Raw genomic sequence first — 144179 nt, 5'->3', positions numbered from 1 at the left:
ACAAGTTAAGGTCAATCAACAGCATTTGCAGCATAATGTTGATTACCACAAAAATGTATTTAGGCTTGTTCCTCCTTTGTGCCACACCGCAACCTCGATTTTTGCTTCTTTTTTTGAAGAAAAGGAGGAATGAGTCTACATTCATTTTTGTGGTAGTCAACATTATGCCACAAATGCTGTTGTTTGAGCTTAACTTGTATTGAACCCAGAACATTCCTATAATGTATTAAGTAAAATTACATATACACCTGTATTACACACAGGTTAAAATTAAACTGTTCAAAATGGAGGGAAACAAAAAATGAAACCAACAACTACACACTTTGATACCCACCTATCATGATTCATGAGCATATTGACGACATCTTTGAAGAGTTCAGGCTCTTTTGGGCTGAAGAATCCACCGCTGATTTGATCCATCGCCTGTTTGAGCTCAGGCAGACGATCATAGTACTCTCTAGCATTGTATCTGAATGCCAAACAAGTACAATCAGGGACAGAATGACAAATAAATAAATAAAACACTACAGACTGCAGGTAAACATTCAGTATAGTTACTCAAAAGACAGATGGTAGTTCAAACAATTCCCCACATTTCAACATCACAAGATTGTGTTGACTGCTCGTTTCTCAAGATCTTTGATGTCTCACGTTGGTCAGCAGCCATATCAGCCTGCAGCTCTTGCCTGGTTGCCCACTAAATCTAAGCAGGTTTGACCAGGCCTGGCCAGTACCTGGATGGGAGACCTCCTGGGGAAAACTGTGGTTGCTGAAGGAAGAAGTATTAGGGAGGCCAGCAGGAGGTGCTTACCCTGAGGTCTGTTTGGGTCCTAATGCCCCAGTATAGTGACAGCTACACTATACTGTAAAAAAGTACCATCTTTCGGATGAGACATTAAACCGAGGTCCTGACTCCCTGTGCCATCAAAAATCCCAGGGCACTTTTCGTAAAGAGTAGGGGTGTAACCACAGTGTTCTGGCCAAATTCCTCATTGTCCCTTATCTATCATGGCCTCCTAATTCCCATCCCTGAATTGGCTACATCACTCTACTCTCTCCTCTGCACCAATAGCTGGTGTGTGGTGAGTGTACTGGCGCACTATGGCTGCCGTCGCATCGTCTAGGTGGAAGCTGCACACTGGTGGTGCTTGAGGAGAGTTGCCCTATACTATGTAAAGTGTTTTGAGTGTCTAGAAAAGTGCTTTATAAATGAAAATAATTATTAATTCATTAATTTTATCAAATCTACCCCACCATATATTCCTCCTTGGTTCTCCAAATGCAGTTTTATTCCTCCACTCCCTCACTCACCCCTTTTTGTCCATGGCCTCCACATCTGCTACCCTCATGCCAAAGATGAAAAGGTTTTCCTCTCCAGCTTCCTCTGCCATCTCCACGTTGGCTCCATCCATGGTACCAATGGTCAGAGCGCCATTCAGCATGAATTTCATGTTTCCTGTACCAGAAGCTTCCGTACCCGCCGTGGAGATCTGCTCAGACAGGTCAGCAGCAGGGATCACTGAGGAGGAAGTATAATAAAATAATTAGATGCTGTACACAAAATCTGAAACACCCAATGAAAACAAACTCTACTGAGAAGAAATACTTTCTTGTTAGAACTTTAATTTATTCGATGTTATCCTAATCGTATTTTATGGCTATGTGTCAAGAATCTTTGACTTCCTGATATAACTCACCCTTCTCAGCTAGTGATACTCTGTAGTTTTCCAGGAAAATGACCTTGAGTCCGTCATCCACCACAGGATCATTATTCACCACTTCTCCCACCGAGGTGATCAGTTTGATGATCATCTTTGCCATGTGATAGCCTGGTGCTGCCTGAAAGTGTCAGTGTGGAATAAGAAAAAAGGCATATTTTAGAAATGTAAAGCTAGTTTAGAAGAGTCTCTCAGTGAATTACATTTAAAATGCACAAAAATGTAGTCATTACAGTCAGCTATTAAACGGCATCTTTTATACAGAAACAAATGTTACTATCTTTTGCACTTATGTTACTACTGCAACAACAACAACGCTCATCTTGATTATCATACCTTTCCACCAATCATTACTGTTCTGGGAACAACCTTCTTGTTTGGGTCCTTCTTTATCCCTACGGAGTGCAGAATGAAAAATATTATTCATTAATTCATAAAGTCACTCATTACATTTAAGTGATTGCTAAACACAAAATAGTCCTAAATAATTCTGATAAACAAGCAGGTGGAAAATTGTGCAACAAAATATAAAAAAAATAATTTAAAAAAAGATCAGATGGTATGATATTGATAGAATAATACAGCTTCATTTTAATCCATGCAGGCAATATTATCAGTAAAGACAAAGCAATATTGGTGAAGTTCAGAATCTCTCGTTATGGTTAGTTCCTCTGTCCTCAAACAGGTGGCAGTGTAGTCAATGGTTTCCTATGAATTCATCAACCCATCCTAAAAATACACTCCTGTATTGCATGAGTTTGTATGCTTACTGTTGTATAAAGTGATGACATGAAGGCAGTTGAGCAGTTGTCTCTTGTACTCATGGACTCTCTTGACATGAACATCAAAAATAGACTCAAGGTTGATCTTTACTTTGTACTCGTTCTCCAGATATGCTGCAAACTTCAGCTTATTCTCCTAAACATACAATAATTCACACACAAATAGCCAATAATATAACTTAAATGATCATTAACACATATGTTTTCCATATTTGACTGGAGTTGCATTTTTAGACCCATTTCTTCCGATAGCATTAGACAGCATTCAATACGAAGCCATGTCGCTGTTAAAGGGATAGCTCACCCAAAAATAAAAATTCTCTCATCATTTACTCACCTTCATGCCATCCCAGGTGTGACTTTAATTCTTCAGCAGAACACAAAGATTTTTTTATAAGAATATCTCAGCTCTGTAGGTCCATACAATACAAGTAAATGGTGATCAGACCTTTGTAGCACCAAAAATCACATAAAGGAAACGTAGAAGTAATCCATACAGCTCCAGTGTTTAAATTCGTATCTTCAGATGCAATATAACAGGTTTGGGTCAGAAAGTCCTTTTATTACGCTAAATCTCCACTTTAACTTTCACATGTTAAAGTGAAACTAAACAGGCACCACATGTGACTTTCATATGTCAAGTGGTTTTTATGAGTAAAACTAGTCAGCTTTTTATTAGCGGTGTAGAAAATGGGCAAACAGCTCTGAGAGAATGGGCTGTCACGTCCACACATGCGCTTATTTATTTAATATAATCGCACAGGCTGACAACGCAATTGCATTATGATTAATCATGCAATCATGAGATATTCTTATAAAAAAATCTTCGTGTGCATCTTCATACACATCTGGGATGGCATGAGTGTGAGTAAACGATGAGAGAATTTTCATTATCCCTTTAAGGTGTGGCACACCTTTGTGTACAGAGAATTAGTAAGATTTTTGGCCATCTTATGTCTTATATATATATCTTAAATCAAATAAATCCCATCATTTATAAATACCAAATGCAAGGTTGGTATGATTATAGAATGCTTTCTAACCAAATACATTTACTTGCAGACCTGTTTAACTTTGGCAACATCCCGAATAAACGTTTCATCATTTATGAAGTCTGACAGCTTCCTCAATTGAAACAGATCTGTTAAGAAGTCCTCACCAATTTTCTGAAAGGCAAACAAGGACAGCACAGTGAGGAGCTGAAAACCTGTGGAGCAAAAATGCAATACAATTCCACACTAATGGCAAACCTAAATGGGGTTAGGAAGGTCACCTCAGCGATGATGTCAGCCAGGCCCGGGTTACAGAGGAGCAGCCAGCGACGAGGTGTGATGCCGTTCGTCTTATTCTGGAATTTTTCTGGCTCAACATCACAAAAGTCCTTAAAACTTAAAAAAGATTTAAACAAATAAAATTAAATGCCTTGAACATCATCTATGAAGAATATCATTATACTGCACAACTGACCTAACAAATAAATATACAGTACAACGAACTAAAATACCCGCATTTTAAACTGAAAATTTTAAATGCTTATTAGACGGCCATCTAGAATTCTTGATTCTGATCGGCCAATTGCTGCATTCTGAGGTCAAATACTTTTGCATAATGACTGCTGTCCTAGCTGTGTTAGTTTCACCACTGTGTTAGTTACTCTCATATAATAACAAATGAAATCCACCTCAAATCAATATTTAATGTCCATTTATTTATTTTTAATTATAAATAGCTATATAATGAGTGGGGTGATATATATATATATATATATATATAGGATCTCTGTACGTTATCACTTAAATTTCCCTCATAAAAAGCTGCGCTGCACTCAGATACTGTACTCACACGGTGCTTTTGACAATGTCGGAGTGAATTCGTGCGACTCCGTTGACGGCGTGTGACCCCACCACACAGAGGTGAGCCATGTTGATTCTCTTTGGATCGCCCTCCTCAATCAGAGACATTCTGCGCAAACGATCAACGTCTCCTGGATACAGAGCAGCAATTCTCTACAGCAGAGTCAATCACAAACCTGTTAATTTGGCAAGTAACCAACATGTTGATCTGCTCAACATTTGAGTGCGTTTGTGTGTGACCTCACATCCAGGTGTCGCTGGTTGATCTCATAGATGATCTCCAGGTGTCGTGGTAGAAGCTTCACAAACATGTAAACAGGCCAGCGCTCAAGAGCCTCTGGTAACACTGTGTGGTTTGTGTACGCGCACGTCTTTGTGGTGATCTCCCATGCCTACACACACACACACACACACACACACACACACACACACACACACACACACACACACACACACACACACACACACACACACACACACACACACACACACACACACACACACACACACACACACACACACACACACACACACACACACACACACACACACACACACACACACACACCCCTGTTGTTTTTAATACTGCGATAATTATAATTTCTTTTGCAGGCAAAACCAGATCCCTACACAGGATAATGTGTAAGTCTAACCAATTCTACTGAAACTCAGCAACACTGTCCATTACCTATGTCAGCATGACCAAGCATATGAGAGCAGATGTGAAACAATGCAACAGAAGTGAATAAAGCTGTTTGATAGTTCATTTAAGCCATAACAGTCACTTTTCAGTTAATGGCTCTTGCATTAATAAACTGTAAATAAATGCAAAAGGTATGGGTTTGATTCAAAGGGAACAAATATACTGATGTAATGTGTACCTTTAAGTCACTTTGGTTTAAAGCCCCTGCCAAATGCATGCAAATTGTAAACTATATTAGAGCGTGAACAGCTCTCACACCTTTTTCCAGTCCAGGTGCTCAATATCCACCAAGATTCTCATTAGTTCAGGAATTGCCAGTGCTGGATGAGTGTCATTTAATTGGATCGCCACCTAAAAAGACAGAAAGATCACTTTATTTTCCTTTTGTTTCCTCTCATTATTGAGAGTAAACAATTTTTTGAACATATTTTGGACAAGGTTGCCAAGCCTGTGGCCAATTGGCTGCATTTATTTAATGTTACCTTCTCAGGGAAAGTCTCGAAAGAGGTGCGTACAGGATTCCTGCAGCCAAACTTTGAAGATTTGAAACGCCTGATAATGTCCTGCAGAGTAGCAGCCACCACAAAGTACTCCTGCTTTAATCTGAGCTCTTTCCCTTCAAAAAACTGAGAAACACACACAATGCATAAATATTAATATTATATAATAGAGATACATTTAAAAAATGCACACAAAATGTTCTCACTCTCAATGGGGTGCATAGTAAGTTATGTGTGGATCGCAGAAAGTAGCATGAGCCCTCCACATGCTGCGAGTCTCCGCAATGTCATGCACAGCGAGCCACTTAATAAAATGTGTGGATTGACAGTATCAGAAGCAGAGGCAACTGAGACTTGTACTCCGCCACCCAGATTGAGGTCATTAACCGTGAAACTACGAAGATCTACTAAGTGGTGGGAATTGGGCATTCCAAATTGGGAGAAAAGGAGCAAAAACAGCATAAAAGTGATTTTTTTTTTTTTGTCAGCGGTTTCAATATAATAACCAGGCATTGTGACTTCAGGCTGTATAATTTAGTAGTTATATGAACAGTGTAACCAAAGTGTGGGCTTCATACTGGTCTTATGTTTTCATACTTCCCTACTGCATTTTGCACTTAATCATCTGTGGCAGAGTTGCCCAAGATGCAATTTTGACAAATGTTAATCATATTTTAAGGATAATAAATAAAAGATTATCCTGCACTACTAATACTAACATTTGGATGGTTAAACTACAAAATATTTATTACACCATAAATAAATATAAAAATGACTTTGAACTCAGAGCTTGAAAACCTGTTCATCATAGAAGAGGTGTGCTCAAGTAATTGTTTTTATTAATTGGATTTGTTTTGTTTTTTTTATGTACTTTTGTTTTTGTCACATCATTGACACATTTACTTCAGTCAGACAAACACACACACATTCAGTACACACAAATCTCACCAAGTGTGTTGTCTCAATGAAAACTGTAAGCGCTTACATTGTCATTGGGGTAAAGTACTCGTGAGATGTTTTCAGCCAGGTTCCGGTCCAAAACAGCCTGGATGTAGTCCCCCACATTAACTAGAATTAAGAGAGAATATGAATCAACTGGCCTATAAATTCATGAACAAAACTATTTCCAGCTTAGTTTTTGCCACAGAAGTCATTTAAAGCCACATTCATGCTATCTGGCCGTATCCATCCCTTCTCAGTTTTTCCTTAAAAACAAATCACAGGGGGCCTGGGTAGCTCAGAGATTATTGACGCGGACTACCACCCCTGGAGTCACAAGTTTGAGTACAGGGCGTACTGAGTGACTCCAGCCAGGTCTTCTAAGCAACCAAATTGGCCCGGTTGCTAGGGACCATAAAGTCACATGGGGTAACCTCCTCATGGTCACGATTAGTGGTTCTCGCTCTCAATTGTGTGCGTGGTAAAGTCGTGCGTGGATCACAGCGAGTAAAAAAAAAGGGTCATACTGGACTTCATCTTGTTGAATGGGTGTTTAGACAATAGCTGTGTGGACTTACATTCTTGCAGGTTGAAATCATTAGGAGCTTTGGCAGACCACAGTCTCATAGTATTCACAGTGTTGTTATTATAACCAGGCACAGGAGTGTCATAAGGCATCGCAAGCACCACCTTCAGAGGAAGATGTAGTGATGATATAGAACAGAAATGAGCTGGACTAAAATTGACAATTGAAACTAGAGAAACGTGAGAGACACTAGATCATGATTGACTGACCTGGGTGCCAACCCACTTTGATCCCTCAGGTGTGTGCTCCACTTGACCATAGAAATGCACAGGCAGCATATACTCTGGTCGGGCCTTCTCCCAGGGGTTACCATAGCGAAGCCAATCATCAGCCTCCTCTACCTGAACCAGAGTTTAATGGTTTGACATTTGAAAGAAAATAAATTTTTACTCTAACTGTGGAGGTTTAATGCAAATGTATACATCAGAATCAGTCACATGTGATGTTTTGATTTACCTGCCAGCCATTGGTGATCTTCTGATTGAAGATTCCAAACTCATAACGAATGCCATAACCATATGCTGCCAGACCCAGAGATGCCAGGGAGTCCAGGAAACAAGCTGATAGAGAATAGTTACCAAGCTTCCATTACGACGCTGTCAAAGAGGGCCATGGATTTGATGGGTATGTTAAATTTGGTACCTGCTAGACGCCCAAGACCTCCGTTTCCCAGTCCAGCATCTTCCTCAATCTCTTCCAGTTCTTCCAAGTCCAGTCCAAGCTGAATATCAATAACACATATAAATTAGTGAGATAATGATAGTATACTAACAAAATCCCTACATTACAGCATATCTATTTACACATTAAACGGATTGTGTAAACTTGGTACAGTTTACCGTTTCCACAACTTCCGTGTTGTCACATTCAAACAAGGAAGGGTTTAGGCAAACAGTTTTGCAAGTCCATTATAAATAATAAACATCTCCAATGAGCACTCTGTGGGTGAGCAGGGGGAAAAAACAACAGCTGTTTCTAAAGTATCAGGATGTTTAAGTAATAGAGCCAGTTCTGCATTAAATCAAAAAACGCTCTATGCACTGTATAAATGCTGCTATGTCATTGTGACTACACTTTACCTGGTAGATGGCCTCGTCACAAGTGTTCTGCAGACCAAGATTAATCATGGTGTTCTGGAGAGTTCTGCCCATATAGAACTCCAGAGATAGATAATGGATGCGCTGCAACAGAAGAGAGACATGACATGGAGAGATTGAACTGAAAGGTCTGATTGTGTGTCCTTAAAAGAGATCTAGAAGATGATCATGCCGTTTTGACAATGAAAAGGAATCTGAAAAGTGTGACTAAACAGATTGCAATGAAAATCAGAAGATGCAAAATTTTGGTGCCTGGAAAAACACTCCTTACAGTTTAAATGAAATTCAGCAACTAAAGTGAAATGAAAACCTTTTTAAATGGGGTACAACGTGGCCAAGACTCTTTCAGGTCTCTTTAGTAGGCCTACCACATGCATAATTTGACCTCTTTGGCTTGGGATCAACTTTTTACAGGAGTTATTTCAGCTGTATGCACAGGGAGGAGTTTACAGGCAGCTGAAGGCCTCAAAACCCCTCTGAGAATTCCTTTAATTCCACAGACTCAAATCAATGCTTGAAAGCATAACTTAAACATACTCTAATGGTCTTTAATTGCATAGCTTTAAATTAACAAGATAGTTCATCCAAAAATGAAAATTCTCTCATCATTTCTCACAATCATGCCATCCCAGATGTGTATGACTTTCTTCTGCTGAACTGAAACAAATATTCTTAAAAGAATATTTCAGCTCTGTAGGTCCATACAATTCTAATAAAAAGCACATAAAGGCAGCATAAAAGTAATTCATAAGACTCTAGTGGTTAAATCCATGTCTTATGAAGAGATTCACTCAGTTTTGGGTGAGAACAGACCAAAATGTAATTTCTTTTTCACTATAAATCTCGACAGCAGTCTCTTTGGTGATTGTGATTTCAAGCTCGATTACACTTACTATAGCGTCCAGCGCTCTGTGCATGTGTCAAGCACTAGGTAGAGCAATCAAGCTTGAAATCATGATTGTGCCTAGAGACTACAGTGGCAAGGTGTACAGTGAAAAAGGAGTTACATTTTGGTTTATTCGAACCCAAAAATGGTTGGATTGATTTAGAAGACATTGATTAAACCACTAGAGGTTTTATTTGGACCTTTAGGAGTTCTGGTCGCTATTAACTTACATTTTGAGGACCTACAGAGCTGAGAAATTCTTCTAAAAATCTTAATTTGTGCTCTGCAGAAGAAAATAAAGTCATACACATCTGAGATGGCATGAGGGGTATTAAATTATAAGACTTTTCATTTTTGGTTGAACTGTTCCTTTAAGCTACACTTTTAAGGCTCTTACAATGCCCTAAAATGAAACCTTCAGGCTTGGCACTTGACATGACTGTTTTTTTGGACATACATGTATGTATGTATAGACATGTATTGGTGGTTCCATTATTTCAGACAGCTCCATGACAGGCGTCCCTCCTCCATCCCGGGTTACGGCACCCAGCAAGTGGGGACTGGACTCCCCGACCGCCTGGAGCGATGCCAGGGGCAGAGGAATGCCCTGCCGTCCCCCGGAAACATGGAGGGGTCGAGAGGACCGCCGTCTGCGAGGGGAGAACGGACGTGACTCCCTAGCCGCCAGGAGCGGTAGGGCCGTTGCCAGGGGCGGAGAAGAGTCCCCACAGGTCATCAAGTATGCAGAGGGGCATTCTGTCCACTGCGGGTCGGTCTGACTTTGGTCCACCCAGGGAGGAGCGGCTGACGTCTGCCTGAGAGGGTGGAGGAGTAATCGGGCGCAAAGTACCCCCGAGAGGAGTGCATGTCATGCCAGGGGCTCCCCGGCCTGAGGCAATTCTGAGAGTAGTGTAGAGCGGAGGAGGGCAGGGCTGGGCCAAAGCAAGCCCGGTCCCCAATTAGCATGACACGCCCCGCATGAGGGGGAAAAAGGCGGCCAGTGACGATGGTTAGAGAGAGAGAGAGAGAATTACAGGCAGCTGCTCTGTGTTTATGTTTGTGTGTTTTTTGTTTATTTCTTCATTAAACTATTATTTATATTGTCAAGCTGGTTCTCACCTCCTCCTTTACCTTAACTCGCTTTACAAATGGCTTTACAAATATCAAAATATATTAATACAATTTATTAAATTGATAAACTGTGATAGATGTCAGAAAGATATGTTCAAGTTGCCCTTAATGGGTTTAAGTGCGGTTAAAAGCTCTCGTTAATTTACTAATGTTTTTTACAAACTAATTGGATAACGATGATTTTGGGAAACACGCTTTAGAGATTAAGTACTCCTTAAGAGCTACTAACATCCTACTTAGTGCTTCAGGAAACACTGTCATATCAAAGAGGGAACAAACATAGGCCCCTGGGAAACAGCTCAAATACATGCATGAACATCCATCCATCCATCCATCCTAAATGGAAAAATGTCTCCAAGATCAGGTTACATTTACTAATTTACTATGAATATTCACCATCCACTATGAATATGATTGGTTTACTGCATTGAACAGCTTTCAATAAAATGCATAAGTGCCAGCAGAAGCAAGCAATTCTGCAGTTATTTCTAATTGTGTGTATATATATATATATATATATATATATATATATATATATATATATATATATATATATATAAAATTTGCAATATATTTTTTTACTGTATTAGCATGGCACTTCCTGGCTTTTCTGCACAGGGAAGGGGAAGACATCAGTACCTTCGGGTCTTTCTCATAGTAATACTGCTGAGTGCGGATCCAGCGGCCCACCAGGTGATCCCGGACCGTGTGCGCCAGGGCGAAGTAATAATCCCGCGGGGTGGCCACATTGCGATCCTTCACAAGGGTGAAGTGAAGATGCCTGTTGAAGCTCTTTTTGATTTCGACAACATCCCCGAGGCCAGCTATACCACGCACACTGATCTGTTTGCGCTTTTCGTGGTCGGTCAGAGGTTTGGACATGTTTCCAGTGCGCTTAAATAAAACTAAGAATGAAAGTTTGTACCGTTAACTTGTTTAGCACAGCACGGTAAGGTGCTCGAGAACTTCACACGTACTGTTCCGCTTGAGACACACCCCTACTTCAGCTGGAGACAAGAGTGGGCGGGGATTATGTTCAGCCTGTTTATTGGTCGATTGCACTACCATACTTGCATTTCCATTGGTTGCGTATTATGTCAATCATCTCTGCAACTAAAACTAGTAAAACGTAATTTATTCCCAGTAGCGGTGTTAACTAATTATTTTAACTAATCGGATTAGCTGTTAGCTAATGAAAGAAGTATTGCTGGATAATAGCAAACCCATGTGATTGATGCATCCAGAATGTATTTAAAATCATTCTTAACACCGTTTCAAAGCTGGTCATATCTCCCCTTGAAACTTATCGTGTTTGTAGTGTATTGTTAAACATTTTTATGGTTGTAAATTAAAATTGACCTGTTTTATTGGAGTATTTTATGGTAATACTTGATTTATTCTTAACACGGCATTAAACCTGAAGACAATGTGATTTCGTTCATGTCAGTCAGCATGAGAGCCCTGAGCCAGGCCGGGGACCACTTCATTATGTGGTAAGGTGCTACAAAGGGGTTTGTAATGTACGCTATATAATTTAGTCTGGCTCTTATTGCAAGTCTATTGCACATTCTATTGCATGTTGTAAAATCAGGAAAATGTTAATTAACTTTAACTAATTATCAAATGTGTATCATTGTAATAGTACCTATAAGTTCATTCACTTTTAACAATTTACCTTATAGGACATGAAGAAACTTGGAAAAGTTATTAAAGTTCACTACTGGTGATTGGCATGGTTACCATTTGGACCAAGAGCAGGCCTTCATTTTAAATCACGCTGGGATTTTAAGGTAATTCACTTTTAATTCCTTTTTTTTATCTCTCATTAACAGGTAATTGTTTTCAAGTGTTGCAAGGATGTAGTGTGATGCATGTTTAGGTTGGCAGCTCTCTGATTATGCTGGAGTTACTGAGAGTAAGATGCAACCCTACAATTCTGATGTGTAAGTATAATTGTACAGCATGGGTTTAGATCATGGTCTAGGTCAGAAACCTTTCCTGTCAAAGTTCTAAACGGCTTTAGCATAGTAAGGTTTAATTGATTTTATCCAGACAAAACATAAATGCATGCAAAGAATGCTGCATTGACCAAAATCTATTTACAGTAAACGCTCTTGATTAGTCACTAGTTGAGCTTTAAAGAAGTACTAATAAAACTTTCATGGATCCAGAAAGTGAAAGAACAGCCTGCATTGTGACACTAACAACTGGACATGCCACTAAGTTCAGCAGCATGTGCAAATCTGTTGTAAATCTGTTCTTTTAGATTCTGGATCCATAGGGTATGAAAGTTTTAATTAGTACTTCTTTAAAGTTCAACTAGTGACTAGTCAAGAGAGTTTACTGCAAATAGAATTTGGTCAATGCAGCATTTTTGCCTGGATTTATGTTTTGTCTGGTTAAAATCAAATAATTTTAAAATAATTAAAATTACACAGTTATGATTGTTTTACAACAAACTTTGAGATTGCATATTATATTTGAATCTCCAGTGCTGGAACAGGGCTAAAACAAAGTGTGGATTTAGGTCTGACTTTGCGAGACTGTAGTTTGAATTAATCACTTTTCTTTGCATGATACATTGACTGTATTTATAGGATATATTTCGCCTTTAGCTAGCTAGCACGCTTTATCAATAGCTGTTAGCTAAATTTGGTGGATGATGACAGTAGCTGTTTATAAAATAGACTGTACATTATAAATATGTTGACACAATTCAGTATTGATGTGATTCCATCACAACTAACATTATGATATATCGATGTGCTGTTGTTTTATAATATAGAATGTTTATATTTTCTGTTTAGCCATGTTACGTTACACTAATGAATGGGTCTTTCTGCATTATGTTGAACATGGTCTAGCATTCATTTCATGTGTTATTGTAGTTAGTTACCTAAAATTACACAGATCAATCCTTATGGCACTATATTTCACATGCTTTGCAGTTAAGCCTACCTGTCCAGTCAGAAGAATGCCAATTTAGGGTCGGGTTTGATCCCCAAACCCGAACGAATTTCCCTTCAGGAATCAAATGCCCTGCTGATGTTCACTCTAGTTTTCGCTCGACCACGGTCACATTCCCACTTAGCCAGACTGGATTCAGTAGATACATTTTTGTTTTGTTTGTTTTGGCTTACTCTGAGTTTGTGTATGAGTAGGTGCTGTGCTGGTTGCTGGATTCCATCTCTTAGATAATGTTAGTGTTGCAGTTTGTTCTCGCTGTTGAATAGCGGAAGAGTAGCACTGAGGCAAGGCTCTCGGGAGCGCGGATAAATGTCACATCCTTTGAATTTTCCCAACAAAAGCGACCTGCTCCATTCGCGTGAAAATCAGCCTACAGGCTTTAATAGGCAACCGAGGAAATCTGAGAAGGTCTCGTTTTTTTAAGTTGCGTTACAAGCCGTTCACACATTGGCAAACAAAGGGCAAAGATTACATGAATATTGTTACATATCGCACCTTTAAGGATGTGAAATTTCCACATACAAATGAGGTTTATTTCTTTGAGTTATGTTTTTTTTTTTCTTTTTTTCATATTTTATCTAGGAGTAGCCTACATACTGTGATCTATGAGACCCAGAATGTGGCCTTCCTCACACCACCAGAAGACCACTAAAATAATTCTTGAAGCAGGTTTTTCCAGTGCTTTTCAAAATATCAGGGATTTTGTAGTATACATAAAACTGTGTATTTAAGCACTCATTCTCTCTTAAGCATTTGAAAAAACACACTTAACGTAAGTGTGGTAAAGGCACAGATAACATCTCTGAGTGTGAAGACACATCTCTTTGTGTGATCTGATGAAGGTAAATAAACGCATATGTCACAAACTTTGTTTCCCACTTTCTTCTCTTCTCCTCAACCTCGACTCCCAGAAAACTGGTACTCTGTTCTTATTGACACACAGAGACATATAAATTTTTTTACATATAAACTTCTTTATATAGTAATGGAAGTACTGTTGGCTAAATGGAGGAGTCTCAATGTAGGAATAAGTTAATTTAAAATATGATGTGCTCTCTACAGTTAGTACTATCATACATTCTGTGTATTTGATGTATCAGGTTTCACACGAATATGTTCTTATTTGTGATTATTCTGGCTGTGAGTAGCAGCGCACACTCTTTCAAAATACTCTCTCGCCCGTGCGTGTGCTGCATGTGTGTGTGCTTGAAAGAGATCGTCACACGTGCCCTGCCACTCTCATCCAGAAACATAAATAACGTAAGTACACATTTGAAAGTACGTTCCCCAACTCTGCAAATGTTTAAATGAAACAAATGTTTTATCAGACTATGCAAAGACATTTCTAACTGAAAATGTTGAATATATCGAGACCAAATCAAATATGCTATATCAGGGATATTAAAACTAATAGACTGATGAAATTGTCCAAATTGTTCAACATATTTATAGTGCAACCTCTCTGTTACCTGTAAAGCAGACACTTGCGTTTCATGGTAACTGTAGTCTGGCTTTTTTATGGTGGTTTTGGAGGAGTGGCTTCTTCCTTGCTGAGCAGCCTTTAATGTTGTCAATATAGGACTTGTTTTACTGTGGATACTTGTCTGCCTGTGTCCTCCAGCATCTTTACAAGGTCCTTTGCGGTTATTCTGGGATTGATTTGCACCAAAATACATTCTTCTCTAGTAACCAGAATGCTTGTCCTTCCTGAGCGGTATGATGGCTGTGTGTTCCCATGGTGTTTATATTTGCACACTATTGTTTGTACAGATGAACATGGTGCCTTCAGGCATTTAGAAATTGCTCCCAATGATGAACCAGACTTGAGGGGGTCTACTTTTTTTTTTCTGAGGTCTTGGCTGATTTCTTTTGATTTTCCCATGATGTTAAGCAAAGAAGCACTAAGTTTAAAGGTAGGCCTTAAAATACATCCACAGGTACACATCCACTGTCTCACACACACACAGTGTACAGGAGGTGAGTGTTTCAAACAGCTAGACAGAGCGCAGTTGAATGGAACACAATGCAGCATCTTCAAAACTGCGCACGCATATTTTAACGGAATGGTTGTGGCTGTTATTTGAAAATGTACTGTACAGACAGTCACTAAATAGCTGTTGCGCACTTACTAAGATTACTACGGTAACCTGAAGGAAGAACAGACAGACGCGCTTGTATGAGCACGGTTTAGGGGAGATAACCGTTATTATAAACTGAAGTAGGCTACAGTACCGACAAATTAGGCAGAATGCAAATACGACGTGATGACGTCATTAATATGCTAATGACGCATGACGTCATCTGGCGATATTTAGCTACTTTTCGAGCAGGCTTTAGCTACTTTCCATTGAAAATAGTTGGCAACACTGGCTTTGTGCACATTCTTTCAGAGTTGGGCAGCGAATCTTCACATAATGACAAACAATGATGCATTATATTTTGATTTGCAATCAAAAAAAGCTTTGTAACACTATTTTATAACAGCCTATAATAATGAATATACGATTGGAACAAGACGCAATGCAGCAGCCTTAGACGTTTGTCAGACATGTACAGTTATGAATATATAATTGCACATGGAGTACTCAACAAGTACTTTAGTAATTAGTCAGAGTACACGAGTAGAAAAAATGCCCATCCCTACTTCTAACCTACTGACATTTTTGATATAGACAATTAAGTGAAACAATCTGTCAAAACAAATGTTGGGAAAATTACTTGTGTCGTCATGCACAAATTAGATGTCCTAAACGACTTGCTAAAATTACAGTTTACTAATTTGAAATCTGTGGAGTGGTTAAAAATGAGTTTTAATGACTTCAACCTAAGTGTATGTAAACGTATGACTATTATATGTGGGTGGAGTCTGAATTAGAAATTAATTATATGCATACATATGTAGGCTATGCATGTTTGTTTGTTTTTCTAGTAGAGCAAGAATAGAATTTTATACTCATTTTAATATATTAATGCACATGCACACCTATATAGTCAGTTTTATATAATTAGAAGGCAATTCTGGGCCTGATGCATCACTATTCAATTAAATAAACTTGAGCAAACTATCATTTTTCACAAGAGAAACTTAATTCTTCTGCACCTAAAGACCAGGAAGAGCCAGACCTGTGAGTAGATCATCCAAGCAGTGATCTATGAGTTGCAATCATTTTATGGGGTCAAGTTAATTGCTGTTCCAGTTTTACATGTTTTCAAAATATAAACCATGGCCTCCAGTGGAGGCCCTCCACTGTGTTGCGGAAACACCCATCACTAGCTTCAGATGTACCCATTGATAGAAATGTTATTTCAAGCCAAAAATGGCTGCATTGCTCCATCAATATCTTCAAATTATATTTTCAATTTCTATACTGATTCAATAAATAAGAATCACACTATTTCATGATGCAATGTGCAATGATTAGTTACACTGAGTAATATGTGGTGACATTCGAGCTGCTGTAAACCAAGACTACCCTGACCTCCCCCCAGCAGGCCTTGTAGTATTGGGACACCTGCTACTGCTGCTAAGACCGAACAGCAGCATGTTTATACAGTGTGTGAAGGATGTGGCATGATTAAACAAGGCATACTACATCCTGCTGCTGCCTCACTGTATAGTTTGTGGCATTGTGAAATTGCTCTTCGGTTCGCACAATTGCCTAATACATCACCACATGCAAAATTTAAAGGTGCACTCATAATTATTTTTCCTAATTTATGAAGTTTTACTCCTAAAGAAATACATTTAAATTTTGAAACATACTGCATGTATAAAGCCATAAGCACTCGGAAGAGATGAAGACTCCACTCATATCAGTAACCTTATAAAAGCTGTTTAAATCTACACAGAGAGGGTCTCCTCATGTGGGCTGCCAAGTTAGAATCGCAAAACCAGATGTATACTACAGGCTTAATCTCGGTAACCACCCTGTTATTGGACAATTTCACTCATGAATTAAATTAATCATGGCTGACTGAGTATAGTGAATTTCTACAATGCATCAGTCACCAAAAATGATTGCGTTTGAATTATGCTGCATCCACGCCACTAGGTGTCAGTGTAATTCCAAGAAGACAAATTATAAAACAAAAAGACAGAGTGCACCTTTAAGGGTATACAGTACATTACATTTTCTTTCAGTAATGGGGTATCATGTCAAATTCATAAATGTTGAATAGGTATTAACATGTTATAAGTTTAACAACAACATGGAATACAGGCATATCATATGGCACTGTTTAAAACTGATTTTATGAGAAAAGAAGTACATTGACTTGTAAAAGCACTGGTCTACTTTTACTAGTCCAAAAAAAAAAAAAGTTGTTTCTTGTCCCTTTTCAGTTTTCAGACTTGTTTCTTCTTTGAACAGATGATAATGTTTAATTAGTAAATAATTCAACATTTTCAATATATGCAGGAATATATTAAAACAATGTGCAAACTATCATTTGGATGAAATAATAAGAATAACAACATAAATGAAATCATTTGAAGGAGGCAATCAAGTGTATATATATAAAACCCTGACTAATAATACACTGGCATGCTTTGAACAACCTGTCAAAAACAGCTGAGAATACCCAAACCTGCTCTCCACATAGAATATATATATTTAACAATTAACATTCAAAGAGAAAGAGGTATGTATAAAACTCACATTCTGGATAATGTCAATAGCAAACAAGGCAAATACAATCAGTGCTGGCATTTTCCCAGAGCATAAAAACCTAGTCAGAACTTTACTAGGTTTTGGAGTAGTACAAACTTCATGTACGGCTGTGTTTTCAGCACGATCCGTGCTTACGGAGACTCTCAATGCAATGGAAAGTGGCACCGAGAGCCCAGCTAGTCTCCACATCATTTATTTTTCTTGCAAGCTGAAATGAAGTCAGAATGATAGGACTAAGCGAAAACAAAACAACATAAACAGTACGAAGTAACTATTTCACAGGTTTATTAAGTCAGGAACCATAAAACAATATTGTAGCTCACCTTCAGATCTTTGTCAAGAGGGAAGCCGAGCTCTTGAAGAAGAACAGAGATGTAGGTCAGATCCAGACACAGGAATGGGTTCTCCTTTATCTCTCCGACTGCCATGTTATTGCACACTGCAGGACACAGAAGAGAATGATACTCTATAAACACATCTAGAATTTGATTTTATTTTATGAAACAATGCATGATCAACTTTCACTTCTATTTCAAGGTGAAGTGACCTTTTAAACTCTAGAAATACAGTAAAAATGACACAATGATATTTTATTACTGCCAACAATGGACATTGGGAATTTGAAACACAAGTGCCATTGCATACATATTATCACGCAATTACACCATCATGGTAGGGCTTAACGAATAATCGGAATAAAATCAAAATTGCAATGTAATAAATAGTCTGCATGTATTTGCACAGAGCTGTTCTCTGCACTGTATTTACACATACTACAAAAACGTGCCTACAAACAGAAACATTTTCCTTCAGTGTTCTGCCAAGATAAAAGCTTTCGCCAAAACAAAGGCTTAAAGGGATAGTTCACCCAATATTGAAAATTCTCTCATCATTTACTCACACTCATGCCATCCCAGATGTGTATGACTTTATTTCTTGTAAAGAACACAAACAAAGATTTTTAGAATATCTCAGCTCTGTTGGTTCATTCAATGCACGTGAATGGTGACCAGAACTCAGAAAGCCAAAAAGGACATAAAGGCAGGATAAAAATAATCCATATGGTTCCATTGGTTAAATCCATGTCTGCAGAAGCAATACGATAGGTGTGGTTGAGAAACAATCAATATTTAAGTCCTTTTTTTACTATAAGTCTTCACCTTTGATCAGCCCCAACCACTATGTGGCTAAATGTGAAAATGAAAGTCACATCCACACCAGAATGTGGAAGTGAAAGTGTAGATTTACAGTAAAAAAAGGATTGGTTCTCATCCACACCTATAATACTGCTTCTGAAGACATGTATTTAACAACTGAAGACTTATGGATTACTTTTATGCTGCTTTTATGTACTTTTTGACCTTCAAAGTTCTGGTCACCTTCACTTGATTTGTATGGTTCTGCAGAGCAGAAATACTCTCCTAAAAATCTTTTATTTTTGTTCAGCAGAAGAAAGAAAGTTATACACATCTGGAATGCCATGAGGGTGAGTAAATGATGAGAGAATTTTCCTTTTTGAGTAAACCAACCCTTAAAAGGGATTAACCGGACCACACAGCTATGCCGGTTAAGAAAATATGACATAAATATACTGTTTTACAATAATATGGTGCTGTTTTATAATAATAATTAGGTTGTTTATATTTATCTATTCTGTTTCATTTTAAGAGGACTCAAGTGTGAACACCCTTTATTGAACAGTATAGCTTGTTTGCCCATGCCTTAATTTTTTCTTTATTTATTTTAAATGTATTTAATCATATTGCAGTTCAAATCGCAATCAAAATATTTTTGAAAATAATCACAATTCTATTTTTTTTCTTTTTTCTGAAAATGTTCAGTCTTACATAAATGTGGCTTACAATAACAGACTCACCTGTTTTAGCACCTTCAATGTAATCACTTACTCTGACTGACCCCCCTGTGCTTTCATCTAAGTGTATATATGAGAGAGAGAGAAAGGGTTGAAAGAGAACAGTTCATTTGATAACTTCATTACTTTTTACATTATTAAAAGGACAAAAATAGCTTTCAAGCATATGACAGCTATCAGAACAAAACTCATACCAATGAGGCCCAGATCCACAGCCCTGTCATAGTAATAGGAGAACGCATAGACGTCAATGTCTTTCACATCCTCTGCTTTTCTCACCCGTTTGTAAATCATCTTTTCCACTTTTCTCAAGCATGACTCATAGATGGGCTCTCCTGGAACAGAGGACACACAAGTAGTTAAATATAACACAAACAAGTTCACTTTTCATATAACAGAGCTGCACATTAAGCCACTGAATGGAATAAACATTGTTTTCAAACAATACACAGGTCATCTGTTGATTGAACAAACAGATAGTCCCGCCCCAAACTCGCGCCATTGGTTAAGTCAATGTTGCTGTGTCAGGCTAGATGGGTCGATGTATTTACTTTGGTTAAGGAAGTAGAAACACAAACCCCCAAGTATTGAACTTATCCTTACTTATCTTAACCTATCCTCAAATCTCATGATTGTCAACTCAATTTGGGGTGTGAAATAAAACGTTTAAGGGATAATGAAAGGGAAGGGAAGATTAAAGGGAAAATCATTTACTCACCCTAAACCCATTTGACTGTTTTTTGTATACGGGAACACACAATTACAGTCACCATTCACTTTCATTGCATCTTTTTTTCCATACAATGAAAGTGAATGGTGACTGAGGCTAACAATTTCTTCCTAACATTTCTTTTGTGTTCCTCTGAAGAAAAGTAAAAAAGTGCAACAGGTTTGGAGGAAGTTCCAAGCATAAGTTCCATTTTTGGGAGAACTATTCCTTTTTATGAAAATACAAAAATCGAAATAAAAGATACAATGTATTGTGTACCTGCTTTCTGCCCCTTAACAGTGTAGTGTACCTCGGCATGCACCCACTCTCCAGAATAATCTGGAGCTAAACATGGACTAACCAGCTCTTGGGTTCCCCCTACTGAAAAAACAACATAACAGCATTTTTTTACATGCATACCACTTGATTTTACTGACACTATGTGGAGTAACTGTAACATAACTGAAGTGGACCAAACATGATCTCTGCAGTGCCACCTGGTGGCCAAATATAAAAGCACGTTTCCACACAAACACACACGTGCTTGTCCATGCTCATAATAATTTTAAAACCCACTCAGAGAGAAGCGGTATACTCTTATACAACCGATGAACTATAAACAAAGAAATCTGATTACATTTCTAGCATACTAAATGTAAATCTCAGCAGTCAACTGCATGCGGAGGCTATTCCACCGATGGAAGTATCTCTCTCCGGACTCAGGCCTTAGCTAAATCAGTGCAACAGCTGGCCACCAAGGAATTAATCTTCAGTGCGTTATTAAGAGATTAGATAATGGCTTATTTATAGAGCGAATGAGGTCTTTAAAAGCCAAAGATGAAGAGAGATTGTAGACCACATACAAGGCTGTCCTTCAATCCCTCCCAACACTGCAAGTCTGGCTGACATCAAGCCCAGACCAAGGTAACTAAAGAGAGAAAGAGAAAGGAAGAGTAATTTTAAAGGATGAGCAGAGATACAGACCCCCACCCCACCCCACCCCATTAAAATGACAGAAAGGTCCAGAAAGCCTTTTACACTGTTTGATGAGGATTTCATATGAATTCACTATGATTTTACTTGATCAATAACTGTACCATTGTAAATTTTCAGGTTACTATAGCTGAAGAAGCAAGCTCAGTCTCTAACTTGCCTTTTACATATCAATCAGTGGACTTTGCTTGGATGGTCCATGCTAGAGCATTTGTTGTGTCAAATCTCCTGCCATGAATAACTAGTAATTCTAGTAATCTGGAGAAGAGTCCCATGACGGGATTCTAATTGGAGGCTTGCGTGATTACGCTCTAATCAGGAGAATGCGGCGAGACTACGGCATAAACATTTGTGCGTATTTGAGGACTAAAGCGGTCTGCATTAATCACTGAACTCTTAGCCCCATATCCTAGAAAGCCCTGAACACCCCTGAGCTTTTCCAGGTCTAAAAATCCCTGTTTTAAAATGTCATGATATTTCTTGTTTATATGCATTAAAAACTTCCAAAACTGTATTAATAGTATAGGGTTCACTCCCTTTTTGATTAATTCATTTCCGTAGCTTTTACAGTCATCTGTGTTTAACGAATAAGGATTTTTTATTTTCAAATTCAGACAGATTTGCTAATGGATCATTTAGACAACTTTGTGAATAAGTTCGACCAATTTTTTGGACAAGAACTGACTAACAATAATGATTCGCTAAAAAAACAGGCATCAGTATGAGGAAGATTTTCTCTACACAAAAAATGTTAACTGATAAAATACTTCACTAGAAAAGACTAACCCATGCCCCGCCCACTTTACCTGTGTGAGTAGAGGGCGTGGCTGATGTTGAACATCTGAAACGATGTCACATAATCTATAGGTGAGGTCTGAATGGTTTTCTGTGCAAAAACAATACACAAATAAACAACCAAATATTAATGCGTTAAGGTGTTTGTTCTTTTGTAACTAATACAATTTGATTGCAATTATAAACTAGTTTGTCACTGCCTACTTTAGCAGTTTTCTGTTTAGATAATTTAATATAGTATTTGTCAGTAACTAAAAGTGAACTGCAGTCAGCATACCAGCTCTTCTCTGAGCTTGTGTTAGGACCTAAAGCTGTTTGAGAAACTATGTAATGACATGATAAATTGGTCTTCAATCCCATCTTTGCAGGCCTGACCTAGATCAAGAGCAAGAATCACTCTAACTCTCTCAGCCCAATGTACATCAACCTTTATTTACCAGGCCTATCGGATTAGCAGGACATTTGCGGATTAATGCATAAGATGAGAGGTCATCATGGTAGTTTGTTAAGATAGATATGGCTTCATTAAGAGGGGGTTACAGCTATAAATGTGTGCATCTGTGTGAATGTCTCACTTCATCCCGTAGAGCAAAGGTGATCTGAGTTGAGCCTCCTCCTAAATCCAACATGCCCACTGTAGGAGTCTCAGAACCATGAAGACCACCTGCAAGAAAGAAAGAAAAAACAAACAAAAACAAAATGAATGAAAGAAAACAATTACGAATAAATAAAAAGCCGAACCAACAAACGACAGATAAAAAACAAGGACAAACAGAACAAAAGACAAAAAGATTATTAAAAAAGGAAAATTGAAACAAAAAATGAACCAAGATAATATGGAAGTAATGGAAGAACAAATTAATGTACAAATGACAAGAAAAAATAAACAAACAAATTAAAAAGGAAAGAACAAATGAATGACAAAAAAAAAAGAGTGAGCAAATGAAAACAGAGGAAAAAAAGGAAGGAACAAACAAATGGATGAAAGAAAAAATGAACAAAAGAACAAGAACGATTGAATGAACATTAAAAAAAACAAATGAGTAAGAAGAAAGAAAGAAAGAAAGTTGTATGTTCAGTAGTTCTATGTTTAGCATGGGCAAGCAAAACAGTGTTTGGGTCACTGCTGGATGTTCAAATCCAATAACAGATAATCATATAATCATAAAATTTATGTCAAGATTAATCTCTTTTTCGGATGTTCTGTTGCTGTTCCTCAGTTAAGCCTGGTCGTCATGGGGACAGAAGCTACAGCCCTAAGGAGGTCATGAGGTCAGTGCTGGATGACATATCTTTCACCTACACTGACATATAACATCACATTAAAATGTAATGTGCCCAGATCATTTTAAAAACTCAACATCTATCAGGGCTTCAAAGAGCTCTATTAGGGTACATCTGTGAAATCCCAAATGTACTATCGGTTTACTATTTAACTATTATATTGACCAATGTTTTCTTTAGTGTTTGTTCACACCACTGTAATTTTAAGGCAACACAATCTGATCTGTGCAGTGGGCGTAATAATGCATTAAAATGTCAGACGTGTAATAAAAAGGACTATTAACAAAATTTGCTCACCTATTAAAAAGTTTATGGTAATCCAAGCTGAAATCCCTGTGTGAATAAAAAAAGTGCATTAATTGTCACAGTCTTTAATCAAAGTAATTCTGCAAACCACCGAAGCGTACTAGTGTATGCTGGTTGGTTGCATGCATAAAGAGAGTTTAGAATTAACATACATTCTGCCACATTGGATCTTTACGTTACAACTCTTATATAAATTGTTTGTTTTGAATTTAAGTTGCTTCTTAATAAAGGGTTTTAGATCTCAGAAATAACCAAACTCACTTAGTCTCTCCCTGTCCCTCGCATATAGCTACCACTTAGGCACAGCATTAACAAGAAGTCTAGATGATTTGCTGTGATGGTCTAATCTGGTTGGGTAAGCTTGTGTGGCCAGGAGAGTTTATGGACTCTCGCTGATAATGAGACTGAGATGATGTGGTTATGGGACAATGCAGAGTTTAGCCATATACTTTACAACAAAGTCTCACAAACTTACATATATTAAAAGAAAACAATCTGTGCATCAACAAAACGGCAGTATTAACCTATAATATGACATCTTACAATGGGCTAAATGCAGTTACCCATGTTAGTTTTTATATCTTAAAAAGGAATTTGCTGCCTGGCAAATTAATGGCCGTTAATCTGTTTGCTGAGATTACTGTGCACACTGGATATTATCCCCTGGGCTCATTATTACTTGTATGAACTATTTTAAAGGATTGGATTAAAGTCCCACATTATGTACCGTTAATATACTGTATATACACAGCTCAAGCTATTACACATGAAATTTGCAATTTTCGACTTATTTCTTTCTGTGTGAGGCTCAAACGATTGACCGCAGTGACCAGAAGCTTTTGAAGAGCTGAAGATCCATTTTAGAGATCTAAGGGTCTAACAACTGATGGTTTCACATTACTGAAGGACAGAGACTTCTGCATGGATTGTTCAGTGATTTGTTCACGCACAGCAAAATCCATCATTTCCATTTCCAAACATTTATTCCAAAGGGTATAAAACATCTCTTATATTAATCAGTATAACTCCAATACTGGTATCCAGAAGAAGAACAGTGGTAGATCATGGGAACTTAGCTACTATGGACATAATACAGCAACCGGTCCCGGTAGACTGTGCCATACTGTGTGTCAGCTGAAGTGCTTTTTTTAACAAGGTCTCTGGAAATAGACCTATAGCCTTGTCATGATATTGGTCATGTTCTACTACAATCCAGTATTTGGCCATTCAGATCTACTGCGTTCTTATGCTAAAAAATCTAGACGCAGCGTAACGCATAAAACGTGTCTCAATATGCAATTCTTTTTTTAAATTGACATTCTTTTTAACTTGACAGTGCATCTACAAATGTGATGTTCCTGCATGAGATGCTGAACGATGCAGTGGTCAAAGAAAAACTGAAAAACATAGCAGATGGATGCGAAAATGTGTTTGTGTGCAACAAACTTACTGCATCAAAATAGTCCTTTACTTTTTGAAACTTCTGAAATAAGTTTTTATATTCAGACACCTGTACTTCACTGCTACTTAATTTAATTCCAAAGTAAACAGATTTAATTGCTAGAAGCTATGAAATCAAACATTTAAAATGTATTACATATGGAAAAATTCTATTGAAACAGATTATTCCTTGCAAAATGACACTTTAGACTTCTGCATGCAGAGAACTTACATGATGCTTAAAAGTAGAACCAAATGAACCCTCTCGATTATGAAAAGCTTTAATAAGTTTTCTGAGAATATCTATATTTAGTAAGGCAAAGTACTAACTGACAATACCTTCATCTGTGCCATCCATGATTGACACGCTGTCTGGCCTATAGAAGAACAGAGATTCGCTAAAAACCTCCCTAACCTGGGGAAGACATAAAGATATGATCAGCTCTCTATTAAAGCAAAGAGATCATAACCATTTAGCAGAAACTTTTATCTAAAGTGATTTAAAGTATACTTATTACAAAGGCAGTCCACCTTGGAAAACCTGTGGTTTGCTCATGAGCATAATGATGACAGCTATGAACTAATGGTGCGTTCCATTTGTACTCGGAAGTCAGAAATTCCGAGTTCCCAGTAGGAACTTAACTGGAACGCTCCCTCAAGTCAGAGTTCTGAATCGGAAACTCAGAGGAACCACAACAACCCCAACTTCAGAATCCATAATGGCTGCATCAACAGTAAATGAAACAATAGTAATATATTGTTTATAAGCACTACTGTTTGTCTGTGTCTCAAACCCATTGGTGCTCACAGTACTATCCAACATCTATCTGTGAACACAAGACATGATAATTTGGCATTATCTGTGCAAAATACAGCTTTTTTATGTGTTTTTATCGACTGGTATTGCTAACAATGGCTACTTCCCCCACCCTGTCCATCTTGGTTTTCCGACTTGTGTACTGGAACTCAGGTGTGACGTCATTCCCAGCTCCGACATTCTAGGTAAATGGAACGCACCATAATTCCTTGCAGTGATCAAGTTTAATCTACTACTCCACACCATCCACAGAAAGAATGGTCTGGGTGTGTGTTTGGATAAGCTGCACTTAGCAAACACACAAGTCTCACATTTCTAATATTTGTTTGGTTGGCACATATGCATGCATTCTTCAAAGAGAACATTTCCTAAAAGCTTTACATTCATGGAGATCCTGAAAACAAGGGCATGACCGTAAATACCGGTAGTGGTAAGGCATGGTGAACTTGGAAACTATGGTTAACATTTGACTTCAATATACAAAAAAAATCTGATGACAAAGCACTTGCTTTTATTCACTTGATCACAATTGAATGCTTGCTGGAAAAGGGCATTAAGTTAAATTTTTGCTAGGGACTGATGGTTCTCTGACCTTGTCCAGCAGGACGGTGGCCTTCTCACCAGGCAGCAGTCTGAGCCCTGCTGTGGCTCTAAGCACCACAGGGGTTGAACTCCACAGCACATCAGGGATGGTGCCTTTAGCAACCTTTAACAGTTCCAATAGCCCTTCTTTACTCTGAAAAACAACACCATCAGCTGCACCAATATAGCCATCAGACAGAATAGACACTAGCATAAAACTTAAATCGTGACATCAGAAGTTTTAAGAAGATTAAAAAATTTTGTTTTTAAGTGTTACCTTTTCTGGGTCGTCAGCATATGCAGATAGTCCAGGTTTAATTGCTCTAAATGTCTCATGTGCTAATTTGGGAGCTTCTGTTAAAATGCAGACACATTCCAACATTAGCAGTTAAACAAAAATGCATTTGATTATTGTAATTTAATTGTTAAAATTACTAATATATATATGTATGCATATATTTTTAATTTAATTTTAAAAGAACATGTTTATGACATCGAATACAAGAGATCTTGATTAGCTGCAGTAATACAGAAGTAACACTGATAGTTCCACGTGGCTTACATCAAAGTTTGCATAGTAAAGAATTTAAACAAACGCTTTAGATCCTAATAAAAATCTTACCATTCAGTGACCTTTAGCTTGTCAGGCTAAGCTGGAATGTGTATTTGCATGAGTGTGAGAGAGAGTGCCTAATAGCATAGATTTAAAAGGCAGGTGCTTGCGGTTCATTATAATATGACAATCATAGGTTTAACAATAAAGACTAAAGCAGCACTTAACTGATTTAGCTCAGAACTGTGATGCGATAAGTAAGCCATTGGACGGTCTGTGCTGAACTAAGCAGTTAACCTAATATCTGTGGATAACGCCCACATGGTCTTCATACCCTTATGAACATTTACCATGGTTTTACTACAGTAACATTAACTGTACAATGGTATTTTATGTGAGTGAGGGAGGCTACTTCAATTTTATTTCTTGATTATTAATGTGTTTAGGCTACTTTTTTACAACATAATGTATGTTATCTTAAACATAACCTATCTTTTATATTATAATACATTTTCACAGTTTTCATTGTTACTACTGAAAAATACTATTAAATTAATATGGGATGTCCATAAAAATGTTAATAGAAGCTTTCAGAATCTTTCTGTCATTTTGTTTCATTAAAAAAATATCTTATTCTGATGACAGTGGCAGCTAATATCAAGTTACAACAGTTATTGCAGTAACAGCAATTGTAGTAACTGTAGTATTTCAGTGGAAACAATGAATACAATGGAAAATTTGTAAGGGATGATAATGAGGAGCCATGCATGCTTTAACCTGTGGTTACTGGATCTTACTGCAAACACAACAGTTAAACTACGGTTACTATATATGCAAAACATATGGTACATTTTCATAATTGTATCTCTGACCGCAGGCCCACATTGACTCCATGCACACCTTGCACGTCTTGCTACAGTATGGTACATACCTATCTTAAGTTACCAGAAAAAGTTGTTATGAGAAAACATAATTTTGAATAACCTGGGAATGTGATTCAAGTATGTTGTTTTGACCCTTGGAGAAAGTGAAAGTAATTAATTTACCCTCATGCCATTGCAGAAGCTTATGACTTTCTTTCTTCTGCAAAACATAAGCAAAGATTTTAAAAACATATTTCAGCTCTGTATGTCCTCACAACGCAAGTAGATGGTGGCCAGAACTTTGGCAAACTTTTACGTATTGCCAACTAATGGGCAGGGAGGAGAATTTATAGGAAAAGAAGGACTTAAATATTGATCTGTTTCCCACTTGCATCTACCATATACCTTCTGAAGACACAGATTAAACCACTGGAGTCATATGGATACCTTTTATGCTGCCTTTATGTGCATTTTGGAATGTAAACAGTTTTGTACCCATTCACTTGAATTGTATGGACCTATAGAGATGAAATATTCTTCTTAAAATCATAATTTGTGTACAGCAGAAGAACGAAAGACATACACATCTGGGATGGCATAAAGGTGAGTAAATGATGAGAGAATTTTCATTTTCAGGTGAACTGTCCCTTCAACACCCCTAATTCTCAGGCTTTAGTTTTTTTGAGTTGACTGATACTGTATCTCTCAAAGGATAACATACCGTTTGGTTCCATCTGAAATTTGAAGATGTGAATCCTGGTTCCAGTGCTTCCAGCATCAAACATAATTCCATGCTGAATATATTCACTGGCCACCTGAGCTGAGGTCGGATGTTCACGTTGATCCATCCTGTACTGGGGCAACTGGTTGGATACTGGTGGCTTTGAGTCATCATAATGGCGTTTGACGTAGGTGAGGTAGACCACCAGACAGACCACAAACGTAAAGATGAAAGCTAACTTTGGGATCCTCATCATGTCAGTCATAGGTACATTTTGTGGAGTGTAAAACCCAATGTAACAGACTCCTCGGCTTTTCCACTACCTCCAGAACAAGAAAAACAACATATCAAATACATTATAGGAATTTAATTATTTTTTAAAGCTTTGAGGACTAGTATATTAAACTTTGTGTTCAATCTAGAAAGACCACAGCAAATCGATTCGGTTACATATGTAACCTCTGTTCCCTGATATGAAGGGAACGAGACATTGCGTTGCTACTCATATGTGGAGTGCATTCATACAAAACCTTGTTGAAACCTCTCTACAATAATGCCAATATTCTAATATTGGCTATGGTGTTTGAGCCCTGCCTGTTTTGGCGCAAAACTGTCCGCTATAAAAACAGGTGCACAAATGTTGTGGATTCAGCCATCTCTGTGAAAAATCACTCTCAAAGACTATCTTGCAGAAGATAGGTTTTATTATCAGAGATAACAAGCAGAGTTGTCCTGCAGATACAACTGCCGAATCAGAGTTGGTACTTGCTTAAATACATATCATCTACCAAGGTTTGGCTAATACACCGCATACATTTTGTTTGGAGTCTACATTCTGTTATTGTTAAGAAGGGAACATCTGGAACCTCTTTAAGGGGCATTATCCTATATTTTCTCTAGTGTCAAAACATGAGACTCAAGTTTAACATATATAAATACCATATGTGATCACACATTTAATTTTGAGGGGCCTCATTTTCTCAGGCCTCTTAATACACACACACACACACACACACACGAAAATACATGCTTGACCATCAGAAATAATAGTAGAATAAAATGGCTATATCTTCATTGATTATACTTGATAAAAATAAATTTTTCCACACAAACACTATTTCCTCAGAATTTCTGACTGAGAACAATGAGTCTTGCTGTGCGGCTAGCATTCGCAATGTCTCGTTCCCTTCGTCTCAGGGAACCGAGGTTATATACGTAACTGAGACGTTAACTTATGAATCGGTACACTTGACATTACGTAACTACATATATGGGGAACAGAATACCATCACGCCGCACTACACGACATAACTTCCCAGAGAGGAAACATGGCGCTGCAGTCTTGTGGGATGGCGACCAACATGAGTATGCCACAATGAGTGATACTCATGTTGGCCAGGAGGAGAGCACTCATAACGAATATATGAAATATAGTCATATAGTATGAATTAACTCCTTATGAACCCAGTCGGAAAGGGAGTTTATTTATAATGAAAGTGTTTGCAACTTTATGGTAAATTATAACGGCCTGACTGTAGGTGCTTGTGCAAATGATGTGGAGCCTGTACTTAAAACACATACATTAAAGGGAAGGGTATAAGTATATATATATAAAAAAATGCTCTTAACAGAGAGGACTTGTGAAAAAAGAGACATTACGTCTAGATTGTATATCCTTGCGAATGTGTTTTGAGGACCATCCTGCTGCAAAACATGTCTTGTAAGGACACAGCATTCATCCATGCCCATGAGGCTATGTCTCTAGTTGAGTGTGCTTTAACACTAATTGGGCAAGTCTTACCTTGCGACTCATAAGCCAGGGTAATTGCATCGAAAATCCAGTAAGAGTGCCTTTGCTTGGAGACGCACATTCCTCCATAGCATATAAAGAGCTGATCAGACAGTTTGAACTGGCAAGTATGCTCAACATATGCATGCAGTCCCGGCACAGGGCATAACAATGCAATGATTGTTCCTCATCCGAATTAAATGGAGGAGGGAAGAAGGCCTGAATGTGAACCACCTGAGCCTTAATTTTGTTAGGACCTTGGGTACATAACCTTTCCTGGGTTTGACAGTGACTCTTGAAAGACCGGAACAAACTCCAGACATGATATTGTCAACTGATTGTGAATGTAGGTCACAGACCCATTTTACTGAGGCCAGAGCCAGCAGTAGTGCAGACTTAACAGAGAGCATGCGCAGTTCAACAGAGTCCAAAGACTTGAAAGTGGGCCCTGCGAGAGCTTTTAGGTCTAAAGTTAAGTCCCAAGTCGGGACTGTAGCCGGCTGAAGTGGGTTTAATAGTCTTGCTCCTTTAAGGAACTTTGATTAAATCATACTTGTCTATAGAGGTGCCGGCTTCATGTGTGTGATACACAGATAAAGTTGCCAAATACACTTTGAACGTTGACGTGAGAGTACTGCGTCTAATCACTCTTGAAGAAACATTATGAATTTCATGTATGGGGCAGTTTACTGGGTTGTTGCCATGTAAGAGACACCAATCAGTGAACACCTTCCATTTTAGTGCGTAGAGGCATCTCATTTACGGTGCTCTGGCTTGTAAAATGGTGTTCATGACTGAATGCATCAGTTCTAGCATGTGTAGTGCACCCAGTTCAGGGGCCACACATGCAGGTTCCACAGCTGGGGCTGGGGATGCCAAATTGTGCCTCATGCCATCGCTCCTCAGTGGTATTTCCCATAATTTGCATTTGAAAATGCAAGTTGAACAGCATCTCCAACATTTCCGAAAACCATGTTTGTTTGGGTCATTTTGGCGCAATTAATAGAACCGTTTCCTTGTCCTCTCTGACTTTGCATATGACAGAGTGAATACCGGGAGAAACGTATATTTGTGTTTCGCCAGCCATTTGTGTGCCATTACATCCGTTCCCAATGGGGCATGGGACTTCGAATAACAGAGGAAACAGTGGGCATTCTCCACTGAGGCAAATAGATTGATTTCTGCTTTGCCAAATATTTCCCAAATCCTGAGTACAGTTTGAGGATGAAGTCTCCATTCGCCCTGTATCACCCCTTAGTGTGACAGTAGGCCCGCGCTGTAATTCAGGCAGCCTGGGACATATGTCACTCTCATGGAGAGATGATGCTCACGCCATAGGAGGTGGCGACACGTCAGTCTCAACAGTTGAATGAATTCTGCCTTGGCTGTTTATGTATGCCACAACTGTCATGTTGTCTGAGCAAACCAGGACATGAAAGCTCACTATTTCTGACTGGCTAGAATTACAGCTGATAGCTCTAAGTGGTTGATGTGACATGCCCGACTTTCGGCACCTGGACAGGTGTGAGGAGGGCATGGCGTCCATTGCAAACCACCCCCCAACATGTGTCGGAAGCATCCGAAGTCACCACTTTCCCCCTGACAACTTCGAGTACCAGGACATGACAGTTTGATATTTCTGACTGAAAAGCCATTAAGGCTAGAAATGTAGCCGATAGCTTTAGGCGCTGCGTGACAAATTGCCCCAGTAAAAAAGCATCTGACTGTGGCAGTAACAGCCAATCGACGAGGTAGTTCAAGATGCACATGCAGCTCAGTCTCAGAGGGGCGAGAACCACATCAATGCGCTTTGTGAATGTGCAAGGAGCCAGAGACAGTCCAAAAGGCAGGACTTTGAAATGATATGCTGTTCCCTCAAATGCGAATCTCAAAAACATCCTATGATGTTATACAATTTGGATATTTTACATTTACATTTATGCATTTGGCAGACACTTTTATCCAAAGCGACTTACAGTGCAATTATTACAGGGACAATCCCCCCGGAGCAACCTGGAGTTAAGTGCCTTGCTCAAGGACACAATGGTGGTGGCCGTGGGGTTAGAACCTGCAACCTTCTGATTAACAGCCCTGTGCTTTAGCCACTACGCCACCACTCCGAATCTCCGGATATGAAAGTACGCATCCTTCAGATCTATTGACGCAAACCAATCTTGAGGACATGCATGCGATAAGATCCGTTTCTGAGTAATCCTTTAGAATGGGCACTTTATAAGTGCAGGATTTTTGTCTCAGATCCAGGATTGGCCAAAGCCTGCCATCTTTCTTTGGAACAAGAAAATAATGGCTGTAAAACCCTTTTTGTGCTTGACAATTTGGCAAAATCTCTACCGCGTTTTTAATGTTGAGACTGTGTATTTCGGCTCAAAACATGCGCATCTTTGGTCGACACCATGGACAACAGAATGCCATTGAAACAGGGTGGAAGGTGTGCAAAATTGGATTGTATAACCATGTTTGATCGTTTTTGCACCCATTCTGATAGGGCTCGCCATGTATCCGTGTAATGGGACAGAGGGCAATTTGGTTTGCTCACTGTATGATATGATGCGACGCTCCCTTCATATTGCATTTATTTGAGTGCAAGACACAGAAACAACATTTTAAACAATATTGTGAACAACAATATTCCTTTCCCAATATTGGGGAGATGAGGAACAGATATTTGTGTCTCCAATCGAGCCTTTTTTGGGGGGAGGGGTGGCAGCATCATACACTGACCACTCGCCTGATGCAGTGAGAGACTTAATGACATCATCATTATTATCCCCAGCATCAGAACCGTTGCAAGAGATGAGGCCTCCAGCTCTTTCTTAAGGCCAGAGCTTGTCTCGCACATAGCGAATAGGAAAACATGCGCTTCGAGAGATTGAGGGGCTCGCGGGATGTGTGATCCTGCTCGACCTCGTGGCCCCGCCATGCCGCCTCGTGTGAATCTTCGGGTATTACAGAAGAGGAGGGTGGGAGGGTATGTGAGGCTGAATCATCCCTCAGAATGAGGGGTACATTGATTATCAGAAACTTCTCATGGCAAACAAACTGATGTGATGCTGCAATGCTATTTTTACAATAATCAAAACGAAGTGTGTAATTAACCCGTGTTTTGAAAACATGTCTCTGTAAAACGTTTGCTAAACACGCTTTATTGTCATTTAATATAAGAACTTTGACTTGTTAATGAATATTATTTAATAAAAGTGAATGATTGTCACTGACTAAACCTCCCTGCCATGCGTGACGTAACACACCTGCATTTCAACAAAATAAAATGAAGTTTCCAAGTTAAATATCCAATATAAAGTGTCATTCCGATGAACTTTCCTCAGTTGAAAAGTGGAAATTCAGACTCTACGAGTTGAATGGAATGCTTCATAAATCACAGCCACAGCAATAAATGCATTGCAGCTTTCCTCACAGGAGCAAACATTTGGACACACACACATACACACACACACACACACATACACACACACACACACACACACACACACACACACACACACACACACACACACACACACACCAGGCGTATGTGGCACTGTACAGCAGGCAAGTGTTTCAAACAGCTATACAGAGCGTAGTTGAATGGAACACAATGCAGCATCTTCAAAACTGAACTTCAACTTAACATGCATATTAAAACACAATGGTTGTGGCTGTTATTTGAAAATATACTGTTCAGACAGTCACCCAAAAAAACTGGAGTGCACTTATTAAGATTACTACAGTAACCTGAAGAAAGAACAGACAGACGCGCTTTGTGCACATTCTTTCAGGGTTGGGCTGTGAATATTTACATGATGACAAAATATGATGCATTCAATTTTGATTATGCAATCTTTTGTACATTTTGTAACACTATTTTATAACAGCCTATAATAATGAATAGACGATACATAGCAGCCATAGATGTTTGTCAAACATGTTATTATATATACAGTTATGAACATGTAATTGCCCCTTGAGTACTCGACAAGTGCTCGAGTAATTAGTCCGAGTACTCGACATTGTGGACTGTTCCGTACCAAAACAGGCGGGGCTCAAACACCATAGCCAATATTAGAATATTGCCATAATTGTAGAGAGGCCTAGGTGTTGTATGAAGCCAAGGCACTATCCTTATGCGTAGCTACGCAATGTCAAATGTACGGAGTCCAAGCTAAATACTAATTTCCTACATGCTCTAAAGTAGCATTGATTTTAATTCAGATACACCCTCCAAATTTGACTCAAAATATTAAAAAAAAATTCACTGAGAAAAAAATCATCCAGAAACCAATAAAACTATAAATATATCTAACAAGTTTTACTTGATTTACAGTGACAGCTCTCAAACAGCTGGTACAGCATTTCTTAACTTTTAATCAGTTCTTCTAAGGTGTTTTATTACAAAGTAATCATATATTCAATTATAAGGACTTGCTTACATAAGTGTTGAGGGACTATAATTATTACTATTAAGTAGATATACAATATTTGTAAGAGATTAGATATTGTGAATCAATAACTGTGCCAGTCTGTAGATTCATGAGACTAAGTTAATGTTTTCTTTTCTTTGTTAACATGATTAAGATCGTTATACCTAGCTGTTTGTAGCAAGATCATAGCCTTCCTTCGGATGACAGTCGAGTTCTCTGAATCGATGAATATCCATGATCATAGATTGACACGACAATCCATTCGAAAGTCTTGTCACTATTCGATCGCTTTCTGTCTCGTATTGATGACGTCATTAACGTCCGGTTTGAAGATGACGTGGTGCGAAGTGCGTTATGCCTTCCAATCACAAGAAACACTTGCGCCCAACTGCAGTTGGTTTTGCATTCATCCGGTTATACTGTGGCGTAATGTAAATACATTTATTAATGAAAATATTCAGTGTTCAAGAAATGTTTACTTGTTGTGAGGAAATGTAGCCGCTGCAAGGTTTGGCTGCAACTATTATCTAAACAAAGATAAAATATGTATTTATACAATTAATCTAATCTTATTTTATCCGGCGTAAAACCAGTGCCAAGTCACGGATGGTCCGCTGTGGCGACCCCTAACGGGAGCAGCCGAAGGAGGAAGAAGAATCTAATCATATTTTTTGCTTAATTTCACGTAAATATATTCAAATCCACTAATAGAAAACCCACTATAATTTTATAGAGTGAAGTAAGGCTGTACACTGGCGATATTAGAGGCTCTTTGAATAATAATTAAAAAAAGCTAAAAAAGACCTCAATTTTTTGTGAGCTTCAAAGGTGCATTCAGTAACTTTTGTCTTTGTTTCATCATGGATTACACTGACACCTGGCTGCAGCATCATTCAAATCGATAGTTTTCAGTTTCAGATGCCATTGTAGAAATATAGAATTCACAGTCAGCCATGATTACTTTAATCAATGTCCAATGTGAGACTGAGATTTTTTTTTTTACAAATTTTTATAAATAAAATAAATAAACAACAAAATAACACCAAAATTAAGAACTAAATACACAGAGGTATTAAAATAAAAAACATATCTCTAACATATCTTCTTTGGTGTTCCTTACGCCCTCCAATGCTTTAAGATGCTGACAAATCTAGGTGTACTTTTTAACCAACTACATTTATGAATGTGATATTTCCCTAAAATAATAAACAAATTAAGAGCGAAACAAATTTTATTTTCAAAAGGCTTATCATAAAAAATAAATTAAAAAAAGTGTCCTCCAAAGTAATATCAGATCCAGAACATTTTTAAAAAAGACCTTAAAATCACATCAGAACAATTTAGTTCAAGTGCATAAAAAAAAAAAAAAAAAAAAAAAAGATAACAATTACTCTCTTCATTCAAATTACAAGACACACAATTCAGATCAATATCTTTCTTAAATCTTTTTATAACCAGATTTACTGGATAAATTCAATGAATAATTTTAAATGAAATCTCTCGAATTGTATTGATGACACAGTATCTCCTGAAACCATAAAAGCCTCCTGCCACTTAATGTCCTGGAAGCGTGAATTCCAGAAACTTTAAGCTGGGGGTACCCTAAAAGACTGACAGATCTGTCTAAGGAAATTATTGTTGCAATTTTCTCCATATGAAATTAAGTGACCATCACGGCAAAGCAACTGCATAACCAATAAAATATCATTTCTAAACCAATATTAAAAGTTTTTTATTTAATACCTTCATTATTCCAAATCAAACATTTGTGGGGAGAGAAATTGTGTTTGTATACCATCAACCAGGGGACCATTACTGAGATTAAGCAAGTATTTTGCTGGTCATGTGTTTCTAAAATGGCTGCCCCCATGTGCGGACCCTCTCTATGTAAAATAAAACAGTTTTTTATAAGGTTACTGATATGAGTCTTCATATTAATGTTAGCGCTCATAATTTGCAAAATTACAATTCATGTCTTTAGGAGTTAAAAATTACCTTATTAATGTACCTTACAAAACATATTTGAATTACATAGTCACCTTCCTAAAATAATGTCCAAAGTCATTTTTTGACAATTTTTTTTTTTCCTAAATCATGATATTTGTTTAAGTTATTTTTGTGTTTTCTGAAAAGCCTGAAAAAAAATGACTTATGACTTGATTTTTTCATTTTTCTTTTTGGGGGTTTTGAGTAATTTTATACATATTTATACAGTATAATGTTTAATATTTGTAATAAAAAAACAACTAAAAAAACAATGCAAAAATAAATCCACACCTTCGCAGAAATCAGGTATAGAAAATGTATAATGAAAAATAGTGCTTATGAACAGAAAATAAAAGTTGCTCAAGATAATTAGATTTTGTTCAAATCCTATAAGGTTTGCTACCTCCTTTAGAGGTGTCAAACAATGTATAATTATAACTCTAAATTGTGTTACGACCTCATATTTTGGTCTAGGGTTAGAAGCGGTAACATTGAGATTGCGTAATTTGCGAAAATTGGAGAGATGGTGGTGAGACAACGCTAAATGAAGTATTGCCAAGACAAAAGGGTGATTTATTATACATAAGTGTAACAAGATATAATGATAAAGGTGAACAATAAGCACAAAAAAAACAAAAACAAAAACAAAAAAAAAATGTATATGTACAATTGGAATAAATAGATTTCAATAATTAGGCCTAGCCCAAGAGAATTGGGACCCAAGTAACGCCAAAGAAAAAATAACAAAACAAAACAGATCTAATTTAGGATTAATCCTCTAACATACAAATAAACAGAGAAAACAAGACTTCAGCGTCAAACGCCGTAACTTACCTAAAACTCAGAGGATGGAGTTCACGTTCTTACTGTCAAACATCAAGTTACCTACTGTTGTACAGTGTGTGTCACGTGGCATCTTACGTGCACATTTCTCTTGGGAAGAGAACATGCCATTGTTATCAAAAAGGTGAACAAACAGGGAGTAGTAATACAACGTCCCCCCACGCGAAAATGGCAAACCACAAGTGGCAGGGATTTAAGAATGTCTACAATGTGTACAGTCTAGAACATTTAGCTTAATGTAATTTAATATTTATTTTTAATTGATTTTATTTAAAGTTTCCTGAAAACAATGTGGGTGACGTTTTTTTTTTTTTTTTTTTTTTGGTGCTGAATTGTAAGCTAAAATTATAAAATCTATAATTATAGGCTACTTTTATTTTAAATAAAAATAATTATTTAATTACACAGTCATGCGTAATTAGATACAATTAGGCCTATTGTCAGAGCTAAAAATCAAATGAAATGTTTTTATTATTTTGCTTCTTTCTTAATATACAAACAAACAATCCTGACTGTTATAAAATAAATGATCCACTGCTTTTTTTTCATCTATTTTATGATTCCTGTTTGAGCTTATTAATTGTAGTTGCAGAAAGGATTATCAGGGGAAATTAAAGCATTGAAATTAAATTAGACCTATATACAATCTCAAGGGAAGTAATTGTTGGATCTGCATTGCAGCAGCTAAAATACCATTTTCCATTCCTGAATGGTGACTTTGCTTAAAATTTAATTTGAATGCTTTGATTCATTTTATTTGAACAAATTCCACCTGAATCACGTGACACTGAGAAAATGAGTTAATAGACAATTAACCTACATCTAAATAAACTGTAGACAAATATACCCAAGATGACCTGTTCTGTCTGTTTTAGAACACATTTGATTATTTGCATTAACTCAGCCACATGTTAATACATACAGCCTTAAGACATATAGAGAAACCTGCTGCTGAATCATAAGAGCAACAGGTTCTGAGCATGTTATATTTTTTTAGAGCTATGTTTGCCACTCTGAACTCCATCTCACTATTTAATTCATCCCCTATTTAGACCCAGAGAGCCAATTACACTTTCATTGTGCTGTTTTCAATATGGAACCAGCTGGTCTGTCCCTGCTGCTCTCCACCGAAGCCCAGAGTTTTGTTAAAGTTTACTAGGCTGTGGCTGTTACATGACCTGTGCCACATCTCCATTCATTACCTTAATTAGCCATCATTGGGCCTGCTATATGGGCCAATCTGTGGTTCTCTCTTTCTCATGCAACATGGGACATCCCCATCTGAGCGTGAATTTCAGCCAGTGAGTGACCCATAATGATGGGTCCTTATGAGGGGGTTGGAGATGGTTTTGATGATATTTATTTGACGCTTTCCATGGAGTGTATCTACGAGCACAGTGCGAGCCTGAAAGGACCATATGCTCTCATTTTATTTGTGTGTGTGTGTGTGTGTGTGTGTGTAAGTGTATCTATCTAGGACAGTTCGTCCAGCAGGGGGTGAGGGGCAACAGACTGCCTTGTTTAAGACCGTTCTCACATCAAAAAACTCCAAACTGTTTCACTCTGACCAGGCATTGCTGCCCCAAAGAGGAGATACATGCATACATGACTTCCCCCCATTATACCTTAAGAAGTCATTACAGACGTGCATCAACAGTTGACATTATTCACATTATACACAGAGAACAAAATGTGCACTTGACTGCTGATCTTTGCATTTTGTTTTGCGTATTTTATGTTCTGCTATGTTGCGTATTTTATGTTATGTCATGTAATGTTATGTTATGTTTTTAATATTTATATTTTCTTATTTTAATTCAGAACTTCTGCTTTAATAATATCTTGGAATGTAAAATGTTCTTGAGCCATGGAAAGGAGTTATAAATAAAACATTTTATTATGTATTCATTATTACTGCAAGAACTTTGAACAGTTTTAGTCAGAGTGTCAGTTGTAGAATGCTTTACAATATTGTTTGTAATGTAAGTACATGTATAACATTGAGATATATAAAATGAGAAATGTGCCTGATCCAAGCATTTTAACAGTTTGCAGTGGAGTAACAAAAAACTTGTAGTACTGGAGTGCAATAATAGTATATATATTTATCTACAGTACATATCCTATATACCGCATATACAATAGCAGTAAATACACAGTGATGCATGTTTTAATGATTTATTTTCACGCAGTCACTGGAGTTAATTTTCTTGATTAGCTGAAGAGACGTTATGCATGCTTTCCACAACAGACATGGTCTTTTTGTAAACATGTTTTTCTCTAAATTGCAGTGAGATACTGTAATTCCCACTCAAAATACATATATACAGCATATCAATATGTAATTTAACATGTAAGCCCCTAATAGCTTTTTACCGGTTCATGCTTAATGGTCCTTTGATCTCTTGCCCACATTTTTAACAATGATGATTAGACCATTTGTGGAGGGTGGAAGTTCTATGCTGTGGTCTGCATAACCATTCAAAGCAATTTCATAGCAATTACTGTGCATCACATTATTAAAAGGCACTCTTAATAGTAAAGCCATTAATCCAGTTCACTTAAGCTAAACAAAATGGATGGACATACACAGACCATCACTGATCTACCCATATATTCCCTGCTCTATTTTCTAGATAAAAGTTCTTGAACTTTGACTCATTGGCTCAGTTTTTATTTTTTTATTTTTTAATGGGTGAGTTGGACCATATAGTGAAGGAAAAGTAGACCATTATTACCTAGCATACATGGGAATTCCTATTTATACTATTTAAAAAGCATCCTAGGAGGACACCTCATGAAACTGGTTGAGTGCTGTAGTCAAAGATTGGCTACTTTATCTGGACACTACAACATTCCCATTAGTGGTATATCATAGTTTTGATTACTTTAGTAATATTGTAGTATGTGGAAAAAATGGTTTTAACAATTAATGAGTATGTGTGTCCAAACATTTATAAAGTGGTTCTTTTGAATTTTTTGGAAAATCAGTTTTTTTGTTTGTTTCCAGATTCATAACTGATTTACCATGATCACTGTTTTGTTTGCTGAATTAAGTCATAATAAAGTCATGACTTGTAAAATTCTTTAAACTTATGAAGTGCTTTTTTGTGTGAATTTTTAATGCACACAAAAATAAGAAAAGATCTTCCTAGAATTAAATAATACATTAATCCTGCTTTTATTGCTTAATCTGAATGAGCTCACTGCCTTTGGCACTGTGGTGTGTGTGTATGTGTGTGTGTGTGTGTGTGTGTGTGTGTGTGTGTGTGTGTGTGTGCACTACAGCAGATCTAAAATGACACTAGATCTGCTGTAGTGGAATTAGTTATTGTTCCTTATTATCAGATAGTTTTTTAAGCAACATTGCAGGAAATTCCCTGAAAATCCAGTTGAACACACATTTTAATTTCATTTCTGTGGTTTAATCGTGTTGAAGGCAGCGTAAATAATCCAATGGGATTACGTTTTTTTTTTCTTCTTCTTTTCAAATACTTTCATTTGAGGCTCTTAAGAAAAACGACTGATTTAATGTTACACTGTATTTACTGTAAAAGAATAGGCAGAGACAAATGACAAGTGATTACAACCAAACCATAACAACATGTATTTAAACATTAGAAACAGGCATTCTGGTATTGCTGTGCCCAGCTGCATCCTCTCCGCCACACATTCAATCATGCTGTGTAGGCTGCTTTATCATATATGTCCTGTGCACACTACATACAGTATATCTAATAGATGGAGGATAACTCACTCTGTGAAATTAGACGTTTCTCACTGTCCAGATGTCCATCTCAGGATTCTAATCCACAAAGAACTGAGATGAAATAGGAGTCGTCGATTAACTATTATTCTAATATACTTATTGTGAATAATATCCTCCTCTAAATCCTTCCTAATAATCCTCCTTACACCATCACGTGTATTACATGTATGTAAAAGTGTGTACATGAAGAGAGTGGGGGAAGTCACATGGTATAGCCGTGTGTTGTCAGTCTTCCAGTATTTTCTGTTATATAAATTATAGGGAAATATATAGATGTATTTTATGTATTTTTAAATGTATATATTTTCATGCCGTTGTAACCAAAACTCTGAATACATTCCAAACGTTTTTGTCATTAGTGCCATAAAGAGTCTGACATGACGCTGTCTGAGCACTATCTTTTTTAACGCTCAATTTAGACTAGTGTATCCACATACAGTATAACCGAATATATCATAAAGCAGAATAAGAAAAAGTCATATAAGATTTTTCAATATTTGTCAAAGTATCTCTCAAAAGTGCAACTATCTCATGGTTTTTGAGTCTGGAAATCTGCTGTTGTCCTCGGTGAAGGTGGCAACCCTGAGATTTCCCATGATGCCACACTGCACCACTTTAAAACCTCATCCAGACTCTCATTTGTTATGGATGGCATTAGCCTGTTCAAATCCAATTCTCATCTACCAACATACTACATTTATAGATGGAAAATAAAAGGATAAAGCAGCTAATGCCTTTTTGATTCATTATATAATAGTGTTGTTTTTCTGAGAGCAGACAAGTGAAATTATAATAATAATAATGGAATAATTTAAATAAATTGACTTTAGTTAATGTGCTCTGCGTGGGCTAATCTGAAGGAAATGGCTCTTAAATCACACAGAGAAAAAACAGGGAGAATCCCAATTTAAGTAAATCCTAATGTAAATCAATCACTTTAGTTCATTTGGCTGGTCTGAACAAGAGTGAGAGAAACAATACTGTATCATTATTTGTCATTCCACCAAAGCAAAGTAAAAGAGAGAGATATGTTTTACATAGTTAAATTAGTATGCAATGTTTCTGCGAAGAAACACAAGAAAAGTAGAATGAGTTGCACATTTGTATTGTCCAGAAGTCCATTGGATTTATAAATCACACCAGCCATAACAAGGTCAAGCAGTAACAGTATTCTTATATACTGTAGCTATTTATGAAATATTTTAGATTGATAAATTATATTGAGTTTAATGTTTATATTTGGGCTTGATATATGAACTGATTTTTTTCTATTTTATTTGAAGTCTTCTTTTCAAAAATAATGACTTAACCAAACTGTTCTCCCGACATACAGTATGATAACTACATATGTATTGCATTGTAATAACAATACAGAAATAACATGAATTATTGAAATTATATTTTGTATGTTTGTGCTGTAATTAATCAATATTTTACTGACACATTTTTTTAACCTCTTCTGTAATTGTGAATTGATTGTAATGAAAGGAATTTTCTTTCAGCCAGTTGGTCAAAAGTACATTTACATTTATTCATTTGGCAGACGCTTTTATCCAAAGCGACTTACAAAAGAGGAAAACATAAATGAATCATCTTAAGGAGACAGTGGTACGAAAAGTGCCATATTACAAATTTTCACTAGCATCAGAATTGCATTCAAAACAGATCAGTGCTACAAGAAATTATATATTTTGTAGTGACTGGTTATGTGCTCATGGAAAAGACGTGTTTTTAGCCATTTTTTTGAAGACTGAAAGTGATCAGCTTCAAGGATGGTGTTGGGAAGATTATTCCACCAACGTGGTATGATGAAGCTGAGAGTCTGGGAAAGTGTTTTGGTGCCTCTTTGTGTTGGTACAACAAGACAACGTTCCTTAGCCGACCGCAGGCTTCTAGTTTCCGCATAGCTCTGCAGAAATGATTTTAGGTATGCTGGAGCAGACCCAGTGACTGTTCTGTATGCCAGCATCAGAGCCTTGAATTTGAAACATGCATCAACCATCAGCCAGTGGAGAGAGACAAGGAGTGGTGTAACATGCGCTCTCTTTGGTTCATTAAAGACCAGATGTGATTCTGGATCATTTGCAGGGGAATAATTGCACAGGCAGGAAGGCCTGCAATGAGAGTGTTACAGTAGTCCAGTCTAGTTATGACAAGTAACTGAACAAGAAGTTGTGTGGCATGTTCAGAGAGGAAGGATCTTATCTTTCTGATATTGTAGAGTGTAAATCTAGATGATCTTGCTGTCTTTGAGATCTGGTCTGTGAAATGTAGTCATCGATAGTTACCCCTAGATTTCTGACCGTTTTGGAAGGTGTTACTGTAGTTGCACCTAGTTGCACGGTGATGTTGTGTTTAACAGCAGGTTGGCTGGAAAGACAAGGAGTTCGGTCTTGGCTGGGTTAAGTTGCAGGTGGTGTTCCTTCATTAAGGCAGAGATGTCTGCCAGGCAGGCAGAGATTTGAGCAGTCACTGTGGTGTTGTTGGTCTGGAAAGACAAGTAGAGTTGCGTGTCATCGGCGTAGCAGTGTTAAGAGAAACCATGTGCTTGAATGATGGATCCCAGTGATTTTGCATATATAGAGAAGAGAGGTGGCCCAAACACTGAACCCTGAGGTACCCCGGTAAGTAGCTGTTGTGACTTGGACACTAAAAACCACTTGACTTGACTTGACCTCTCCAGTCTACCTTGAAGGACCTGAGAGATAGGAATTAAACCAGTCAAGCACAGTTCTTGTGATGCCCAGCAAAGAGAGAGTGGAGCGTAAGATCTGATGGTTGTCTGTGTCAAAGGCTGCAGAAAGGTCCAGCTGAATCAGGACAGATGATCTGGATTCAGCTTTCGCCTGTCTCAGCGACTCAGAGAAAGATAGCAGGGCAGTCTCGGAGGAGTGTCCACTTTTGAAGCCTGACTGATTGTCATCCAGCAGCTTGTTCTGTGAGAGATTTGATTGAAAACTGCCCTTTCAAGTGTTTTTGCCATGAATGGATGAGAGAGACTGGTCTGTAGTTTTCTACTTGTGTGGGGTTAAGTGTGGGTTTCTTCAGCAGCAGGGTTACTCGAGCCTGCTTAAATGTTGTGTGAAAAGTGCCTGTAAGTAGAGATGTGTTAATTATATGTGTGTACAGGTAGAATAGATGGAGAGATGGCCTGGAGAAGGTGAGAAGGAATGGGGTCAAGGGAACAGGTGGTGGGGTGGTTGGAGAGGAGTTTAGAGACCTCAGTGTCAGTCAGAGGAGAGAACATAGAGACAGAAGAGTTGCAAACAGAAGACGGGTGTTTGACAGGGAGAATGTATTGCTGATGGTTGTAACCTTATTAGTAAAGAATGTGGTGAAGACATCTGCTGTCAGTGATGTGTCAGGCAGTGGAGGGGGAAGGCAGAGAAGTGCATTGAATGTTCTGAACAAGCTGTGAGTGTCTGTGGTGCTGTTGATCTTGCTCTGGTAATAGGACGTTTTTGCAGATTTAACATTATCTGAAAAAGTTGCAAGCAGAGACTGATACTTACCTAGATCTGCTCGATGTTTAGATTTCCGCCATTTCCTATCAGCTGCCCTGAGGTCAGTCCAATGTTCACAAAGGACATCAAAGAGCCAGGGGCTGGGTGGAGAGAGGACAGAAAAAGTATATTTAAGCACTTATTTTTGCAGATGATGTTTTGAGCTAAACAGATGTTCTGCTGAAAATGCCAATTGGTAGGACTTTGGTTACAACCTTGTTTCTATTTCATAGAATAATATATTCCCATCGCCACTCAAAAGTAATTAAAAGCAATTTCTCCATTTTTATTTTGGCATCCTAACACTAAGATCACTTTGGATTGTGCTTCTAGTTTTCCTTAAGCAAGAAAATGTGTCTGGATAACATACATTTTAGAGAGAATTCTAAAGTTTGTAATTACTATGACATGTTTTTTTTTATTTTTTATTATTTGATAAATTTACTCACCAAGGTTGTGCTAAACTGATTAAAAAAACTACAGTACAGTTTAATGTTACATGTGATTATTTCTATTTCAAATAAATTGTGGATCCTGCATACTTTCTTTTCATACAACAATTGTACAGCAATGACAATTTAGCAGACAGAAAGCAATTAATTAAAATTAATTAAGAAGTGTCATTCTATGATTTCCCATATTTAATTGACTTGTAGGGTCCAGCGACTGTTAAAAAAATAACCTTGTATTGCTAGTGTGGTTGTACCAAATTAGCACATTATAATGATATCTTCAAGATGAGGGAACACAGAATTGACTTTACAGACATAGTATTGAAAATGAGGCATTGCCATCACAAGGAAAAATCTGATTATTAAGCAGTTATTTCAAACAATATTTATAATTTGCAACAATAATAGTACTTTTGATTGTATTTTTAACAATGAAATGCTAGGTATCTCTTTCAACTCAATTTCTTTCAAATACATAAAATGTCTTAGTTATTTCAGAATGTTGAATGGCAGTTACAAATGTATCTTTGGATTACATATATTTTAGAGAGAATTTGGTATGTATAGCTTGGATTAATGCACATCAGCAATGTGAAGGTCTGTCCACTTTAACACCCCTGACCCTGTAGATCTAATGCTTCTACACCAAACTCATGCTACAACAGGGGAAAATGAAAATATATGATCCTTTTGGCATTAGCAATAAAATCATGAGGATAATCAAATCTATGTTCTAAAATTAAAGGGCAGAGACAAAGGGGATAAGTACTGTCACTGTTTAAAATCCTCTTCACATGCACTATAGGAATCCAACCGAAAAGATCAAAGATTTTTGCATAGCAGGAGATCAACGCTTTGGCAGCAATCACAAGATCCTAACTTTAATCAGAAGTATTAGCAAAAACATATTTATTTTTCATCATTGTCTTCCTTAAATAAAGGGTTCTTAACATAAGCCTGTCACTGTTTTATAGTGTTTTTAATATTCAAAGAGCAACAAAAGAGTAGCTTTCACTGAAAATTCTGTTCCAATCAGATTTGAGGAAAATGGCATTCACAGCTTGTTAAACGCATTGTACGGTTCAATTTACTGCAGCACTGTGTGAAGAAAAAAAAGGGTCATGTGGACCTTGACCTTCTGGCATTAACACAATTTTTCAACAAATATTTTTAAATTAATTTAAGACTGTTGAACATACAAAACAGAACAAAAGTCATTTAAAAACAGCACAAGAGATGGAAAATCTTGATATTTGTTTTTTACAAAATGTACCAAGTAGGCGAGTAGGGATGACTGGGGCTAGTTGTCACATGGGGGAGTAGTCACACAGGGAAAAAGTCACAAGGGTTATATCTCAGTGTTTATGAGGGTTGAGCCAAATTATACAAATGCACATTTTCTTTCTTTTTAGTCATTTTGTACTGTATGTTGTTTTTAAACACCCTGCTCAAAACTGACATTAATTACATTTCAATTTCAACACATGTTGCTATAGTTACTGGGTATACAAGTGAACATAATAAAACCACATTAGGATACATTCAAGCAAGGGTCAACTAAATAATGAAGGTAGACTATTTCTGAAAACTTGTGTTCTCAGAACAAGAGGATTTTCCATAAATGTCAAGTCAGAGTTGTCACATGTGTTTTTTCATGTGTTTAAACAATGTTTTCATATTTCGGTATGTTATCTTTTACATCTTCATTGTTTCAGTAATTGTTTTATGTGTTATATTATTTTTACTGTTTACATTTTTCTGAAAAGCCTATAATAGAATGCTTAATGCCAGGTTCCACTATGACAACTTACCCCATATAGTGTGACAACATTCCCCAATGAAGGTCAACATGTGTTCAGTGAACTGATCTTTTTCCCATGGCAATAATGGTAAAAATGTTCAATGATCTTTGTAACAAATACTTTGTTATACACCTAAATTAACTTATATTGACATAATATCCACCATAACATACAAGCCCCGGTCTACCCTACTCAAACCCCCAAACAATCAGCCTTTGCCCAAAGACTCAATTATATTGTTTTGCTGGCTTTGCCACCCCTGTCATCATTAACCCTGATTGAGCTTCAAACAGGAGTCGTTTAATATCCGGATAACTTGGTCATTTAATTGTTTTGTCCTAACAGGGCATTATTACAGTAATGAGAGCGAAATCAAATCACTTAATGTGTTACCAAGTGGGGCAGGCTCTCAGCATCCCAGCCAAATAACTCTTCACATTTGCTTTTAATTTAAGCAATCCAGTAGAATACTCATTAGTGGGTGAGAAGATTAACTCATAGAGATGTCTGCCTTATGATGTCTTTCCTGTGACACTTTAATCTGTGTTAACTTGGATTTCTGACCCACAGTGAGATAATCTTTAAAATAAAGTGATGTTTCATCAATAAGATACATCTTTATCATCATCATCATCATCATCGTCATTTACTAATATTTTAATAGGCTTTTGCCGTTGTAATTGTTGTGAAATATTATGGAAGTGCTTTGCATGCATCTTTTGCATTACAGTCACAGAGGTTTTTGAATCCACAGTGAAAATCTGATCTGAGGACTTTTAATTTATCAAATGAATATTGCTTGTTTTCATAAGGCCTACTGTGGGGAGACCACATTGAAAACATGGGATTTTAGTTTTCATTTAAACATGGAAACATACAGAAAGTTGTTGAAAGGAATTTGAACCTGTTCAACAAAGAAAACCCCTGCTATGTTATGATTTCATAACACTTCTACTTTAACGCATGATACATTTTAACACTTGTATTGCAGACCCACCTACTGTACTTATACACACTTATGCCTATATTTTAAGTATGCTTGGTAGCTCACCTGATAGAATGTTGGCCTTTGAGACTCAACAACTGTGGTTTGAGTCCACTCAAAGATGCATGAAAGTGAAAGTGCCATAGAAGCGAAACGGAATGACATGGTTGGTTGAGCAAATGTGTTTTTTTTTATTTTGAATTTTATTTTTAAAACCCAATCGGTTATGATTAGGTGTTGGTTAGGGTAAGGATTTATGTTTTGTTAAACTCTCATTTATCTTTTTGGACACTATTGGTTAGGTTCACTATTTAGTTTAGGGAGGTAGACTATGTTTTACTTATTAAAACCTCCTTCTAATATTAACCTTAAAGACCTTGTCTGATTACAATATCATTTTGATTTCCAGCCCCCCGCTGGACATTTCACTTGAAAACTGCAGCCAAACGGGTAATGAAGCATGTCATTTCAGTTTTGTAAAAACACTGCAATGCTCATGTAAATTTCATGAGACTAACCTGAAAATAGAAGGACTTCTAAAATATACTACACATATTGTGTTGATAAAAAAATTTTTAAATCGCTTTCCTGGCAGTTACAGAGTAAGCCGGCTGTCTGTCATGGAGCATATGCACAAAATTTGCCACAGCGAGAATGTCTTACGCCAGACAGGGAGACAGACAGGTCTCTAATGCTGCTATGGCCACATGCCCACTGCATCCTCATGCCAACCATGCAGAGAGCTCTACAGAAATGCAGAACCAGCTATAAGTAAGCTACTTGTTGGTTGATTTCTGCCAAAAAAAAAATTTGCGTGGTGACATCTTATTTATTTATTTTGAGCATCCTGATCAACCTGACACAGCAAGCAACATCGTCCCCATCAATGGCATTAGAGTGGATTATTTGTTTGTCTGACCAATGGTAGATGGGGGCGTGTTTAAGAAACCTGTTTGAAAAGAGTTAGTTTTGCAATTTAGTTTGGTGACAATAGTGGTACAGAAATGACACAATTTACCCAATGCTTTTCTTTTAGCAGGTCCCTAAATATTTTGCTTTAGGGGACTTCTGAAATTTTTTTTCTGGAATAAAAAAAAAGCCTAATGTCATTTCTGTGACACTAGCATCACTAAACGGAATTGCAAAAATAAACATTGTTTTCAAACAGATTTCGGAATACACCCACCATCTTGAATATTGGTTGAAAATCAGATATTTATGCCAGTTTGAGTCAATGTTGCTGTATCGGGCTGGCTGGACCATTGGACCACAAACAGAGCAATATTTAAAAACACCACAAAGGCACGTTGTTACATTTTGGGGGAAAACAACCTAAAAATGATTTACTTGTCTCTGCATATTAAGCCGGAAAGGAGCAAATATTTTAACAGTGAAACAACACAAGAAATAACTAAACAAACAAAACAAAAAAACAGCAACATTAATTACCACAATAATTATAGTGCATCATAATATATTTATTTGTTATCCTACAATCATTTCCAATTGCTAAATGCTCATAGAGAGACTTATCTTGGTTGTCATGTTATATGTATGTTTAACTGTGTTTAATTTGTCATAGCTTTCTTTCTATTGTCCTTAATGCTTAATGCACATTTTTCTAAGATAAACAAATGGATTTCAGTAATGAAAGGTCATTAATATATTTTGTACTTAATGGTAAAATAATAACAGAAGGGCATTGTACTATGACGTTAGCTATTTTGAAGGAAACGGAAGGAAGTTTTACACTCTCACGTTTCAAATTAATTTAAGACACTAAATTTAGTCTGAAATTGAGGAAGTTTCACAAGTTACACTTGAATTGTGTTCATTTACCACATAATGAACTTTTGATCTCTAAATGAGAGGAAAGCATAATTCATTTGTCATCTATTGTAAATCAACGTTTGAATTTTTAAAACTGATGTTCTTCTTATTTTCCTTTCCCCCCTCTTTTTCAATCTGTTCTTAGCCTCATTTGGCTTAATCCTGCTACCACAGCGGGTGGGGTGGCCGCAGTGGGTGAGTATATGGTTGGTTGGTGGTGAATCAGGGTGAGAGGGATTCAAGGCCAAGGGGACAGGCGCTCTCCAGTGCTGATGGCACTCCCACTGGATTATGTGTAATGGCACTTAGATGAGAAAATGAGTTAAATGTACAGTGCATGTTTTTAGGTTGTGGTTTGTTGAAATGTAAGAACAAGCACTTAACTTTGCTATGGACATGAATTATCTCTTAAATTGCACAGTTTGTTGAGGAGAGGTGTGCTATTACTTTTCTTAATGACTGGATGACTTGTCACCTGGTGAATGAATAAGTGGTTTTCGCCTACAGAAAATACTTCACAAGCAGAAGTATTGTTCTACGTACGGGACTCAAACCGGCATCTTCAGCATGGGAGGCTAGTGCACTAACAAGGAAGCTAAAGGCTACAGCGTCTAAATTCAGTCACTAGTGCACCTCTTTATGTGAGTGAGGTTTATACACATTGCACAGCTATCTATCAGCTGGCTCCCATTACAATAGCAACTGCATAGGAACACCTTGGCAACCATCCATGACACCCAGTGTGGTGACTTTTGCACAAGCACGCACCACTCACAGTTTTTCCACTCCATCAAGCTCCATTCACGTTCCTCTGATTAATGGAATTGCTGTAATCTAGAATTAATTCATTTCTTAAGATTTCTTCTCTCAGAGAACTAACATACAGTAGGTGCCTAAAATAAATATTTTACTACATAGCCAAAACTAATCTGCTGTGGAAATGTACAGTATCTGTCGACCTCTCAGGATGAGCGTATTCTCTTCTATGTAAAAGGTGGAAGAATTAAATATTGTGGCTAACAGATAAAGACAGCTTAGGTTCTGACTTAGAACTGATAAATGTTCAAATAATCACGTGATTGTGAGAAAAGATAGATATTTGTAGATGTACTCTGAGTTGGTAATCCAAATGATTGCTCTTTCCATTTCCCTCCACACAGATATGAACCATATGCCTCATAACATATGTGATTATTTTTAAGATGGACAACAAAGGGACGATAGTCTTTCCACTCTTTTAATAATCCCAGCATCCGAATTAATATCGCAACTATTATTCAAATCAAAGGCAGATTTTGTTTTTATTATTCTTTTATAATACTCTTATGGTTTCTCCCTATCACTTTCAGAAAAGTCCTCTGCCAGTTAAAGCTAAACGCCTCCTCTACTACCATTGAGGATTGGGGCGTTAGCTTGGTGGAATTAAATTCAGCATTTAAAATTTTTGTTATGACAAAGTATACATGTACTGTTTCAATGCACATCTGTATTTTTGCTGTATTTATTAAATCTAGTCTCACATATTTTCAGTTTTTGGTTTTAAAATAGGAAGTAATGGTGACCCAAAATTAGCAAATGAAAGCAGATGAATGAAAACGTTGCTTTCTGAGAGTCATCCTGACATTATTGCAAAACAAACCACAATAGAGTGAGCAAGACCCTGACACAAAGCTTTATTACACTTAATAAAAAAAAAAAATGACGTTTCAGTTATTTCATATTATTGATATATTATATAATATATAATTATTTTATAATATTATAATGTTAATAAATATATTATTATTATTATTATTATTATTATTATTATTTGAGTTGAAGTTATTAAGATTATGGTTCACCAGAAAATGAAAATTATCTCATCATTTACTCATCCTCATGCCATCCTAAACTCATATGACGTTCTTTCTTCTCTGGAACACAAATGAAAATATTCAGAAGAATCTATTATATGTTTTTGTCTATACAATTACATTTATGAAAAGATAGTGAATAAGGACCTATATTTTGATCTGTTTCTTACCCAGAGTGATCGTATTACTTCAGAAGACATGGATTAAACCATTAAACAATGTCCAACAATGGAGAGTGCTTCCAGGCTTGTTCTTAATTCCTTATGTGTATACTGGGTGGACTTTTATTATGAAACTTTTATGCTGTGTATGACGCTGGTTGACGATAGTCTCCGCTATTCCTTTCACTTTAACTTTCGTTTGCTCTGACACTTCTTCAGGTGTTAATGCGCATAATTTAATTTAAGTATCTTCAGTTATACACAGTTATTAGTGATGTATGCTCATTACGTTGTTGTTACTAAAATTGATGTTGTTTACGATGATTGTAATATGCAAGTTATGTACGGTGATTCACGTGAATACATTCGCTGTTGTCACATATATTGTGTCAGTAACAAGTTGTTGTTTACATTTATGTTATCATATATACACTGATGTATATTTTTTCTGTTTATTTCAGAAAGACCATTCTTAATACCACATTTAATGCCACATTTGATATCACCTTTTTGTGATCATATCACCACAGCTGTATCATATGTAGTCCAAACCGGATCATTGTTGAGGAATCATCTAATGCTTTGTGCCACCATTTGCTCACATCTGTGCTAGATATCTCCTCTGTGTACTACTCAAAGCCTCTGTGATGCTAACTGCTATGTAACGTGCACTTCATTTAAAGAGTTGAACATTTCTCTGTTTCCTGTCACGCTTCTTACCAGAGCCCCATAGGATTAGCATTCTACCCAACTACCTTCATAATAAAGGATTACAGTCCCTTACATTTTGGTACCTCGAGCTGGATGCTTCATTTTTACAGTGATATGGAGTGATATAGCCTTTTTCACTCTCCTGATACCACACATTCTGTTCGCACATTTGCTAGAGCACACCAGCACTCAACACGTCAGCAAGCTTACGAAGTTGCATTGCCTAAATCTCTGGTGCCAGGCATTGGGCTTCATGACAGTCCATACCACCAGCCAAGGATAGACCACACAGCAGCGCAGCTAACCCTCAGTGGACAGGATGAGCAAGTCTTGACTGTGGAACAGCTCCCTGTGAATGAACCATCTCTAGTGTAGTATGGAGCAGGTCAAGATATAGGCCATTTAAGGAGCATTGATGTTGGAATTAGTGATCTGGTGGGGCAGCTAGATGTTGGTAGATCCCTTACAAGTTACACTGCACCAATAGCACAGCAAGGAGAGCACAGTCAGTCCAAATGTGAGTCATTCAGCAGTGGCACTACATCGCCTGTATTCCGAGATATAGAACAGGCTAGAACTAACTCGTCACCTGTGGTTAGACTGAAAGGTGGCTTATGGATCAGTGGCTTATCTCCATATTGGGCAGCATGGGGAGATCCATACCTCATTCATTATGGCCCTCTCTAAGGTAGCCCCCAAGCGGCAACTGTCAATTCCACATCTTGAACTTGTGTGTGGCACTCAGCTCGCCAAGCTTCTCCGACAAAAATTGACCATCACCATAGAGAAAGTGACACTATGGGCTGACTCTACCACGGTCCTAACCTGGATACAGTCTGAATCCTGTAGGTATAAATTGTTCATTGGAACTAGAGTCGCGGAAATCCAAGAATTGACCGAGCTCCACTCATGGAGGTATGTGGATTCCTCCAATAACTTGGCCGACAGTATTACCAGAGGAAGGACACTTACAGAGCTAGCAGGTGGAGTCAGGGTCCGAAATTTCTCCATGAACCACCAGACCAATGACTGATCACACCCTTGACAGAGGTCCAAGATAACATCTCAGAGACAAGGAAAGTTGTCTTCTGTGATCTAGCTGTAAATGACTGTAAAAGTTCTGAAATACCTGATGCATCTCAGTACACCTCCTGGTGAGCCTTGGTTGATGCTACTTACCAGTCTATTCACTGGGCATCTACCGAAGACCCGAGAACGCAATACTACCAGACTGCGGAGGCACTCATATTGAGTCGATGTTAAGAGGAATCTTTCCCAGAGGAGTTTAAGGCCTTGAAGTTAGTGAAATCTGTGCCTGCATCCAGCCATTTGAACGTGCTTGCACCAGAGTTCGACCGCACATTAGCACTGATCCGTGTGGGTGGAAGACTGCAGAAGCTGAATGACTTAAGTCAGATGGAAATCCACCCAATGGTTGTAGACCCTCACCATAAGGTGACTAAACTTTTTATAAAGCACTTCGATGAGCGTCTACTCGATCCAGGACCTGACAGGTTTTTTGCCAAGCTCCATCGCCACTACTGGGTCCTAAGAGGCAGACAAGTAGTCAAGCAACATCAGAGAGAGTGTATGGAGTGCCAGAAGTGGAGAGCCAAGCTGACTGTACCTATCATGGCTGACATACCTTCAGCTCGTCTGCGACTGTACCTACCACTGGAGTCGACTTCTAAATTCCCTATGTTTATACTGGGAAGACTTTTGCTATGCAACCCTGAAGGTCTGAGAGTAGAGCGTAACAACATTAATTAAACCACTTGAGTTGTATGGATGCTGCCTTTATGTCCATTTTGGAGCTTGAAACTTTTGACCCCATAGACTCACAAAGCATGGACAAAAATGTCCTCATACATTCTTTAAAATATCTTTGGGTTCTGCAAAAGCATTAAAGTCATACAAGATTTCCACCTGCTCTGTAATTTTTTTGGTAGTAGCATACACCCTCTAAAGGGGAAGATACTCTAGTCATGAGGCATCAGTGTATTACTTCCTGCTAAATCAGAGTCTGGGGGATGGAGCTTTAACTTCTCTCAAGAGATTATGGGAGAAAGATTTAAATTTGGTATTGGAGGAGGGAGTGTGGGCTAGGATTCTAAAAAATATCAAGTCTACATCTAAAGATTCTGAAACAATTTAAGATTTTGCATCGATTCTATTGGACCCCCTCTATATTGTATAGACTTGGCCTTAAAGACACACCCACCTGCTGGCGATGCAATTCAGAAGACGGGGACACAACCCATGTTTTTTGGGGGATGCGTTAAGATACAAGAATTTTGGTTGAGGGTTCAGAGGTTTATGTGTGACGTATTGGACACACAATTTTCATTTTGCCCCAGACTCTGCATCTTAGGTGATGGGGCGGTCATTTATTTTGGAGATAGCCACTTAAAAAGTTGGGTCCTAGCCAGAGTTAGGGTTGGCAGACAAATTAATCTTAGGGGTGGAAAACGGCTGGGGCACACTCGTAGACTGGCAGCATTTGAGTAGGTGATATCTAGAAGGCTGGGAAAATGGGATTTGTTTGATAGAAAGTGGAGTGGATATTTGGCTTTTTTGGAGGGTTCTTGGGGAGGATAGAGTGAGAAGCTTGCAAGTCTTATCTTTTTACTCCAAACAAAACAATGATCATTATGTCCAATATTTTTATTTTTGTTTCATTAGATTAGAGGACATTTCTCCAAAAAGTAAGACCTTTGTCCCATGGGCACTTGCAAACTGTAGTCTGGCTTTTTTACGGTGGTGTTAGATCATTGGCTTCTTTCTTGCTGAGCCTATGTCGATATACATTAGGACTCGTTTTACTGTGGATATAGATACTTGCCTACCTGTTTCCTCCAGCAGCTTCACAAGGTCCTTTGCTGTTGTTCTTGGATTGATTTGCACTTTACACACCAAACTAAGTTAATCTCTTGGAGACATAATGCGTCTCCTTCCTGAGCGGAATGATAGCTGGGTTGTCCCATGGTGTTTATACTTGCAAACTATTGTTTGTACAGATGAATGTGGTACCTTCAGACCAAAGTCTTTTGGATGTCCACAATTTTTTTTCTTTTTTGAAAGTTTGAAAGTAGGCCTTAAAATACATCCACAGGTAAAAATCCAATTCATTACACCTCCTATCAAAAGATAATTGTCTAATTGTCTAAAGGCTTTACGTCATTTTCTAGAATTTTCCAAGCTGCTTAAAGGCACAGTTAAGTTTATGTAAACTTCTGACCCACTGGAATTGTGGTATAAAAGTGAAACAATCTGTCTGTAAACAATTGTTGGAAAAATTACTTGTGTCATGCACAAAGTTTATGTCCTAAATGACTTGCGAAAACACGAATAAGTGTATGCAAACTTCTGACTTCAACTTTATGTAAATGGCACCTAGCTAGATTCTGTTTGCATGGCATGTGTCTTATCTGCATATAAAATCATACACAATTATTGTGGGGAGCTAATCGAGGTTTAACAATGTTTATAAAATACCTCTGGCCCTCTGAATCCCCCAGTAATCTTTAATCCTTAACTGTTAGGCATAACGCAGACTAACCATACAGTACATGCAGTTACATTGTTTATATTTTGACAGATTTGTAACGTGTCTTGCACATTGCGTGGCGTGGCCTCACTTCGGTTGTGAGTTACAACGACTGTAAGGCTCTAAGAAGACCAAACTCCAGATTTACAGACATCAGAGATCATTAGTGGCCTTGACTAATTTACAAAACTTTAATCCATGACTACCCGTTGTTTACATCACTGAATTAGGTTAATCTACAAGGAGGGCTATTTGCATAAATGTGCATTTTTGAATAATTAGTGGGCCAGAGGGGGTGAATGGGGTGTGATCGGCAGGAGGGGTGACGCGTGGCCAGACTATTCCTGCCCCCGTATCTAGTATAAACAATGGACCAGCTAAACAATTAAAAATAAACTCAGTTGGGCCTGGTATTTAGAAGGCATTGTTGAAGATGACCCAGGACATAATCACTGTCTGGATATAGAATTATAGCAATTACTGCTATCGTTTACAATGCTTTTCACATGTGCCGCACAAACACACAAGATCTAAATTATGAAGACCCTCCCCATCTGCCAAATTGCCTCGTTTTCAAACAATCAAGGCTTTGTTGATTCTATGGAAGTTTGTATTAATAAGTTAAAATATTAAACATCCTATGATATGGAATGATACACTTAAACTGATCAGTAGTTGCTCAACAGTCTATTAAACACAATGTGGCAAAAACACGGAAATCTGCACTGTGCATTAACATTTGTCTTCACTAAGCAGAGTCCTTGTATTCTTCACAGTGGGTGCACAAAAATTGTTGCATTGCACTAGTTCAGATGAATTTAGATTGTGTTCCCAAGCAGGGGCGGATTATGACTAGCAAGGGCCCCAGGGCCAATTTTCTTTTAAAGAAAGCCCTGCAAAGGCATCATTTAAGCAAAATTCTCATAGACTACATTACATTGAAAGAATGTTTAAATTTGCAACTAGTCGGTTGTTTGTGATTTCAAACTTCAGCTGTCAAAACTTACACACAGGCCCTTTAATCTGTTTTAAGATGCTCTCCTCTTAGTTTGTTTCTTTCTTTTTCTGACTGTAAGACCTGTAAAATGTATAACTTCAAGCATTTAAAATGATTTCAGACATTCAGACAAGGTTTTGTCAAACCAACATTATTGTTAGTCTCGACAAACTTTACATATCTAATTAATCTGTACTTTTGTCCCATACAAAATAAAATATAAATATTTTATTTTTCCCAACCACCTAAGCCAAGGTATTTGTTTGTAATGTAGGGCAAACATGCAGTTTTAGTAATGAATGATATAATACAAGTTTTTGTTTGACAGCCCATTTATACAATGAATAAAGCGTAACCATATAAAATCAAAATCAACAAAGATTTCACATAAAAAGATGAGTGCATCGAAATATGATGGTAGCTATTTTGGTAATGATATTACACAGTCTTCTACTTCAAGAAGTGCATGGAAACTTTCACCAGGAAACATTAGAAATCTCATTCACGCATATCATCATCATGATGGTGATGCACAGGCTTTAGAGAGTCATGTATCAAATATGAAATGCACAGTGTTATAGGGTTAAAGAGTGGGTCAAACAAAATGTACAAACAGAAAAGCAAAAGTGTCCTATAAGAGGACTGGGTGCCCTCATATTTACAGGGCCCTGTTGAGTGGGCTTTGAATAAGATGTGGGGCCCACATATTTAAGAATATATAAACATTTGTTTTCAAAGTTGATGGGCTGTGAGACCTTGAACCCCAGCCCAGTTTTAATTTCTGAGTCCCAGGTGGGCTTTTCCATGCTTTTGCACTTATTCTCCAGAGACAAAGAAAACCATGTCCTAACACTTCACACACAAACCTGTTTGTTTCCAGTACTTGGCCTTGGTTTCAGTTTTATGACTATGGTCTTAAATTGCAAAATAAAGTTTTGAATTTTCCATCATACTGTTTTGTGATCCTTTTTAAAAAAGAAATGTGAGTGCAAGTATCTTTTACCCAAAGTCAAAGCGTTTTATTTTCCAATGTGCAGTACAATGGGCAATACAATTCTTATAAGGCAAAGTTATAAAAAAAAAAAAAAACAGTAGATATTTAAAATACTAAATAATTGTGCAGGAAATATTTACAATACAATTTACAATATGCACATCTGTTTATTTTATTTTTTTGCTATTAAACATTACAGGTGTGTAAACTGTCCGTCAGAGGCTTCTAATGCGTGGTTCTGGCTGGTTCTGAAAATGCAGTTGTTAACCTCGTGCTGGAAATGTGGCTGTATATGTGGGACAACTTCCGCATTCTGTGCTCAAGGCTTTTGTAATATGACATCATTGGTGTTTTCACTGGAGGATTCGTCCAGCATCTTTCTGCTGCGCTTCCCCTGAGGCCTTGGAATAGTTGACTGTCTGAAGGTGCTTGGCCTTTGCTCCTCTCTCAGTGCTGTGGACTCTGCTCCACAGATGGTGGATTCAGCTAGGGCAGTACTGGGCCGTGGCTCAGCCTCAAAGAAGGTTATGGTGAATAAACTTGAATCACTATCAGCTGAAGGTTCCTTAAAAAAATGTATTCACCATGAGAAGAATGAATCCCACTACTTCCTGAGCTCTTTCTCTGAGAGACAAGGTCAAATTTTGTAAGCAATATTATTATTACTAGTTAGTATGGCAATTTCCTGTTCCATAAACCGAAATAAGCCTGGCTTATTTTGGAACACAAAATACCCCCCAAAAAAATTTATTTACCATGCACTATCGAAAAATAACACTAATAAGTTTCTGATAAAAGACCTCAGTGGCCAAAAAGGAAATCTTAACTGATATGACCAGTTTGTTTTCGATCTCACGCCAGTTCAGCTTTCACAACACGGTTGATATAACTTTTTCCATAATGTCGTACAGAGCTGGCCTCTCCTAAATCATGCTGATTGATTCGTCTTCACTTGCCTCGTTCCATGTCAATTGAAAATATTTGTGTATTGGAATGTGAAATGCGAAGAAATGAAAATAGCATTCTGTGTGTTCCTTCTTGACTTCGTCGTTTGCTTGCTTCAACGCTTCCGTTTTTCTTCTCGTGCACTGGTGCGCTAAGCTGAACAGCCAATCAGAATGAGCCGACTCACAGACGAGCTCCGCCACCGATTCAACATGCTCAATCAGCTGAAAAAAGTAGACGGTGCGGAACACACCAAAACAACTAGCCCGACAGATGCTCACCGATGGCCCGACATTGGCCAGTGGGCCAGTGACCAGGGGCCCTTGACTACCTGGGGCTCTTGACCTCCCAGGGTGGGGCCCTGGGCTTTAAGGTTGCGCGATCAAGTTTGAGAATCCCCCTGCTCGAAAACCCATCAATAATGAAAATGCCCCTACTCATGCTCAACCACTTTTGAAGGGGGGGCCCTTGGAGATAATTGGCCACGGGGCCTTTGCAATTCATAATCCTTCCTGGGTCAGAGTTGGTTTCAGCAAAAAATGTCAAAACATATTAGTACCTTGCAGTATTCGGTGGCTCATCTGAACACTATGGAATAACTTTTTTCTCCCAGAAAGAAAAAGCCTGTATTTTGAGAACTGAACATTCCTAAAGTCCCATGGAAAAAAACATCAGCCACCAGGGAGTCAATGTAAAGATAGTGAGGCAACAAAAGGCGAACCAATTTCCAAAACAGAGAAAATGAATTACAAAATCTCACAGATTTGTGCATCCACAGATATGCTTCCAGTGGGGCTAAGAATACAAAACCTCAACATATATGATTTAGCACTCCAGGATGAATACTTCACCGGTGTAATTACAATTAGTGACATTAATGTAGCATAAGTTCCAAAAAACAACTCACAGCTTACATAATATTACCCCATCCAAATGCAAATTGTAGCTCTGAGTAAGTTACACATTTTGAGTCTGTTCTCCACTAATACAGAAAACTGATTATCTGTCTGGTCTCCCTTTACATGTTTGAAAGCACCCGAATGAACATAGCTGCATCAGGTTTTCATTATTATTATAATATAAAAGATTAAATATGGTTGGGATGAGCAAAACAAATTTTCAGATTACTATTGTGCACACATTTAATTTAGCTTACTATTAATTTATGCTTTTTTTTTTACCTGATTTGGGACAAATAGGATAGTGGGTTACTGCTGCTTTCTGGGTAAGGCTTCTGTGAAACAGACAACAGCTGACCTGAAAAGTGCAGCTGTCTTCTGTAGATTCTGGTGATTGAATTTCTTAGACTACAATGTGATCCACACAGCGTATTTGTAGAACATCAAGCAAGATGTCTCACAGCATGATCAAGGGATCATCCAGTGTTGTGGATGTAAAAGCAATGAATGGCAGGGCGAGGAGGGAGCTGTTATGATAGTCTGGCTGATGACTGGTCAGACCGTGTTGATACAGGGGTTAAGTGGTGTTGTGTCATGTTCTTGGTGATTACAATTTGGCCCGAATCATAATAGATTGTGTGAAACATCTGGAGATCTAAGCGCCCAGATGCCCAGACACGCCCAGACACACACACACACACACACACACACACACACACACACACACACACACACACACATTTACAGAGCTACCCAAGAATCAAGGATTTGGATTTGAACATCTGCCCAATGTTGTAAAGTGACAAAAAAAAAACAAAAAAAAACAGAATGACCACACATTTTTGACAAGAGGATCCATGATTCATGTTTTGAGGGAACTTGTCCCCTGCGGCTTTCAAGAAAAACTTGTGAGCAGGGCTGTCTTATTCGTTCCTTAATGCAAAAATCAATGTAGCCTATTTTGCTTTGACTTAAAATAACTTTTACCGATCATATCACATGTAACCTTCATGTTCTGTTTGGGTCTGTGAGATCCCAGGCCACTTTAATAGCTCAAATTTATTAGGTTGATGCTTCTTGACTTATCCTAATTTATTTAGAACTGACTGTCTGTCCTCCATTAAAAATAGTGTATTACTTGCTGTATGTTTGTGGATGCAGAGACCAGATATAAAATTACTTAATAGCTTAAATGCAATGCATTTTGCTATGATTCTCTGAATGGTATACACAAGGCCTACACTTTTACCCAAACAGAATACATGATCCCAAACAGAAACAATGTTAGGCTGCTAGAATGATTATGAAACAGTAGCCTGTTTCTGAAAAGCTATGCATTGTTTTACAAGAGAGGGTTAAAACAATTAAATAATAATAATTTAATATAAATGGAATAAAATAATTGAAAGGGAAAATAAGATGTTAATTTCGAACCACAAACATAAAAACAGTAAAGTCTGTCTCAAAAGAACAGGAGGGATATAGCATATGTAGGCTATATGTCGTTTTGCTCAATACATATTTGCCATTCTGTTTGCAGCAATGGGCTATTTCTCCAAGGTGGGTGTTGGGCGTGCGCAGAATCGCCCTGTGCGCGTGCAGGATTGCTGCTATTGCCAGTGGTGGGATCCTGCTCAGAATTAGGGCACGTGGCATGTCTATTAGTCAAGCAACCTCCATGTGCCGCGCGCCATGGCCAGAGAAAATTAGAGCAAACAGCGATTTTTTTGATGTTACGCTCTTTAAGAGATTAATAATCTTGGCGGTGGAGAATCGGCTGGAAATCTTCTCTGGAAAATAATGAGCGGAGAAACATTTACTGATTAGTTTAAACCAGGATTATCTTATCTGATGACACCATGAAACCCAGCCTTGTAATCTGGCCCTTAAAATAAAATCATTTATTTCCTCGCTTTCCCGCAAACGCATTTTTAATAAATTGTTAACGTGAGTTACCTAGCTCCGTGAATTAAAGGCTTTTAAGGGCTTTGTTTTATCTGTCCGCTTCCATTGAGTTGTGCTTGATCCAGTCTACCTAATGAACAAAAGCAGAGCCAGGAATGCAGCCAGCAATCAACGGTCAAGCGTTTGTTTACCATGAAAGATGCGCCACGGGAATGTTTTCCGAATTATAAAACCTGTTTTATTATAACATTATTAAATAATTATAAAATTATACAAATGTTTCTCGACAACATTAAGAGTCAGAACACAGACAAACACACAAATAGGCATAAATAAGTAGCCTACAATAAATAAATAAATGTTTGTTTAACAGGAGCAAAAATGTCTCAAGTATAGGCCATAAGATTTCACGAGTAGCCTACATTTAAAGAGAAATGTAGATCGCATATAAATAAATAAATAGCCTACAATAAATAAATAAATGTTTGTTTAACAGGAGCAAAAATGTCTCAAGTATAGGCCATAAGATTTCACGAGTAGCCTACATTTAAAGAGAAATGTAGATCGCATATAAATAAATAAATAGCCTACTTTTATCAAGTTTTATCAAGGATATGTCTTCTAATTTGAGGTTTTCCTGATTATTTAGGAAATAATACATGAAAAAATATAGGCCTACATTCGTTCCAAATAAGATAGCTAATACTAATAATTAGCCTATTATTATTCTTATTTGCTCATAGTCTATACTTATCTAATATTAGGCTAATAATAATAATAATAATAATAATATAATAATAATGCAACTTAATAGCCCTAACACGATCACATATGATCTCTCTCGTTTTCTGTCCTATCATCACATATCATCATTTAGTTAACGTTTGGTTACATTAAGATACAGTTATGAGGATTAACAGCTCCCTTTAACTGCCAGTTAAAAAGCAGGAGGTCTTACTCGTGGAAATGGGCACTAAGAGTCGAGCTCTTTATGACAGATTCATGTAATAGACAAATTAAATGGACTTCGATTGATTATCTTGATTTCTCTTATTGTTTTTGTTTTATTAACAGACCGGCTTTTATTGAAACACATGTCATCTCTACACGACAACATTAGGCCACCGTAACTTTGACCTCATTTTACAAAATACCCATAAGGATTTCAGTTTCTCTGATTGCTGACGTATTACCTGAACGGACGAAATAAAGCAATAAATAAAATAAATAAATCATAGCATATAATGTCCAATTCATTGCCAACTGTTGTCAGGTTGCTGGACTTAGATGAATATTGAGTGGAAAATGGAATAGCCTAAATTAATTAATTTATACAATTTTCTAACATTTATGTTATACAAGTTTAATAAGCACTTTTCACTATATGTATAATAATTATGATTTAGCCTATTTACGATATTAAAAAGCAATATTCAAAATAACATTTTGTAATTATAATTATTTAAGTATAAAATGTTTTATATTAGCCTATTATTATTATTATTAATAATAACCTAAATAATATAATGGTCTTTAGTATTTTTTGGCATTATTTTTACAAATATAATCTGCCTTATATTTTTATCGGTTTATATGTTGAAGTAGCGGATGAATTCGCACTAATCATAACCTACTTGAAAATAGCTCGTTTTCGTAAGCAGTGTGGATTTTTTTTTAAAGCACGAATTCATGATGTAAATGATGTAAAATGAACTGGCCCTGAGCAGTGTGTCAAGAGCACTGAACGCGTAACAATAATGCATCTCTGCACAATTGAAAAACTACGGATATAGCGTTTTTCTTAGTTTTTTTTTTTTTTTTTTTATTCCTAAGAATGCAATTAACTATTTCTGCCTCATAATGTTTTAGTTATTTGAAATTACGTAGATCTCTTGGTTGCCTGGTCCTAATGATTGTACATTCTGATCATGAAATCTCACATTGTCATAAATCAAACATTTTCAATAACTCAGGCCTAACAAGTCGCCCATATAAGAGCCAGCGCATAGTTATGAGTGAAATCTTCTATCTAAGGGAGGTGTACTACTTAGAACAAATTCAGATAGGGGAAGAAAATCGGATTAAAGGGAAAATTGGTGGCAATTAATCCTTTGTGATTGAAAAAGGGAAACGCCTCCTCGTAGTAGACATATCTGAAGTTGAATCTGATTGGACGATTGCAGTGATCTGCTGGATTGGACAGTGGGATAAATTGTCCCACCAGACCGCTTAACCGTCCCACCAGGTTGCACTCGGCAGAGAGAACGTGACTTAACAGCCACCATGACGGGAAGAGAAGAGGCAATGGACGAAAAACCTAAAGTCAAACTTTACCCATCTTTCGGAATCGACAAATCACGTCTGAATGGATCTGGATTTAGGTCCAAAGGGTTTGCCATCACAGACCTGCTCGGTCTAGACTCGGAACTTCAGCCACATCAGTCTGGTCCGGGGGTATGTGCTAACGGAGAAGGGCAGAGCGCGGGAGTCGGAGGATTTTCTTTCCCGGGAGGCTCTTTGCCGCTCGGGTTAGGATTTCTGTGCAGTTTGGCGGCGCAGCAGCCTCCCGGGGCCCCGTGTTTTCTGCCGAGCCACATCCCGCTCTTACAGTCACGGACAGAGAGCCACTTCATGCAGAACTTGGAACAGCAACGGGACGCCTATTCTGGTACTCATCCCTTAACTATATTTGTTCATGAATTGGATAGTTTGCTTAGTTGAAGAGCTGTTCACAGAAGCTGGTGCTGAACTTGACCATGCGTTCTGATGTTTCTTATTTGCAATGGAGACCAATTAATCATCAATATTTTAAATGAATAATTTTGGGATTTTTGTTACACTAAATAATTTGGTTTTAAATTACATTTTTGATGGGTTAATTCTATTTTGTATTAATATGTATATAATTTCTATTAATATTATTAAACACTTATGTTTGCAAACATTTCTCACAGAGTTTGTTCGACGCATTGCCAAAATCAGCCTTTAACTTGCCTATAGCCAACCTTTCCACACTCAAAAAATATTTGTGCCTGTTTTGAAGATGTATCCATTTCAATAAAATAACAAATTTCCATCTAATTGAATTGCCTAATCTTTAACTAAATAAAATGTACAAATCTTAAAACATTCAAGTTTTATTTATTACATTTTCTTCAAGACAATTGAATTTTATGGTAATTTGTTATTAAATTGAAATGGATACATCTTGAAAATAATCTCAAATATTTGTTTTGGAGTGCATGGTTAACTGTCATGGTTTTGTACTTTTATTAAAAACCAAAAAATGTCATTTATTACAGATGATGACTGTCTTTCCGGTGATCGCAATGATGGGAAAAACTCAGGGAACTCACAAAAAAGGAAGAAGCGAAGGCACAGGTATTAGACTACTCGCTTGTAATTTGGGGTGGTACATAAAATGTTTAACTGTTTGGGAATGGGACTCATTCATTAAACGCTCATTTTGGTTGTTTAGGACAGTTTTTACCTCACATCAGCTCGAGGAGCTGGAGAAAGCCTTCCACGAGGCGCACTATCCAGATGTTTACGCAAGAGAAATGCTGGCTATGAAGACAGAGCTACCAGAGGACAGAATACAGGTTGGCTGATTTTTACAGACAACAAATGATTCTCGTCCCCCCCAACCCTCATAATTAATGGTCAGATTTGTTTTTGGATAGGTATGGTTCCAAAATCGCCGTGCCAAGTGGAGGAAAAGGGAGAAGTGTTGGGGCCGCAGCAGTGTCATGGCAGAATACGGGCTGTATGGTGCCATGGTGCGTCACTCTATTCCACTTCCAGAATCGATCATCAACTCCGCCAAGAATGGAATGATGGGCTCGTGCGCTCCCTGGCTTCTAGGTGAGCCAGCAGGTGGTTTTCCTATTTAGTACTCAAAAAACTCAAATATGTATTTGATCACTTGAATACATAACTGAGGTGTCTCGTGAAGTGTATGTTTGGTCTTTGTGCGTTTTGATTTAGCCTACAAACAAACTGTTTAAAATAGTTCTACTAGTTATATTTATGTTTGAGTAAAGAACTTTTAAATATTCAGGAGCGTATTTTTTATTTTTTTTTAATAGTGTCCTTTTTTTTATAAAATTCAGGAATGCACAAAAAGTCTCTCGAAATTACGAAAAAAGCCCCCGGCACACCTGAATCGACGCATTCCGATTCGTATTCTGACGAACACAGATTGAAAGACAGCGACACCGCATGGTCAACTAGAGCCAATGCAGCAGACGACTCGGAGGATATGGCGATAGATTTGTCCAGCACATCCAAACAAGAGAGCAAAAGCACTTTGAAAAGATCATCACCTCGCACAGAATCCAGCAGTGATTCTGAAAACGAAAGCTAGACATTAAATATGAACAATGTGAATGTGGACAATTTTGCACACATGCACACAGAGACAAACAGTACTTTTTTAAACTTTTAAACTTTTCTTAAAATGTCTCTCGGTCATGTCAACCTTTTGACAATGGTTTTGTCTTTTAGTATTCTTGTGATGTGTTTTTTTGTTGTGGTTTCAAATATTTGAATACTAGAGAGTATTTCTGAATTAATTTATCTTTGATGTGTAAAAATTATTCATTTAAAAAGAGCTAATTAATAGAAAATGTTGCTTTGATGGCATTATCCACAAATCAGATTTTTTTTAAAAAGATATCCTATTTTTTTGTCTCTTTAAAAAAATCTCAGTCACTGGTAATGGTGACACTTGTTAATCATCATTGTGAATATCAGAATATTTTCTTGAAAATATTGTGTCTGATGAAAATATATGTGAGTTTGTGGAGGGAAAAGCACCAGCATGATGGATTTTAAAGCACTTTACCAGCTGTGATGATGAATGTTTTGCATTGACAGTGTCATTCACAGAGCAATATACCAGCAAAAGCAAATTCACATCATGACAAAAATAAAATATATTTTATGATTTTTGATTGCTGTTTCTTTATTGTTTCGGTGTACCAAAAATAATTTTATGTAACAGAGACAATATCTATTATGCCTTAGAGTTGTACTGACTTGCCACATCAATAGAAAAAGAGGGTTGAGAAACTGGCTAATTTAATCACTTGAGCCATTTTCCTGTTTCCAAGGGCATCAACACTGATGCATAGAAGGTTTCCAGTAAGGATGCTACTGACCCATTACATGGTCTGTTAACATCCCTATACCATCTGGAAAAATGTTAAGGAGCATTCAAGCCAGAACAACCAACCAGGAAGGTTAAGAAGTTTGTTCCCAGAAACTGTCTAATTACTTAACACCCCATTATGTCAGCCTGCTTATATTGCTCATGCCCAGAAATTAATTTAAACAATCTTAAAGAAATATTCCTGGATCAATACAAGAAAAGCTCATTCGACAGCATTTGAGGCATATTGTTGATTACCAAAAAATGTTTCATTTAGAAATAAATCGAGGCACTTACAAAGGAAGTGTATGGAGCCAATTTTTGGAGGGTTTAAAGGCAAAAATGTGAAGCTTATAATTTTATAAAAAGCACTTACATTAATTCCTCTGTTAAAACTCATGAATTTTTTGAGCTATAAAATGTAAATTTATACAGTTGTTTTAGGATTTTAGAGTTTGTAGACTTTACATCGTCATGGCAATGAAGTTGTAAAATTGTCTATAACTTTAAACAGAAAAGATTAGTAAGTGATTTTATCACACCAAAATCATGTTTATATGCATATTGTTGGCTATACTTTTGAAAAAGTGAGTATTTTAACCTTTAAAAATTGTCCCCCTTTCACTTCCATTGTAAATGTCTCACTGTAACCCAGAATTTTGCTTTTTTTAAAGAAAAAGAAGGGCAAGTCAAAATTCATTTTTGTGGTAATTTCAATATTATGCCACAAATGCTGTCGATCGGGCTGAATACAGACATGTTAAAAAATCCATTGCAAGAACGTCCCCTCGCAATAGACCTGAGGCCTCCAGATCAGCTGCGAAAACATATCTGAGGACAGTTCTTCTGCTAATGGGTCCATGATCCCCATAGCAGAAACATCCTATGGTACACAAACACATAACAATAATAGATTTAACTATATGTCGCTACATGATCTAAAAAAGTAAAATTCACAAGTTACTGCATATGGAATAGTGTAATTAAAATACACACAAAAGGAATTGTAAATACTATAAATATATATAATTGTATTGGCATATTCTGGATCATATGTAATGTAATTTCAAGAAACATTCAAATGTTTTCATTGAACTTCTCTGATGTCATTTGGTAATGGACATATAAACAATTTGATGGTATCCATTGTTTTAATTTTTTTAAGTTAATCTCAATAATATGACATTAGGAAAGTAATTGTTTTGTTAGAGGTTTAAAGAGAGAGAGAGAAAGAGAGAGAGAGAGAGAGAGAGAGAGAGAGAGAGAGAGAGAGAGAGAGAGAGAGAGAGAGTAGAAAAACAGATTAGCAGAGGACAGGGGCATGAAAACAGGGATTAAAAACACTTCAGCCTGAGACAAACTCAGAACCTTGGAATTAAATCTATTAAAATATTATCAATCACTGCTGATCTCAGTAATCTTTTTGTGCCAACTGCCTTTAACAAAATAACAATTATAGATGATGGGTCCATTATAAACTATTACGCACGGGGGTAAGAAGGAAGATAATCCTGCTTTTTGTTGGAAATTGCCATTAATGCAAAACAACATTAAATAACCTGATTTTAGGGCATCCCAAAAAAGGAATTATATAAACATCTGTAGACAGAGTGTGACCTAGGAAGGGCTGATCACTGCAAAAGGAAACAGTTTAACCATTTTTACATGTCCAATATCTACTTTTTTCTTATTGTATCCATCTTGAGGACATTAAATTAACACTTACTATGCATACATGCTGCAGACAGAAGATGAGGACTGAACACAACTAGTTCCATGATGCCAGTGTCCTGGTAGAGTTGGTTCACATGAACAGTGGTGGAGCTGGTCTCTAATCCCAGTGATTCAATGGGGGCTAGTTCACTCTTGACCCCCATCAGGGACTTAAATCAAAGACCAGTCAACAAAACGGTTTGTCAATAAAACACATTATTCAGTGTTGACAGTGCAGTTCTTCAGCATGTGTGCACAAAAGTAATAGCAAGTACAAGTTTAGACACACTTGACTGTATATACAGTATTTTTCTCATGATCTTAAAATATTTTGATCTGATGGCTTGTGCTTAAATACCTGAAATTGTTTTGTAGATCAATATAATAAATAATATGTATTTTTAAATATTGAAGTAAAAAAAAAAAACTCTGAATGAGTTGGACTGGGTATTGAAGGAAGTGCTCAGCATATGGGAACTCTTTCAGTACTGATTATTCAAGAAACATATTTTTAAACCACATATATGATTAAATGTCACCTAATATTGTATTTACCCTACACATCAGACACTGTCTAATAACATCTGCTTTATAAAGCAGAACACAGACTATGCCAAAAGATCGTTATAAAACAAAAATATGTCTAAATAAATATCCAAACAAATGGTATTATATTAAAGATAACCTAACTTACCATCTGTTCTAGCAAGATGGACTTAACAGTAACCCCAACCAGCAGATTTTCAGATGCTTTGTAGCCAAGCTCCATTTGTAAAAATTAGCTGTGTTTGTTGTACTTTCAAAAACATCTGTATATGAGAGAGATATATAGATATATATAGAGAGAGAGAGAGAATGCTGAAGGGATTGGCAGAAGCCAATGTGTTGTTGATGTTTATGATAACGATGAAGAGAAACATCATGTGCTCTGCTAATTTGTAAGTAGCTTATGAGCACAGAGAGCTCCAAACGTACAGATGTACACTTGGCACACAGCAGTCCTTTGGCAAGCCCTGTGGAATCACATAACTGAACAAAGCTGATTTGGTTTAGCATTTCCATAATGAAGTTGACAAGGTTGCCTGAAGCCAGATTATTTGGCATTGCACTACATGTGAACAGACTCTTATAATGTTGTAAATGTCTTATGTGATTTTGAAACCAGCTAGTGTTTCATAGGGTTTAGCTTTTAAAGGCTCTCTAGTGGGCCAATATCAAAAAAGCATTACATATCATCTAGTAAAGAAGTATTTAAATATGCAAGCCTAAAGTAAACAAAAATACTACATCTCTGCGAAATCATTTTAGTTTGTGTTTGCTTGTAATTTATAAAACAGACAAGATGTAAGATTTCTGAGTACAAGAATCTCTAGTAGAAAAGAGCGTCCATGGCATAACCAAGTGGTGCTGCCATCTAGTGGCTATAGATCTCACTCACAGTACCACCATAACGAACGAAAACGAGGCTGTGAGACTCTTCAATGGCATGCACAGTATAACGCCTTATAAAGCTGTTTATAAATGTTTTTTCCCCCCAATGTTTCATCAGTGGATCAATCTGAAAACATTCCATTACAGTAAATGTTGACATAGTATATGGATAAACCACTAAACAGAAACAGGCCTATTACAGATTTTGTAGAAAGATCTGTACAAATTATGTGCCTTAATTGTTTAACATTTTAACAGTTCATTGGCCCAATTTACCTGAATTAAATGTATTTATTTACCACCAGTATTATAATTCAAGTAAATTATACTAATTTGAGCATTTTGGTTACTTTTTGAACAAATAAATATATGCATAAAACATTTGAAATAAGACCATAATTTATGAATCATAGGTATCATGAGGCATGTGAGCATATCAAAATGATAAGGCAGAAATGAGATTTGAAAGAAAACAGCAGAATGTGACATAAAACCACAGAAAAACAAGCTGATATAACGTACGCAGCACAGTGCAGTGGTGTGCACAGGATGTAGGCAGTAATTATGTCTGATATGTTGTTTATTGGGATTAGTGTAAACTTGCGATTAGCACACAGAACATCTGCATCCTGCATCAAAAATGAATGAGTAATCCCTCACCTCCCACCCACTCAACCCTGCCCACCAAGTCCCCTTTCTTTCCTGTTTAGTATATTTACTGTTACATTTAGGCTAAATCTATTCATTTGGCAGATGCTTTTATCCAATGCAATTGAAGCCACCTTTACACTGCCAAGTAATACATATGACTCTAGTGTTTAAATCAACATTTTCAGAAGTGATATGACAGGTGTGGGTGAGAAACAGATCAATAAGTCATTTTTTGCTTGAAATTCTTCTCCTTGCCCAGTAGAGGGTGGTATGCATGAAGAATGTGATTTGACATAAACACAAGAAGAAGAATGTGAAAGTGATCTGTTTCTCACCCACACCTTTCATATCACTTCTGAAGATATTAATTTAACCACTGGAGTCTTATGGATAATTTTTATGCTGATTTATGTGCTTTTTGGAGCTTCAAAATTTTAGCACCCATTCACTTGCACTGTATGGACCAACAGAGCTGTGATATTCTTCTAAAAATCTTTATTTGTGTTCAGCAGAAAAAAGAAAGTCGTACACATCTGCGATAGCATAAGGGTGTGTAAATGATGAGAGAATTTACATTTTTGGGTGAAATATTCCTTTAATTTAGTCTGGCTTTTATGTGGCATTATGTCTTTACACAGAATTTTCCACAGGCTTACAGCAGGCTTAACTCGGCTGTATCAAGACACCTTTATGGTGCATTCAAACTGTACATTTTATTAGTATGTGCCACAATAATATGAAAGACAAAAAGAGGAAGCGGTCTTCTTTTGATGCAAGTAAGCAAAATGTGGCTTTGCAGTGTGGTTTGGCTGGTCATTGTTGGTTCTGGTTTGTCAACATTTTCCCCAACTCTTTACAGAGGAAAAAGGCAACCAGCTTATTTCTGAACATCAGGTGTTCGGTTTATAAGTGTCTTTTCATTTCACATTCAGCAGGTTTTTCACACTAGTAGTGATTCACACATTAACAAATATTTTAAGTACACAAATCTTTTACGTCCAATTCCATTTTTAATGAATCAGTTGAATCAATGATTCAACGACTTGCTTGTCACGCTTTGCACACATTTGCGACACTTACTGTCATATAAGATGTAAACTACAGAAATGATTTGGTTACTGAACATCAGTGAACGAATCTGAGTGAATCTCTTTGGTGAACGGATTTAAAAGTCAATGGGATGAATCAAAATCCCCAAAATTAGGTTTAAGGCTCTCCCAATTCATTTGTATGATATTCGCAAACAGTGACTTAACTGTCGTAACGTGCTAGTTGACCGTTACGTTCTCTCCTATGATAGAACCACTGAGGTTATCTTTGAGAAGATCTTTGCTAGAGCTTCCATCGTTAAAGGTGCACTCAGTAATTTTATGAAGTATATCGAAGACTGGCTTACAGTGACACCTAGTGGCCTGGATGCTGCATCATTCAAACACACTAGTTTCAGTTACCAATGCCATTGTTGAAATCCACTATTCACATAAGCCATCTTAATCTATGAATGAAAGTGTGCAATAACAGAGCAGTTATTGAGATAAATGAATTTGTATTTAGCTGGTCATGTGAGCTAACATGACTGCCCCCATGAGGTGCCCAAGTGCAATGGACTACAAGGATACTGATATGACTGAACTCTTCATCTCACACGAGTGGCCATGATTTTATACTTTTGTTTCAAAATTACCATTAATTTCTTTAGAAGTAAATCTTTTTAGATGAGGAAATAAATGACTGAGTGCACATTTAATTGACACTTTCAAAGTCTTTCTAGCAAGTCAGTCCACTGGCGGCCATCTTTGGAATGCTCCTGGGATGCCAGTGCAGCTCCTATGTACTTGAATGGGAGAACCCCAAAATCTCAAGATTACGATCATAGAACATATTTCAAATCAGCAGTAAAATCTGACAACGTTGGTATAATTAATTATGCTTCTTTGCTTCAAATTACTTCAAACACTTCCTCAGCAGCATTATTCGAAACCGTATTGTAGCTGTGGAAACTCAATGTTTGAAGTTATGCTATGGTCATATAATACAAAATATAATTTTATAAATGTAGACAAAATAATTCAATAAAATGCACATTTTGAAAAAGTTTGCTAGATTCTCATCTCAGTCTGTGAAAAGGGCCCATAGGTTTATTTCTTAATCAACTTAACTGCACAGAAACACGCTAGTAGGTTCTTGTTTATCCCAATCTGATGGTCTACTGTGCTACATATAGAGCATTGACAGAGTCCCCGAGACCTTTATTTTGAAGTTTTTAGTTTTAAGTTTTTATTTCCGCCCCTGATCACTGCTTCCTTCACTTCCTCAGGCGGAGAAAATAAGCGGAGATCTGATGGCTTTGAAAAGGATCCAGAAGGTAAATCTTTTATTTCCAAACAGAATAGATGTCTTAAAAGTAGAATGTCTTATCGGTGTTTCAACAGATCAACATACGACTAATACAATGAATCACCTTCTAACCCAAATTACACTGTAAAGTCAGAAGGTTAGAAGAATTTATCTTTTTTTTTTTTCTCGGGCAGCTGAAAAGACATAGTGGTGAACAAAGCGAACACAGGAAGTTAAATTTATATAATGTTGTCTTTATTCGTCCGCAGTTAAACAGGCTAAACTATATTTATACATGAAGAAATAGTTAAACAATTATGAGGTACTAAATACATTATATAAAAAAGTTAGATGGACATTTGTAATGTTTATATGTAGGATTTCCTAGGGCAGATTACTTTTCCATTCCTTTTTTAAATTCTGTTGAGTTTTTTGTAACAAAAATCACAAGATTGTGGTTGTCAAAAATGGTCGTCAACTAGTTGATATATACAGTTAATATTTGGGTTAAAGAATGATTGTTACCAAAGTCCAATTATCAGTTGTCAGTTTTTGGTCTATCTGAACCTTGCATTTATTTATAAGTGAAGGATAACAGCTCATGAATCTTGATATTTCAACATCAAGTTTGATATTGTGATTTTTCACCTGTTAGCAATATATGTAAAGGGAGCAAGCTGGTAGGTATGTCAACCTCACTCACCTGGCCTCAAGAGGCGCACTAGCTACTGATGCTAGAGGCTGTATCCTTTAGCCTCCTTGTTAGCATGCCCAACCCTGGTTCAAATCCCACTCGGAGTGGGTCGGCAGGACCGGTTACAGTGGTGCTGTGACTCGGATGGGAGAGAGGGTTAGAGGGTGAGTGAAATGGAAGCCAGTTGGTAGGTAGCTGTGTAGTATGTAAACCTCACTCCCCTGGCCTCAAAAGGTGCACTAGCAACTGACGCTAAAGGCTGTAGCCTATAGCCTCCTTGTTAGCGTGCCCACCTCCAATGCCTCCAGTGCTGGTTCGAATCCCGTTTGGAGCAGGACCAGTTACATATACGCAAATCTGCTTTTCAAACCTTGTTTCAGCCATAATACCAGCTTTGGTGCTTCTTATACATCTGTTTTTGAAGCATAGCAAGTTAACTGTTTGTACTGTTTCTACTGTGTTTGTAGGAGCTACAGGACTTGCAACGGGATCCACCCTCGCAGTGCTCTGCTGGACCATTTGGAGAGGACTGTGAGTGTGTTTGCCAATAATGTACTCAATGACACAATGTCAGTCAATGCTTTGAGTGACTGGATGGTCATTTTACTGTATTGTATTTGCCCTTTTAGTATTCCACTGGCAAGCAACAATAATGGGTCCAGTAAGTACAGATGAATAACTTCAGCTCCATATTCATTTCATGAATTTACCATTATGGCCTCAAGAAAACAAGTGAATTTGCTTCTGTAACACTACTCTTCTCCCCCCAAACCCCCCCACCCCCCAGGGTGATAGTCCATATCAGGGAGGGTATTCTTCCTCACAATTCATTTCCCGACTGATTATCCTTTTAAACCACCAAAGGTGAGTGGAGAATGACATGCACTGCCACCTTTTCTATAGATTGTGTGCTACTTTTCCAGTAAAACATGATCTCATCAACTTATGTGTTGTTTATATGTATATAGTATGTAGTCCTCTAAATTGGCAGCACATTCACATTTCAGTCTGAACTCTAGGCTTAGTTAAACTGTTGGTAAGGCTGCATTTGATTGAGCAGTAGACAAAGGGATAATTGAGGTGATGGTGTCAAAACAATTGTGTCACTCTAACAGCTTGCCTTCACAACAAAAATCTACCACCCAAATATCAACAGTAATGGAAGCATCTGTTTGGACATTCTGCGCTCCCAGTGGTCACCTGCCCTCACTGTTTCCAAAGGTAAAGGGCATATGGACACACATGCACATTTATTTTCAGTCACAACAATTCATAAAATATACATTATATTCATGTGTTACTTTGATCAATTCCACTGGGGATCAACCAGTCAGTTATGTGTGGTTGCACGGTTTACAGTGCATTCAGAATGTATTCAGACCCCATCATTTTTTTTTTCACATTTTGTTATGTTGCAGCCTTATGCTAAAATGCTTTTTTTTATTTTTTATTTTATTACATTAATCTACAGTCCATACCCCATAATGACAAAGCAAATAACAGATTTCTGATAATATTGCAAATATATTAAAAAGAAAAAAACTGAAATGTTGCATTGAAATAAGGGTTTGACCTTTGCTAAGACACTTGAAATTTAGCCCATTTCTGTATTGTCTTTGTGATGTTTCTAACACTTTTATTGGAGTCCAACTGTGGCAAATTCAATTGATTGGACATGACTGGCATAGGCACACACCTGTTTAAATAAGGTCTCGCAGCTGAAAATGCATATCAGAGCAAAAACCAATCCATGAGGTCAAAGAAACTGCCTGCAGATCTCAGAGACAGGATTGTGTCGAGGCACAGATCTGGGGAAAGTTACAAAAGAAAGGGCTACATTGAAGGTTCCCAAGAGTACAGTGGCCTCCATAATTCTTAAATGGAAGAAGTTTGGAACAACCAGGACTCTTCCTAGAGCTGGCTGCCCAGCCAAGCTCTGAGCAATCGGGGGAGAGAGAGGTGATTGAGTAAGAGAGGTGACCAAGAACCCGATGGTCACTGGTTGCTCCAGAGATCATATGTGGAGATGGGAGAAACTTGCAGAAGGACAGCCATCACTGCAACATTCCACCGATCTGGGCTTTGTGGCAGAGTGGCCAGATGGAAGCCTCTCCTCAATGCAAGACACAAAAAAGCACCTAAAGACTCTTAGACTGTGAGAGACAAGATTCTCTGGTCTGATGAAACCAAGATTAAACTGTTTGGCCTAAATTCCAATAGGCATGTCTGGCAGAAACCAGGCACGCTCATCACCTGTGCAATACCATCCCAACTGTGAAGCGTGGTGGTGTACCATCATGCTGTTGGGGTGTTTTTCAGCAGCAGGGACTGGTCTAGGTTGAAGGAAAACTCGATGCTGAAAATACAGAGATATCCTTAAAAAAAAAACCTAACCTGTCAATCAACTGTTGCGCTAAAAAGAGAGTTTAAACTTTGCCGGTTATGAGTGATCAAAAATGAAATATTTGTCCGATTTGAAAAAGCCAATACGGTATATACACAAGCATGAGAACTTCACAGATCATCTTCAGTGTGTCTGAAATCAACATGCAGGGACTTACGAGAAGCACAAACATCTGCAGCTCAGGTTAATACAAGATAATGGATAATTCTGCTCAAAATGTTGATTTTATGCTTGGATTAAATTTCAGCTTCATGTGGGAGAAGTGCGTGCTGTTAGTTTTGCTCTTTGTTTTTTCTGACTTCGTTGAGGATCATTATCATACAGTAACACACTGCCATAGTGATTGATGTATGTCTTCATGAAACAACCTGGAATTCTGTATAATGGTGGAACAGTCCTCAATGCAACCTGAACTACTTCAGAATGCAGCACATCGAACGAAACACAACACGTGTTTCGAGATGCGTTTATAAAAATGTACGTTCTTTTGAAGTTTTTTGAAAATGCTGCAATCGTGCACAAGACGCTGAAAGAAAAAAAACCGAGATTCAGCGCAACAGTCAAAGATGTCTGTCCAACGCATGTTAACAAGTATATTGAAAAACAGTGCGTTTCACACAAAGCATGTTTGAACAGCCCCTAGCTCGCCCTTTATTTGGAAAAACTGACCCAAGCCCAGCCAGAAAACCTGTTGGTTTGTCAGAACTCACGGGTTTGGGTTGAAGACCTCTATTGCATGTGTAGAATAACTGAATATGATTTTGGTATTCATTTAGTGGTGCGCCGAATGGTTAAACGAATATCGATTATCCGTGCACATTCTTAGATCCTGCTAATCCCAGATTATATTAGAGCACTGATTCTGCACAATGTAGAATACTTGGTGAATTTTTGGATACATTAACAAATTATTGTGTTTTCTGTTGTTGTGTTTCAGTTTTATTATCCATATGCTCACTTCTTTGTGACCCAAATCCAGATGACCCTTTAGTTCCAGATATTGCACACATCTACAAATCGGACAAAGATAAGTATGTAACCTTGTGTGCATGACTTCTCGCTCTTTCACTCTTTATTAGTTGACTGACTTCTTCAGCCTGAACCATTTACTCTGCTAACTTGTCATAACATAAGAACATTTTGTTTAAAGGTATGTGACGTATTACAATTTTGGCTCAAGTTTTCCTTTTATAGCTGAAATGTTCTGTTGTTTAATGAGAGTATAATGACTGTGGTTTTCGCAGGTTTGATCATTCCACAGTTTTTGCCCTTTTTCAAAATGTTCTTAATTCCTGTCGAGCATAGAGTAGGACAACATTTGATTACCAAATGGCTCACAATGATCAGCTTGACAGCTGACACTGAAGGCTTTATAGCTTTGTTAAAACTTATTTTAAACATCCACTGAATGGATGAATCAGTATTTGATGTGAATTCTGTTGCCAGATAGAGCTGAACCAATTTATTATGTTTTTGTTTTTATGGGATTTTTCTAATTTCTGTGATTACATTTCCATAGTGTCATGTGAATTTAAGATGGCTGTTCTTTTTTTAATTGTATTTTTTTAGGTATAACAGACTAGCAAGGGAATGGACTCAGAAGTACGCAATGTAACTTAATTTGACTGGACGGCAAGATTTTGAAATGGTCACACATAGACACTATTACTGCACACAGTACTGCAACACACCTGAACGGAGACAGAAGTTTACCAACAGAAGATTGTCCCCACCACAAACCCATACATACCAACCATGTACACACAACTTAAACTGAAACTATTTGCTCAGATGGCCAAGTCACGTGTCCCTCTTCACCGAGGCATCCTGGAACAAAAGCTACCTATCAGTTCACAAAAATATTTTTGTTATCCAACGGACAAGTTACTTTTTCGGTAATTTTATTGTATAGAAATAAGAACTATACTGGATCATTTTTATTGTTTTTGCATTAAAAGGTGTTATAAAAATATATCTCACAATAGCTGTTTTATTGTGTGTGTAAGTGAGACGAGAGACATGACTGTACATGTGTGATCTTGGAATTAGATCACATCAGGGATGAAAAAGTAGAAATATTTTGCTCATTTCTGTTAAAAAAAAAATAATAAAAAGTAATTTAAAGGCGAAGTGAGTAGTTTCTGCACTTGGTGTCACCAAACAGAGTCAAGTTTTATGCATTTATTTAGAGCTAAAATTTTTCTAATGAGGGAAATGCTGAGTGCAACTTAAAGCAAGGGTATGACAAATAATTTTTACATAAAAATAAAAAAAAAAGATGATAAATAATCTTTCTCTGTTGCAGAGGTAGGCCACGAGGTGGTGATATTTATCAATTTAATTCTCTCCAGGGACCTACTTTAGTCGTTCTTAAACTTTTATGAAACTTTCAAGTTAAACCTATTGTAACTGTCTCGTGCAGAGACATTCGTTTTATAATTGTGGCGTTGTTTCAAAAGTGTATACATTGTGTCAGCATATTTTAACCGTTTCAGTGATTAGTTTAATTTCCAGATAATTTCTCGGAGGCGCGCTATTTGGATATGATCTGAAAGTTTGAGAGGCGAATGGGCGGTTATCCAGACACGTGAATGCTCCCGTAGGAGTACTTCCATCCATCTATCCATCTCCTCCAACTATAGTGTGTTCTGGTCCCGGAGCCAGAGGAAAAGTAGAGGGGAGAGGAATTTAGGGGCAGATTGATATAGGTACTCGGGGGGCAGTAACTGGCCAGAAGGGCTTCAAAGGACGACTGGTGAAAACGTGCTCTGGATTCAGCATGTTTTTCTCCTAATGTTGACATTGCGGTTCGCCTCTTGTCCATATAAACCTCGTTTAGTAAAGTTTGAGACACATCAGAAGCGCAATGGCTGACCCGCTGAGTTTCATGCATCAGTCTGATCAGGGCTCCAGCAGCGAGCGGAGCGACGATTCCCCGTCTGCCGTGTCTGAGGATGACTCGAGCGGCAACATCTCCCCGCCTGACCCAGACTGGACCGAAGAGAGGTTTCGAGTTGACCGCAAGAAGCTAGAAACTATGTTACTGGGTATGTTATTCCTCAGAACTTTTACTCAAAACTTCCTTCAAGAGCTTGGAGGGATAATATGATGTTTTAACACTTTTGAGGAAGCGTTCGAGTATCAGAGTTGTGTCTAAAAATAAAACATTTGGATGTTACAATGTTTCCTTGAAGTCTGTCTTTAAGGAAATGTTTTGAGGATGCGGCCTTTGTTGTGTTGCACATAGTTGGACTAATCTGGACTATTGATTTATGTGATGGCCAAATAAGACATTCACACGAACTAACAACATCATAACATTTTTTTGTATTGAGTCCATTTTTTGTGTGTAATATTACGAGTTCCTGCTTGAAAAAATAAATACAAATAAAGCCTAGGCTGGTTAGTTGGTTCCACAGGCTGGTTTTAGTGGGGGTGTGGGGCACTTTGAGCTGGTGAGGCAGTGAGAACTGAGTCTCAGCTAAACCAGCAGATCACAAACTTGTCCAGGCTGGGAGCCCAGTTTAAACGATCTGCCAACCAGCAGAAAAATACATATTTATTTATTAACAGGGGAGCTAGACTTTATCAGTTCAGTTCCCAACAAGAAGCTGTTTAACTAAATATACATAGGTTGTACATTTACATTTATTCATTTGGCAAATGTAAATTTGCCAAAGGTTGTATCATAACATGGATCATGTGAGTGTGAAGATTTAAAGGAGTATTTAACCTAAAAAATGAAAATTCTCAACATTTACTCAACCTCATGCCATCCTAGATGTGTATGACTTCTGCAGAGCACAAACAAAGATTTTTATAAGACTATTTCAGCTCTGTAATGCCTAAATGCAAGTTAATGGTGACCAAAACATTGAAGCTCCAAAAAGAAAATCGATTCTGGATGATAACAGACCAAAATATAACTTTTCTTTTTGCTGTACATCTTGCCATTGCAGTCTCTTGGCAATATCATGATTTCAAGCTTGATTACACTTCCTAGATGCATGCTCAGAGTACTAAGTGGTGCTAGGAAGTGTAATCGACCTTGAAATCATGATCTTGCCTAGACACTACTGATGTCAAGATTTATAGTGAAAAATGTTGGTCTGTTCTCACCCCCAAACTGATAAAATCACTTGAGAAGACATGGATTAAACCAATGGAGTCAAATTGATTACTTTTATGCTTCCCTTTTGGAGATTCAAAATTTTGGTCTTTTGCATTGTGTGGGCTAACAGAGCTGTGATATTCTACAAAAAATCTTCTGCAGAAGAAATGAACTCCTATACATGGATGACATGAGAGTGAGTCGGCTAAATGATTAGCAAATTTAAATTTTGGGGTAAACTCTTCCTTGAAGCTCCATAAAGGCTAATATTCCCATATTTTTTTGGTGCAAATGTAGAATCAGCCAAGTTGTCGCATAACAATGTTCCCCTCGTGCATTTATTCGCCACTTCAGAAGAGGCGAATAAATCTTCAGTCCTCTGGTCTGATGAAACAAAAAAGGGTGAGACTTGCAAGCCGAAGAACACCATCCCAACCGTGAAGTATGGGGGTGCCAGCATCATGTTGTGGGTATGCTTTGCTGTAGGAAGGACTAGTGCACTTCACAATATAGATGGCATCATGAGGAAATAAAATCTCAATACATCAGAGAATGGGCCTTCTAAATGGACAATGACCCCAAGCCTACCTCCAAAGTTGTGGTAAAATGGATTAAGGACAATAAAGTCAAGGTATTGGAGTGGCCAGCACAAAGCCTTGACCTCAGTCTAATAGAAAATTTGTGGGCAGAACTGAAAAAGCCTTCGTGAGCAAGGGGGCCTACAAACCTGTCTCAGTTACACCAGTTCTGTCTAGAGGAATGGGCCAAAATTCCAACATCTTAATGTGAGAAGCTTGTGGAAGGCTACCTAAAACGTTTGAACCAAGTTAAACCATATAAATACAATGCTACCAAATACTAACAGTGTATGTAAACTTCTGACACATTGGGAATGTGATGAATAAATGGGAATGCTGAAATAAATTATTCTCTCTACTATTATTCTGACATTTCACATTCTTAAAATAAAGTAGTGATCCTAACTGACCTAAGACAGGGAATGTTTTCTACGATTAAATGGCAGGAATTGTGAAAAACTGAGTTTAAATATGTTTGGCTAATATATATTCAAACTTCTATCAAACTAGAGACTCTGATGTACTTATCCTCTTGTTTAGTTGTACATCTGGCCTTTCACATCTCTTTCTGTCCTTGTTAGAGCCAGTTGTCCTTTGTCTTTGAAGACTGTAGTGTACACCTTTGTATGAAATGGCAATTTCAAGCATTGTATAGCCTTCATTCCTCAAAACAATGATTCAATGTTTCTCTCCAAACAATGAAGCTTAGAGAGAAAGCTGTTTCTTTTTTGTCATTTTTGACCTATTGACTTAAGACATGCCAGTCTATTGGATAATGTGGCAACTTAAAAACAAACACAAAGACAATGTTAATCTTCATTTAACAAACCAAATAGCTTTTAACTGTGTTTGATATAATGTCAAGTGATTTTCTAGTACCAAATTAGCAATTGAGCATGATTACTCAAGGATAAGGTGTTGGAGTGATGACTACTGGAAATGGGGCCTGTCTTGATTTGATGAAACATTACTTTTTTCAAATAGTGATGGTGCTGTTTTTCAGTAATGTCCAGACTAGTGCTGTCACGGTACCAAAACTTCAGTAGTCGGTACCAATACCTGTGAAATTTCACAGTACTTGATACCATTTTCGGTACCAAAGCAAAAACAGGTTACTAAACAACACTCATTTATTAACAAAGTTAACAAAACATTAGCAGCAGAACTAAGAACAGAAATATGCCATTGAGCAACACTTTAATTTAAATATATTATTTTTGCATTATAATTATAAACTGTACAATGTATGCTTGGAAGTATTTTTTAACACTTATATAAGATTTGCTTCAACTTTTGCAACTTTTAATTTAAGTTTTTACCAAGTAATAAAAAAAAAAACTTAATAAACAAGCATACAATAGAATGAATAAAAAACAATTTCCAAACTAATGTGCAAAGTGCTCTCGTATTAATAAAGCTGCATATTGCCATTTTTCTTCACGATAATAAATGCACAGTGACATATATTATGATTAAATAAGTCGCAAGCCATCGCGTTCTAATCGAGCTGCATTAAGCGTCCGCGCTCGAGGGATGAGCGTCCCGAGGCAGAGTCTCTCAGCCAGGTGCAGTTTCAATCTCTCCGCCTTAGATCGGGACATTCGTGCAACTCATTGAAGAGGCGCTTACCACACAGAGAAATGCCAGTTTCTGAGTTTATAGTTATTAACATGACCTGCTTCTGTATTATTTGAACTTTAATAAAGCTATAACACATTAAATAAGTTTCCTTTAAAGAGCTCCGGCTAAACTTATTCCACAACGAGACTGCTTCTGAATTTACTTTTTACTTTTTTTTTTTATATGTAATTCCCTAATAGTTTGGGGATCTACATAAGAAGAAGCTGTGAAAGTTTAGAGTGCATCTGAACTGTGATCTGTGTAATTATTCTTCTCCGTCAGGAGTGATCTGCAGTGCTGCTCTCGCGCGTTATCATTACAGTTTAATATTAATTCATTTTACGTTAAATGAGATCAAATGACTATTCGACAATGAAAATTTTTCTCGTAATTTTTTTATTTTCGATGTTGTCGATAATGTCGACTAATCGTTTCAGCCCTAATGCAAATTATATGATTTTAAACTAACATGCTTTTGTTGCTTGAATTAATCTGGGTGTCTGTCTTTCAGGTGCTTTATTAAGTTTGATGTGTTTCCTCCTTTCGTCTGAAAATTGCGAAAGCACCGTTTACAAATAGGTTTTTGCTGATCTATGATGTTTCCCTTTTCATCAGCCTCAAATACAAAGAATTTCCAAACCTGGCTTTTTCCACTTTTCTTTTCGACAAGATTCAGTTGGGACTCTGCCGCAGCAGCAGCTTTGCTTGTCGTCATCTTTTGCTTGTTGTAAGCGTTCAAAAGTTCTTGACTCTGCATGGGTACTGGGTAGACCAGGTACTCGGTACTCCGGTACCTTCATAAATTCTTGTATCATAAAATCTTTTTTGTTTCAGTACCAACTTGGTACCAGAGTACCGGTATTTTTGACAACACTAGTCATGACTATATTTTGGGATCAGTTGAATGCCACTTTGGTGAATGAAAATAAAAATTTCCTTCCGAAACAGCAAAATCAGTACATTATTCCTAACGTTTGGCTGCCAGAGTATACACACACACACACACACACACACACACACACACATTCTTGTGGTGCAAACAACATAATTTGTACAAAGCTCATAATTCAATGCCTGCATCATATTCTACAGTCTGGCAGCATTGGAGAACTCATAAGTTCTGTTCTGTTATAGAAAGACCTCTAGTTTACAGTGAAACATGTTGGGGACTTTGCGTTTGCAATCTAACCACATTTATATGGACATGGACTTAAATGCATGAGTGGATGTGCATTCTTGTATATATTTTGTTACTTTACTACTAAGTTTACATATAGTTTACGAAATAGGTCTTTCCGGGAAAAGTGGAACCTTTTTGTGTTTTTGTGTGTGTGTGTTGATTGGTGTTATTGTATGAGTGAATGCTTCCTTGATATTTAGACCCCCAAGTCTGAAGTCGGTTCAAGGTGAAAGAGTTCAAAGGAACCACAAAGCTTCCTTCCCCAGGCAACGTGTTACAGGACTGCCACTTTCAAACAGATAGTAACAACTACATCAATTCTCACATCACACACATACAGGTGAAACTCGAAAAATTAGAATATCGTGCAAAAGTTCATTAATTTCAGTAATTCAACTTAAAAGGTGAAACTAATATATTATATAGACTCATTACAAGCAAAGTAAGATATTTCAAGCCTTTATTTGATATAATTTTGATGATTATGACTTACAGCTTATGAAAACCCCAAATTCAGAATCTCAGAAAATTATAATATTGTGAAAAGGTTCAGTATTGTAGGCTCAAAGTGTCACACTCTAATCAGCTAAACACCTGCAAAGGGTTCCTGAGCCTTTAAATGGTCTCTCAGTCTGGTTCAGTTGAATTCACAATCATGGGGAAGACTGCTGACCTGACAGTTGTGCAGAAAACCATCATTGACACCCTCCACAAGGAGGGAAAGCCTCAAAAGGTAATTGCAAAAGAAGTTGGATGTTCTCAAAGTGCTGTATCAAAGCACATTAATAGAAAGTTAAGTGGAAGGGAAAAGTGTGGAAGAAAAAGGTGCACAAGCAGCAGGGATGACCGTAGCCTGGAGAGGATTGTCAGGAAAAGGCCATTCAAATGTGTGGGGAGCTTCACAAGGAGTGGACTGAGGCTGGAGTTACTGCATCAAGAGCCACCACACACAGGCGGGTCCTGGACATGGGCTTCAAATGTCAAACGTCTTACCTGGGCTAAAGAAAAAAAGAACTGGTCTGTTGCTCAGTGGTCCAAAGTCCTCTTTTCTGATGAGAGCAAATTTTTCATCTCATTTGGAAACCAAGGTCCCATAGTCTGGAGGAAGAATGGAGAGGCACACAATCCAAGATGCTTGAAGTCCAGTGTGAAGTTTCCACAGTCTGTGTTGGTTTGGGGAGCCATGTCATCGGCTGGTGTTGGTCCACTGTGCTTTATTAAGTCCAGAGTCAACGCAGCCGTCTACCGGGACATTTTAGAGCACTTCATGCTTCCTTCAGCAGACAAGCTTTATGGAGATGCTGACTTCATTTTCCAGCAGGACTTTGCACCTGCCCACACTGCCAAAAGTACCAAAACCTGGTTCAATGACCATGGTATTACTGTGCTTGATTGGCCAGCAAACTCGCCTGACCTGAACCCCATAGAGAATCTATGGGGCATTTCCAAGAGAAAGATGAGAGACATGAGACCAAACAATGCAGAAGAGCTGAAGGCCGCTATTGAAGCATCTTGGTCTTCCATAACACCTCAGCAGTGCCACAGGCTGATAGCATCCATGCCTTGCCGCATTGAGGCAGTAATTAATGCAAAAGGGGCCCAAACCAAGTACTGAGTACATATGCATGATTATACTTTTCAGAGGGCTGACATTTCTGTATTTAAAATCCTTTTTTTTATTGATTTCATGTAATATTCTAATTTTCTGAGATTCTGAATTTGGGGTTTTCATAAGCTGTAAGCCATAATCATCAAAATTATATCAAATAAAGGCTTGAAATATCTTACTTTGCCTGTAATGAGTCTATATAATATATTAGTTTCACCTTTTAAGTTGAATTACTGAAATTAATGAACTTTTGCACGATATTCTAATTTTTCGAGTTTCACCTGTACATCACACACATAGTCATTGTTGTAGTGATGTGAGCATTTCCCCCCACATCTATAACTAAGTGACTGTTAGGAGTGGGCGATATGATTCTATATCATGATATGAGTAATTTTATATCATGATAACGATATTCACATTATAGATAAATTTTTCTGAAAATCAATAAAATTGTATTAAGCCATGTTGCAGTGTGTAATTTTGAGTAATCCCGTCAGTGAATTAAATACTTTATAAATGAAAAGTTCTTCATCTTATAAATCAGCAAAAAAAGAAACATCCTCTCACGTTCAACTGCTTTTATATTCAGCAAACTTAACATGTAAATATTTGTATGAACATAAAAATATTCAACAACTAAAACATAAACTGAACAAGTTTCACAGACATGTGACTAACAGAAATGGAATAATGTGTCCCTGAACAAATAGGGGGTCAAAATCAAAAGTAACAGTCAGCATCTGGTGTAGCCACCAGCTGCATTAAGTACTTCAGTGCATCTCCTCATAGACTGCACCAGATTTGCCATTTCTTGCTGTGAGATGTTACCCCACTCTTCCACCAAGGCACTTGCAAGTTCCCAGACTTTTCTAGAGGAATGGCTTTAGCCCTCACCCTCCGATCCAACAGGTCCCAGGCGTACTCGATGGGATTGAGATCTGGGCTCTTCGCTGGCCAAGGTTGAACACTGACATTCCAGTCTTGCAAGGAAGTCACGCACAGAACGAGCAGTATGGCTGGTGGCATTGTCATGCTGGAGGGTAATTTTAGGATGAGCCTGCAGGAAGGGTACCACATGAGGGAGGATGATATCTTCCCTGTAACACACAGCATTGAGATTGGCTGCAATGACAACAAGCTCAGTCCGATGATGCTGTGACACACCACCACAGACCATGATTGACTCTCCACCTCCAAATTGATCCCGCACCAGAGTACAGGCCTCGGTGTAGTGCTCATTCCTTCAACGATAAACACAAGTCCGACCATCACCCCTGGTGAGACAAAACTGCGACTCGTCAGTGAAGAGTACTTTTTGCCAGTCCTGTCTGGTCCAGCGAAGGTGGGTTTGTGCCCATAGACGATGTTGTTGCCGGTGATGTCTGGTAAGGACCTTTCTTACAACATGTATACAATATTAAGATGTAACAACAGACCTACAAGCCCTCAGTCCAGCCTCTCTCAGCCTACTGCAGACAGTCTGAGCACTGATAGAGGGATTGTGCATTTCTGATGTAACTTGGGCAGTTGTTGTTGCCATCCTGTACCTGTCCCGCAGGTGTGATATTCGGATGTACCGATCCTGTGCAGGTGTTGTTACACGTGGTCTGCCACTGGGAGGACGATCAGCTGTCCTTCCTGTCTCCCTGTAGCGCTGTCTTGGGCATCTCACAGTACAGACATTGCAATTTATTGTCCTGGCCACATCTGCAGTCCTCATGCCTCCATGAAGCATGCCTAAGGCACGTTCACGCAGATGAGCAGGGACCCTGGGGATCTTTCTATTGGTGTTTTTCAGAGTCAGTAGAAAGGTGCTCAAAGCAGTTGAATTAACTCCAGAACCGTATAGGATAATAATATCTTTTTTATTTCTGTGAATCCACCAGTGCCTCCAAATCATGTGGCCACATGAATTACCATTTCTGCAAAAAAGTTTCTATCATTTAGATTTTTTGAAAAACCTACTTTTTCAAACTTGTGCTTCGCGTAATAGAAGTGTGAAGAGATTGTCTTTGTTCCGCAACTAAGTGTGAAGAGATTGTCTTTGTTCCGCAACTGCTTTCGGGACCTTGAATAATGTATAACGTGCGAGTAAGGGCAGCCGGTGTACTTTCTGGTGACCTCCTAGGGAAAGAATGTGCCCCCCTAGGGAGTTGGTGCCCTATGCAGACTGCGTAGTATGCGTATAGGGAGCAGAGGTACTGGTGACAAGACTTGGATGACTTCAAGACTCGTGTCCGTGCAACATTCGCACAAACCACAGCTTTGACGGTGGCTTAAGTGAAATTTCATGCCGCAGAAGTGGAGTCAGTGTAATTTTTCTTGAGTTCTAGAAAAACGTTTCATCTAATGATGAGTCACTAGGGGTGGGTATATCGCCCACCCCTAGTGACTCGTATCCATCCCTTGTCTCTGATTGGATGATGTGCAACATCTGGAGGTGTTTTGAATGACTATTGTTTTGATTGGTCAGAAGCACCTGTAGGCTTGATCATTAATCCAGATATTTGTGTTTTTGTATGAAGGTTTAATGCAGGGCTCTTCAAGTACGTTCTTGTGGTGGCCAAATTAACCAGATGAAAACTTGGAGGGGGCCAAAAACATTTCTGTATTAATTTTAGCTAGCTAGCACTTTCATTGCACGTAATATTTTACTTAAAAAAAACCACCCTGAATACTGTGCAATTATTCATATTAAAATAGTCACAAGGTTTACTGTATTGAATTATAATTTTTTTAAGGTCAGGCCATGAATTCCTCCATAAGATCTGGCTGAAGAACAAGCATGACTTATCTTAACTAACAAATAATTTTTTATCAACTTAACTTAAAAAAAATTATAATAATAATAATTGTAACATTTTAGGTCTATTGTTTAATTATGAAAACTGAGGAGAAACATTTAGATCTGCTAAAGCCCTCTCACAATATCAACCCACAAATGAAAAAAATGCTCATATAGAAGTGCCATGTATACTTAGGAATGCATTTAAATAAAATTTACTTTTTGGAGGATAAATCTCTATTCTTTCATTTTCTCTATAATGTATCATCTTATTCAGTGAGTGAAAATAAAAATTGTCCTGCAAATATTGTGAATTTGCACACAATAGCTAGGACAGGAGCCAGAATTCTGTGCAATAAATCATTGGCAAAAGAAAAACAAGCTGAGTTGGTGCTGTTATTGATTGAGAGTGCTGACACACAGCTGTATAGAACCAAGTATAATCAGGATATTTGCAAGTTCAGTTTCATGTTTTCACTTTTTTTTACGAGCCCTACAGACCCTGAACAGTGAATAAAAGCAAACTTTTCCAGCACATTTTCTTTGAGCGTTCGGTTTTCATAATCGATTTCTCTTTTGTTGGTTAAGATGTGCATATGTGTAAATTTAACAAATTAATTATAAATTATATATTGAAAAATAAAGCTTTAAATAAATTAAAGCAATTAATCATATCCCATGTCTGGACTGTAATAAGGAATATTATCATTAGAGTAATACAAGCTTTAAGTACCACCTGTTTTCAGCAGGGGGCAGTAAGCTAAACTCCAGCTGTATTGGCCATGCGCAGCTGTGCAGACAACAAACCACACTCAGGATTTCTTGACACTAACGACAGCGCAAGATGAGGACGTGTTCTTGCATTCAAACACAGCTGGACAGAGCACAATTTCAAATGCTCTTGATATGTGTTTTTCTACATTTCAAACTGCGTTAAACTTGACACATTGACCGAAAAAAACGCTGTTTATGACACGACGCAACCAAAGTGAGACACTCAAAGAATCGGTCTGATGCATGTGTACATTGATGTGTCCTTAAATAAATCCTTATAATAAATCTATCTCAATCAGATTGATGAATTCAATTGCAAAATTTATTGCTGTGGACTGTGTGCTAATTTGCCTATGTTCAATAATATTGAAAGAAACAATATATTCTAAAGTCACTTTTTGTATTGTTTATCAGTGCCACAATAATGTAATGCATACATTTATTTATATATTAATTATTCAGTATTCATAATTATTATAGTATTATTAGTTAAACATATACTGTATTATTGTCATCTGGGGGGCATTCTCAGCAAATATTTATAAATGTGATTAATCTACATGTTATTTTAATTAGATTAAATTAAGTTGATTAGAAATTTGAATCGATTGACAGCCCTAGTTAGTACACACAAAAAATGAATATTCTGTCATCATTTACTCTGCACTTTTTATCAGACAATGAGAGTGAAGGGTGACAAGCTGTAATTGTGCCACAAACAACTTGAGGGTGAGTAAATTATGTCAGAATGTTCATTTTTGGGTGAACTAATCCTTTAATATCCTTCTTTAGACAAACCACGACAATATGCACTCATTTTATAGGCTTATTCAGAAAGAGTAATGGAGAGAAGTGGATCACCTCTGATTCATGTTTACGTAAGGAAAACGAATAAGCAGTTAGGTTTCATCGGAAAGCACCCTAAGTTAGATCATAGTCATTCTATGATGTCAAATAATCACTCAAAGAAGTATTAAATAATTGGAGGGAAAACATGTGTAAACACCCATTCAAACATGAGTCTCCCTTTCACTCAGTTTTTCTTGCTCTCTGTCTTATTTGTGCTGAATTTTCTTGAAATCGTTTGTATATTAGCATTTTGATTCTTTTTTTTGTACCCTAATGACTTACATCAGATGTCTGGTTTTGATTAAAAACAGAAGAATGTATGCTGGCTTGACCCTTTATTATGTATGATAAGGAATTATGAAAAGAATGTAGTGTTTATTCGGCACTTTTATTAAATTAATTTATCCCCTGTGGCTTTTTGATCAAAATGTGTATTTTTGTGGGTTGTTCTCCATCGCAGCAAGAACTAAAACTTAGTATGAACATAATAAAGATATTACCAGCTCTAATTTTTAATATATCTCACCTACCAGTTAGCTCCTGGCTGTTGTGTATGCATGTGTGGATTGGGTTGGCAAGGTTTTGTTAGATACATTTTAAGCAAAAGTACTGCGTGTCAGTAATTTGTTTATGCACATAAATTCTGACGTGTGGATTTTATCTGGTGAGTCTAATGTTGTTTGACTGCAAGTTCAGTGTTTATGAACTGTGTGTGTGTGTGTGTGTGTGTGTATACAAGTTGCTGCATGTGTGTCTGGGTTTGTGAGTGAAGAAACAGGAAGTGCGTTCTGTTTTGGGAATGTGTTCATGGCTCGGTTCGCTGTTGCCAGGGAAACACAGGTCTGTTGCCTGTGGTTTTGGGTTTATGTGTGCATATATGTGCACATATTATGTGTGTGTGTGTGTGTGTGCTTGAATATTGAAGGCATACTCGCATGTTAATTTAGACATCTGTTTAATAAATAATATATATCAAATATATCAATCAGACATTGATTTGTATTTATAAATTATTAACCACATTTGTTGTTCCTGAATGTAGTGTGTAGTGATTCATACAAGTCTCGTGTCATCTTGATAACAAGAGTTTTATGGATTGACAGACAAAGCACAGTGCATTTCAAAGCCAGCAGGCTGAATTTTTAAAAATTGTATTTCAACAGGCTGGCCATTTTAACTAGTGTTATAAATACCCATGTAGTAAAAAATGCTGCAGTATTCTTCTCAGAAGACTTCCATGTGTCTCTTTACAACTACAAACCTTTTTACTGGGATTCACTATTTCATCAGGTTTAAAAAAAATGTTTTTGTGTGAAGTGCTTCAGACTTCAGAGCTAAATCTCAAAGAACTGATGTGTTGGATCAAAAATAGTGAGGAAGAGTTTTAGATTTGCCTAAACCTCACATAACCCATCAGACCAAAAAAACAAAACAAAAAACAAATGCCCCTGCTTGATATGAGGGGAGAACATTTTTCACTTTCATTCACAATGCAGCTAAATCCTTGTATATCTGACTTAAACAGACACTTCAGAGAGCCCTTGAATACATTTTCTGCACACCAGATATATATAAGTCTAGCATCATTTTTGCTGATTGATGTGTAACAGTTTGTGCTACGGACATGAATAATACCTCAAAATCACGCAGCTTGTAGAGGAGAGGGGTGTCCTACTCTAATCGGCTGGACATATGTGACCTTCAACATTTTGAGTCACTTTTTCCTAGAGTCACTTTACGAGGTTTATGCACTAAAGTAAAAAGGAAAGCATTTGAATAATTACTGTTAATCAGCCAAAATGTAAAGAATTATATCTCGACAATGGTTTAAAGTAGAAACTAGAAGCATAATAATAATTATATTTTTCAGAAAGCTTAGTTGTTCCTACTTAATATGAGGCCAACCCGTAAACGTTAAAATACTTACTGTTTCAAAAATATAGCTACAAGATGTAAACAATATGCATGTTTACATGATTTTAGTGTGATTAAATAACCTTTTCTGTGTAACGTTATATCCAATTTTAAAACTTCGTTCCCATTACAACATAACTCTGTAAACCCTAAAACAGCAGTAAAAACGATGATTTAAAAGTCTTCACAGCTCAGAGTTTTATATGAGTTTATGTGCTTAAATGTCTTTTAGAAAATGATAAGCTTCACATTTCTGGATTTTAAGCCCTCCTAGAACCCTATGATTTCCATGATGCGATTAACTACATAATACAGAATGGCATGGAATTTGACACGTTTGAGATAAATTACATTCGAGGTTGACCAATAGTGGATTTTACCGATGAGTAAGTTGGGCAGTAACTTCCGATAACTGATTAATCAACTGATAGTTTATATAACTGATACTGAATGAAAAAATAACACTCAAAGCAAAATAGTCTTGAACTTTATTACAAAAATAAACAGTACTTACTGTACCATGAAAATGTATTTTACTTCATCCATCCATCCATCCATCGTCAACCGCTTATCCTGTGTACAGGGTCGCGGGGGGCTGGAGCCTATCCCAGCTAACATTGGGCGAAAGGCGGGGGACACCCTGGACAGGTCGCCAGTCCATGTATTTTACTTGTTTAATTAAATATATAAATATTAATATTTATTAACTAATATTTGAATATTAAAGTCAGCTGATTTTTTAATTAATGTTGTTTCCTTAGTCCACAAGAGGGTGCAATAAATACATAAACCATTCAGCACCGTTATATTATTGCATAGAACATTCCTGTCCTGGCTGTTAAAAAAAGAGCATTTCATTTTCTACTAATAAATAAATAAAACGTTTTAGTCGGTCCATATTCCCAAATGTTAAGTCAAAAGTAAATATACAGTTCACATGGTGTTACACTTGCAATGATTCCTACTACACCAGACTCAAGCTTCATAATAACAGCGAAATACCACATTGTTTTTTATTTAGTACAGTTGTATGTATAGTAGCAATATTCATAGATAGCAGTGGTATTTGGCTGAACTCGGTGGCAAAATGGCTCAGACTATGAGCCCAGGCCAAGGGCTGTTCAAACAGATGGAACACAACAGACTGGAACCGAATGCTAGGATCTCGAGACACATATTTCCAAGTTGAACAACTTTCCTGACAAACATTTAAACAAGTTAATGCTTAATCAGAGAAACGCTTATAAGAGAGCAAGACACAATGGCCAAAGAGCTCAACCAACTGTAAGGGGCTGTTCACACCGAACGCTTTTGCAACTATCCGTTTGTTTTTCTATGTAAGCACACGCTAAAATATTAATTAATTTAATATTCCTTTATTTTTGTTTGTTCTGCAGGAGCGCTGTTTTTTAGATGATGTGTCTAATTAAAAAGAACTTTAAAAGCATATTGAGACACCTGCTTTCTGTTAAACTGTATTTGTTGCACTGTGTCTAGCCTTTTTTAGTTGCAAGAATGTGATATTACAGCAAGGATAATTTTTTTTATTGAAATCAGATGCATTTCTGATTTGTTTATATGCTTCTCTCTGCTGCATGAAGGTCTTAATTTGCTTTCTCACATCACTAGCTTTAAATATGCAACTTAGCTAGCTAACAAATGCATAACCGTGACCAGCTGGATATAAACTAATGCTAATAGATGGTAACAGTCGGGACATTTATACTTTTGGGTAGGACTTGCATGTATTTTTCACATTGTTCTAACTGCCTGAGGTTAGCTTTAATGTTAGCATCCTCTCAGCCTTGTCGGCAAAGAAACTGCTGTTCTCTACTAATGCAGCATCTAGTCAACAAATTAATTACTTTATAATGATGTGACAACATGTACTATATACATACCTTTTGTCATGTCAAAACAAACACCACAAGGCATGAGTGAAGCAATAGTTTTTATTTCGCCTCTAGAGGCCGGTCTCATACTGTATAAAGACAGTGGACCCTTCCCAGCCGCTCAAGCCCCAGATGCAACGGGGAAAAAATATTGGTATGGATTTTGCAATCAGTTATTAGTGCAGATTAATCAGCAAAACAGATCAATTGGTCGACCTCTAAATTAAATGTATGAATGCACAATTAATCAAATTAAAATCATGATATGCCTTGATGATGATTAAACCACCAAAGACTGTTATTGATTTAAATAAGTATTCAATCTACATGTGCTGTGCACATTCTGTATTTGTAGATGACAAATACTAGAGCACTTATTCACTGTGAAGCATGCAGCACATGCAGACCATGCATTTATAAAATTGAATCGCAGCCTTTTGTGATTTACTAAGCACACTAAGCCAGAGCTTCTCACTTCCGCATAAGCATCCTGCTTATGCGGAAGTGAGAAGCTCTTGTCAAAAACATACAAACTAAAAGTGCTTTGTTCAGTTTTCCACCAAAATAAAAGCTCAGTTTAAGTAGACGAGTGACACTGAAGAAATTGTGACAGAAATATATTACTATTACTAATTACTAATTCAATGTAGTAGTAATAAGTAATATTAATAATAAATAATACAAATCTATCAATATATTTAAGCAAAATCTCACAAGCAAGGGTTCTGTTGTACTAAATAGAGGTTTTCTTCTGTGTAGCACTGTATTTGAGAAAAAGTAGCTCCAATGTTTTGTTTTGGAATGTGCTGTGAGAATCCGCAAGCACTTCATTTGCCACAAATAATGCAATGGTATGTTAATAAGTAGTTGTTCTGTTTTCATTTGAATTAAATTATATTAATTTATTTGATTAGACAGTTTTTTATGGTGATTTTGTTTAACTTTTCTGTAGCTCCTGTTCTCTGTGGGGTCCCACTGGGATCCATTCTGGGGACAATTTGTACATGCTCCCTCTTGGAAATATTATTAGTAGACATAATATCTTGTTTCATCTTTACACTGATGCCTCATAGCTTTATCTGCCATTGAAACTTTCTCCAGCTAAACAATGATAAGACTGAAATGATTATTTTTGGTTCTGCTGAATCTAGAAGCACTTTTGCTAATAAGCTTGGTCAAACTTCCTCCAATGTTAACTCGCATGTAAAGAATCTTGGTGTCATTACTGACTTGGGCTTAGTCAGACAGATTAATTCAGTAGAGAAAAATAGTTTTTATCAGTTACGAATTATTGCTAAATTTAAATCAGCTTTATCTTTTCAAGACCTGGAGACTGTTATTCATGCTTTTATCACCTCCTGATTGGATTATTGCAATTCCCTTGGTCTTCCTCAATCCTCTCTTTTCCATCTTCAATTGGTTCAAAATACTGCGGCAAGATATTTGGCATCATCTAGAAAATGTGATCATATTACCTCAATCCTGGCCTTTCTGCACTGGCTTTCTGTTTATTTCAGGATACAATTTAAAATACTGTTTTTTGTTTTTAAAGCTCTTAATGACAAGGCCCCATCATATATTAGGGATTTAATACAGCATCTTTAAAATCTGCTGACAAATTATTATTGCATATTCCCTGGTCACGTTTTCTATGTAAGGTTGATAGAGCCTTTGCAAGAAATGCATTTTACGTACTTGCTTTAAAACAAGTAATTCAGAAAACACAGAATTTGGGAAAAAATAAAACTGATTTCATAGGTTTCTACTCTCCAAAATCTGTCCCTATTCACTTACTTTGTAAGTGCCTCACTTTAACTTTGGATTTTGCCTTTTTGAAAGAAAAGGAGGGATGCGTTGAAATAACTTTTTGTGATAATCAACATTATGCCACAAAGGCTGTCAATTGAACTTCTATTGAACTCTGATTATTCCTTTAGAAAACCACTCAGAATCCTCTATTAATCCCATAGCAACCCTTTGGCAACCATCCAGAACACCCTAGCTTCATGTTAGGACCCTCATGTTTTGTACAGAAAATTTTAGATTTTAAGTAAAAATCTAGTTGTTCATATTGCTTGTTTTCCATCTTAAGTCAGATTGGAAAATATCAGTACAGTTTCTGAAGAACATTACTGGCCCAAGTATTAGTTTCCTGTGGCCAGATGTTTCAGCTTTGGTGTCTGAATTTGCTTTTGTTCAAACACGCTTGTTTTTCACATGTTTTGAGGACAAGGGAAAAATTGTACAACCAATGCACGTGTTCGTAAAGTAAAGTTATGCCATTGCACACAAGAAGATGAAAGCTTAGAATCTGTAGAACAAGTGGCAGAAAAATTAAGTTTACACTTTGATAGGGTCATGCTTACGTATGCCATGATTTATGTTTCCTGCCACGAGAGGTTTCCGTATCCAATCAGATTACACTCCATTCTATCAAAGGTGCAGTGACATCACAGCAGTTGAAATTAAGACTACAGTGGATGTGAATCACATTAGCCAGTGATCTGCCACTAGTCTAAATCTTTTTCTCATAATGATGCAGATTTGAATCCAGAGGCGGATCTCGGATCAGTATCTCTGATCTCTCGCCAACACTTTGGATAATCATGGAACTTCCCTTAAACTCTAGAGCTAAGACAAACACACTGATACAATTACAGTTATATTCTTACACTCGCTTGCTCAACACATTCCTTACACAGAGTTCACAGGAGCTATTCTATAATCAAACACTAGTCTCTTATGTGTGTATGAAGCTGTGTTTCATTAGAGCAGAAATGTGGAGTTCTTCTGACCCACATCCTAAATAGAACACAGGCAAGAGCTGAACTCAACACGTGCACACACTGCATTTAACATTCTGTCTGGTTTGAGGCTTGCAATTTATAATTTTTCCTCTGTGTTGTCTGTGTGAATATGTAGCTTGTTTTTAATTTGATGTATGTTTTTTGTGGATGTGAATGTAGAGCTGGACAATAGAACTTTCATATCAATGTCTTTTTAGCTTTTGACTATGTTCAAGTATCACAATATTTACTGTATGTTTTTGCTCTGAAATGGTTTAGATAAGTGCTTTTTATTTTATCAGAGAAACAATTTTTTCAACTAAAAAACTGTATTTCAACATAACTGTATTTCAACCAGCAAAACAAGCAGATTCTGTGTTTAACGCAATGCAAAAAATATAGTGAACTCTATACTGTACAGCCTTGTTTATCATATTTAATTCATGATTTTCTAAAGTCTGTACATCGTCAACATGAATATTTTGCTGAAAAACCTGTTTTATGCAATGCACTTGATTTCTACTGGTCTTAGTGAAAGTTTTAGTGCTTTTCTGGAAGTACACCTTGTAAATGGTCTGCACTTATATTGCGCTTTTTTAACCTTAGAGGTTACCAAAGCACTTTAAACTGTGTCCAATTCACCCATACACATACACACTCACGTTCACACACAAATGGCAGCAGAGCTGCCATGCAAGTGTCTTGCCCAAAGGACACTTCGGCATGTGGAGTCACGAGGGCCAGGATTCGCCAACCCTGCTATTAGCAGCCGACCCGCTCTACCTCCTGAGCCACAGCCGCCCCCTACAATTGTAATTAACTAGATATTCAAGTCGACTGTGTTTAAAAAACTAATGATGATGATTAGTGGGCTGAGATCCTGTCACAAAATGGATAAAAACAGGTACACGGTGTATGGTAACATTTGGATATGAAGAAGATTTTGTTCCACTGTTTATATATTTAATTGTTTGTGGTTGAACTGAAAAAAGGTCTCAGTTTGGTTCTTTTTAAGAGGGTTCGTGAAAACCCCAGTAGCCTTTTTGCAGTTGAACTTGTGGAAAACATTACATCATAATCACAGTTCAAATCGCAATATTTTTCTAAATAATCGCAAAATGACTGTCCAAATCGTCCAGCCCTAGCATGTGGCTTGGTTTTCTTTCTGTTTTGCCTTGTTTCTCTGCCTTGCGTGTTAACCTGTTTGATTTCTCTCCTTATTTTAGTTTCCTAGTGTGTGCTGTCCAGTGGCAGCTTGTCTGTTTGTTGGTCTTGTTCCAGTCAGTCCTGTGTGTTTTTCCCTTTTTCCTGTAGCATCCTTTACCTTGTTTTTTCATAGTTTGAGTTTGTCTTTTTGTTTATTTTTGTATTAATAAAGTTTTTTTTTTTTTACTCTGTATTTGGGTCCTGCCTCCGCTGATTCTAAAGCGAAGTGCTTGAGAGGGCTTGCCTTGAAGATATTAGATAAATCCACCACTTCTCAGACACAAACACAAGATCCAATCGCAACCAAACATCTGGAGAAACGGCATCCCACCAAAGCAAACAAATTCTCAATTTTCCTGTGAACGCAATGTTTCCATTGCACCTGTGCTTAAAGCAATTACAGATCTTATTGATGTTCTTAAAATTACACTTTAATTAATTTGTTACATATTTGAGCGATCTGAACTCTGATGAAGGTGTTGCAAATATGATGTAGATCATCATACTTACAGTTTAAATGGAGTTTATCTTGTGTCAAAGCCAATTATGAGACATGCTTTACATGCCCAAGCCATATGCAAGCATCCTGCTGCAGTGTGGGGGTCAATGAGCTAGCAAAAGTGTGTTTACTAAGATTTATGAGGTGTCATTTTGTGATCTATAACTCAGTGAGTGAGTGTGAGCTTGCATACAGCTGCTTGTGAGTGTTTGTGTGTGTCAGAGCTTTTTTGCATACGTGTGTGCATGTGTACATTGGAATACAAAACAAGCATGTGTGAGACATATGAGATACAGGTGAAACTCGAAAAATTAGAATATCGTGCAAAAGTTCATTAATTTCAGTAATTCAACTTAAAAGGTGAAACTAATATATTATATAGACTCATTACAAGCAAAGTAAGATATTTCAAGCCTTTATTTGATATAATTTTGATGATTATGGCTTACAGCTTATGAAAACCCCAAATTCAGAATCTCAGAAAATTTGAATATTACATGAAATCAATAAAAAAAAGATTCTCTATGGGGTTCAGGTCAGGCGAGTTTGCTGGCCAATCAAGCACAGTAATACCATGGTCATTGAACCAGGTTTTGGTACTTTTGGCAGTGTGGGCAGGTGCCAAGTCGTGCTGGAAAATGAAGTCAGCATCTCCATAAAGCTTGTCTGCTGAAGGAAGCATGAAGTGCTCTAAAATGTCCCGGTAGACGGCTGCGTTGACTCTGGACTTAATAAAGCACAGTGGACCAACACCAGCCGATGACATGGCTCCCCAAACCAACACAGACTGTGGAAACTTCACACTGGACTTCAAGCATCTTGGATTGTGTGCCTCTCCATTCTTCCTCCAGACTCTGGGACCTTGGTTTCCAAATGAGATGCAAAATTTGCTCTCATCAGAAAAGAGGACTTTGGACCACTGAGCAAAGGACCAGTTCTTTTTTTCTTTAGCCCAGGTAAGACGCTTCTGACGTTGTTTGTTGTTCAGGAGCGGCTTGACAAGAGGAATACGACATTTGAAGCCTCAGTCCACTTCTTGTGAAGCTCCCCCACACATTTGAATGGCCTTTTCCTGACAATCCTCTCCAGGCTACGGTCATCCCTGCTGCTTGTGCACCTTTTTCTTCCACACTTTTCCCTTCCACTTAACTTTCTATTAATGTTCTTTGATACAGCACTTTGAGAACATCCAACTTCTTTTGCAATTAACTTTTGAGGCTTTCCCTCCTTGTGGAGGGTGTCAATGATGGTTTTCTGCACAACTGTCAGGTCAGCAGTCTTCCCCATGATTGCGAATTCAACTTAACCAGACTGAGAGACCATTTAAAGGCTCAGGAACCCTTTGCAGGTGTTTAGCTGATTAGAGTGTGACACTTTGAGCCTACAATACTGAACCTTTTCACAATATTCGAATTTTCTGAGATTCTGAATTTGAGGTTTTCATAAGCTGTAAGCCATAATCATAAAAATTATATCAAATAAAGGCTTGAAATATCTTACTTTGCTTGTAATGAGTCTATATAATATATTAGTTTCACCTTTTAAGTTGAATTACTGAAATTACTGAACTTTTGCACGATATTGTAATTTTTTGAGTTTCACCTGTATGTTTAGTCTCAGCAGGTAAGAATGTATCTCTGCATTTGTGTGTGTAAGTGAATCTTGTGCGTGAAAGTTGTGTTTGATCACCAAAATCTATCACCATAACAATCAGTGTGGGCTATAGGACAATTGCTTTCCATTATAACAAATGTATTTGTACCTTAAAGCTGCATTATGCATGATTTTCTGGTTAAAAATGAACAAATTGCCATTATTGATTGAGCGCACAAACAATCAGTGTTCAAAACAATGTCCTTACCTTACGACGGTAAGCCTATAAAACTGATTTGTGTTTTGTGCTGTCAGGTTTGATTTGGTGCAAAATCACTGGCTTATGACGTACAGTACATCTTTGCATCATTACGTCATGTCCTTGAACATAGGAAAGAAGAGCCGGCTGTCTCATTCCCATGTAAACAGTGGATGGCTGTAATGCACATTTAATTTGCGAGCAGCCATTAAAAAGAAGAAAAATACTTCAGTTCACTGCAGTCACATGGTTTCAGACAGAATCGCAACAATCCGAATGGATGTTTATGTGTTATCTGTTTGGCAAAGTTGTTTACCTGCTTTAATGCTTGGATATGTTTTCTGGTAGGGTTGTTGAATCTAATATTGCTTGTCATGCTTGTATGAATCGAACAGTACTCATGTGTTAACGGACCGTATCTACATTGTAGGGGGGAGTTATTGTGATGTCATGTCTTGTGTTGTCTTGTCATAATATGTTTTGTTCTTGTTCTTTCCCTCTACTCTTTCGCCCTCTGCTGACCCTTTTAGTTTATTTCTCCCCCTTTCCCTCTTCCTCCAGCTGCTCCTCATCTCCCCTTAATTCTCCGTTAATTCTCTTCCCACCTGTTCCTGCTTCCCACTGATTCAGATCTCTACTTCTTTCTCTGCTTTCGCTGTTGTCGTTGTCTGAGTCTCACTAGAGTTTCACACGTTGATACAACCACTGTCTTGCTTGTCGCTGTCCAGTCCAGTCCTGTCCTGTTGGCATCCGCCACTCTACGCTATCTGTTCACTGATAATTATCTGGATATATTTGTGTTCTGTTCAGTGCGCCCTGCGCTGCTAGAGGCCTGGACACCACTGTCTCACCTCGACCCTTGTCTACCCCTGGGGAGCCTACAGCCTGTCAGTGCAACACTACAACCCCCGACTGCTGCCTAAAGGGACACTCCCTGAGAAGCTCTGAAGAAGCTTCCTTTATTTTTCGCCCTCTCTGCAGGTTGTTTATGTTGAGCTATACCTCTCGGAGGAGATTTGTGTTCAACTTTTGCTTCATAAGAATTCTCATTAAAGACTCTATTTTCATTGACGTCGCTCTTGGGTCCTCACTTACCTCCACAACAGTAGACTCAGACCAAGATGGACCCAGCGACTCCTGATCCTTTACGGTCTGCCGTCAAGTTCCAGGGCGCGATGCTGGGCAGACACGAGATGGAGCTATCTGCTGCGCGACATGTCATCGAGACCCTGGCTGCTCAAGTCGCCGACCTCACAGGTCAGGTACACCTTCTTCGCCTTGATTCATCGGTCGCCTCCAAGACTCCTGTGCCTCCTGGATCCAGGATCAATAACCCGCCGTGCTATGCTGGTGAGCCCACAGAATGCCGCGCGTTTCTGACCCAGTGTGATGTAGTTTTTTTCCTCCAGCCCACCACTTACTCCCAGAGCAGAGCTCGTATCGCCTATGTATTATCTCTCCTTTCTGGACGGGCTCGAGAGTGGGGAACGACCATCTGGGAGTCGGAGGCTGATTGTTTGACCCGATATCAGGACTTTAAGGAAGAGATGATACGGGTTTTTGACCGTTCTGTTTTTGGAGAAGAGGCTTCTCGGGTCTTGTCTTCATTTTGTCAGGATAAGCGGTCCGTCACTGATTACTCCATTGAGTTCCGGATTCTTGCTGCCTCCTGCGATTGGAACGAGACGGCGTTACTCGCCCGCTTTCTGGAGGGTCTCTGCGCGGAGGTCAAGGATGAGATTCTCTCGAGAGAGGTCCCTTCCCGTGTGGACTCCGCGATTGAACTCGCCATTCGTATTGAGAAACGCTTCAACCTTCATCGCCGAGCTCGTAGAGGAGAGCTACTGGTGAGCGCTACAACTCTGGCCTCTTACTACCTTTCCTGTCCATCTCCGCTGGACCGGTTCTTCAGCCACCTGCAGGGCTTTGATTGACTCTGGGGCGGAGGGCTGTTTCATGGACGAGACCTGGGCTCGGGAACACGGTATCCCTCTTAGGGTTTTAGAAGAGCCTACGGCCCTGTTCGCCTTGGACGTTAGTTCTCTCCCCAGGATTCAGCGTGAGACGTTACCTTTAACCCTCACTGTCTCTGGTAATCATAGCGAGACCATTTCTTTTTTTTTTTTAGTCACCTTTCGCCCCTATTGTTTTAGGCCATCCCTGGCTGGTTCGACATAATCCCTCTATTAATTGGTCTAAAAATACTATCCTTTTGTGGAACGTCTCTTGTCATGTGGAATGTTTAATGTCTGCTATTCCCCCCATTTCCTCTGTCTCTTTCTCTCAGGAGGAACCTGGCAATTTGACGGGTGTGCCGGAGGAGTATCACAATCTGCGGACGGTGTTTTGTCGGTCCCGGGCCACTTCTCTTCCTCCGCATCGTTCGTATGATTGTAAGATCGAGCTTCTTCCGGGAACCACTCCCCCCCGGGGAAGACTTTACTCACTGTCGGCTCCCGAGCGTCAGGCTCTCGAGGATTATTTATCTATAGCGCTCGATGCCGGTACTATTGTTCCCTCCTCCTCTCCTGCCGGGGCGGGGTTTTTTTTTGTTCAGAAGAAGGACGGGTCCTTGCGCCCATGCATTGATTATGAATGACATAACAGTTAAGAATCGTTACCCGCTCCGTCTGATGTCTTCAGCTTTCGAGATCTTGCAGGGGTCCAAATTTTTTACTAAATTGGATCTGCGTAACGCTTACCATCTCGTGCGCATTAGGGAGGGGGACGAGTGGAAGACGGCGTTTAACACTCCGTTAGGGCACTTTGAATATCGGGTCCTTCCTTTCGGCCTGGTAAACGCCCCAGCTGTCTTTCAGGCGCTGATTAATGACGTCCTGAGAGACATGCTGAACATTTTTGTTTTCGTCTACCTCGACGATATCTTGATTTTCTCGCCGTCACTCCAGATTCATGTCTTGCACGTTCGTCGTGTCCTTCAGCGCCTATTAGAAAACCGTCTTTACGTTAAGGCCGAGAAATGCACTTTCCATGTCCCTTCCGTAGTTTTTCTCGGCTCTGTCATTTCCGCTGAGGGTATTAGGATGGATTCCGCCAAGGTCCAAGCTGTTATAGACTGGCCCGCACCTAAATCACGCGTCGAGCTGCAGCGCTTTCTCAGCTTTGCAAATTTTTATCGACGCTTCATCCGTAACTTCAGTCAGGTGGTTTCTCCCCTGACCGCCCTCACGTCCGTTAAGACGTGCTTTAGATGGTCCGCTTCCGCCCAGGGGGCTTTTGATCTCCTCAAGAGTCGCTTTACGTCCGCGCCCATTCTTGTTACCCCTGATATGTCTAGACAGTTCATTGTCGAGGTTGACGCGTCCGAAGTGGGCGTAGGAGCTATCCTTTCCCAGCGCTCTCTCTCTCTGACAACAAGGTCCACCCTTGCGCTTCTCTCATCGCCTGTCGCCGTCAGAACGTAACTACGATGTGGGTAACCGTGAGCTGCTCGCCATCCGCCTAGCCCTAGGCGAATGGCGACAGTGGTTGGAGGGGGCGACCGTTCCTTTTATTGTTTGGACCGACCATAGGAACCTAGAGTATATTCGCTCCGCCAAACGACTTAACGCGCGTCAGGCTCGCTGGGCTCTGTTTTTCGCTCGATTCGATTTTGTTATTGCCTACAGCCCGGGCTCTAAGAACACCAAGCCTGATGCCTTATCGCGTCTCTTTTCTTCAGAGGTCTCCACGGACCCGGGGGGGATTCTCCCTGAGGGTCGTGTCGTCGGGTTGACCGTGTGGGGAATCGAGAGACAGGTTAAACTAGCGCTCGCTCGCACTCCTTCGCCGCGCAACTGTCCTAAACATCTCCTCTTCGTTCCCACCCCCACCCGCCTGGCCGTCCTTCAGTGGGCTCACTCGGCCAAGTTGGCAGGCCACCCCGGCGTTCAGGGTACGCTTGCTTCCATTCGCCAGCGTTTTTGGTGGCCCACTCGGGAACGTGATGCGCGTCCTTTCATGGCGGCTTGCTCCGTCTGCGCACAGACTAAGTCCGGAAACTCCCCCCCCGCCGGTCTTCTCAGACCACTCCCTATCCCCTCTCGACCGTGGTCTCACATCGCCTTAGATTTTATCACCAGTCTTCCTTCGTCGGCAGGTAAGACAGTTATTCTCACGGTTATCGATCGATTCTCCAAGGTGGCCCATTTTATTCCCTTCACTAAGCTCCCCTCCGCCAAGGAGACGGCGCAGATTATCGTCGAGAATGTTTTCAGAATTCATGGCCTTCCATCCGACATCGTTTCGGACAGAGGTCCGCAGTTCACGTCTCAGTTTTGGAGGGAGTTTTGTCATTTGACTGGGGCTTCCGTCAGTCTCTCGTCCGGCTTCCACCCTCAGTCTAACGGTCAAGCCGAACGGGCCAATCAGACTGTTGGTCGCATCCTGCGCAGTCTCTCCTTCCGTATCCCTGCTTCCTGGTTTGAGCACCTTCCCTGGGCTGAATACGCCCATAATTCTTTTCCGTCGTCCGCTACCGGTCTGTCTCCTTTTCAGAGTAGCCTCGGGTACCAACCTCCGCTGTTCGCGTCTCAGCTCGCCGACTCCGACGTTCCCTCCGCTCAGGCTTTCGTTCAACGCTGTGAGCGCACCTGGAGGAGTGTCAGGTCAGCCCTGTGCCGTTATAGGGCCCAGACTGTGAGAGCTGCCAACAAGCGTAGAACTAAGAGCCCTAGATACTATCGTGGGCAGAGGGTATGGCTCTATACTCTCAACCTCCCCCTTAAATCCGCCTCTCGTAAGTTGACCCCACGCTTCATCGGTCCGTTCAATATTTCTCAGGTCGTTAGTCCCGTTGCGGTGCGACATCTTCTCCCCCGCTATCTTCGCCGTGTCCACCCGGTTTTCCACATCTCTTGTATCAAGCCTGTTGTTCGCACTCCCACTCGCCCCCCCCCCCCCGTCCTTGTTGAAGGCGCGCCCATCTACAGGGTCCGCAAGATTCTAGACATGCGCCCCCGGGGTCGTGGTCATCAATTTCTGGTAGATTGGGAGGGATTCGGTCCCGAGGAGAGAAGTTGGGTTCCCTCTCGGGACGTGCTGGACCGTTCGCTGATCGATGATTTCCTCCGGAACCGCCAGGTTTCCTCCTCGGGAGCGCCTGGAGGCTGTCTTGTGTTGTCTTGTCATAATATGTTTTGTTCTTGTTCTTTCCCTCTACTCTTTCTCCCTCTGCTGACCCTTTTAGGTTATTTCTTCCCCTTTCCCTCTTCCTCCAGCTGCTCCTCATCTCCCCTTAATTCTCCGTTAATTCTCTTCCCACCTGTTCCTGCTTCCCGCTGATTCAGATCTCTACTTCTTTCTCTGCTTTCGCTGTTGTCGTTGTCTGAGTCTCACTAGAGTTTCACACGTTGATACAACCACTGTCTTGCTTGTCGCTGTCCAATCCAGTCCTGTCCTGTTGGCATCCGCCACTCTACGCTATCTGTTCACTGATAATTATCTGGATATATTTGTGTTCTGTTCAGTGCGCCCTGCGCTGCTAGAGGCCTGGACACCACTGTCTTACCTCGACCCTTGTCTACCCCTGGGGAGCCTACAGCCTGTCGGCGCAACACTACAACCCCCGACTGCTGCCTAAAGGGACACTCCCTGAGAAGCTCTGAAGAAGCTTCCTTTATTTTTCGCCCTCTCTGCGGGTTGTTTATGTTGAGCTATACCTCTCAAGGAGGAGATTTGTGTTCATCTTTTGCTTCATAAGAATTCTCATGAAAGACTCTATTTTCATTGACATCGCTCTTGGGTCCTAACTTACCTCCACAACATTGTGACATGTTTACTAATATTTTTGACTTGATTGACTTGTTGTATTGCATTTTTAAGCATATTATTTTCATGTTTAATAAATTATATTTTATCTCCATCATTATTGAATCCTCATTTTATGTTTTTTGTTTACCATGATATTGTGTGCATTCATAGACATACTATTTTAGTATTACGGTTCACTTGCAATATCAACTGAGGCTGTACCATATTATATCAAAATAAAAAAGTCTTCCATTGAACTCGTATCAACCATATCACGAGTATAAGCTCTTAAATTGATAAGTGTAGGTCAAACCAAACATTAATAGTTGATGAAATACTTCTAAATTATATTAAAATATACTGGTAGTGATTGAGTCCCCTATGTAAAAGCGCTTTCTGTGTAAAATTCATTCATTGAGAATACAAGTGTTGTTTATCTTCATCAAAACAAGTGATATTTCAGTTTTAAGTGTTTCATCATATAACATTATATCAACATGAAAATAGCACATTATGACTACGGCTCTGAATATCTCCAGTCATGATCACACATGCAGGTGATGTACAGTTAAGCTCAAATCATGAGATTCATCCACCAGAAGAGCAGTTTCGAAACACAAATGCTGTTAGATAGCACAAAGTTACGTAGTGCTGCTTTAATAATATTCTGGTGAGCAGAGATTACTATGAATTGGTAAATGTAAATGTATTTCTATTTTTTTCTCACACAGCTGCCAATGAGGAGAGGATAAATGGAGGAGAGGATTTTTTTCAGAAGGTGAGACTCTTGTTTTTCAGTTTAAGTTTGTGTATTTCTCAGAAATTCAAACAGTTACTGTAACATGCTTCATAATACGCCTCAAAGTCTCCATCTGCTCTTTATTCAAACACATAATTTTACTCTGTATTGCTCATTTTACGTTTTTGGTCATTCAACTGTAACTGGCTATCTCTTATTCTGTTCAAATTACAAAAAAAAAAAAATCAGAACTCTTGCACAGTGTTTATTGGACATTACTCGTCTTTATCTTGTCTAATAAAGAGTCGAAAGCCAAAATTAAAGAGACAGTTTATCACAGAATGTTGACCTTTGTCAACATTTACTTTCATTGTAACTGTTTTCCATACAATGAAAATTAATTGTAACGGATGCTAACATTCTGTCTAATATCATTTTGTGTTCCAATGGAAGAAAGAAAATCATACAGTACACATATGAACAACATGAGGGTGAGTATAAAGAAGAAACATTTAATTTGAGGCTAAACTGTTTATTTAACATGACAAAAGAAAGAACGAAAATACTTGCTTCTATTTTACCATTACCTGTAATTCCACTACCACTTTCAGTCTGGGTGCATGTAGCGAGGAGTTGTTTAAACAAAATACATTTGACTAAAGATATTTGATGAAGGAACCATGACAGAAGGGATTTCTAATATGAATGATAATTGCACTATTTCACTAATTTCACAAAATACAATGGTAATGGTCTGCACTTATATAGCACTTTTTTTTAACCTTAGAGGTTACCAAAGCGCTTTACACTGTTTCCCAATCACCCATTCACACACACACTCATACACCAATGGTGGCAGAGCTGCCATGCAAGGCGCTAGCCTGCCATTGGGAGCAACTTGGGGTTCAGTGTCTTGCCCAAGGACACTTCGGTATGTGGAGTTGTGTGGGCCAGGAATTGAACCACCAACCCTGCGATTGGCAGCTGACCCACTCTACTAACTGAGCCACAGCTGCCAGAAGAAAACAAGGGCCAAAGAAATCTTTGCCTCAAATTAATTTGGTTTGCTTATTGTCTGTGACCAGCATTACTCTGGTTGCAGTTTTGATCACTGGTTTCTTTCTTTACTTACACTTTTGCTGTGTTTCCATGGTTGATCCTCAAATTATGATAATAAATGACAGTAGGTAGGCAGTTCAAAGTGGTAGGTGTAGACAATTCTATGCAACCAAATATATATTTTATTTATTTATTTATATATATATATATGTATATATATGTGTACAAATGGAACACAGTGGTGGCCAGTGATTTCAAAAGTGGGGAAGCACAGATTTCTCAATAATAAAAAAGCTGCTTCTCAAACAATTACTGAAACTGTGAAATTACCAAATACAAATAAGTGATCAAGTTTAGAACTATTTTGACAATTGTTACACCAGTTTGGCAAAAGAAAGAATTATGAAAGCTAAAATACTGCAAAGTTCCACCCATTTGGAAGCTCGACCAATCTTCAGAAAGTCAAGCCGAGCATCCTGGCGGGACAAAAATGCATTGATTGAAAGCGCAATGTTTAATAAATAATCAGAACTCAAATAGTGCTCACGAAGCTCTCAGAGAAGCATGGTGTCTGGGCAGGACACAAAAAGTTGTGTTTAGAGCCTCTCTTTCCATAAACATCTTTACACCCTAAAATATAATGGTACAGCTATACAACTTACACTCCCATTGAAGCACAACTTCATTAGTGTTCTATGGGTCATGCATCCACTGCCTTCAATGGATATATTTATGTAGAACAAATATGCCTTAATGTTATTCCTTAAACTATTTAAAGTTATAGGGTTTATAGGTTGTTAATTTGTACATACTGTATAATAAACATGTCATTTCCACTTTTCCGATGACATTTTAAGGGGAAGCCATGCTTCCCATGCAGTCTTGAAACACTCGCCACTGATGTAACCAAATATATTGTTCATTACTTATGTTACACTATGAGCTCATCTAGTAGTTTTTTAAATATATAGTACTGCAGAATGTATAATGGATGTTTGTTTCATTATCCAGGTAAACACCTGTGCAGTTCAGCCTCTAGTGAAAATGAAGGCATTCCTAGCCTTGTCCCTCATTTTCTCTTCCTTACACCTCTTTTCTTTCCTCGTCTTCTTAGTCCTCTTCAGCTGAATAAACAAAGGAAACAGGAAACAGATTTCTATACACACACTCTTGCACATACTCTCTTTCATACACATCATTTGTAAAATATAAACACACTGTTCTCCATCACGGTGCCCATTTTAATGACTTTAATGAACATCAGAGTTTGTGTGACGCATCCGTGGTGCTTTGAAGATCCTGCTGATTGGAACTCCTTCTCTTGTAAATGTGGAGTGTATATATTTCTCTGACAGGATGATATTGGGTGTGGGGAAGTAGGAAAGGAGCATTTAAATGTATAGTTAACCCAATTTTCTGAAATCGCCTGACCCATTTGAGAGGTATGTGCTGGTCTGTCACAAAAATAAACCGCAAACCCCAAAACTGCTGTGTGGTCTGTCAGAAATCTCCCTCTGCAGACTGAAGCCAAAAAAAGTAGGCAAGAGAGAAAGTTAGAGCAGGTCAGGAATAAAGACCTATAGAACACACAGCAGCAGGGCAGCACAACACAAACACACAGAATGGAAATTGGAACTGGCTCTCGACCAATAAAATCTTTCAGCACCGTTCACCTTTTCATCCCAGTTTAAGTTGTTCAGAGGGTTTCCTTCCAACATTTTTGATTCTGTCTCCATATGGCTCAAGGTCATCAGTGCGCAGTGCTCTGACATTATTACATTGCTTAATGGAAACACGTTAGCTTAGGTTTTAAAACCTACTGATCTGCCTACTGCCTACATAGTACATAGCAATGTGATAAATTAATGAGCAATAAAAGTATCTTCTCCTTGTTAATCAGTTTTTGTCTTAAACAGTCACGACTACGACAAGCGGCAAGCGATTGTGAGTGATTTCGTCAATCACTTGGTTTATATTTCTATATGTTTTGTGGTGTGGCATAATGGTTAAAGTTCAGTGCTTGCAAATGTCCCTGTTTCCAGGTGGACTGATTAAAAACACCCCGTGCACCCTGACACCTGGAAGTTGCGTAACAGCCAATCAGATCGGAACTAGCCAGTTTTAAGGTATTTTTGTGTGCAATTTACACCAGACAGACAAAATGACTACTTACTAGATTCAGTCAATCTGTCAGATAGGAACAAAACTCTACCATGCTAATTAAAATAAATGTCATTAAAATTAAATGAATTTTATTTAGTATTAGTCCAGAGACTGTCACATCAGATAACTCTGCCCACTTTGAACTCTCGTTGATTCAAAATCCTGCTCCAGAACATCAGTGGCTGTAATTTGTATGACAATTACACATTCAGTGTAGACAGACAAATTACTTCTCGCTAGAATCTTATTTCATCACACCTGGTTAGTACACAGTTTGAGGCAGAGTGTTAAAAGAGTGTTAATGGTCAGAATACAGACATAAGAATGACGATAAGAGAGGCATATCTTTCTTTGGGCAGATGTGTGGATGGCTTTTGGCTGCAGATGGCACACAAGTGAAGCAGCATATTAAACAACAAAGTGAATGGGCACTAAAGAGTATTTGAGTGGATTTGATTCCTTTTGCAGACTAATTGAACAAAGAATTGTTTGGCATATTCTTTGAAAATGTCTCTGCACAAATGATTGTACAGATGTAGGTAAGTTTGCACCAGCTTGCTAATAATGCTGCATGTGTTCATGCTGACTGCTTCTTATTGCTGCAGGTCACACCTCCCGATAGTGTGGACCAATGGCAGTAAGTTGCTAAGCAGCCAGGATGAAGTTTTCTTGAAAGTATTTGCTGAGGAGCTGTTGCAGACCACCAAAATGAACTCAAAAACCCCTTCGCTTTGGCCAGATTTTGTTCTAAATGAGAGAATGAACAGACACCTGTTCGTTCTTCGATTTTGTATAAAGTATACTGGGGCCTTAACAGTGTGATGCTCTAATAACCATAAAAATACATAGCAAACATAAGTATGTGTGTACATTTTATACCAAAAAATGCCTTTTTTATTGCAACAATCTGTTGTTTATCAAAACTTCTCAATTTAGAATTAGATATAGGGAGGGAGTGGTGGTGGCATAGTGGGCTAAAGCACATAACTGTTAATCAGAAGGTTGCTGGTTCAGTCCCCACAGCCACCATTGTGTCCTTGAGCAAGACACTTAACTCCAGGTTGCTCCGGGGGGGATTGTCCCTGTAATAATTGCACTGTAAGTCCCTTTGGATAAAAGCATCTGCCAAATACATAAATGTAATATACAGTAAGTGCATTTGCAATCAACAATGCTTGTAACCAATTTGGCCAAAATGAGGTTTCTTCAAAAAGATGACAGCATGATTAAGACGCCTACCTTTTAGAAATGCTCCTTTATTAGGTAGCTCGCTACTTTTTTAAACAGAGCAATCTGAAATTGACTGACAAATACTGTATATGATGGCTAATATTGCAGTACAAATGAAGAGATGATCCACAGACAGATAATACACTTATGTTATTTTATTATTAGATACATTTTAGGGGAACAGACACAGATGTATAGGCACATAGACCTTTTCTCTGTGTGTGAAATAATCAATGTATCCTTTATATATTTTATACAAACAACATCTCTATGGCATCATCATGTGATTTTACATTCTCGGTCATGATTTGTCACAAGATAGAACCAATTAGTGCTTGAAAGATCACCAGGTGCTCACAATAATAAACACACAATTAACATATAATTCAAGTTACCATCCCAGACATACCTGAATACACATTTTTTAAATAGCTAAATCACAATCAGTACTAAACACAAAGAATTACAAAATGCTCATGATTTTATACAGTCACTGAACAAGAAGAATCAGTAAAGTGTGAAAGATCCAATCGTTGAAACATCAGGTTTATATTGTCATAAATCAAACTTCACAGTTTCTTCACAGTTCAAATTCCTGATGATGTCCTTTGCCAAAAAACATACATTGGCAAAAACTCAATTAACAAATTAATCAAATGTTTAATTGTAATTTGATCAAATGAAAATTCATTCAAATTATTTGACTGTTTATATTCACCAATGTTACAGAAGCACAAGTGTTTTTAATATCAAAGGGTGTCATTTATGCCTACTTTTTTAGATATTTCTGCTTTTAATGCTTGAATATCACATATACTGAATGAGGCATGATGCCTTGAATTTTGGACTGCTTGTGGGGTCTTGAATTTCATGACACGACAGTCGCTGGCATAGAAAAGCTAATGACTATAAAGTTTTCAGATTAGTGATACAGATTTTGTCTGATGCAACTGGTTAGATGTTATGTGCTGAAGAGTATTTTGTGAAAAGTCATTCATAAGGTTTTTTCAAAGTTGATTAATACACATCGTCATTCAAGCAAACCGCAGAATTCCCAAAGAGTGTGTAGTCCACCTTTGCATTATAGCTTTGAACTGAACTTTGCTGTTCTTAAGCCGTCAGTTTACACATCTAATCACCGGGTGTGTCACAGCTATGCATGTGATTTACAGATGTATGAAAATCTGGAGAGATTAATACACTTTTGCACTGTTCCCTTTATGTAAAAAAAAAAACATTCTCATGTTCTTTTGTCCTCCTGTGGTGTCAAAACCAAATACAAACTGAAGCCTGCTGTTGAACCACAGGTCCCAAGATTAATGAAACCTGGAAAAGCATGGCTCGTAAATTCTTGAGGAAAAAGCAGCACTGAATGTTCCCAGCGTGAGCACGTGCAACACAGGGTGTAAACTTATTGTAGCTGAAGTATGGGGGTATTTGTATGGCATGATGTCATGTGTACTTTCTTATGACATCACACACTGCTGCTCAAAGCTTTTCTGATTAGGTTTTGTGGTGTGGCATAGTGTTTAAAGTTCAGTGCTTGCAACTGTCCCTGTGTTAAAAACACCCCGTGCACCCTGACACCTGGAAGTTGCGTAATAGCCAATCAAATTGGAACTGGCCATTTCAACCAGTTTTCAGCCATTTTTGTGTGCAATTTACACCAGACAGACTAAATGACTGCTTATTAGATTCAGTCAGTCTGTGAGATAGGAAAAAACTCTACCATGCTAATTAAAATAAATGAATTGAATTCTATTTAGTATTAGCCCAGAGGATTGAGATTCTCCTCAAGGTTGTGTGGAAAAACTACACTAAAGCATTTTTTTTAAATTGTGGCAGTTTCATGCTCAGATAATATTTTTCTGAGAGAAATTGGGTTGGTAGCCAAAACTTGACATGAGAACTGCTGTACAGTAAAGCCCTTCTGACCATGAAAGCCAAGAGGTTATTATAGGCAGGAAGATACAGAGCACTCCACAAAACGGCTACAGAAATGTGTTTTCTATAGAGACAAAACATTTTGTTGCCAAAGTTGTGGTTTGCCCTAAAAAAAATTATTTACATGAAAGAGATGAGACAAAACCACAAAAAATAGTGAAGCGCTATGCTTTTTTCCAGAAAGGTTTTAAGCTCAACAGAAAATCAGGTCAGAATTGTATTTAACATTGCCTATAGGCATTAAACATGCACATACAATGGCCCCAAAAGTATATGGACACTGTTGGACAGTTAAGTCACACTTAAAATACTTGAATGCCAATGTTTTAGAAACAAGGTGTTTTCAAGGTGTTTAAACTGTGTCGTTTGTCACATTAGCTGTGGCCACATTCCTAACCTTACGTTTGTTAACCAGACAGTGTCACTATCTATTATTGTATATCCTCAAGCCTAATCCAAATGGCACTTTGTTAAATACTTTATATAATGCAAAGATAATTATATAATTTTAAGTGCGGCTAAAGTGTCCAATTACTTTTAAGGGGCCAGTGTAACCATATAGGTGTGAATTATCATAAGTATCTCTTTTGTGGATGTTGTATGCACACAAATCACACACACACACACACACACACACACACACACACATACACACACACGCTATTGACTGTCTCTCTTTCTCCTTTCCCATATGCTACTGGTTAGTATACTAGGCTTCTCAAAGGTACATTGCCAACTGGCTGTTACATGTTTTAATTTGAGCGTGTGTGAGAGAGTGGGGCATGTTTTAGTCCAAGAGATGTCTTTTTTTTTAAACAGCTTGAATATTTCTGTCAGTGTGCATATTTTAGCATAATTGAATTATTTGAGTTTGTGTTTGAGAATGACAAAACTTGGATTTGACAGTGTTAGTGTAGTGTATGTTTTAGTATGAGTGCTTATGAATTATGTATTTTTGAAATGTTATTCCACACTCTCAGCATTGTGATTTTTGTTTCAGGTCATGGATGAAACCAACACTCAAATCGCCTGGCCATCTAAGTTAAAGATTGGAGCCAAGTCCAAAAAAGGTATACACACATCCACACAGACAGACGCCATAGTTATGGCAGATGTCCCTGCTCTAGTCACACCACACAAACCCACAATATGCTCAGAAGCAGCTGTCTCTAACTAAGAATGTGGTGGTTATATCTAGCTGGTATCTTACTGAATTGTTTGTCTTTGCAGAATGGATATCATTTTCATGTTTCATTAAGTCATTTGCAGACTGTACTTTTGGTAGTTTATTGAAATAATTTAAAAGGCTATTTTTAAAGGAATAATGTGAGATGATCTGGCATCACAAGGCAAATCTGTCTGTGGTTCCTTAAACATTTTTAAGAAGTGAAAGAGTGAAGGCATAACAAGTCTTGATATATTGTCTGACAAAACACATTCTTGCACTGAAAAAAATGTAGATACTGCGAAACAAATAAAACAGAACGCAGGTGTATCGAGATGCATTTTTTTTTAAGTTCTTTTTAACTTGAAAGGACATTTAAAAAAACGTGCTTCTGCACGTGATGCAGAAAAATAGCTAGAAGTAGCAGTGACAAATGTCCATCTAGTGCATGTTTATATAGAAAAACTAAAAACTGTTGCTCATTTAACATAGAAGAGGTACGTTCTGTAAGTTTGCATTTGTTGAATCCAAGCTGCCAAAATGACTCGTTCTCTGCTTCCTTCAAGTATTAAAGAAGCAGCACCAAAACAGAGTGTTTCTGAGAGAGGGTCACTATGAGTGTGGAAAATTGTCATGTTTTACAAATATATGACAGTTTTTCTTTGTGCAAAAAACTTAACTAAAATTATAATTGAACCTGAAATTTCAGGGCCTGAAATTCGGTGCGGGATTGCGGGTATAGCACACAATTTTAATAATTCCTGCAAGTTCCACGTTCAGAGCGTGGGAAATTCCCACACACTTTCATTCACTTTACAAAATATCTGCAAATTATTACACCAATAGATACAAATGAACAAGTCAAATCAATAAACAAACATGTTTTTGAATCAAATTGTTATTCCAGAATTGTCTTTCCCTCTCTTTCTGCAGCTGTCAGCAGGGCATTGAGCACTTGTTGAGTTTAGTGTGAGTGCGCGCAGTGAGGGAGCGCTTTGCTGCATTCTTACTGAACTTAAGATGTTACAGAGTATAAACCTTTTAATTCGACGTGCAAATGTCGTTATACTGCGTTTCCGTTAGGGAGCGATGCGATAAACTGTTGCTTCTGTTTATAATTAACAAAGCTGTTACATTGCAAGCGCGTGACATTTAACAATCTATAGTTTTGACGCAGCACATTTGACAAGAAAGGCAGAAATAACAAAAATGCTTTGTGTACCAGCTGCATGATGAAGAAAGTCACTTAAACACCAGTTCCATCTCTCATCTCCATCAATCTAGTGTTCCATCCAGGGTCGGAAATTAACAGGGACTCTGGGCAAAAATGCCCCCTAAATTCAAAATATGGTGGCAAAAATTGCCCCCGCAAAGAGTTCCTGTTGTTTTATAAATAACATCTGATACAGACCTAATCCAAATATACACATTGTGATCTTCATTTGTGGTCCGTTGTGCAGATGTTGCCAAGTCAGGGCACTCCGTTTCTCACACTCCGCATCAGTTCAGTGTCGTGCTCACATGCTAAATTACGTGACTGTTAATTCAAAATATACTGTCCTAGTGACTGAGTAACACTTCACTGTGCTATCCTACTTCCCTTGGCTCATGATAACTTGCATCTGTCAGTTTGAAAAGCCTCCTCACCAGATAGTAGCCAAAACTGTGTGACGGATGTATGTCATATATTTATTAAGTCAATCAGCTCTGAGAACACAAAATATAATGCAACCAAATGCTACGATGTAGTTAATAATAATATAAAAAAAAATTATAAATAGACTTGATTTTAAATATAACCCTTTTCTCCCAATTTGGAATGCCCAATTCACAATGTTCTTTTAAGTCCTCGTGGTCGCGTAGTGACACGCCTCAATCTGGGTGGCGGAGGACGAATCCCAGCTGCCTCCGCGTCTGAGACCGCCAACCCGCATCTTATCAAGTGGCTTGTTGAGCACGTTGCCACGGAGACATGTGACGTGTGAAGGCTTCACGCCATCCACCGCGGCATCCACGCCCAACTCACCACGTGCCCCACCGAGAACGAACCACATTATAGTAACCACGAGTAGGTTATCCCATGTGAATCTACCCTCCCTAGCAACCGGGCCAATTTGGTTGCTTAGGAGACCTGGCTGGAGTCACTCAGCACACCCTGGGATTCAAACTAGCGAACTCCAGGGGTGGCAGCCAGCATCTTTACCACTGAGCTACCCAGGCCCCCAAATAAAACGTTAATGATACAATGATAGTTTGACATTAACCACTTTTAATGTATAAATCATATTTTTGACATATTTTTTCGTTGTGAAATGTTTTTTTTAATTTTTTTCAATAAATTGGCATGAAGTTGTGATGTTTTTTAAGCTTTAAATCATACAACATTGATAAGTGCAAGTATTTTGTCTTATTATCACATTCATTGTTAAAGATTTATTACGTCAGTGTTCAGATCTCCAGATATTTATTTCCATAAATTCACAATTTGCCACTTTTCTTTTGTCCCTTTCTGTTTCTCCCAAAAGGCCCCCCCTTTGATCGTGTTTTAAATATAGTCAGTGTTTGTGACTCACAAAGCTGAACTATATTTTACATTCCCAGTTCTTGAACTTTTTTCAAATTTTCTCTCTCTCTTTTACTTTTTTCGGCCACTGCCTGTAACAGATGTTATCAATCTGAGAGATGTCTATTCCACTCTGTCCTGAGTCAGTAAATCACTTTTAAATGAGGCTGTCTACCGGACAGAAAAATCACTCTTCTGTCTTCTCCACTGGGTTGCAGAGAGGCCAGACAATTTGGTTCAAAAGAAAGATAAGTGCTCCAACGACTTGAAGCCAGATCCAAGAAAATGACTACCCATTTTGTTTCATTTTGTAATATACTATATTTGCTCTCACTGTAAAGTATGCACCTCTTCTTTAATATTTTAAACAAAAGGTGTTGCAGACAAAAAACACCATAGAGTGTACGATTAGACACTTACAGTGGGGTTCAAACGTCCACATTATGTGCTGCTATTTTGCTGCTTTTAGTATTTATATCTCCCTTTTGCTTTAATGATAGCTATAAAACCTGATATACCATGTTCTCCCAGCATGATTTGAGAATGTTCCCAAGAGCATCTTGTGTGCTAAAGTGATAGCCAGAAAAGCTGAATTGTTTGATAAGCGACCTATAAATAGTGCAGATAATATTGCTTATTCATTTGATATTATAATAACATTTCTTTGTTTTGCTTTTCCAAAATCCTTGAACTTCCAGGTTTAAATTGGATTTTGAATCCTAGACTTTCAATGTGGACTCAGACATTTGAACCCCACTGTACACAAATATAAACCACATGCAAGCATGCATTAACTATCCACATTTTCTACAGACATGCATAGACATTCTCCATTCATAAACATGCAGGCCACACATACAACCCCATACAAACATTCACATGCTAGAGCTGATGACTACCACATGGCAGGAAGAGGATTGTATGGTAGGTTGGACAGGAAGACCCCTACTGATGTTACTCTAATACCTCCCCTAAAAAACAGCGTACTTTGTGTGTGTTTGTGTGTGATGCATGTGACCCTTCCTGTGTCATATCCCCCCTGCTCTCCTAGCTTCAGTCCTTAAAATCTGGGGGTGTATTTGAGGTTTAGAGGGAGAGAGAATGAGTCAAGGAGTGTATGTAGAGAAAAACAGAATTCCAAGTAATAACTACAGGAGCAATTTTTAGAGCGCTGCAGTACGCTAGTAATGTACATTTCTGATGGGGGGACTATTAAAAGCACAATTATGATTTTATTTGTTGTAAAAGTATGAAAGATATTGAACCATGTCTATTAAAACATATTTATTAGCAAATACACAATTATGACCCGCAACAGTTGCTAATCCTAATTTGGGCTTCATTTGGAAATTTTTCATTAGTGGAACAAAAACAATGACAAAACATTGCCATACTGAGTCTAAAAATGTAACTTAATCAATATAAACGTATTTCTTTATAAAACTATTGTATAAAAGCAATATCTCACAAACTAGAATGCTGTTATACTCTAGTTAATTGATTTTATACAACCGTTCATTTACTTCTCTTGTCCTGTTCATCCTCACAGATCCACATATTAAGGTCAGTGGAAAGAGGGAAGATGTGCGAGAAGCGAAAGAGAAAATAATGTCCGTTCTTGACACAAAGGTAACTATGTGAAACGTGATTGTCATGTTCCTGTAACAACTGGAAAACTCCAGTGACTGGTCTGTGACGGATGATATTATCTTGAGAGAGGGTTCTGTCAGTCTAAACTCACTGAAATTAGTTTAGGATCATATAAAGAATTCTTATCTTTCAAGAAATAAAAAAAGTAGCAAGAAAATATCCCTCTTAGCTTCTTTTAGCTATTAACGTAGATATTGACCTTGAAGTTACAACTAACAGACTTTTTTCATTGTGACCCCAAAAATCTGTTAATTTGTGTGGCAAAATAGAGAGGATATATATATATATATATATATATATATATATATATATATATATACAGTATATATACTATTATAATGTATTATTAATGATTATTATGATTAAAGTGATAGTTCACCCAAGATGAAAATTCTCACATCCCAAATGTTTATGACTTTCTTTCTTCTGCAGAACACAAATGAAGATTTTTAGAAGAATATTTCAGTTCTGTAGGTCCATACAATGCAAGTTAATTGTGTCCAGAACTTTGAAGTTCCAAAAGGCAGGATGAAAGTAATCCATAAGACTCCAGTGGTTAAATCCATATCTTTTGAAGTGATATGATTAGTGTGGGTGAGAAACAGATCAATATAAAAAGTCCTTTTTTAACTGGGAATCTCAACTTTCACTTCACCATTCATTTGCATTGTATGGACCAACAGAGCTGAAATCCCTTGCACCTGCATGCCAGTCTAATTCTTGCAGTAATCCTTCTGCATTGTCACAAACCTGCTTTAATTGTTAACTAAATGGGAACCCAAACACCTTTTTTTAGCGTTTACATGGTACACAAGCTGCTGATAGCACAGTGCAGCACTTTTATATTTGATCTCCCCTCATTTAAAACCAGTTTTACTGTATATGATGCATTTCATGTTATGTAATTCAGGCTTCATTGGCCATTGTTTCTTTGTATTTAAAATGTTTAATGGGACATGACTGTCAAGTACTCAATTTGCCACATATATGGCTTGTGATTTTCAGGAAGACAGAAGAAGCTTGAAACAAATGTACAAGAGAGCAAAGAATATTTGCTTATACAGACCTAAGAGCATCAGTGGTGTGTTTTTATTCTAAATCATGACCTTTGACACACAGAGTAATCGTGTGACTCTGAAAATGGACGTATCACACACAGAACACTCGCATGTGATCGGGAAAGGAGGAAATAACATCAAACGAGTGATGGAAGAGACTGGCTGCCACATACACTTCCCTGACTCTAACAGACACAGCCAGGGAGAGAAGAGTAACCAGGTATGCATACACACTCCAAGTCAACAGGAGCCAGCACTTGCACACATTCAAACCTGGTTTGTCATGATCGATCGAGACATGCAAGAACCAATTGTGTCTCAAAAGCAAAACTTTTCCACCAGCAGCGGCTGAACTTGGCTGAATCTTTTTATTTATAGGGACATGAAGCAGTTTGTGTTGGCTGGTGGATGAGAATGGTTCACAGTATGATGTATATGATTGGCTGCTGCATGGCTCTCAGGTTTGAATAGACTGCTGAGTGGCCTGATGAGGCGTGTAAACAGTTTGGAATGTTACTAGTGTGTATAAGCACACACATGTGGCACAAAAACTATTTACAGCAGACCATTTTCACCATTAATTTGTACAGGCCATGATTAAACTTGTGTGTGAGAGAGAGGGTTTACTTAGCTATACTTTGTGGACAAATTTGTGACAACACATCTCTTTAGGGACATTAGGGGACATCCACATTTGGAAAAATTATTTATTTTATATATATATATATATATATATATATATATATATATATATATATATATATATATATATAAAATTCAATATGAATTCTAAAAATGCTAAAATTTGAAAAGTCTTCGTTTAAGTTAGGGTATGTTTGATAGTTAGTTTATATTAATTATAAATAGATAGGTAAAGTTTGTCAAGACAGGTTTGACAAAGCCTTGTCTGGAAGTTTAAACTAGTTTTATAATTTTGAAGTTGATAGATCGACATTATAGGAAGTAAAACAGCCAGCTAGATAGTCAGATAGAGTGTCACATATAGGCCACGTACCAGAGAGTAATTAGCAGAGACGAGCCACCTCTATTCAAATTAATCAGAGAAATTGGGAGCGCCTAAATTTCAACGGATGTAGAAAAGCCAGTCACCTTTTAGACACAGACATCGCCCGTCAATCAACTCGAGAGCGTGCATTAGCTATACAAGTTGGGAAAATGTTTCTAGCTTAATCTGAGATAATGAAGCACAATTTATGATTCCAGTGTTATCAGATTTTAGTGCTGATTTGAAATATGTTTTTGATAGTAATCTTGGCCAACCGTTTTGTAGATTTTGGTATTTCCTCATTCAAATATATAGGAGCTGGACAGGCATGCCGCTTGTTTACATAGAAAATAGCTGCCCGAGAACGTTCCGAAGATGGTCGACGAGTGAACAGACTTGCTAAAAGGACTTTTCCACATACACACTGCAACTAAATAAGGTTTTAGTTCACCTTTTAGTGCTTAATCCCATTCTGTACTCACACAGTTCAGTAATTTATGGGAGTGACAACTGCATTCTACTACCGAATGAACTCCCAAAAAATTCAGGTCGTGACAACTGCTTTTTCATAAATTCCATGCAGTGTGTACGGAACTGAACATAACTAGTTGTTAATGATGTGATCAGTAGCATGTGTGACATGCGTCTGTCTTCTCCTTGTGTAAATCATGCAAACAGAGGTATGTGTCTTAAATCATTCATATATTCCAGTCTCTTTCTCCACTGTAGGTTCTCTCATCAGCCCAGCGGTCCCAGGGTAAATTGAACATTATAGTCCAGAGGGAGCACGTGTGGTGCTTAGAAAAAGCTGCTTAGATGCACATAAACAAAACTGTGACGTAATGAAGCTAGGAAGCAAGTTGCAAGTTGACAATTAGTTTATTGACAGTCAAATTGAGAAGATAGGGGAAAAGTCCGGGGTGATGGTCTAGTGGCGCAGAGTCTCCAATGGTCAGATGATCGTGATGAGAAGAGTGAAGAGAAGTGTTGAACAGACACGGCGAATCCGGGTAACAGCAAACAGGACACTGAAACAGGGACAACGAGAGAACTGGACTGGAACTCTGAAGAGCGAACAACACCGGACATCACAAACAACGATCTGACAAGGAGATGAGAGAGTGGTGAGAATTTAAAGGGAATGGGAATGAGTAACAGCTGGTGAGAGGAGTGATTGCGGCAGAGCGCTAATCATGGTACAAACAACACGCCCACACATTCACGCACCCACACAACACACACTAAGAACAAGGCACGAGACAAGGAAGAGACATAGGATTAAATACCGTGACAAAAACAAGGCGATTCTGTCGACAGCAGATAAATAAACGTTGCAGGATGATAATATGTCTCTGGTGGATAATCTCTTTGATCAAAACAAAATGGTTTAAACTGGTGGCATTCATGCTTCTTGTTCACAGTCACGAGATGCTGCAGCGTTGCTATGGTTCTCACTTGTCAATTATCGCAATAAAGCGCAATAGTGCCCCGCCCACTTATTCAGTGTCTGGGTTCCGGAAGTATTTTTCCCTTTGGCTTTTCATAAAATCCTCCATAAAAGTTGGAAGCCATGAAGCAAACCAATCAGCTCTGAGGTGAATCGCAACATCACACACATTGTTTTGAGGCAAACAAGTATTTGAAAATCTGACAAAAAGACAAAAGTGCAATCAGTGACGTTCCTCCCTATAGGCAAACGAACTATTAGCATAACTATTAGTTCGCACAAATTACAATTTAGGGGATTCATTTAAATGCAGTTGTCACTCCAAAACTTTGTAGTGTGTATGTGGCCATATAGTCAGATAGAACGTCAGCTAGATGGATAGATAGAGAGGAACTTATATCAGATGAAAGGCCTTTTATGGGTTTGTTGGCATTTAAACATTTTTTGACCATTGGAATTTGAATTAACAAATCCGTTGTCCCATTTGAACATTCTGTCAATGTAAGTCTATGGGAGTTCCATGAGTTTTTATTGTTCACTGTGCAAAAACTGTGAGTCTGGTCTGTTAGAATAGATATACCACACAATTCCAGAGCAGTCTGAAGGTCTCTGCTGAGTTTGGTGGATGCAGCTTTAAAGGTTAATGTTTGACATTTTTGGTCTCGGTTTAGAGATTTAGCAACAACCCTAAACAAAGTTTGTACATAACAGTATGTTGGCTATTTTGTGCCAAGATAATTAGCTTTATACTGTATAAAACAATGAATTCTTTGTCCCCATTTAGATATCCAAGTAAATGTGCGTGTGTGTGGGTTGGGGGGGATGAAAAGATGGAAAAGAGAAATTAAACCGTTCATTCCCAAAGCAGGATCTTAAATTAGTGCTTAGGCCTCATGCCACACTGGTTCTTTGCCATGCACACATATTTAATGGGTAATAAATCAGGTTTCTGGATTTGTGACACTGTATTATTGTAGCTTTGCTCAAGATTAACCAAAAATTCTTAGAGGATGAGAGAAAGGAATAAACATCTGCACCTATAATGAAGAAAGTACAATAATCAAGAAGTACAATAATTTCTTTGTTTCTCTCGCTCTCTCTCTCTCTCTCTCTCTCTCTCTCTCTCTCTCTCTCTCTCTCTCTCAGGTGTCAATAGCAGGGCAGCCGGCTGGAGTAGAGGCAGCGAGAATTAAAATAAGAGTAAGATGATGTTTAAGGTCCTTTTTGCTTGCTAGTTTTCTTTTCTTGCTTTTCTTTCTTGTTTGAAAGAACTTTCTTTGCTTCATATATTGCAACTTAAGCCATGCATTAGTGGCTTTATGTGCTGCACCCTAGTGGCCAAAATAAAATTGTCATAATTTTTGGTTCCGTATTCTCTTCAACAAAACAAATCAAACAGAATTGTTCTCCACCCCTCTCTGTAGGAGTTGTTGCCATTGGTGCTGATGTTTGAATGTAGTGGGGTGGTACAGCAGGTGGACTGTAGCTCTCCGGTAGTTCAGCATATATCCCACACTTACAACGTCTCCATCTCCTTCAAACCGCCCTCTCGTCTCTATGGCAACACTGCCATTGTCCGCGGCAACCAGAACAATGCTGATGGTATTAAGGTGAGGGATGAAGTGGTAGACACATTATATTAATGCTGTTGAAAGAGCTTTGTGTTAAAGAAACGGAAGTGGAATCACGAGTCAGGTTTCAAATAATGGCAAAAAAACAAACAAACAAACAAACACTTTAGTCATTAACACCTCCCCAAGGTTTTTGTGAACTAGAGTCAAATACAGTTGTGAATAAGGCCACCAAATCTTCACATCTCTCTTCTACAATATAAATAAATAGTTTTTTCTTCCCGTAATGTCTACATTTAAAATTTGCAGAATACAAACTTGCAAGATTCATAATGCAAGGTTTATTTTGCCTTATATTTCAAATTAAGTCATAAATAAGGTCAATATGTCAATTCTCAAGTAATATTTGTCAAGTCAGCAAAATTAAGACTCATCTCAGGTCTTGAGTCATATACATAAATGAACCTTCTCATGCACTCACATATAAAGAAAATTACACTTAAAGCCCTGTGCTGAAGTTTCCTTCATAGTTGCAGATATAAATGACTGAAGCTCTTGAGTAGAGGGAGAAAGAATTAAACTAGGTCATTCTATGAATTGGAGAGATTTAATTTTCAAGTAGAGCTGCCAGAAATGAAACCAAAAAACACTGCAGACTTCTCAACATAATGTAATGCTTTAGAAGAGATGGGCAAAGGTTTTAAGTTCTCTAAATGTGTTTACAGTGGCCCCGAAATGTATTTGGACACACTTCATTGCGTTAGATACAAAATATCATCTGCAAGCAATATGATGCTATATCTTTTCTCAGAAATACATTTACTTTTGCAACACTTTCAATCAACTTGCCCAAAGTGCATTGTAGATGTATTAAATCAGTTCCTCTCAAGTTCACATGGATGTCCTAGCAGAGGAACTACAGTTGTAGTTCATCACATTAACTATGGACATGTTCCACAAAGTTTGTCAACCAGAAAGTGTCCAAATATACATTTTGAATAATACATATATTTTTTTGTCATTTGTAACCTAGCACACTTTTCGTAAAACATTTGGCCTTAAAAATTAACTTGTCCTATCTTTTTTTAAATAAATGCTACTTGGTTTGATGTTTTGTTATAATGCAAAGACTTTCATACATTTTAAAGGAATATTCTGGGTTCAATACAAGTTAAACTGAATCGACAGCATTTGTGGTATAATGTTGATTGAAACTCATGTATTATTTGAGCTGTAAAGTTTAAACATTTAAAATTTTTACAGTCATTTTAGGGTTTATTGACATTGCATCATCATGGCAATGAAGTTGTAAAATTGGCAATAAGTTTACACAGAAAAGGTTTGTAAATTATCTTCTCACACTAAAATCATGTTTACACGTATATTGTTTATGTCTTGTGGCTATATGTTTTAAAAAGGGAGTATTTCAACATTTAAAAATGGACCCCCATTCACTTCCATTGCAAGTGCCTCGCTGGAACCCAGATTTTTGCTTATTTTAAAGAAAAGGAGGGCAAGTCAAAATACATTTTTGTGGTAATCAATATTGTGCCACAAATGCCGTCGATTGAGCTTAATTTGTATTGAACCAAGAATATTCCTTTAATGCATGGCTGAGGTGTCCTAATAAGTTTAGGGGCCACTGTAGGTGTATTTACATGTTGTTGTGTGTATGTCCATTCAAAATGGAAGAAATTGTGTATTTGGATTAATGGAGATGTTAGTTTTTTTATTTTATATTTTTGTGTGTGTGTTTCAGCGAGGAACAGCTTTGCTATTGGAGCACCTCGCTGGGTCTTTTGCCGGCTCTGTTCTGGTTGGCACACAACTGGACATCGCACCCCAGCACCATCTCTTCCTGCAGGGTCGCAATGGAGCCAACATCAAACACATTACCCAGTGCACAGGAGCCCACATACACTTTCCTGACCTCAACACACACTCACACTCCCCCACGCACACTAGCCGCTCCGCAGTCTACATACAGGGGAGCATTGATGCCGTATGTGCAGCTAGACAGCAGCTCATGGTATGGAAACACTTTGTCTGCATTTTTTATTTTCTGTCTGTCTGCATGTCTGCCTGTTTGTCTTTTGTTTGTCTTGATTTAATACTGATGTACATATTTGTGGCCAGTTGGCGAAAAAGTTTCCGTGTCATGGTGAAAGAGGTGAAATTGAGAGAGATGTTTGGATGAGAGTGCCTAAAAATGCTGACAGATGATTGGGCTCATGCTGGTCTGGATGAAGATCTTGAGGCTTTTAGCAATGTGCCAAAGCAGAGGGGTTTCAAGACACGTGTCATATTGATTATACTCCTCGCATCTTGTTGTTCAAAACAGGAAATCCAGATTTAGCAGTTTGTCGTTTTAATCTGTAATCTAATCTCATTTAAGGCTTCGTAGTGGTTGTGTGTGAGCGAGAGAGTGTATACATAAAACATAGATTATAGCCTGTCACTTCTTGAAGGGGATATTTCTTACGTGGTGTGGGCTTGTGTGCTTGTATATCGTGGTATTGATTTTGTGACTCTCTAAATGACACTGTTTATTGAGTACTGGAACAATGCAGGCTACAGAACTGAAAAAATGTATTTATCAAGGAGTTATTTTGGATTCTCCTATTAAACATGTTCAGAGGTATTTGCACGTTTGTGTGCATCCTCCTGCTTCTTCAGATTTTTTTTTTTTTACAAAATGTGCGGTTTTCTTTGCCTATCACCCAGTATGTTTCAACATCGTCAGTTAGAAAAATTATGTGTATTTAAAGGGATGGTTCACCCAAAAATGTTAATTGTCTCGTCATTTACTCACCCTCATGCAATCTCAGATGTGTTTGACTTTCTTTTTTCTGCTGAACACAAAGATTTAATGGGTACCAAAATGTTGTACCTTTTTTACTATAAATTCTCCTCCCTGACCAGTCAGTGGTAATATGTGCGAAGAATGTGAATTTTCAAAAAACAAAAGAAGGTGAAAGTGAAAGGGGAGATTGATATTGAAAAGGACTTAAATATTAATCTTTTTCTCACTCACTTCTCATATTGCTTCTGAAGATATAGATTTAACCACTGGATTCTTATGGAATACTTATATGCTGCCTTTATGTGCTTTTGGATCGTCAAAATGTTGTTATCCATTCACTTGCATTGTGTGGATCAACTGAGCAGAAATATTCTTCTAAAAATCTTCCTTTATGTTCATCAGAAGAAAGAAAGTCATACACATCTGGGATGCCATGAGGGTGAGTAAACTGTCAAATCTTGAGTCCAAAGGGTGGATTCGAACTCATTCCATGTATTGAAATGTTTTCTTGACAACTGATGGTGTTGACAAAAAAAGCATATTTTGCACATCACACATGTATGAAATGCATTAACCTTTTTTCTGGTGTTGCTAGCTACTAATAGGACCCACTTAAAACAAAAGATCTATATAAAAAAACTTGGTTTACAATTTATGTGATTCATGGTTCATGGTTGTGACAGAAAATATAAGCACAGTTACTTATAATGTTAAATAAAATGTGTGTTATAAACATTTTAATGATAATTTCTGATTAATTTCAAAGTGTAATTGTTATTTTCAAAAGTAATGACAGGTAGTTTGTGCAACATCTTTTAATTCATGTCTCAAAAATCTGTGTTGTGTTTTTCAGGGCTGTCTGCCGCTGGTGTTGATGTTCGATATTAAGGAGGAGATGGAGGTGGCGTCTCAGGTCATCACTCTTCTTATGGAGCACCTAGACGTCTTCATCAGTATTAAACCAAAACCGAAACAACCCAGCAAGGTAACAAATACCTTGAAACATACAAGTGAGACTTCCTTGCTTATCATTTATAATCCTACTTGTAATTGAAAGTAGCTTGTAACCGGCTTCACAATATAAATAATATTTTTATATAAAACTAAACGAAAAGACACAAACACACACATAGGACAGATAGATGCCCGTAATTATTCTCTCTCTGTCGCACCACCGTCCGCACCGGCCTTTATCCCTCTCGGAGGCTTGATTAGGCTGATAAGGGACCGGGTGTGTAAAATCACGACCCGGCCCCACCCTCCGCCTTTACATAGTTGAACTACTGTACAGTCAAGCTACTAATAAAAAGTAGTTAACTAAACTATATGATTTAAATTTTACAATCAAAGCAAATTAAAAACTTTATCTAGCACATAAACTAGAAGGATCTGTGTGACTTGAAGAGATAATTGTACACCAAATACAACTGATGAAATTAGTAAACATCCAAAGTTATATAACTGGGTCAAGAACATAATGATAAACAGCAGTAATAGCTCAATTTGTAATTTTTCTACAAAAGAGATGTTAATGCTGCATAGGGACTTCTGTACAGGGATTCAAATGATTTGTTGAATCATTTTGTTTACTTATTCATTTAAAGGTATGTTTTGGGTTCAATACAAGTTAAGCTGAATTGACAGCATTTGTTGCATAATGTTGATTACCACAGAAAATATGTGTGTATTATGACCCATCACTTGTTTATATATATACAAAGATAAAGTTTGTGAGTAATTTTATCACATGTTAACATGTATGATCTCCCCATTTACTTCCAATGTAAGTGCCTTACTGTAACCATCATTTTTTTCAATTTTAAATAAACAAGGAATTTTATAAACAACATCCCAATGCTACAATGATAAATTGTGCCTCTCTGTCTTTCTGTCTTTTAGTCTGTGATTGTGAAGAGTGTGGAAAGGAATGCTGGTAGTATGTATGAGGTACGCAGGATTCTGTTGGGGCTTGAGTCCAGCTGTGTTCCCTCCTCCATTAGTCCTATCGCTGTGAACGGACATACTTCTGCCTCCCCTCCCTTGTTTGGCTCCGTTGGACAGGACCCTCTAGCCTCAGCTGGACTGAGGCTAAGCACTTTGGGTAATGTAATGTTAATGTATATATTTTATTACTAAACCTCAGTGTTGGCTTTAAATCTTTAAGTAATTTCTTGATTGTGCATTCTAAGTAAAGCCTGTTTGTATCCATACTTCACGCATACAGACACACACAGTGCTGCTTTAGATTCAGTTACCATAATTACTACTGTCTGTGTTTGTAGATTACAGTTCATGCTGCCAAACAGCTCCATAAGTAGCTACAGCTGTGTGTGTTAGTGTGTTTGTCTGTGTTCCACATTCACACTCGCTCACACACATTAGTGTGAGTTAAAACAGTCCTTTCTGTTGTATAGTCCTTTTCATAATGCACTCTTTAAAGATGTCTGTTGTTGTTTGCTGTACAATATTAAGTTTGTAGTTAAAGTCACTAACTGTAAAATTTGAATTACTGTAGGTACATTGTAACATTGGTAACATGTATCAGAATAAGGGCTGTCAATCGATTACAATTTTTAAATTTCAATTTTTTATTTAAATTAATTTCTTGACATACTGATTAATTAATCTAATTGTGATTAGTCTGATTAATTAATCAGCATGTAAATTAATTTAATGAACAATTTTAATCGATTGACATCGAGCCATATTTTATATTAACTAATAAATTCTTTCCATTTCTGGCACTATAATGTAATGTATTCTAATTATCTGAATTATTATACATTACATTATAGTTGCAGAAAAGGAAAGAAATAGAAAACATGGCTTTAGAAGGCAATACATTGATTATTTCCATATCATTGGACATAAGCATAATCATTGGCCAGTCCACAGCAATCCGTTTTGCAATTGAACTCATCAATCTTACCGATGTAGACTTATTATAAGGGCTTTTCGTAGGACGTGTCATTGTATATATGTGTCTGATGAGCGCTTTTGGAGAGTCTCACTTTGGTTGTGTCGTGTCATAAACACAGCATTAAGTTAAACTTAGTTTGAAAAACACATTTCGAGAACCCTGCATTGTGTCTGGATAGCTGCGTGATGCCTGTTCAGATGGAGTTGTGCTTACTGCCCCCTGCTGATTGATACTCAGAAGAATTCCTTATTATGGTCTGGGGGCATTTTTAATTGCATACATTTATTTAGCAAATTTTTTTTAGCCCTTTTTCACCCAGTTTGGAATGCCGTATTCCCAATACGCTTTTCTGAAGTCCTCGTGGTCGCGTAGTGACTCGCCTCAATTCGGGTGGCGGAGGACGAATCCCAGCTGCCACCGCGTCTGAGATGTCAACCCGCACATCTTATCACGTGGCTTGTTGAACGTGTTGCCACAGAGACATAGCGCGTGTGGAGGCTTCACACCATCCACCGCGGCATTAATGCTCAACTCGCCACGCGTCCCACTGAGAATGAACCACATTATAGCGACCACGAGGAGGTTACCTCATGTGACTAAATAATTTAAATCTGAGTCTTAGTATTCATATTAGTAATTCTAACTTTGTTCATGGAATGTTCCATTTTAAATACAATTTAAAGGGAAAAAAGACAAATACTAATAAATACAACAAGATGAAAAATTCTGTAATTATTTACTCATGCTTTTACTAACCTGTATGACATTCTTTCTTCTGTGGAACACAAAAGGAAATGTTGGGCAGAATGTTAGCCTCAGTCACCATTCTCTTTAATTCTCAACTCTCTTTAATCTTTTGACTGAGTCTAGTATTCTATAGTAACATCCTTTCAAAGAAGAAAGTCATAGGAGTTTGAAGTTACATGAGGGCGAATGAATGATGACAACATTTTTGTTTTTGGGTGAATTATCACTTTAAGAATATTCCTTTAATGCAGTTGCAATTACTAATATGAATTCTAACACATAGTCGTGTAATTTTTTTCATACTTTTGCATTCTTGGGTAATCAAGAGTAGGCCACAGATGCTGTCAAAAGGGCTTAATTTGTATTTCCATCCATCCATCCATCGTCAACCGCTTATCCTGTGTACAGGGTCGCGGGGGGCTGGAGCCTATCCCAGCTAACATTGGGCGAAAGGCGGGGGACACCCTGGACAGGTCGCCAATCCATCGCAGGGCCACACATAGACAGACATACACTCACACTCACCTCCACATCCACATCCACATCCACACCTAGGGCAATTTTTTTTGGAGACACCAATTAACCTAGCCTGCATGTCTTTTGGATGGTGGGAGGAAGAATATTTATTTAATATTGCTGCAATATCGTATTTATTCCTCTCTGATCTTCTCTCTATCCCTGTCTCTTCAGCTGATCTTCTAAGGTCTTCAGTCAGCCCCGTTGCAAATGGTTCCTCCAACCCAAACTCTGTCTTTAACGGACAGGGCTCTGTCTTAAACATCCAGAATGGAGCATCAAACAACACACAGCACATTCATTCGCCCTCTCACACACCTGCTAATTCACACACACATTCACATGCTTCTGTTCACACAGCGTCTCTTTGGCCTTGTGCCTTCAGTTCAACAGCTAACACAGCAGGTGAGTCTGAGTCTCTCTAAACCACAAATATCACAGTCAGTTTGTACATAGAGTCCTTGTGTTCAATTCTTCTGACACCCTAGACACTGTTTTTAAGAAAGTCAGTCCAGAATCATTTTTATAATTTTTATGAATGGAAAAAAAAAGAATCCTTAATATCTTATTTCGATTTTTATTAATACATTTTTTTACGTGTTATTACCATGAAAATAGCCATACAAGCCGTCATGGCGGCAACACCTAGTATTAAAGGATAGGTTCACCCCCATAAAATGTCACCCTCATGTCTTTTCAAACTCATATGACTTCCTTCATCCATGGAACACAAGATAATTTTAAAGTATGCTGACACTGCTCTATTTTCCATACAAAGAATGAGAATATTGACTGAGCAATGAAAGGAGAATTCAAAAATGAGGAGCAAATGAGCTGTTAATATTAGCATCAAACAGGTTCAGATTTGGATATAAAGTAAACCATCTCTCCCCGTTTCAGGGTTTTCCTCCAATCTGATGTTGCAGTCTGTGTCTCAGGCGACTCTTAGTGGTCTTCTTCTCTCTGGTGTCCAGAGTCAAACACACACACCATCCCCTCCACCTGGACTTGCACCGATACACAAACCAGCCAGCACCGAACATCTCAATGGACATGTGAGAAACTTACCAAAGCTTGCTTGTGTGTGCTGTTTTGTTTTAAATACATTATGCTTCCTGTACTTGTTACTGCTGGATGCCATTGTGCTTGTTTGTGATTGTGTGTGTGGGTTTGTTGTAGCTTGCCAGTTCTGTGTACAGTAGGATCTCCTCTGTATCGCTTAACCCCGCCCACTGTGACACTGCCCAGGAAGTTATCGGACATGCCCAATCTGAATCCATTTCCAATAAATCAACAGATGAAGGTACTGAACACACATACACATTACAAAATGTCTTCTCTAGATCCCATCATGCCCATTCAAACTGCATGTGCCCCCTCAGATTTTAAGTAGTACAAAGGTAGGCGGAGTTCCGGGTCAAGCCTACCAATGACATGGACCAATGGCAGTAAGGTGTTTAGTAGCCAGTAAGCATTTTTACTGAAAATTTGCCCAGGCGAACTTTTACGAACCACCAAAACGAACTAAAAAACACCTTCTTTTTGACCAGATTTTTTTCTAAATGACCTATACCTGTTCGTTCTTCGATTTCGTATATGAAATGTGCAGGTGCCTTTACTATTAAAATGTCAAAGCTGCTCTTTTTCTATACAATGAAAATGCATTCCTAGCCTTCAAGTACAGTTGCAATTTTGCTTTGTTTATTACAAGAAATTAAATATTAGGACGGGATTTTAACCTGAGTCTCAAAACAAAAAATGTATAGCTAGACGAACACATATTAGACTTGTGTAAAGAACTTCTAAGTTGTTAAAAAAAAAAAAAAATATTATCTTTGAGTGCCTTAGCTTACTAAGGGAACCAAGTGAGCCAAGACTACCACTGATATATATATATATATATCCATCTACTTTTTCTCTGTTTCTCTCTTTCCAATTCATCTTAGGCAGTTCAATGTGTTGATGTGCTGAGTGGTTTACTTGTTCATGCACGCTCAGTTTAAATGAATAATCCGGTTTCAATACAAGTTAAGCTCAAGCTGCAGCATTTATGCCATAGTGTTAATAACCACAAAAATGTATTTATTCTTTTTGTACTTTTTTCTTAAAAAAAAAAAAAAGAACAAATCGGGGTAAAATCTTATAATTTTATAAAAGCACTTTAAAACTGAAACACTGAAAATCCCATTAATTCTTCTGTTTAAACTGGTGTATTATTTGAGCTGTAAAGTTGTTTATATCATAATTTTTTACAGCTATTTTATCGTCATAATAACAACGTCACAACGCAATTTTATCACACTTTAAAAATCATGTTAACAAACATATTGTTTACAGCTTGTGGCTATACATTTAAAACTATTTGAACATTTACGGATTGGCCCCAATTCACTTCCATTGTAAGTGCCTCACTGTAACACAGATTTGTGCTTTTTAAAGAGAAGGAGGGACATGTCAAAATGTATTAACCCCGTAATGTTCCTTTAACTGGCAATGGCAATTCTTGCCATGTGTTTATGCAAAGTAGAATTGTTTTTCAGAATCATGGGCTCCATTAATTTTTTTTAAATCATCAGGGGTGGAGAACTGTTTTGGCAATACTTTATGATGATAAACATTACAGTACATCTCAGTGTCACTGTTTGTGGCATTATTCTTTCCACCCTGGGTTCACTGTATACAGAAAGGAAACATTTTAATCTTACATATGTATGCATGTTTCAGGCTCTGATACATTTGTTGAAGTGGGCATGCCCAGGAGCCCATCTCATTCAGCCAATAGGAGTGAGCTAAAGCAGATGCTGACTTCCTGCACAGCATCCTCAGTGAAACGACAAACGGTGGAACTTCTGCAGAGAACCAAGAACTCACTTCTCCAGTATGTTAAGTCATACATTTATCTTTCCATTATCATGACAATTTAGTGATGTTAAAGAAGTGTGTAATATCTGTGGCACCAAACAGTAATGCAAAATAATTACTTTTTTCAATTCCAAAATGTCACACTTCACCTTTAACTAATTACGTTACACTACCACGATGAGGTGGTCGTTAAATGTTGTATTTTTGCATGTAGTGTGGAGTGTGTGTTGGCAGATTCCGAATGTGAGAATGCAGTCACTGATAAAAGAGCACCAGGGAGTGAGAGAGCAGCAGAAAGAAGACTTGCACCACATTTACAGGTACTCACACATATACACATACACTACTCGCATACAAGTGTACAAAAATGAGAACAAATTTACTCACCCGCTTTGTGTCTGAATGTGTTTCAGGCTTTTGACTATGAGAAAAAAAAGCTACTAGCCACTAAAGGTGAGAGAAGATTTAATCTGTTGATTAAACATGTCTGAATGTAAGGTCACCAGCTAGGTTGTAGCTAAAGAAGTGGCTAACTTGTGTTGTCTTTGTATAGCCATGTTAAAGAAGCCGGTTGTAACAGAGATTCGGACCCCGACAAATACCTGGAGTGGGTTGGGCTTCTCTAAATCATTGCCAGCAGAGTGCTTGAAAGAGCTGCACAGGGCGAACCGTGTGCCATATAAACCCAGCATGTGCACGACATATGAGGTACACACAAACAGAAACTCACAGGGGGAATTCACCAAGTGCCATTTATTAGCATGCTTCATTGCTTTAGCTTGTGATTCACAGGGTATTGTTGAAATCAGGTAACGGCTCAAACACGGCCAAAAATGTAGTCCTGAACACAGTTTGGATGGCGCAATTATAAATCTTGCGGTGAACGGCTTTTGTATTTTGTTACGGTGAACAAAATACTGTTTACTGCCTGCTAACCATGGGTGGTTATAGCACAACATTAATTGCTTAATCTTTTGTAAACATGCACTAGATGGACATGATAATTTTTTTGATCATTTTAACGCGTTTCTAGCGATGTTCACCTCATTTTAAGAGTGGTTTAAGCGCAGCTTTTGGAAAAACACATGCCGTTCTGTGTGTAAACAAACACTGTAAATGTGAGATGTGAAGACCCACGTCTCTGCTTTGGCCTGTCATTTCACCCAACATCACAATGGACTGTATTAAGTTTGCATATTCAGAACATTTCAGCGTGGATTGCATGTTTTTGCATGGATTGCTTGAGATCCAAGCTTTGGAATGAACTGTTATTGAATGAGCATAAATTTAAAAATGTTAAAATGTTTTATTGATTCAACTATTAAACAATGAAAAACAAAACGCATACAAACAGAATCAGCATTAAACCTCATAACTGGCACCCCCCAGCCTGACCCCCAACAACACCCCAGTGGTTACCCAACCATAGACAAAAAAACAAAAAGAAAAATATATATATATATGAGCGTGGATGCTACGGAGAATAGCCTGAAGCCTCCACACTCACTACATCTCTGTGGTAACGTGCTCAACAAGCCACATGATAAGATGCGTGGATTGACAACCTCAAATGCGGAGGCAACTGAGATTCGTCCTCTGCCACCTAGATTGAGGCGAGGTGCATTTAGCGCCTGGTTAAACTTGATTTCATTCGGTTAGTGACTGACACACTGTATACACTGGACTCGAGCAATGTCCTTCACAGCACCTTGAGGCTGTCTACACTCTATGTGTCAAAGTGAAGTTCTAAAACTCTTGTTGGCAGGAGTAGCACCAGCATATGCAGCACAAAATAGAGGGGGGTATCCGTTTGCTGTCTGCGTAGCGAGGTACGACTCAATGGACTCATACAGTGTAGACAGAAACATTGATAATTATGGGAGCAATTCACTTTTGTTGCATCGTGCAGCTCGCATCTGGTGTAGACAGGGCGTAAGACAACAGTGAATTCTATTGTGAATTCTCCCCACAGTTGCACAGTAACAAGCTGCCTGATTTCAGATCAACTAAAGAATCGTTTTTCCATATCCTTTTGTGCGTGTGCATGCATGATTGTGTGTATGTTTGTATGTTTTTGCAGGACTCTCATCTGTCTGTGTCACACTCTGGGAGTCGAGAAAGTTTGGGTAATGGCACTGAATGTGATAATTGGGGTGATCGGAATGGGAATGTTAACATCAATGGGAACGGACTCTCAGGAAACTCTGAATTTTCCCCTGCTGTCAGCAGCCCAAAGAGAATCAAGAACAGATCTAGTGAGAATAAAGATCTTATACTCATAGAAAACTATCCTTACTAAAGAAACAAAGTAATGCCTCATTTACTTACTACTACTTTCGTTCTCTTTATCTGTTTGTGTCTGTCAGTAGGTGAACAGTATCTCAGCAGCAGTAATTATATGGACAGTATCTTTATGTTGGGTAGTAATGGCTGCTCTCTCAGCTCATCTCTTAAAGGAACAGACCTCCCTGAGCTTTTCAGCAAACTCGGTCTCGGCAAGTACACAGACATCTTCCAGCAGCAGGAGGTAATTAATGAACAAAACCATCAATGAATCAGTATGGTGATCTTTTATTATTTTTGACTCTGCAAATTTTTGGTGTGTGTGTGTGTGTGTGTGTGTGTGTGTGTGTGTGTGTGTGTGTGTGTGTGTGTGTGTGTGTGTACTCTAATAGATTGATCTGCAGACATTCGTCACCCTGACAGATCCAGACCTGAAGGAACTAGGAATCGCGACATTTGGTGCTCGCAGGAAAATGTTACTTGCGATCTCAGGTCAGTTTGTTTGTATGTAATGGAAAGGAAAGAGAAAGAAAGGATAAACCTTAATAAAAGATGTTTAAAGAAAAATTTTGAAGTCATTGTTGTGTAATGGAGTTGTTGGGTGTATGGCATTTCTTTCACCAAGTCCTTCTAGTCAAATATGAGTTGCTGCCTTTTAAGGAAGCTTATTAATTACTTATCATATTTGAATGTTTCCTCTTTAGAGCTGAACAAGAGCAGGAGGAAGATCTTTAACACACCCAACATTCGCTCCTCCTTCCTAGAAGGCGGGGCCAGTGGACGGCTGTCGCGGCAGTTCCACGCAGACGTGGCGAGTGTCAGTGGTTGTTGGTGATCTCATATCTTTACTTGCTCACAAGCATCTATCCTTTCCATGACTTTTCCCCAGAGGTGAACCAGCGATCCCTTACCTAAACTGGACTCTAGCTCTTATTCTTACTGGACTCTAGTTGATGTAAAAAGGCGAAATGAGATGCAGCGACGGAGCTTAAAAATACGCAAAAGGGAAATTATTCAATTTTGTTAGAGAATGTGCCAATAATGTTGTCTTACATTAAGTCTGGGTTAACAGGTAAAGCTCAGAGATTATAAACAAACCATACTGTCAGTGGCAAGCACACTGCGGTATTGGTGTCTAGCACTTTAATCTGTATACTCTGCTGTTTTTGCCTGTTGGTTGTATGCAACTTTTGTTTTTTGGGGGGGGGTTGTAACTTCAGTTTTTCCAGTGCCAAACACAAGCACTTATTCAGCTTGAAATTTCCAGGTCACACTCAAAGATCAGCTGCTTGGTATTCACAACCAGGCGATGCTTTTGTTGTTTACCGCTTTTGATTGACTGTTGTACTCCTGTTCAGTGTTTCAATACCCATTGCAGTATTGTTGTATTTTAAAGACATTTTATTTCCTAGTTGAATTATGTTTTCATATTTTTGTTAATTATGTTAATCTTTTTAAAGAGGTATTATCAGTTTGCTATATTTTTTTCAATTTGGTAAAACTTTTCGATTAAGATCATTTGTTTTTTTACTTCAATAGAAGTTCGAGCAGTTATCTCAATCAAATGTTAATCCGTGTAGATCCACTTTGTTGAATGTGAAGAATAGCAGTAAAAAAAAACATTAAATATCGGTTCTTAATTTGTTTAGAAATCGGCTTCATGAGTTGTATTTACGTTTTACCTGTTGCACAAACATCAGATATTATCTGCATTAGCTGCTATAACTACAAATGTAATTGGGTCTAAAATCTAATCATTTTGATGTAGTTTTGGCGAGTCTTTGTCAGTGTGTGGGTGTCCGAAAATGTGCATGTGTATCCTTCACTCATTGCACAAAGTCATTTATAAATTCAAGGGCTACCGTCATTAAAACTATTTTCAATGTCTTTGATTTTAAGTGTCATTGAACAGGGAAAAATAATTCATCGGTTTATGTACTTTCAGTAGTTATTTCATTAGGGGTTTTTTTGTTTTTAAAACCAGATTGTGTATGTCATCTTTGGATGTATTCAGAGTAATCAAGGTTATGCAGCCTTTTGTATAAGGTTTGTAGTGCATTCACGGTACAGGTTACAAAAAGAATGTAAACCATGTAGAAAAAGCATTTATTGTTAAATACTAACACTTATCATAAGAAACCATGCTAATCTCTTTTATATGCATAAAAATATGACGGTTTCTGAAGTATTGCACAAAAAGTTTGCAGTATTCTTGTATTTTTGCTCAGTGATGTTTGTAATGTTTGTTGTTCATCAAGTCCAATGTAACACTCTTGTATGGTTCATGTGCAAAGTATGGACTTTGATTATAAATCCTCACAATAGTGGAACCAATGTATATGGTTACATTTCTTATAGAGCAGGGAATCCTGTCAGTATTTGTGATCAAGAATCATTTTCTTGTTTTTGCATCTGACAAATCATGTCTATTCACTTTTCAAAGAGTTGTTCCCCACTTTTCACCTGAAATTACTTCTGTTGCAATAGTGTCTTTTTTTTTTTTTTTTTTTTTTGCTTAGGGAACAACTGTGTTGTTCTGTTTATTGGTTGAGCTACCTTCCTGTTGAAGAAGAGCATTATGGGGGCAGTAAAAAAAATTATACCGATGTGACTGGCAATTGGATCACATTTAAATCTTTGACAAAGGGAACAATGTTCATGTTTATGCCTTTTAAGAATGTTCTGTAAATCCAAATCAGTGTTGGCACTTAAGCCATTTGCTGCCTGTGATTAGTGTTGCCAGAGTATTCCTATCTGTAAGTAACAGAAAAAAGGGAATAAAAACAAAAATATTTAAAATGTTCACCACAGATTTGTGGTATTGTTTTAGAAAATAAAAATGTATGCAAGCCAAGTCAAACTGTCTGCATTTTTATTACAAAGTCCATTGTAATTTCACATTGATCATCAAACACAATCTTAAGGTTCATACAACTCAGTCACTATTCTCTTTCAGTGGATGAAAATGCAATGAAAATGATTGGTGACTGAGGCTAATATCTCCTTTAGTGCTCCACAGAAGAAAGTCATATGAGTTATAAAGAACATGAGGGTGACTAAATTATGACATTTTATAGTTATTTTTTGAACAGTCAAATGTTGAAAAATGACAGAATCAGTCCCTATTCTGTACCCAGCAAAAGCTACCAATGACATCTTCGAGAAAAGACATAAGGAAAAGCTCCTAAAGGGAAAACCAGAGACATTACATAAGATTGGGGAGTTTAGCAACATAATATCTTATACACAATGCCCAGAAGCCTGGCATGCTGCAATTAGACAACACAACCTCACAGTGATCAGAAAGGGCATCAGTTACAGATGGAAGTTGCAGATTAAAGAAGAAGAGGACTCTGATGTGATGACAAACTTATATAAGAATGGAATGGTAATTGTACAGGGCAGTCTAAAACAGTTTGAGCAGGACCTCCTCCACATTAAGGGAAAGCTCAGCCAGAGAAGAGTACCAGTGAGGGCAGTAGCCCCCAAACACCAAAGCAGATGAAGAATAACTGCACACAAGACCCCTCCCATCAGCCGCTCATCACTGACATGGAGAAGTATATAAGAGGTACCTCCCTTATATACATCCCATGGCCCCATATGCCCCCTGCCTCCTCATCCACACTCAAGCAGCAAGCAGAGCACCAGCCCCTACTTCTACCCCTGCGTCTATCATCAACAACCCCTCACCGGGAACCAAGGAACTCCAAGACATCCAGCAAATGCTAAGCCGGCTATGTTCTCATCTAGTGGGTTAGTAACTTTTTGAAACTCTTGAAAAAAAGCAAATAAAAAAAAAGATGAATGCAAGTATGATTGTGTGTGTGTGTGTGTGTGTGTGTGTGTGTGTGTGTGTGTGTGTGTGTGTGTGTGTGTGTGTGTGTGTGTGTGTGTAGTGTATTAGGGTTGCTCAGATACCAAAATTTTGGCTTTGTTACGATACCAGCCCTGGTATCTCGGTATCGATAAAAAAAAAAATAAAAAAAAAGGAAAATTACTTTAAAAGAACTGCATAAAGACTTATAGATACAAATTATGCCTTTCTTTTTTAATTTGTCTGGATTCCATGTTACATTTTTTAATTAAATGCTATGATCAAATTGTGTTTAATCAAATAAAAATATTATAATTTTCAAGAATACAGAGCCAATAATAACATTTCAACAGTAATGATATATTATTTTTGGTAAAAACAAAAAAAGAAGCATAACAGGGCTTTACCGCATTAATGACAACATTAAATTAAAACAATCTGATTACCTGAGGCTAAAGCCTGCCATGGCTGTATCACAACATGCTGATATTCAGTATACTTGCTTTTGTGATATTGCTTATAGATAATATTAATAATATAACCATTTAATATAATTTTTTATGAAAGACTACTTTGACTATTACATGTTTATACAGTAGTAATATTTTTCTGTGGTAATGTCACACATCTGGTTGAATAGAGCTCTTATTTCAGTGGGACTTTTATTTTGAAAGACCTTTCAAGTTATTCCTGTATGTGTACAGTTCATTATATCAAGCTTCCCAGGACTCATGAGATGAAATCTCTGAGCTGCAATGGTGAAAACGGTCATTTTATAGTTTACAGCTAATTATACACTAAACATACTGCTCTGCGGCTCTACAGATGGATACTATTGGACACACTGCATGGAAATCAAGCATTAGTAGCGTGTGTTGCATTTGTGTGCGCGCCTGCTTGTGCGTGTGTGTGTGTGTGTGTGTGTGAAGGAGATGACAGCAGGACGGAGCCTCTTTCAGCCCATCATTCTACGGCATGCATGTGACTGTATATTATTTCATTAAATGACATCCTTCTGCTGTTTAATGATCACACTTGGCCATATCGCGATTTTTTTAAAGGGGTCATGACATGGGTTTTTTTATTGTATTATTATGTTCACTTAGGTGCAATTATAGTATTAATATATTTTTTTTGAAGAAAAACTTTTAAAATCTAGTGATTTATGACCTTTTCCCACCCTGTTTCTCATCCTCTGATTCAAACAGTCTGTTTTGGGTGCGTTTTCCATTTAAGACTTCAGTGTTAACGCCCACTGTTATGATTGGCTAACGTCAGTGCCTATGTATCAATTATTGACGCCCCAGCCAGAACAATATGCAAGTAAACTAAGTAAAAACACTGTGATTATTCATAATGAATGAAATTGCGCTTTAAAAAGTAGTTTAAAGTTTAAAATAGATTACTTACAGTTTGCGTCGTCTTTGTTCCCAGAATAGTCGGCACGGACTTATCTTTGAGCAACAGTTTTCTGGCAAAGCCAGCATCATATTGAGATTTGTTCTCAAAACAGTCATCCTTAAAATGTACAGAACAAACGCTTAAGTTAACACTGCCGTGACTGGGACGTCCGCAAAAAATAAACTGCATCCATTTTTCCCTGACGTCTGGATCTTTCGGCAGCTTATTCAGAGGTTTTGTTTGACCACAGCCAGGAACAGCACATCTGTGTGGCATCGTAATTTTCCTGTGCACAAGTAGTCTCTGTCAGAGCTCGCTGTCCATCGACTGAACACTTGTGAGGTGCACGGCGATACTGAAATGAGCGTAGTTGTCTTGCGCTTAAAGCGTAGTTATCTTGTGCTGGAGGCGGTCATATGCAAACGCTGTTACGTCACTTCTAACCGACACGTCACTTCTAACCATGAATCCAGAACGAGCTGTATTTTGAGCTTGATTAAATAAATGATTCGTTTAGAATGGGGAGGACGTCTTAAAATATTAAACTTGCAGGACGTTTTAATGATACAAAGACCTCTTATATACCAAAAGATCAAGGCAAATTTGGTTTCTCATGTCATGACCCCTTTAATTATTATTTTCAAATGGTCTTTGATTTAATCTCAAAACTCTTACATTACATTTTGCTAACGGCAACATACTTAATGTGGAACCAAAATGAACAACTAGGTGATATTGTACCATTTCAATTTTATACCATTATAAAAGTGACCACACTTTGATAAAAAGAAGGTATTCAAGTAAAATCCCAAAAAGTATAATCCATTAAAAACAGGGTGGAATCAAGTCTCATTCCACCTACTCCACATAAAATACTTTGTGCAATTGGCTTCCACACCAGACTTTGGGGTCCCTTCAGTAGTCTCAGAATAAATTTGAGGCTCCTCTGCTGACAAAATTAAAAAGACCTTGACCTCCTTCATCTTTAGGAAGGAATAGAAGGCTTTGAGGGGTCCAATGTAAATTATCCCAGAAAAAGTTTACCATTTCTCCTTGAAGCTTTGGTAAAAATCCAACAGGAGAATCGATGCAAGTGAGTCTGTGCCACAAAGAGGATGCCACCAAGTTGTTGATTATAAGTGTGCACTTTCAATATGACATTTGGGGAAGTAACAATTTCCATTTTTGCAAACATCCTTTGTCAAACATTCCATCCCAATTCCTCTGAATAAAATCACTATTTCCTAAAAAAAACTCCAAGGTATTTTAAACCTCCCCTATTCCAGGCTAAACCTTCTGGTAGGTTGGAATGCCACCTGTATCATTCCCCCATTAACAGAGCTTCACTTTCCCCCAGTTAATTTTTGCAGATCATTGACAATAAGTTCTTGATTGTTCACATTATCAGACCCGGAAATAAACACAATTACATCATCACCATATGCAGAAAGATATAAAGAGACATTACAGTGTGGCTTTGTAAAACCATCTAGCTCAGGTTGTAATTTATGGAGTAGTGGTTTAATGGCTAGAGAGTACAGCATTCCTGACATAGCACACCTTTCATCTGAACTTTAAATGGGGCACTCAAATCACCACTGACTTTGAGTACACTATCAGTGTTAGAGGACATAGCATCAATCATGCTTATAAAACCATGACTGAACCAAACGCTTCCAAAGTATTTTGTAAATATATGTGATCAACAAGGTCAAAAGCGTTTTCCTGGTCTAAGGAAATCAGACCAAACCTACCACCCGATATCTTTGACACATCCAAAACATCTTTAATAAATATTATCAAAGATTGACCTATTGGGTATGCAAAACTTTCTTGACTCATTACTTTGTTTAACCTTGTAGCTAGGGCCTTCGGCAGTATTTTATAATCACCCTTCTTGGGTAATAAAGTGAAAACAGCTCTTCTGCAACTTAGTGGTAGAAAGACATTTTCAGACTATTATTAAGAACAAAAAGGAAATTTTTATACAAGTCAACATGTGACCCATGAATGTCAGAAAGCAAGAGACCCAAGCACAGAGGAGCAATTCACAGGATGTATTGACAATAAATTAGAACACAGCAGGGCTGACAAAGAGTTAGGAACCTGGAACTGTCTGCAACAGGAAGGCAGTGAGTGTGTTTTGGTCGTGTTTTTCTCAGTGAAAAGTGTGTTCGTAAGCGTTTATGTGTCGTGGTAGTAGGGAGCAGATCTGTGAGGAGCAAACAATACAGATACACAAGACAGGACCAACTGAGGCAGAGAGAGCGAGGTGATGAGTTACTTGAACACACAACAACAATCTAGCAAAGATCATGACTCAATGAATGGTTTAAGTAGGCAGAGAATCAACGGAGAACAGGTGCCTTTGGCATGCTAATAAACAATCAGTGTTCACGTGGAAACGCATGCTGGCAGCACTTGAAACACGTGAGGGAGATAAAAATCATTCATATTAAATGACGAAATTTTAGAGAAACGCATATAAATAATTAAAACAGTTAGAAGTACAACGATTTGTGCCTGAAAAAGAAACTTACACCATAGCCTGTTTTTCATCCTTAATAATTTGCTTTTTTAATTTACTCACAATCTTTCATAGACAGTAAAAAACTTTATCAGTGAATGCACCCTCTGTCTTTAAAAACCTTGCATCATTGATGAATTTTGCATGGTTAGGGAAATAATCCTCCTGTACTCCTGGTAGCCCTTTTTTCTTTGGCTTTATATAATACACTCTGATTTTCATTATCATTTTGTGAGGATAAATATAAACAATCAGAAGTATTTGAATCCGTAGAATCACCATTGTCTGAAATCATATTTTCTGCCTCGCTTTTGTATTTTTTTACTTGCTTGTTCACCTTGCTTTGACAGATATGTTTTCTTTTTTTTTGGGAAACATATCTGAAAAAATGGATGCAGCTCAGGTACACTTTGATAGTCCTGGCGTAAAGACTTTTGGATTGATTGAGATGTGATATGTAGTATGAAAGTAGTTTGTAGGTTCCGTTACAATTAAACATTTCCATGCTTTCCAGTATGTTTGGAGAATTCATGGGGAGATGGCTTGGAGAATTGAGTCCAGAGATGCTTGAGTGGGTGGTTTACTGGAATTTCAGCTCTGAACAGGGAGGAACTGGGGTTGGTGTCGGGTTCGCCTCTGGAGCCAAGGTTCTGAATTTCTGGAAGAGGAAGCGCGAGAGAGTTAGCGATCTGATTTTTTGAGCCTGGAACGTGCTTGGCCTGAATTAAGAACTGGTTGC

General features: G+C 37.9%; 4 protein-coding genes and 1 pseudogene across 5 annotated transcripts in view; 3 read left to right on the top strand and 2 right to left on the bottom strand.

The window, feature by feature from the left end:
- Positions 1-11179, bottom strand: part of LOC127662745 (glycogen phosphorylase, brain form-like) — a 15628-nt gene extending 4449 nt beyond the window's left edge. The window contains exons 1-18 of the mRNA XM_052154052.1: positions 10835-11179; positions 8161-8262; positions 7724-7802; positions 7538-7641; positions 7291-7422; positions 7074-7185; positions 6542-6624; positions 5539-5682; positions 5315-5407; positions 4599-4745; positions 4343-4506; positions 3774-3888; positions 3565-3666; positions 2489-2636; positions 2055-2113; positions 1698-1839; positions 1312-1519; positions 335-469 (exon numbers count right to left, since the gene is read on the bottom strand). Coding sequence (XP_052010012.1) covers positions 335-469; positions 1312-1519; positions 1698-1839; positions 2055-2113; positions 2489-2636; positions 3565-3666; positions 3774-3888; positions 4343-4506; positions 4599-4745; positions 5315-5407; positions 5539-5682; positions 6542-6624; positions 7074-7185; positions 7291-7422; positions 7538-7641; positions 7724-7802; positions 8161-8262; positions 10835-11077 — 2312 coding nt within the window. The 5' untranslated portion in view covers positions 11078-11179. The remainder of the gene's footprint in view (positions 1-334; positions 470-1311; positions 1520-1697; positions 1840-2054; positions 2114-2488; positions 2637-3564; positions 3667-3773; positions 3889-4342; positions 4507-4598; positions 4746-5314; positions 5408-5538; positions 5683-6541; positions 6625-7073; positions 7186-7290; positions 7423-7537; positions 7642-7723; positions 7803-8160; positions 8263-10834) is intronic.
- A 5961-nt stretch (positions 11180-17140) lies between these two features.
- LOC127662922 (ectonucleoside triphosphate diphosphohydrolase 6-like) lies at positions 17141-35317 on the bottom strand. Of its 2 annotated transcripts, none has more exons than XM_052154325.1 (14): positions 35161-35306; positions 28769-29087; positions 26909-26985; positions 26642-26785; positions 25572-25647; positions 23784-23819; positions 22778-22866; positions 22214-22293; positions 21278-21342; positions 20694-20795; positions 19900-20040; positions 19709-19765; positions 18156-18271; positions 17141-18040 (listed from the first exon to the last, which is right to left on the bottom strand). In XM_052154325.1, the coding sequence occupies exons 2-14, from the start codon at positions 29031-29033 to the stop codon at positions 17948-17950; spliced, it is 1341 nt and encodes a 446-aa protein (XP_052010285.1). In that variant the 5' UTR covers positions 29034-29087; positions 35161-35306; the 3' UTR covers positions 17141-17947. The 2 variants fall into 2 exon arrangements, with proteins under 2 accessions (XP_052010285.1, XP_052010284.1); XM_052154324.1 differs by having other exon boundaries at positions 17144-18040; positions 28769-29091; positions 35161-35317.
- A 29144-nt stretch (positions 35318-64461) lies between these two features.
- Positions 64462-66822, top strand: LOC127662762 (visual system homeobox 1-like). Its single transcript, XM_052154067.1, has 5 exons — positions 64462-64846; positions 65481-65559; positions 65657-65780; positions 65862-66042; positions 66291-66822. The coding sequence occupies exons 1-5, from the start codon at positions 64462-64464 to the stop codon at positions 66542-66544; spliced, it is 1023 nt and encodes a 340-aa protein (XP_052010027.1). The 3' UTR covers positions 66545-66822.
- Positions 66823-73427: 6605 nt separating this feature from the next.
- On the top strand, positions 73428-78532 carry LOC127662763 (ubiquitin-conjugating enzyme E2 D4-like; annotated as a pseudogene).
- Positions 78533-79152: 620 nt separating this feature from the next.
- LOC127662808 (protein bicaudal C homolog 1-B-like) lies at positions 79153-138542 on the top strand. The gene is made up of 21 exons (XM_052154160.1): positions 79153-79607; positions 106701-106747; positions 114105-114174; positions 118382-118461; positions 119602-119760; positions 123140-123193; positions 123418-123603; positions 125324-125593; positions 127221-127352; positions 128267-128468; positions 130725-130955; positions 131451-131605; positions 131730-131853; positions 133275-133428; positions 133627-133732; positions 133826-133865; positions 133966-134120; positions 135493-135667; positions 135779-135939; positions 136088-136187; positions 136400-138542. The coding sequence occupies exons 1-21, from the start codon at positions 79427-79429 to the stop codon at positions 136528-136530; spliced, it is 2913 nt and encodes a 970-aa protein (XP_052010120.1). The 5' UTR covers positions 79153-79426; the 3' UTR covers positions 136531-138542.
- Positions 138543-144179: the final 5637 nt, after the last annotated feature.

Source organism: Xyrauchen texanus, chromosome 22 (genome assembly GCF_025860055.1).
Source record: "Xyrauchen texanus isolate HMW12.3.18 chromosome 22, RBS_HiC_50CHRs, whole genome shotgun sequence".
Taxonomy (NCBI): domain Eukaryota; kingdom Metazoa; phylum Chordata; class Actinopteri; order Cypriniformes; family Catostomidae; genus Xyrauchen; species Xyrauchen texanus.
Note: the sequence above shows the minus strand (reverse complement) of the source record. Positions and strands in the feature narration are given on the sequence as shown.

Excerpts from the sequence above, each read along its gene's own strand:
- LOC127662922 (XM_052154324.1), bottom strand. The coding sequence starts at position 29,033 with ATGACTGACATGATGAGGATCCCAAAGTTAGCTTTCATCTTTACGTTT. Across the intron at positions 22,294-22,777 it reads CCTTTGCTCTACGGGATGAA|AAAACCATTCAGACCTCACC; the intron begins GTGAGACATTCA and ends GTTTTTGCACAG. Across the intron at positions 20,796-21,277 it reads AGGGATTGAAGGACAGCCTT|TAGGGGGAACCCAAGAGCTG; the intron begins GTATGTGGTCTA and ends TTGTTTTTTCAG.
- LOC127662762 (XM_052154067.1), top strand. The coding sequence starts at position 64,462 with ATGACGGGAAGAGAAGAGGCAATGGACGAAAAACCTAAAGTCAAACTT. Across the intron at positions 65,781-65,861 it reads TACCAGAGGACAGAATACAG|GTATGGTTCCAAAATCGCCG; the intron begins GTTGGCTGATTT and ends GTTTTTGGATAG. Across the intron at positions 66,043-66,290 it reads GTGCGCTCCCTGGCTTCTAG|GAATGCACAAAAAGTCTCTC; the intron begins GTGAGCCAGCAG and ends TATAAAATTCAG.
- LOC127662808 (XM_052154160.1), top strand. The coding sequence starts at position 79,427 with ATGGCTGACCCGCTGAGTTTCATGCATCAGTCTGATCAGGGCTCCAGC. Across the intron at positions 125,594-127,220 it reads CAGCTAGACAGCAGCTCATG|GGCTGTCTGCCGCTGGTGTT; the intron begins GTATGGAAACAC and ends TGTGTTTTTCAG. Across the intron at positions 127,353-128,266 it reads AACCGAAACAACCCAGCAAG|TCTGTGATTGTGAAGAGTGT; the intron begins GTAACAAATACC and ends TCTGTCTTTTAG.